General features: G+C 42.3%; 2 protein-coding genes and 3 long non-coding RNA genes across 6 annotated transcripts; 2 read left to right on the forward strand and 3 right to left on the reverse strand.

The window, feature by feature from the left end:
• Positions 1–31,874: 31,874 nt before the first annotated feature.
• Positions 31,875–49,886, reverse strand: LOC306799662. 2 transcript variants are annotated; one of them, XR_013773658.1, is made up of 3 exons: positions 49,806–49,886; positions 43,850–44,002; positions 31,875–31,960 (listed from the first exon to the last, which is right to left on the reverse strand). It is a non-coding gene; the product is annotated as an uncharacterized lncRNA (long non-coding RNA). The 2 variants fall into 2 exon arrangements; XR_013773659.1 differs by lacking the exon at positions 31,875–31,960 and having other exon boundaries at positions 43,698–44,002.
• Positions 49,887–58,408: 8,522 nt separating this feature from the next.
• Positions 58,409–88,070, reverse strand: LOC306799659. Its single transcript, XR_013773655.1, has 2 exons — positions 87,315–88,070; positions 58,409–58,773 (listed from the first exon to the last, which is right to left on the reverse strand). It is a non-coding gene; the product is annotated as an uncharacterized lncRNA (long non-coding RNA).
• A 548-nt stretch (positions 88,071–88,618) lies between these two features.
• Positions 88,619–94,475, reverse strand: LOC306800695. The gene is made up of 4 exons (XR_013773905.1): positions 93,703–94,475; positions 92,172–92,249; positions 90,838–90,996; positions 88,619–89,862 (listed from the first exon to the last, which is right to left on the reverse strand). It is a non-coding gene; the product is annotated as an uncharacterized lncRNA (long non-coding RNA).
• A 3,826-nt stretch (positions 94,476–98,301) lies between these two features.
• On the forward strand, positions 98,302–100,740 carry FOXQ1 (forkhead box Q1). Its single transcript, XM_079302970.1, is given in 4 exon segments — positions 98,302–98,612; positions 98,614–99,128; positions 99,130–99,232; positions 99,234–100,740. Coding segments are annotated over 4 exon segments (1,221 nt in total). The 5' UTR covers positions 98,302–98,435; the 3' UTR covers positions 99,660–100,740.
• Positions 100,741–133,537: 32,797 nt separating this feature from the next.
• FOXF2 (forkhead box F2) lies at positions 133,538–139,217 on the forward strand. The gene is made up of 2 exons (XM_079300062.1): positions 133,538–134,758; positions 138,692–139,217. Exons 1-2 carry the CDS (start codon positions 133,747–133,749, stop codon positions 138,856–138,858), a joined length of 1,179 nt encoding a protein of 392 aa, XP_079156188.1. The 5' UTR covers positions 133,538–133,746; the 3' UTR covers positions 138,859–139,217.
• Positions 139,218–144,179: the final 4,962 nt, after the last annotated feature.

A 144,179-nucleotide genomic window follows, 5' to 3' on the forward strand; every position in this document is an offset into this window, starting at 1 on the left:
CTCATTTCAGCCTTATAATAACCCACTTACATGTGAACAACTCGTAGTTGTCACTGGGTGATGTTTCATATCTCCAGGCTTCCCATACCAAAAAACCTTGAAGTTATTCTCTGTTTATGTTTCTCTGATGTGGGGCAGTGGTGCTTTCCTGTACACTGCTTAAAATTTTCCTTGTTAATAAATTGAATTTGGCAGGTCCTTGTAGCTGTCTGCACATATCACAGGAAAGGTGAGGGCCTTTAGGGAGTGACTCAGTGCATTGAGAGAGGTGCTGGCTGGATCAAAGCCCTCTGCACACACAAGTCCTGCCACCCCAGGAGCCCCCTGTGTGCAGCACCACAGGGATGCTGGGGTACCAAGAGGAAACACTTCAAGAACAAGCACACCCTCAGCTCTCCTCAACACAAGTAGGGACAAGGAGCTCTCATCAGGGATGGAGAGGCTCCAGGGCCTCTCACATGGTCTCCCATCCATGTCCTCTTTTGATAACCGGGATCCACCTAAAATTCCCTAGTGGAGGTCTGCCATCAACCCTGGTTTTTGTAAGGAGCTGGGAGAGTTAATCTTACCCACTAATCATTATTTGGTGTGATATTAAACTAGAATGTATCTGTCATTGCAAAGAATTTGCCCTGCTCTTTGATATATGCTGTTTATCCAGTGTTACACCTCTGGTTTCAAATTGCCTGAATAAGAGCTGGGGATTTACTGGATGGTACAAGACACTATGATGAGCAATTTTTGCTCACCATAGCCTTGGAAGCAACAGAAACTGCTCAGCTTTTAAGTGGGAATGTGGATAACAAAATTCATTTTTTTGCTTCTCAAGCTGAATATGATTTTCCTCTTTTTTTTTCAGCTTTGGCCTGCCCAAGGCTTAAGAGATTTTATTCACAGATGCATAGCCCTTATGTCTTAAAAACCTTCCAGATTACTACTTTCATTCTGCAGTATCTCATAAATCATTATATTTCTACTATTATTACATGAAAAGTTTACTTTTAACTAACTCTTGTTTTCTAGAAGATCTGATCAAGATTTCAAGGAATCAGGAACTGACCAGTGTATCCCCAGTTTATTCTGGGGTTCATTCCATCAATTCAAACTGAAATGTTCTCGTTTGTATCTTAAAAGTACCTGGATACAACCCTCAGACACTGGCAGCTGCTAGGCTATTGATACTTCCAGACCAATAAGCAATTCAATAAGCAATTTCTTGTTCATTTGAAGGCATTTATCCACTGTATTTTATTACCTTCTACTCACTTAGTAAGATATTACTGGAAGTTCTTCTGATTCTTCTCTCATTTACACAGAAAGTGAAGAATAACTTGAAATCAATCTCATTAAATTTGTCATGAAAGCAGGGGTTTTGACTGGTGAAAGTTTAGAAGGAATGCTATGTGCTACTCAGACTGATTTATTCAGGTTAATCTTCTTCTTCACCACCACAGATGTTATGTTGAAAGAAAAAAAATTGTGTTTTAAAGTAAACTGCTGTGGAGAAGTCTCATATTCCAGCTATTGCTTAACAAGAGCCGCCTTGCCCACACCGCCAAATAACCTGACAAATGAGAGAGGTTTTGCCATATTCTTGCCCCAAAAAAGGTACTCTCTGTCCTGTTCATTCAAGGGATAAAATAGATCTCACTAGAAACATTCTGCAGTGAAAATGGGCAGAGGAAAGACAACTCTCCTGGCTTTTAGCAGCATGCACTCCAGTAAGGATATCAGATCAAACTGTAGGAGTGAGAAACACCAACAAGAGAGCTCAGAGGTGGTAGGGTATTCTCTCCTCATCATTTTGTGGCTACAGGTGACCCCCAGAACCCAAATGCAGAGAAGCTCTTGGGTTTGCAGGTGCTCTGTGTACAGAGCATGCTGCCTTTTGGAGAGGCAATAGGGAGTATCCCAGCTTCCCCCAGTAACAAATGAAGTTCAGGGGGGTGGTAGGATAGAAAAGCCATCTTTGCAATTTGGATTTTCTGTTGGATTTTTACTTCTTACAGGGCTTTAATTGCCAAGACAAATCTCCTACCTCCAGCAGTTCCAAATCCCTCTGGCAATAAAAAAAAAAAAAAAAAACAAAAAACAAAAAACCAAGGACTACCTATCTACTCCTTCCTAAAAGGAAAGGCTATGCAGGTGCAACCACAGGAATGAAAATCTCTTGTCTCTTCTATCTTGAGCTGTTGAATTAGAAAATATGATTGCTACAAGTCCCTGGACACAGTACAGCTTCTAGCACTGCTTCCCTGCCTCACATCCTCATTCCCATCTTGCTTTGAACCTGCAGCAATTAAATAAAATATATTTGCAAAAGAGTCCTGTGCTAATGGGAAGTTGCTCACCTGATCATCTCCCTCACACCTCTCTGATAACTCCTAATCAGCTGATATTCCTCAGGAACAGCAAATGAGCTACACTGATCTCAGTCAGAATAGTCCAGCTTTACAGTGTTTGATGAAATTCTTCAGGTGTAACTGCTCATTGAAGCCCTTCTTACTAAGAAAAATGCCCACACACGTCTACAAGCTCATTTCATGTCCTCTTCAGCATCACAAAGAGCAGTAATTTACCACACCTGCTTTCCCATCTTTCTATCTGAGTAACATCAGATAAACTACAGATGTCACAGAGATTTAAGCAACTCACCTTCTCCTCCTTCAGGATTTCTAAATCTCCTGATGCACTGAGTGGAGGGTGCATAGAGTGTGGGATTTCTTCCCATGCTCAGCTCCCCCAGAAAAATCCTTTGGCTCTCTCAGGCAGCTAGTTTGGCATTAAACAAACCCTCATGTTTGCCATGGCACCCACAGATGAGTGACAGGATCTCTGTGCTTGGGCAGAGACAGGCAGCAGCTCTTGCTGTAATCACGAGACCTTGATGTGCTCGTGGTCCATGTGCCACCATTCTCTCACTGGCATGGTGACATGTGCTGCCAGTGACTCTGGGAAACAAAATGTTTCCAAGTAGCCCAATGTACACAGAACTGAGATCCTGAGCAGGTGCAAGGAAGGGTATATTCCAGATGCTTACACCCCTTTGCTAATAAAACAAGCCAAAAAACAATTCTCTTGCTCATAGACCTATCCCCAGGTGCTCACCCCCAATTCATGTTCTACCAGGGAAATTTTCTACCCATTACTTCACCTTCAATTCTGCCCCACTGCTGTCCTCCACCCTGGCAAAACTGAGCAAGCAACCCAAGGGCAAACAATAAACTGTGACCTCTTTTACTCCATCCACTTAATACATAACAGACTTAGCATTCCTGTAAGGCTGTCTGGGAAGTCATTTGGTTTGGTTTGCATCTACCAGGGGTTGCCTATAGTTTAGCTCAAAAAGCCACATATATATATATGCAAACACATATATGTATGTACATATACAATTATACACATATTTTTACCTCCTCCTCTATATAAAAAATAAGTTACATTATGCATATATTCATGTATATGTAGGCAAATCTCACACAGGAAATTTCTAGCCTGGGGTGAGATGGGGAAATCTAACAAAGACATGACCCTTTTGACCTCTGGCATACCTGCCCTTTGTAGCAGGGGGCTGTTTAGTTAAGGAGATATTTTACATCCAGTTGTATCTTTGGGAGCTACAACTACACATACACACACACACACAGAGAAACTACTGGTTTTGAGCAGGCTAAATTTCAGAAGAGAATGAAACCTGTTCTAACAGAAAGCCAGCATTACCAGCTTCACAGGTATACTTTCAAAGCTTTTCTAAGGAGCCAATGAGGGAAAAGGAAAAAAACTACTTTGTATGCAACTTCTGTGTAAACTACCCTTTAGAGCCCTGGAGTTTACAGATGTTGGAGGACACAGGAAAACACCTGCCCACCAACACTGTCACCTGATTAGAGACCCTGCTAGAGATCAGATCTATCCATTTGACCCAACCTGATAAATTATACAAGCATCCAAATGTTAACAAAGCAGACTTCATCACCCTAAGCAAAGCTGCTATGTGACTTCAGATTCCTATCTGATTTGTCCCTCAGTAGAACATTTATCACCTTTCAAAGAACCATTTGTAAGAGAAAGATCACCATCATTCCTACCTGCCAGAGTTAGACAAACATATTGGCAATCTTTTCATTGAAGAGCAGCAATTAAGGAAAATATTTCCCAGGCAATCCCTCACGGATTAGAAACAAGTCTTTTTCTGGCCTGTTTTCTTTTTATTTCACTTCCTGTTTATACACAGTCTTTAAAATCTTATTGAGTGATTTTTGCAGATTTTAGGTTTTGGATTTTTAGCTGGATCAGTGCTCTTGGTGTGTTTAGTGTGCTCACAGCAACCTCAAATCACTTTGTAGAAGCTAACAAATAACATTAGCCCCTTCAGCAGACAAGAAAACTGGGGTACAGAAAACCTAGAGATGCAACTGAGAATGCAAGAGGGTTCAACACCCCCTAGTGTGAACCTCTAATGTATTCAATGTATTTTACAGTATTTCAAATTTTTTGAATGATAAATATCACTAAGAACCATTGCATAAAAAACTGCAAAGTCAATTGCTACTCTTTTGAAGACATGTCCTTTGAAAAGTGCTTCTTTTTTCAGCTTCATTCAGAGATCAGGAATTTTTTCATAATGGGAACATTCAACATGCCAAAAAAAACTGCTGCAACAGTTTATGGAAAACATAAAAAAGAAAAAGGAAGAAAAGAACACAAGCACTCTTGTCTTGCCTTAGGGCTCTTTGTTTACCCAACCTGAATTTAACCATCCCGTGGAACAATCAGCCCAGCCTATCTCTCTAAAGACAATACTTCAGCATTAATGCCAGCCAACCTGATTGCAATCACTAACCTGGATTCAGCCCCAGTTTATGGAAATGGCAAACTAAATTTTACCAGCAGCAGAATGAGCTAACACAAACACTGTTGTGAAGCCCTGCCCTTTGTCAACACTTCACTCCTGTCTCCAGTCCTGTGTAATGGATTTGTTATACGTGTTTCCACATACCTTCTAACTGTGCTAGAGAAATTATCACTTCATTGCATCATACCAGCAGTAAAAAGGCAGAAGGAAAAAAAAAAAAGAACTGCAGCTTGATTGTGAGAATGGAAAAAGAAAGCATTAACTCCAGGTATTATACAGAATTTGTACAGGAATCAAGACTGGAAGACTGGATGGTGTGCAAATTACAGATTGTGTCCAACTAACAGAACAGAAGGGGTTTGAATGAAAACAGCCAGGCAACTTGAGGGAAATTTGTGTAATGAATAATAAAGGATGGACACTGTGTGCAGTTAACACTATAGCCTTTATAATCATTGATGAAGTTGTTCACTTGAAACATTTGTCTATTTGCTTTCTTTCCATTCTTGTACTAGCCACTGTCCCAGGAAAATCAGATTAAAGAGTAGTTCTACCATGAACACAAAAACACTGGCAACATCTGTTAATGCAATGCTGCTGAAAGAATAGCTGACTCACAGATAGAACCGCAATGGATAAAGAAAAAAGGAAACATTGGCTATATGATGATATTTGGCATTCCAGCCAAAGATTGCTAAAGACTTTCTGTCAAACCCTACCAAGAAGAGAATTTTTTCCCCTTTAAAGGCTTTTCCATATTTAAAATGCTAAAGAAACTGTAACTAGAAGAGGAGACTTGAAAGAGGGGAATTACTGCAGAAAAAGATTACCTCTTTTTTTCACCTTCCTCTGCTGAAAAATGGTGTTGGAAAGATATAGATGAATATAAGAAAAGTAGAAAGTTGTATTTTTGTACCCTTAAATTCTTTTGCCACAGTTATTAAAAAAATCCAAAACCAAAAAACCCCAACAAAAGGCAAAAGAACAAATCCCATGAAATATGTCTTAGAAAAGAAGAAAAAGTAATACATTTCCAAATCATTCCTTCAACAGAATGAAAGAGCCTTTCTTCATTTAGATTTTCTTCCCCATCAAAAATAAAATTTGACACTGTCACTTTGCTTTTTTTTTTTTATGAAAAAATGTTCCCTCATGCCTAACCATGCTTCTAACAATTTTCTTTGGTGCCTCAGTTTGCACACATTCCCTCCTCCTCACTCTTGGGAGAGCAGAGAGAGTTCACTGCATCCTTGACATCTCACTGTGGTGTACATGGGGAGGAGGAGGAGGAGAGAAGATGAGGCCATTCACAGTATCAGCTTGGAAACCCTGCTAAAATCTCTCTTCCCATCAACTCCTGCTTGTTGGGCTCCAGCCTGCACAACTGATGCCCCTGCTTATCAGACAGGGCAAACACCAGCCTGATTCTACAGCTGGGTCTCATCTCCAGCTGACTGCAAACTCACCCACGTAGATGACGTGTCTTACAGGATTTGGGGCCACTGGTGCTGCTCTTCCTGGCTTTTGCTGGACATATCTTTCTGTGTACTATCTTTCTATGAAACTAAGTACTATCTTCCTCTGAAGGCAGGAGTATTTGATGAGGAGTGTGGTGCTGGTCACCAGGAGGGAGAGAGTTGGAAACCAGGCTGGAGTTATATGGCAATTGGTGCCTCTGTGGAAGAGCAGAGCTTCCATTTGATGTGCAGGGCAGTGCTACATACTTTCCACTTGCTTTTATTTCCTCTGATTTGTCTAGAGTCCTGGCTCAAAGGCATTAGAAACCTGACCTAATTCTGCCCACATCCACCCTCACAGTATTCACAGTCACACCTGTTTCTCACATTTGATAAGCCCAGAGTGACCAGCTATGAAGAGCAGAAAAAAGTGTCTCTACAACAGCTATGAATTTTCCTAAGATTTCACAGAAAATTCAACCTGCATCCTGCTGAAGAGCTGCAAGGAAATAAATGGTGCCTTTTAAACTGGCATGCCTCCAAAGGGCAATAATTGAGCTTTACTCTTTCAGTTATTCCCATTAAAAAAAAATTATCAGAAATGTTTATTCAACAGTGAATAAAATGCTCAAATCAGATAGGCTTTATCTGATAGTAAGGTAATGACTGACTACCAAATCACATGGCAGCAAAACATTTTTCGTGGATGTGGTAATGTGCCCTCACCTGAAAACCTTCGATTAAACAACAGTGGGGTGGGGGGATGCAGATAAGAACAGCAAAGTCACGTAACACAGAGCAAGTCTCTGGTGAAAAAGAAACCCCAGCTCCTGGGCAGCCATCTACAAACAGAGTTGAGCCTCAGCTATGCCAAGGGGTCCTATGGCCTTTCAACTGATTGTGCCCCAGCTGCATTAATCTGAACAGCTGAGTATGAGTAGGCATTTCTGTATTTAATTTCTTTGACTCCTATTGCAGGCAATGACAGCTTCTGCAACACTTCTACTATTTACATAAAATTAATTAAAAAAACAGGGTTTTGTTGCCTTATATAACTACTATTGTGCAATTTGTCAAGAAGTTTTAGTTTAGCTCACAGAAAGAGGAAAAAATCAACTCTACATTCTCAGGAGACATTCTTTAAAAGTTGTTAGACAATTACACAGCAGTAAAGTTTACAAGAAGCACTTTTCTTTCTCTAAATTCAATATACACTAAGCTGCTGGCAATTTTCAATCCTATTGTATCACAGCTGCTTTAACGTTCTGTGGAAGTAACAATTTCTTGCTTAATTAATCTTCAAACATTTTCAAAAACTCATAAGAGTAAGTCTGGAAAGCCACAGTATCACAGAGCACAGGGATGAAACAGACCCCAAAAGTTCATCTAAACAGGATCAGCAATGCCTAAACCACTTCTGGCAGATATGTGTTTAACCTCTTCGTGGGAAACTGAGATAGTGAAGGGACAAACATACAGCAAATCGCTATCAGAGACCATAAACTTCCAACTGAGAAATATTCCAAAACATAGGTTCCTCACATAGACAAACTTCCCTGCTAATCTCACTAAAAGGGTAATCAAGCTCTGGAACAGGCTGCCCAGGTTAGTGGTGGAATCACAGTCTCTTGAGGTATTTAAAAGATGTGTGGATGTGGCACTTAGAGACATGCTTTAGTGTTGGACTTGGCAGTGCAGGGTAAACAGTTGGGCTCAATGATCTTAAAGGTATTTTCCAACTTAAATGATTCTATGATGAAGCTAATTCCTGACAGTCTTTTTCAAGATAAACCAAATACATCTGCAGTGTTGCTTGCCTAAAGCAATGGTATATCAAGATAAAATATCTGTATTCAGCACCACACATTGGCAACAGCTTGATCACACAGAATCCACATGGAGGAAGGAGGCTGCTCCCTAACAATGGTTTCAAGGGGGATATTTTATTTCTGGGTGAGCAAATGCCAATTCAACAGCTAGACAAAGCTTTCCTTATCCAGAGCATTTGTACGGCTGCTTCAGCCCCACCACACCTGTGCTGGGCTCTCTCCACACCCTGGAAGGTGTGAAGGGGAAGGAATCCCATTCTGCCCTAACTGCTGGGCACTTTGTATGCTCCCTGAGGAAAGGCAGGGAAGGACTGGGTATGTATTCAGGACAGAGACAGCAAGAGTCCTACAGCCTGCAAGGCAGGTCCCCAAAATGACCTTCTGTTTCAGGACATCTCTTGAGAAGGTCATCATAACAACACAGAGTCCTGTCAGGTGGATCCAATTTTCCAATTGTCAGATTTTTTCCACTCAATTAATAATAAAACTCAATGTTATTGCCTCCATCTTCCCCATCAGCCTTGTAATTCAGCTCAGGTTCACCAAGGTGAAGCCAATGAAGGGAGATTCTATTTTATTGTTCAAATAACCAATCCCAAGAGAAGCTGGATATCATTACAGTTACACAAATATTGCACAAATATCTGTTCCACTGCAACAAGCAATTCATATTACATAAATGCATTAGCAATATTGCATTTACAAAACAGCAAAGAAAATTAAAAATGACCTTAGCAAGGAAAATATTAATCAGCTTGCTCTATCAAGCAAGTAACTTTAAAACAAATTGTAGCAGCCTACAGATGCCTTTTAGTCAACCAAGAATTGCTCATCCAAACACAAATAACTGACATTTGAGTCAGAAATTTCACTGATATGAACATTTTAATGAACATTTTGATACTGAGATTTAAAGAGGCTGTAATTTTAATAAGGAAAAAAAAAAGGAACACTTGGGATTTGAGAAAGAAATTCCTAGTAATTAACTTATCCTTTGCTCAAGAAAAAGATTTTTTTTTTTTTTTGGAAGTACATTGTGTTCTCATCCCCAACTGGTTCCACACACTGCTCCAAATGCTAAATATCTATAGAACAGCTCCAGCTTCGAACTATGCTAATGACCAGACATCAAGAAATTTTTCTGGGCATGAAAACAATTTCACTCTTGGACTGAGTTTTCTGAAGGAGACGTTGCTGTGTTTGCTATCTGGAACAGTTCAACGCAGAAGTAAAGGACTTCAAATTAAAATCACTTTGGCAAAACCTGCACAGCTTTTGGAGGGCTTAACTTCAAGCACACTTTCATGTTCAAGCTGGACTTAGATCCCAAACATTTGCAGCAGACTGAAGAATGCCTGTTTTCTGATGCACTGAGAATCAATCTGCTACTTTGTATGCCCATCTGACGAAGTATATAATAAAAAGAAAACACTTTTACAAAGTGACTCAAAAAAAAAAAAAATCTGAGTAAAAATTGAATTAAATCAAGGATTACAGCACACAAAGCCCACTTGCCTGTTACATGTAGTAACACTAATACAGACAGCATGATGTCTTTTAAAGATATGCTAAATATAGTCTTGCCAGCACAGAAGAAAATGCAATGTCCTCAATGGCTAAAAGTGTAATTATTCTAATTAGTGGACACTACATATCTAAAGAAAAGAAGTGGCACTTTCTGGATTCTCCATGCTAACACCATTAGGGGTTTCAATACCTCAAAGACTTGGTTTCATGAGTAGTTTCTCATGCAATGGTGTTTCCTTACTGCATGTGGATTATTGTAACACTTCTAGCACAAACTCAGAGGGGGGAAAAATGCTTTCCACAAGGCTTGGTTCTATTCCAAAGCAGAGAGAAAGAAAAACCACCCACTGGCCTACTTGAATACTGAAATAGGTCCTTAGCAATTGGAGCCAGCATGACCTGGACTTTGTCAGTGCTGATCACTGCAGGCAAGTTCCAGTGGGCTTACTGCTCCCCTTGCACCCAGGGGTAGCTTTTGGCCTGCTCACTTAAACCCTCACCACACAGCTTGGCAATGGATTCCAGGCACTGGAACTTCAATGGCATTTAGACACAGGGGTTTAATTTGGTTTGGCTTGGTCTGGGTTTTAGACGCTTGCATGCCATGAGGTTTGACAGCAGGGCCCTGCTCAGCACTGAGCTGTACCTCCTGCCCCTATAGCTCCTGAGAACACAGCTGAGAATCAAGACTGATGAGTATACTGCCTGTGAGAAAAGCTTTTTTTCAATACAGCAGGTAAGGCAAAATATTCACGTGTCTGATCCACAAGGAAAGGAGACACAATTTCTCAAGTTCTAGCACAAACTGCATACCCACAACATTAAACATGCTGACAAGGTATGGGTTGAAATTAACACTATTCTTTTTTCACAGCCAGGATACAGGAGTGACATGCCAAATGAGAGGATGGAATTAGCAATTAGTGTCACTTGGCTTCCCTGTTCAATATGCATACATGAAGAGGCATGACAGCAGATCCAGACGGATAACACGAGGAAACAGTCAGCACATGGTGGGATCAGTACGTTGTGCAATTTAAACAAACAGTGTCTAATATCAAGCAGGATGAGTCACAAGCATGTGGATGATCCCCAAGGTTTCTCAGCAAGCAGACAAGGTTCTCTGTGCTTCATTTACGAGTGCGCAAAAAATATTTTTAAATGCCAAACTCCTCCATTTTTTGTCACATTGAATAAATCAAATAGTGGTATAGTCTTTCTTGGACATGGTATTAGGCAGCTTATTATGACATTTGACTTTACACAGGGCTGTCAGAAACAGAGCAGATCTTGCATTGTGGCATTGTGCCAGAAGGTACAGCCACTTAGTGTTGCAGGGCAGCAGGATTTCCACTGCTAGTTCAATGTGTGAAATTACTGGGTAGGCAGAAACACATGCTAGATCGAAAACTAACTCAAATGACAACTAATAACTGGTCCTTCTTACTGATTTAATCCCTACAAAGTACAGTTCTGTGGATGGTGATACACCATTCTCCTTAACACAAACCAGAGGGAAAACTAAACACAGAGTAAGGCAGAATAAGAGTCTGAATTGCCAGACTTCAAGCCCTTGAACAAACAGTTCAAAATCAATTGCTCAGTCCTGGGGAAAAAAACAAAGAGACAGCAATACCTCCAATTTCAAAGTCTAATTAGAGACCTCTCTAATGTATCCAATACTTATTTCAAGGTATGCACTTCTGAAGGTTTTCAGAGAAACTGGCCCATCATTACTTCACTAAGCCTGTGTTCTAGTTTGGCTTTCTGTAAAAGAGAAAGGATAACACACCAACATGTGAGTGTGTACAAGGATTTGTCCTGTCTCCTATCTGAGTACCGTGCAAGAGATCAGAGAGAAAATCACATAAGTGATAAGGAATAGACATGTTAATATCCAAATTTAGTGCCCTGCTTAACCATCTATGATGTGCTTAAGAGACACATTGCCTCAGTGATTCACAGAATACCTTCCAAGATGACATGGAGGAACTACTTCTTTTCGGCTGAACTGTTTACATGCACAATATTTCACCATCCACAGAAAGACAAATATTAACATTGGCTGCCCTAGTAGAAAACCCATCTTCTGATTTTCAGCAGCAGAGATTTTAAAAGCTTATTAAAAACTGAAAATTTTTCTGCAAACTGATAAATTATGCCGAGATTCATCTAGGGCTGATGTGTTTCTAACGGCTTGAAAGAGCTAGAGAAATACTATAGGTTTATTCAAAGCATTAACTCTTTTGCATTTCCATAGCTTTCCAAGCTCTACAACACAATCTCCTGACTTACAGAGACTGACACTATTTCATTTGGTCAGCTGTGATATACACAAAAGAATTAACTTCAATCTGTGGTAAATGAGTATTAATCATCCTTGGATTACTCCACAGATGTACTCTCCACCAAAAACAGCTCATACAATCATGGAATGATTCTATCCTCCTTGGACTACTTCACAGATGCATTCAACTAAACACAGCTCATACAAGTGTCTATCCTAGCTATGGTACACCAGGACTCCTTCTGACCCTACAAAAATACTGGTGGAAAACTGGGGCAATGGCATTAGGCTACAAGTCCAAAACTATAAATTCTGATCAAGACTCAATCCAAAAATTTGATCTGCAATCTAGACACCACAGCAAAGGCATAGTGAGATTGAGAGGGAGAGAGGAAATAGACAAATAAGCATATATGCATAAATTACACAGGCATATATTATATATAAAAATGCATCTAATTTCTAATAATTGCCTAAAAGAGCCTACTCTCCTGGAACTTACATATGATGCTGCAATTCTTTCTGAGAACATGAATTCCCAAGTGGTGGAAAGCTCAGTATCTATCTCTGTTACTGCTCCTGCTCCCCTAGACAGCACATCAAACACAGCACAACCTGCAAGGACAAAACTTCACCATAATTTTACCTTCCTAACTGTGGAGTTGCAAAAACTCGGGTTTTCTCAAGGGTTGCTCTGCCACAATTAACAGAATCCTTGGGTTGTGTTCTGTCTGATGCCCAAAAAGTTTCACTATCTCCCCTGGATAGGGAAATAGAAAGCAATTCAGGTTTTATGGCTTTTATCACTTATTGACCAGATTCTTTGTGTCTTTTAATACTAAAAAAAACAGTAAAAAATGTCCAAGAACACTGAAACCTGGCCATTTCCTCTCGTATGAATGAATAATCAAGTGATAAAAGAAAGAAAATTTAGATCAGGTTTTGCCTCTTACCCTGGTCTGCCCACAAGCAGGCTGTGGTTTACACATGGGTATTCCCTGCCCTGTTCAGACAGAGCAATATGAACAATTTGCTGTAACTAGCTGGTATTTGTAATTTAAGCTGTATATACAGGTCATCTGGAATGTTATGCTTCTCTTCCCTGATGAATTAACTCCTAGAGGTTGGCTTCTGGTGGGAATACTCATGGTTCTGTATTCGTCATCTGTGCTAAACACTCGCAGCTTTCCTAAACATTCCTGCCAGTAAACACTCACTGGAGAGCTGGAACACAAAGAAAGAATTTGTTGAAAATTTCTAATGAGACTTTGAACCAAGGAAAGTCATTTGCTTTATGTTTATGATTAGCATACTGAGTTCCTGACCTGGTCAGACCTTAAGGTGGTACCACAGAGTAGATGTTAATTTGCAACAAATAATAAATCAAACTGGTCGAGTTTGACTCACCCAAACACCACGAAAAGAGGGCTGGTATGAGGCTCTTCCCTGGGCAGTAAGCCAAGAAATCCAGTGCTGTGTCACTTTTATCCACATTCCCCTCTGCATCATCTGTCTGGCTACAGCCAGCTACAGTCTTAGTGAAGGCTCTTCCCAAGAAACCTACACGAAATCTCAGTACAGAAACATCAGCTGATCAGAACATATCCCCTCACTCAAGCCACTGCATTCCCTCATCCCTGCTTTTCAACTAAATGGATTCCCTCTGGCATACAGGGAGAGATGCAGGTGAGGTTAACAGTGGGACTCAACTCATCACACCTGGCTTTAGCCACTTAAAGATGTCTGGGTTAAACCAGCTGCCCAGGCTCCTTCTCCAGTCAGTGCAAAGAGCTACATTTAGGAGCAGATTTGATCCTTGTAGTTTAGAAAGCCAGAAGACTGCTTTCACCTCTTTTCTGATCAAGTTTCCCAATAAAACTAGGTCTTGGATATGGAGACAGCACTCTGTGCAATGACAAAAGTGCCTGATCCATCCAAGAGAAGAAGATTGTGAATCTCACAAGCTACAAATTCTCAAAAAACAATCAACTCCTCAACAAGTACAACAGTTATTAAAAAAAAAAAAATTAAATACAGAACATCTTTCATGGAGGATTTAAAAAAAAGAAAAAAAAAAGACAAAAGACTCCAAACACAACACAAAATCCAGGACAGAAGGAATGGGGCAGTAATAAACAATTTTTTATGAGACACTTCCAAGAGAAAAATCATTCATGGTATTATTGCAAGCATAAGCGTGCCTTTTATCCATCATTGCCATAGAGTGATAACACTTTCAGGCTGCTTCCCCTTAGAGTCCCAAGAGGAAAACAGGGTTTTTGCCAAGTAGCCTGTTGCTACTTTTTTATCCTGAGTGTTGCCTTTCATCATTACAGAATGGGAATTCTGCCACTGATTTCAAAGACTCTCATGATCATAATTGTAACTTCAGTTTTATATTAATGTACATGTGTTTAATTTAATTGCTTTGTTTAAAGATAAAAGAAGAAATGGATTTCAAATCTCTCAACTGATTTTACTGCACATGTTCATAGTTCTGTAGTTAAAAAACTTTTTCCTCCCCCCACGGGGAAACAGCAATATAAGAGCCACACCCATCTGTGTAATGAAAATAGCTATAAAATGTTTACATTTTCTCCATTGTAATGGAAATTTCACACTGTTCTACTGTTAAACTGATTTTTCAAGTCCTTCTCATCTAATGTTTTAAAAGTAATTTCATGCAAATCTATCTAGAGAGGAGGTAGAAGCTTAACCATCTTTAAAAAACAAGGGAAAAATGCTTTAAGGCCATAGCATTGTAGGTAGTAATCAGCACAGTTCTGTTAGTGGAGTTACATTAATTTACATTTGCATAATTTGTTTCAGAGGCTTAGTCATCCTGAGGCAACATGTGACAATCTGAAATCAATTTTGTAGAATAAGATAACACTTCCAACTTCACATTTGCATAGATTGAAAGTAGGTGAGCAGACCGTGCCTATGCGTGCAAAGGAGCTCACGTAGAGACTTCTCCCAACAGCAATCCTCTCCAGACTGGGAGAGGCTACACACAAACATTTATTGTAACTTAACACAGCTCTGAGCTTGGGGTGCTGTGCAGGAGTAAGTATGCTCCCCACCCTGGCTGGTGGCCAAGGGAGCAAGGATCAATCTGGAGAAATCCACACCCAGCTTGCCTATGAGGAAAAAAAGGTGATTTCCTGCAATCAGCAGATATTTGAAGTACAGACAGGGGAAAGGAAAGATTGTCTCTTGGTCTTTTTGCTTGGATTTTTTTTTTTTAATTCTAATTCAATATTAAGGATTTGAGAACTCAATCTAAAAAATCTGTGGTGATCTCAGTAAGTTAACAAAGTCTTATAACTTTTTCTAACACCAAAGACTAAGGTCTAAAGGATGGGTAACAAATGTTCTTCTTTTAATCACAGCAATACCTCCATGAGGTATCTTTTTGTTAGGATTTGAAGGGGTGGGTGCTTGATTTTAATGTGAATTAATGTGAATTTAGCTTTTGCTTTACCCCATTTTTAAACCAGGCCTTCATTTCTGTATTCCTTTCAAGTCAGAAATAAATTAATGGTGTTACCATCACTCTTATTTAATGGATTGATCTACTGGACAGAAAAGAACTGCTTTGTACTTTAATGACAGCAGCCATGAACATTAACCTCAGCCCAGGCAGAGCACATGAAGGAAGCTTGACAAAGTTAACAACATCTGCCTGACTATTAAAGGGCATCAGCATACCTGCTTATGAAAACACCAAGTAGATCTTGTGAGTTTGTTTCTTTCCACTCACATAAGCTATGACACAGTAGAATGCATTGTTTGGTATACACTGTAATACACTGCTAATGGTACTAGTGGGGCTGAAAAAACTGGATAATCTAATTATTATAGTCACATTACTGCCTGAGCATTTTAAAAATTGCTAGTTTTATTTTATTTTGTATTTATTATTTTAAAAGGTTTCTTATTGCCATAGAGAGCTGGAGTACAAATAGGATGAGAACAGCACAAAATATAATTTAACCAGAAAAAGACGAAGTAGTTTCAAGAGAAAAACTGCACATTTTCCATATACTCTGTTCTCAATAGTTCAAAGGTTATTGCAAATCATCAGGATGACCACCAGACCTGTATTGTCACATTACTTTAAGCACATATCAAGGTAGAGCAGGTTAAAGCAACTGGAAGTCAGTGTACTATAAGCTCACATCAAAACTACCTCAAATCAATGCTGCTGTAAATGGGTACTTTGTTGTTCAAGAACCAAATGTAGCCTGAGTTTATTCAGGCCATATCACCTCTTATGGCTTTTTTGGTTACTGAAAATCAAACATTTTATCAACCTGTGGATTGCTTAGACTCAGGTGAACCTGTATCTTTTCTCTCAGACTCTGCTGATCTTCTAAGAAAATGTTAAAATCTGCAAGTAATGGAAATAAGATTCTAGTGTCTGAACCAGCAATTATCAGTTGTTCTAAAAGTTAAGTTTCAAAATATTACTAGAAAACAACTGTTCTTCTGCTAGTACAAGGCATAGGTGGCCAGCATATCAACTGACAAGACAAGACCTTATTTGTATGGATACAAAACACCTCAAAGTGACAGAGGTACCCCCACTGGCACTGACCTGTCTGCAATGACCACGAGCTGGCAACTGAAAGTATTTTTGAAATATGTTATCTTTTGCCTCCTCTTTGAACTAAGCTCTATTTATCTGTTCTTTGGTATTTAAAAGAAGACTTACAGCCAAAAGCCTCCTTTCTCTTTTTAATTCAGAGGAAATCTTGGAGCAAATTTCTGTTGGACAGGTACTTTGTTTGAAAAATGGGGAGAACACCATAATTTCTGGCCAGTCCACCGTCTTATATACAGCCTGCCTTTCACAGTCACAAAGCCAGAAGTAACACTAATGGTCTCCAAGTTTCCACAGCTGACTTTACCCAGATCTTGCACCTTTTCTGGATGCCACTGATTCCAGCTGAGGAGAATCCCATGCTGGACTCCCTCCCGACAGCATGTCCCAAGCAGGAGGAGAACATACAGTGCTATTCTGTTGAATGGGCAGAGGACCCTTTCCCAAGGATCATCCCTACTGTTTTCTGACCTGACAACACCAGTACAATCAAAAGCAAAGAAAACACAGAATATTGGGCTGTTCCTACATGCTGTGTGAGTGCTCTGGAGGGGCTGAAGGAAGTGCAGACAAACCAGGTACATCTCATTTTTAAGGCTGACTTGGCATCTCTCTTTACAGGGAGAATGATGGAAGAAAGTTATTAGTACAACATATTCTGAAGACATCACAACCTTCTGCACTGGAGAGTCCTTTTCCTGTAAAATGGAAAAGGATTTTAAGACTGGTGTAATCAGAACAGAACAGAAACCACTGGGAGTCTATTTTCATTTCATAACAGATGTTTTTAAGCATAAAAACACATAGAGTGCTTTATGTTGGGGACACTCTAAGTGATATCTCCTGTACTGATCACAGACCTCCACTCCTAATAAAGTCACAGTACCTTCCCTAAACCTACTCAGTCTCAAAGCAAAAAGGGCATTAGCACAGTATGACTGAAAAGCAGAGAAGTCAAAACTCATTAATCTAAGTGGTTGTACCTAAACCTTGGTTTCTAGATTCTCTTCCTGCTTCTTCAGCAAGAGAGTTTTGTAGGGAGAGTTAGTTTCTGCATTCCAGTTCATAATATCTACTTATATATAAAGAAATTACTGTACTTACAGAGCCTGACTCACATCTCTCTATGAAAGTATTAATTTTTCTTAATGTTTTCTGAGAGCCATACCTCATTACCCAAGTAGTCTTCATCATTTTGGAGACAAAATTACTAGAAGAGTTAAAATTATCAATGTGAAGAAGACTAGAAATTATACACCTGGATAGATAGGATAATTCTTTGAGCCAGCCCTTCTACCAGACTTATTAAATAATTTCAGGGTGATCTCTTTCAATGCAGTCATACAACAAGCAACACCTACAGATGCAAGGTCAGACACCACTCAATGTTTGAATTCTTTTTGCTCATCAGGCTATGGGTAACGTTCAAACTCAGTGATGCAGTTCACTTTTCAGTACTTCTCAGGTAGCTGGGCATGCTATAAGACAACCCCCCCTTCCTGCTAAACACCAGCAAATTCTTAGACAATTCGTCATCCTGAAAAGCAGCTGAAACAAATAAACAGTCTGACTGAGAAGCAGAAAATAGTAAACTGATTATGGGTCAAATAGCAATAGGTGTTTCCGTCTCTCTGCAGACTGAAAGTTCTCCACTTACTTGGGGCTTGCCAGCTGCTCTGGAGGAGAAGCTGAGCTCCACCATTCATATGTTCGTGCTCTCATGTTGGCCATTTCAGTTCCCTGTGCCTATGTTTCCACACCTGTAGGATGTGGTGGCAGATCCTCACAATTTTTCCTCATTAATTGTTTATGTATGTAACTTATTGTAGTGACCTATTACCATTTATACACCCCAGGGAGGGCTTTAGCCCAAACAGGTTTCTCCATTAAAATGCAGAAACGGGACCTCCCATTGCATGGTGGCACTTCCAAGCTGCAGGACCAGCCTGGTCCCTTAGGAATGCCCTTCCTCCCATGGATCACCACTCCAAGGAACACTGGCTTCTTTCCCTCCTCTGTGTGGGCAGCTAAATGGCACCTGCCAGCCTTGCTGAATGATCTTGCCTTAGAGAGAAGCATTTTGCTGCTTGGGAGGAGAAGGGGGCTAACTGCTAAGACCAAAATTATCCACACCTGCTACTGCTCTATTCTTTTTTCCCATGATATACACAGGAGCTGGGATGAATTTGAGGATTTCCTCAGTGTGCTGTTCTGAAAAAAAAACACGTTATGTTACTTAACGTGCTTCTGTGGTCAGGTGTGTTTAGATTAGTTGTGCACAGATGGAAAAAAAAAAAAAAAGCTGTATGACATTCAGCTGCTATCTTCTATCTGATAGCACAGGATATCAGAGTAATGCATCTCATAGCCAGTGGCAGTTATTTGTGAAAGAATGTAAGAACAAGGCAAACATACAGCAACATACACCCTACTTGTTATCCTTCGGGATTTTGGAAATCTGCGGTTTAGAGACTTTGCAAACCCAGGGGCTGCTTGCAGTCTTTTGGGTTAAGTAGCTGCTCATGATCTGAGATATCCCAGCCTTTTTAAAGTGAGTGAATGACAGAAATACACAAGCACAAAAATGTTGCTAAAACAAATATACCCTCTTCACACTAGCATGGCTTTGGTGTGTTTTTTTCTGTGGAAGACAGTGTGAAATAATGCCTATCTGCTCTGTCTTTAATTAAGATGAAAGCAGGAAGGCATGAAGAAGGGGAATGGATGAGTGATCTTTCTGTTTTCAGATGAGTTAATCTAAGACAAACCAACCATCTTCCGAATGCAATGGTAAAGAAACAGAAAACAGGTAAACAAAATAAAATTTTTCAAACTACACTGAAGTTCGTAAGTGAATCAAATACCAGACTCAATTCAGCAGTTCACAAAAATGGTTCATTGTACATTGTCTCTGGTTTTAGTTTTCCAAGGCTAAATCATCATTTCTGAGCTCTTCTAAAAAGCAAACCAGTGCAAGCACTGCTCCATGTGTCCAATTTAACTTTCTGATGGTGTTATTTTTTTTATTCAGATTCCCCTGCTGGAAGTTTTGTGCTTCACAGTCCAGTCACACCATGGCACAGAATGGCTCACAGTTTTTAGTCTGTACACCTGCAGCCCCCCAAGCCTAACCTTAATAACTATATTTTGGCTAGTCCTCCATCCTCTGTGTGACCCAGCCCAGTTTGCTCCTATCTCAGTCTGCACTTCACATCTGTCAGAACAGTTGCTTCGGTCAGTTTCCATGCCATGCTCACCTAACACTCCTCATCTGGCACACACAACCTGCCCACCTTGACCCTTAATTTGGAAAGTCCATGCCAAATTAGGTTTGTGCTGTCTATTCCATGAAAACTTTTTTGTATACTTTGCCTGCCACCCCTTTGTCACTTTCCTCCTAGCACTGGCATGCACAATGGCTCTGTGCAGCTCATTCTAAAATCCCTAAATCTACCATTTCCTCTTCCTCCAGAGCCAACTTCACAGTGAATGGGAAGGGCAGATGCTAAGTTAATAAGGATCTGTTAATAATCTGCTGTCATTTCTGTAAGTGTCTGCACATACATGATGTTCACATCACTAGCTCAGGAGAATATATTCTCATGTCACCATTGATGGATTAATTCCAAACACATCAAAGACCTTCTGTATCAGAACAACAACAACTGAGCTGCTCTGGGACAACCAGGAATGAAAAACCAAATGTAAAATATGCAAGAGCTGTATACAAACTCTCTTGAGAAGAGTGTGAGCAACAGGGACAGTCTCCTAGAGATTATTAGAGTTTCTTAAGGTTGATTATTTTTAGGTATGCTCATAAAGCCACTGTTTTGAGAGACATCTGAGAGTTCCCTTTTTGGTCAAAATGGTTAACAGAAATGCTAAAATTAACTGAAACCAAGCTCAGTATAGGCAATGACACCAATACCAGTTTTCACAGAGGGGACATACAGTCTCCATGATCAGCAGAATAAAAAAAGAAAAGAAAATCTTAATAACAAAAGAGCATGAACTTCACATTACAAACTTTTAGTTTTACTGTCTCTTCAAATGGCTCAAAAATAATAAATTTCACATAGTCCTGTAGGATTAGAGCAGTAAGCCATAAACAATACAGAAAACATCTTTAAGATTTGTCCTGTGGAAATTTTGGGCTAGGGTGGTTCAGATGCTAGAACTGCTCCTATAAGTAAATAAATGGCAAGGACAAGAATTTATGGAATTAGAAAATTTAAAAAAATATTAAAAACAAACAAAAAACAAACAAACGAAACTAAACAAACAAACAAACAAAATGACCCCCCCCCAAAAAAACAAACCACAAAATAAACCCACAAACATAAAAAAAACCCTTTTAAAAAAAAAACCTAAAAAACCTTAACACTGACAACAAAATCATTCCTGTTATTTGCAGATTAATCCATGCAAAGTTTCCCTAAATTCTAGGTAATGAAGCAAATCTAAATATATATGATCTAGAAATAAATGAGATCACTGGTTATAAAGCCTTAAAGTGGCATTAAAAGAACAAATCTATGTGATAGCTAAATGTGACAATAAGTTAGCATAAGAGACTAAATGTAAGGCTGCCCTGAGAGAGGAGATAGATTTTTCATGAAAATTACCTTCCAATCATACTTCTTGTCCTGCATACAATAAAACTGAGGCAAGGAGAGAGATACAGATAAACAGGAACTAGACATATCTAAGACATCTAAGAGTAGCTGAAAGTGGAAATAATTCTTGATGTAGGGTTTGGTATTCTTAATTTTGTCAACAAAATCTGCCTCAGGCATCAGGCAAGTTTGATCTTGTTGGGTGTAGGGGCAACATCTCTTCTCTGTGTCCATAAATAAGGTCACCTGCACACAGCTGAGATGGGCTCGTTTCACAAGCAGAGAAACTGCCCACAGCTTCCCAGGTAATTTCACGTGGAGTAGCTTAGCAGCAAAGGAGCTGACTTTCATTTTCCTCCTTTTTCACACTGTAAATGCCTGACTCCTGCTTTTGGACAGGATGAAATGTAAAGCTGCTAAAAGAAATAAATAAATAACTAAATAAAGCTGTCCCCATCTCCCACCACCCATTCCTGAGAGATGACTGGCTGTTTCATAATCAGGAAATGTGTGAGCTCTTGGGGGGTGGGGAAAAAACATCTCATGAGTTTGCAAGCCTTTTCCAAAGACTTAAATACACTTCAGATAAGAATCTAAAGAGACAGGAGAGTTCCAGACATCTTGAGCTTCACCCTTCACTAGTTTCTGACTCAACTGATTTAGGTGCTCTCTTCAGAAAGAGGAAGAGAATGCACCCATGTGGACAACTTCTGTTCCATTATGTGCCATGTTTCAGCTTGAAAACTATTTATTTTTTTTCTGCAGAACATCTCAGTTGGCATTTCCCTGGTTCACAAACCTAATTAAAACAGCCCTATAGCAAACTACATTTAAGCCAACACAACTATGTGGGTTTAGGGGTTTTTTATTATTATTATTATTATTATTATTATTTTTCCTCTGAACAGGCATTTACTTCTTTCATTATTCTGTGCTCTCAGTATCTTCTTCTACCTGTTTTTACTGAGTCAGACCCTTCTGCCCTTACTCCAGCAAAACTTTCCTCCATTCCACAGAGCCCTGGGAAAACACTGTAAGAAACTTCTTTCAGAGCCATTCATTTATATGCCTTTTTGAACAAGCTGGACCTATACTATTTTTTTGCTCATACCCCTTGAATGTGCTGGAGAGTTATTAGCACAATCCCCATACCAAAGGTACTAACACGTATGGATGCTCAATTCTCCCATCTGTCTCCCAACTTAAAGCACAAATAGCTCAAAAATTAGCATTCTGCTTCCATCATCAAGGAGCAGAAATACTAAGGGGCTATAGCAGCTGAAAAAAACCTGAGCAAACACAAGAACACGGAGCAAGAGACTTTCCACAAAAGAACTTGCCCAGTAACCAAGAGCTGGAAAGGGAGCAAACCAACTGGGGCCACATGAGATGCATTACCCACCCTTTCTGCCTGCCATTGCATGCTCCTAGAGCCTGAGTGAGGTGCTCATTGATCCCAGGATGCTGAGCCTGGCAGCTGGAGCTGGTGGGTGCATTGTCACAAAGTTTCCCATCAGTGCGATTCGCAGGGATCGCTGTGAGCTTGACACGCGCTGCATTGTTCAGGCTGGTTTTGTTCTTTTATTTTGCTTGGGCTGGCTGCCTCCTGGAACCTCTGCTCTGCCTACTTCCTGAGGATTAAAGCATGTCTTCTGGGCAAGGAGACGCAGGGACCACCTGCAGATTCTGTTTATATATCCAGCCCTGTAGCCTGATTGATCTCACAATAGGACTGCATAATGTAAACACTTCATTATTCCACTGAAGGATATGTGCTCTACCACCTATGGTCCCTCCAACCAAGAGTCAGTTTTAGATGGTTAAAATTTGTTAAGCCACACCAAAAGAAGCTAAACAAAGGAAAATCCATCCTAGCAACATGTTTAAGTTTTTAAGTTAGACTAATTAAATGCAATTAAGTTGGAAATTTAGCCTACCACTTCACTCCAGGATTTTGCCACCAAGCCCCAGCAGTGCTCAGGCCTGATGCACTATTTAAGTGGGTCTAAAAAAACCAAAACTCAGGTTATCAACAGGGTTTATACCCACACCAGGCACACGTCACCACAAGTACCTGATCCAGCATGGAGCAGTCCTTGCTACTTCCTACACTGAAACTTACACCACTTTCCCCCCTTTGCTCAGGAGCAAACACCTCCTCTTAGAGCCAAAGGACAACTCAAGGGCAGGGCCATGGCCATAACACTGCATCTCCTGAGACTCAGGGTTCAGCTCTTATGAGCATTTCAACACCGTTCTTGTGGTTTACTTCCCTTTGGGAATTGTTTGTTGGTTGTTTTGTTTATTTAACAGCGTTAATTAAAAACTAAAGGCACACCCAGCTAAAGCAAGGCTCAGTAATCTGAGGAACTGCCCAAGTTCCTCAAGAGGGAGGAGAAGGTTTACCCTGAATTTATCTAGGCAGATACAAGAAAAGAGAAATACTGAGTACGTCAATGTCTGTTATGCACTCTGCACATATCTCAGACTGCTCTTGAAAGCATAAACCAAACTGATACAATTTAATTCAGCTTCAAATAAAACATTTTGATTAGTAAGCAAGGCATGAACACACACAGATTGTCAGGGTATCTGCTGAATGGGGCATTCACAGCTTCAGCACACAAAACAACCTGAAGGTCTTGACTGGATAACAGACACAAGCAAGGTGTGTAAGCACTTACTGAGATCTTTTAAAACATTTACTTGCTTTACAGAACTAGAGCTTAATTGTTCAGCAAGTTACAATAGTCTGGTGTTTACACTTTACCAACTGAAATACTTTTTTTTATTATTACTTTTCTGCTTTGGATCACATTGCAGACCTTCAACAAGACCCTCTGTGAAACCTCAGAGACTTTGAGTCTGGCAGAAAAATTGGTGTCATTACCTTGTTGGCTAGTGCTGACCCCCTATTTTATGATGGACACCTAAATTCACATAGCAAGTGATTAGCAAGTAGGAACAGTTTGAACTCTGACAGTTCTCTGAATCCCTGAAATAATCCTAAGAGCATTCCAGACCTAAAAGTACGTTCTGGTCATTCCAATCTAGATTCCTAAGAAGAAAAATTAAAAGAAACTGAAGAATTTGAGTTGAGACAAGCACAGAGCCTTTTTAAAAGAACCTATATATAAGAAAAATAAATTATTTACATTTGACAGGGAACATATACAGCTGAGATTTTAAAACTAGCATTGGTCCAGGAAGGATTACTGCTTACAGGCTTTGATAGATAAAGCAGCTTTAAAAAATGCTCTGGGCTAGATTTTTCTCTGAATTTCTCTTAGCAGACTTCATCCTTGGAGGTTTCTTTTCATATTCAAAACTATACAGTTTATCCTATCTAAACCAGCAACTTACTGGAGGAGCAGCTTCTTACTGTGGAAATCGTTCCATGATTTTATTTGAGAAATTCCTTGTGCAATGAAAAAGAAAGGAAATTGGAGCTGACTCATAATCCTTACATACATTGTGCTCCCTCTCCAGCCTTTAAATCAATGGAGGATAAAAACTACTTCAATCAAGAGTAGGATCAGTCCTCTATTTTTTAAAAACTCCCCAGAAAGGGAAAGCCCAACTTCTTCTTAGCTGACAAGCCTTCACACCTGGCCAGGCCAGCTCCTGCCATTGCATGCAGCTACTCATGCTCCCAGCTGCTACTCATCTCTCTTGGTGCAGGAGCAAGCCATTTCCCCTGGACCTGCCAGCACTGTTCCAGCACAGAGCCAGGGCAGCAGCTCTCCTTATAAACCTTGCTATCACCATCCTCACACAGCAGAACACACCTGATGTTTGAGAAGGTGTCCATGCTGACCCCAAGGAGGAGAGTTGCTGTAAGGGGCCTCAGAGCATTCTGCAGGAGAAGCAGGCTCTCCCCTCCCACCCCAGCAGGACTCAGCAGACGAGCATCATAAAGTCATTTGAGCTCCCCAGGCCCTGAGCTCTTCATCTGCCAGCAGATGGGTAAAGGCCTCAGCACTTCAGAGGAGACTGACAATACCATGCTTTACAGTCCTCCTAAAATCTCCTGCAAAACAGAAATTCCTCTTAGGGAATAGGTCTGTAGAGCTTAATAAAGATTTATTTTTTTAAGAGTTGCATAGCTATAATTCACTTCATTCTGACTAATGTGTCTAAACTTGTTCCTCGTGGTCTTTTCTTATGCCCAATAGCTTTTCTTTTAACCTGCTTTCCCTTTAAAAACTTTCCCACTGTTTGAGGACCTGTCTTGCACTCCCTAAGTAGATAAATTTTGACTTATATTCTCTCCTAATTTTGCAGCAGCAGAGATTTAAAAAAAAAAAAAAAAAAAAAAAAAAAAAAAAAAAAAGTATTTTCTCTGTCAGGCAAAGAAATCCTCACTTATCTCTTTCCCCCAACAGGCAATGCTGGCAGAGCTGGTCAGCAGAGCTGCTGTTCTCAGCCCATGTGCAACACACAGCAGAAAGAGCAGTGCTGCCAGGCTGGCAGCCTCTGCTGGAACAGCATCTGTCTTACAACAGGCATCTGGAGAAATGGCTGGAAACCTGTGGAACATCAGCTTTATTAGTGATGAAGCTAAGCTACAGATTTGGAATCCGAATCTGAGTTTGTTTCCAAACTGAAGAATCGGGGACTTGCTTCAATGCTTTATAGAAACAAAGAGCCATGAGGTTTTGATCTGAGCCAGAAAAGTCAGGCCTATTCAGAGCCTGGCTCTTGCTTTGGGACCTGTGCCTAATCACAGCTGGTTACAGAGTGATTACTCAGCACTGCTTGTCCAGTTCATTCACATCTGTGCTGTTATGTACACTTGGAATTCTTTAAAAATTGTGTCTGTGATCAGGTAAATCAATTTTTTTTTTTTGCTTTTGCACAAAGGAAGAAAAATATTGAACAGGGAATTGGGGGGATCAACTGAAGCATTTCAGTTTCTCATTTCTGACATCTACAGAGAGCCACAAGATGTAGGTCTTTTGTGCAAAAGCAGAGGTCTTAAGGTACTTGAAGTAAGCAGGTACTGGTATGTACCATGCAGAGTTTTCCTTTGTTGGTGCTACCGCTTTATAGTGTTCAAAAATAACCCAAACAGGTTAGGTAGTAACCAAGATATTATCTGAGTAAATTTTACCTCAGGGGATTCATTCAGAGTCAAAAATGTTTTAGTCTGTCTGCACGAATGTGGCTCCAAGGAAGATTTTACAAGCAAACAAGTTGAACGGCACAAAAAAAGCGGGCAAATGTAGAAAGGGGGGAGACTAACAGAAAGAATTGCGACACAATTTAGTAGCTCTGTTTTTTAATACCTTAGCACTGATATTTGTCTGTCTTTGCAAAAAGTAAAAATACATCTGGGCTTTTGTAAAAATGACAGCTTGCTTGTTTTGGTTTTGTAAGAGGCACAGGCAGGTCCAAACAAAAATCCCAGAACCAAACACCACTTGTGGTAGGAAGAATCAAACTCCCAGAATATAAGCACTCCTTTAATTTGAGTACTTTACAATCCAAATCCTCTTGTGTCTCCGGATTACACTGCTGGGCATTGTCTGACCAAAAGCCAATTTAATTTTCTAGGGCACGGATGATATTTCAGTGCTTTTGAGTTGATCTAGAGAATTTTACATCACTTACTTCTTCCACTGCCAGTTTAATAAGGAAAATAACTTAAGCCAGAGGTGTCTATGTCCCTTGGTAACCTTGATCTGCATATACAGCCTCTTGTGCTCACAGCAGCCTGGCTTGAGTTAGAAGAGAGACAGGTAGCTCACTTTATTCCTGCATTCTGACCCACACATTTTCCATATCTGCAGATTCCACCTTCTTTCCCATGCTGTATGTAAGACTAAAATCTCAGGACACACACAGTATATCAATAGTCATGTACTTTAGTGCTTGAAATCCAAAGAGACATTATGGAGAATTACCCAGATATGTCTCTTTAAAGTAGCAGAATTGAGCAAGAAACTCACCCATGAACCCAGATCCAGTATCACACCAGCAGATTGGGATAATATACAGGCTAACGTGTGCATTGCAGCTGCTATTTTCCAAAGAGAACAAAATAAAAATTAATTAATATGGGACACATTTTGGCAAGACACCCCTCGTATTTTCTCTTCACATGCATGCTGATATTAATATTCTTTTCTTTACCTGTAAATTTGCACAGGTGCTCATATACAGGCATGCTAGGCAGACAAATAAGTAAGTGTATGTGTCTTTCTTTATATGTAATTTATAATTATTATCTTGGATTGCATATATATTTTAAATGCCTTCAACATACACGCAACATAATTTCATGTATTTTTCCACAAAATAATGTATGTTTTACTATGCTTAGGCACATCTAAATGTGTCATGCTAAAAATATTTTGCCTACTGTCTCCTGTAAGTTACAGTATGTATCAAATCAAAGGGAAATATGACAGAAAAAGAAAGTTCTAGCATAAATCCTCCAAACATTTTCTAGCCAACCAGGGCAGATGATCAAAGCCATGGGATTTAAATCACCAGCTATACAGCTCTGGCTGCATTGCTTTCACTGCAAGCTGATGTTAGGCCAAAAAACTTTCAGTCTCTCCACTATGTTTAATATTGTGTATAGGGTACACTAGCTCTTAGAAGAAACTTCTGGACTGAATATGTCACCAACACTAGAGAGACAGAAAGAAAAATCTGGAATATAGTACTATCAGAATTATTTATGGCTAGCCATTCACAGATAAAAAATACTTTAAAATATGCGTCCTGGTAAGTATTGGCCAGCATGATAAGGCAACCTGTTAAAAATTTTAACTGCATTTCTTCAGATCAGTGATTTCAGCAGGCCTGCACCAAAGCTGGACTGTGTTAACATACTTGTGAATCAAGCCCAGGGTGAATTCAGTGAGAGAGTGGTGAGAAGAGGCAGTGAAGTCAGGGCTGCAGTAGGAGGCTATGACCCGAGAGGGTCACAGATGGGTGGTGTGAGTCCAAATGAAGTTCAGGAGGAGCTGAAGAGGGCAACAGCATGAGAGCTCAGCAGCACAGAGCTCCCTCCCTGACCCTGTTTGGCCAGCAGCAGCCCCAGCCCTTGAGCAGGACCCGAATCCCTGCACAACTGGGACATTGGCACTATTCTAGGACACCAGCCCAGGCTGCTTGGGGAAGTGCTGTAAACATCCCCATTGTATGGATGAGGAAATAAAGTCTTCAAGAACAAAATGCTTTACCATGAGGACAGGGAATGCAAAGACTAAAAGAAAAAAGCAACCTCTTTACCTTAGGCCAAAATTTTCAAGTACTGAGAAGATCACTGAGGGACTGCTATCAGCAGGAAAGGAATGGACTGTTTTGGCAAGTGCATTTGCAAATTCTGCGTTCACTTCAATTCCTAGCTTTCTTTCAAAAGGGGTATCTTCCCCCAGGGGGTGGTTTTGCATCACTTCAGAATATGAAAGATAATGAACTTATGAGCAGAGGCAAGGAGGACCAAAAAGAGGAAAACAACCAAGCTCTATTAAACTACACAAATTAATTTCTTAATTGCCTAAAATGTGTTTGCCCTATTAATCTTAAACTTCACCCATCAGTCATTCCTGTTCCTGAGGAATAATTAGGCTGGAAAATTCTGTATATCAAGGAGACCATGCTTTTGTTGCTTTTAATTTTTCATGATACCTAAAAGGATGGTGAATTAATGGTTGTTTATCTAAACAGAAATAGAATAGCAAAAATACCTGTGTAGGTATTCATCATCCTACCCTTTTTCAGAGGAAAGCATCCTGAGAAAAACCCTGAATTTACCCAAATATGAGTTGTAGACTCATTCCAGCAGAAGTGAAGCTATGATACATCTTCACCCAGAGAAACAATATACACTTACAGAAAACAGGGCTCTATTTTCTATCCCTATCCATCATGCTACCTGCAAGAGAAACAATGCAAAAAAGAACCATGCAAGGGAGTTCCTTGGTGTGAACTGGAGCTATGCACTCCCAGGGGAAGCAGCCTCTCTTGGAGATTAGAGCAGGGCACTGAAATCTGCTGCAAAGCAAAATACCATTGCTCTGTCAGAGTGGGAAATTCCAGTCGTGGCTGTACCCTGTTTAGAGAGAAAATGTCAGACATTGTCACTGTCCTAGGCCTTCTCCTTAGAGCTGAAGGACCCAGAAAGAACATCTGCATTCCTACTTTGTTCTCAATACTTCTATAACAAAGAAACAGTACCTAAAAGTGATACTAGACCTGGAAAGGCTTCAGGTCCCCTAAGCAGCCACTGGAAGATGCTCAAATAGAGCTGCAGCAAGGTTGGCTCCTTTCTTCTTACAAAGTCTATAAAAAACCTCTTACTTCTGCCTCTCAATCCAAACAAAGCTTTCAGGGACACTGGTAGAGGAGGTCCAGTGGCACAGATCCTTCCAGCACCTGCACTGGCTCCCAGACAGAGTGCAGAGCCAGTGATGCTCTCAAAATCTCCCTCCCAAAGGAGGCTCAAAAACAACCTTCACAGAGGCAGAACTTCCACAACTGATTTCAAAAAACACCAGTTTGCTGTCAAGGACAACTGTCAGGCAGGAGAGCCTGTAGGTGAATTAGACCTTCTATACTTGCAAAGCCTCTTGTGTGAACAGATTCATTTTCCTGGGATAAAGTCAAATAGGTGCTGGCTTCTGTTTATAAATATGTCCAAGGTGGTTTACCTGCACAGTATTCATGTCAACAGAGTTTTATCACCTTTAAATTGGTTTTGTTTCATTTGTCTGCTCATGAGCCATTCCAGGGAATGCTCGTGGTTTATTTAAAGCCCAGTAGTACTGGGACAAGTTTTATAGCATTGCTCTTTTGCATTTCCTTGATCAGCTTTGTCTACTGAACAGAACCAGGCAGGTCTGCCTAGCTTTGAGCAATGGAAACAGAAAACACTTTTCTCCAGTGTCTGTCTGAGATAGCTACAAGGCCAGTAAACACCTTATTGTGCAGTTATTTGAAAACACTTTTGGGTTACTTTTTGCAAAAGATGGGTCCTGAAGATGTTAGCCTAAATAAATTTACTAGCTCCATCTATAAAGCCGATATATTTTGAGCCAAATATATTTATTGCAAATGGCATTTTGTAGAAAAGATCAATGAGTTTTTCTCTGTTGTTACTGGGCTAAGCTTAAATGGTGTGATAACTACAAAATATTTCTGGGAGCAACAGATCTCCTGATCTTCATTTGGCCATCTCGGGAAATGAAGAGTTCAGTGCTGTTCTGAAAAGTTTTCTTACCAGATGACCTCAGCTACAGAGAAATATGAAAAAATTTTTCCCAAGCATCTCCCCATCCCAACACGTCAATATCTTGGTCTTCTCTGCCCCATCCTTTTTTTCAACTTTCTTTGGACATGAATTGCAGCAGAAGACATCCCATTCCATGTGGTCTGCACCAGTAAAGCACTCTTCACCCATGTAAAAAACCAAAAAAAAATAAAATTTAAAAAAAAAAAATTACTTATGCCTCTGTTTACTGCTCCTACCTGTTTTTATATTCAAAGGTTGCTTTAATTCTTTTGGCCATAACACCACCCTAGGAAGGCCTGTGAACTCGGCTGCCTGCTGATCTGAAATCCTTGTCCTGCAGACTTTCTCCCACCCCAAGCCCCCTTTCACAGTCCTGGTGCAGCACTTCTCTTTCCCAGGTGCATCCTTTTCCACTTGCTCGTACTCAAGTGCAAGGCTGTTTCATAAGGGGTCTTGCTGACTCTACACACCTTCTCCTCCTTAAAATAAAGCCAAAATTTCCTGTGGTACATGACACACTTGCAGATCATATAACAGCTGCCTCATCTTTTTGGAAAGGATTAGTTTATTTTGAATTTAGACTAAAGTTTCTAAGCCAGAATAGGTCACTGGAGCAACAGCTATGATGTCCCAAAGAAATCAGGCTGTAGCCAACAATTGGTCTGACTCAGCAGTAAACACTGGAGCCTGTGTGCAGGGAAATGTGTTTGCTACAAATACAGCCTCTTTTGTACATCAGGCATATTTAATAACACATCACTGTGGGACTTGATAGTCTCACACAGCCATTCCCAGGAAACACTGCTCTTCTCTCACTGCCTTATCGGCACAGTCATCTTTTTTTGTTTCAAAGTTTTCTTTGTAATAGAGAAGGAAGTTTTGGAACACATAGTGTCACATTGAAAATAAAATTACTCGCTCCTGAACCAAAATTCTGAAATTTTCCAGAACAGTTTGAATAAACATGCTTTCATTTCTGACTAATTTTTCCCCCTCTTGGAAAATTCATTGAAAGTTATCCCAATTTGGAGGTTACCAGAAGGAAAAAAAATTCAATGAGCTTTCTAGTATCCTCTCATTGAAGTATAGGCCAGGCACACTCCAGTTATGGTTAGTGTTTCTCTGTGCCAATTGTTCCACACAACAGATCTTAGGCAATCCCTTCTGTCCTTACAGAGCATCTACTTACATCCTTAGGCAGAAAAAGATCCGATTAAAAGGGATTAGAAAAAGGTTACATGAAGACAACTTTTAAGGATCTCACAAGATTTCTTTTTTTTTTTTTTCATAATAATCTAACTCCATTAAGGAAAAAAAATCCATTTGTAAGTGGTTTTGTCAATGGTGGGAGTTGGCAAGGAAGACAAGGAGCTCAGCTTTAGCCAGGTTACACAATAACTTGCTACTATTTGTGGCTGGCTCCCAAAGGGCCAAAGAAATTAACTCGTGGTTAGTTAAATAATAGTTTTATTAAAACAATGATCAGATCAAATAACTGGCATGTATGTGCAGGAAGTCTTTCAAAATACTCAGGTTCTGAAAAAGAGTCAGATCAAGAAAATATCTTTTAAATATCTGATCCCTGAAGTAACTGAGACCTGTAAAAACTGGAAGAAAAAGGTTTTTTTAAACCTTAATCCCAACCTTCTCTCCAAAGAATAACACAGTTCTCTACTTTCAGTGTTTTCTCTTCATGCAGATGTTTTCATTCCCTCGTTACAGCAGAGAAATTTTTTGTCCTGTGACCACAGCTCTCTTTTAACATTTTATTTTTAAAAAGAGAAATAAATGAAAGCTGTGTTGTTTCACATCCCCCAGTTGACTTGTCCACTGAAAGGAGCAAGTAACTGCAAAGAGGCACACTGAATAAAGAACAAGCTCTCCAAATACCCCACAAGCTGCAGAGAGCTGCAGGTGAGCACCACAGCCCCTGAGGGTAGCCAGTCCCTTTTTTGTGGGGGCTCAGGACCCACCTTTGCACATTCACATCTTTTCGGGTGAGAAGAGCAAGTTCAGTTCCAAGGAGTTGTTCTGCCTCTGGATGATGAGGCAGGACAGAGAGCAGCGTGGCTCCCTCATCCACGCCTGCTGCAAGAGGCCCTGCCCTGGGCTCAGTGGCTGCAGAGTCAAGTCCAGGGTGAAATTGCTGAGAGCAAAGTTACAGCTCTGGTATGAGAGGATCGCAGCACATGGAGCAGACTGCTCCCAGAAAGGGCCAAATTACCTCACGGGGTTCAAATGGAGTGTGCAAAGGCAGGGTGCCTGCAGGCAGCTTTTGGCCCTATTCTCTGGGCTTCTGATCCATGAGATTACTTGCCCTATTGGAGGCTTTGTGAGTTTTTGGGGTGTAAGAGAGCACCTTGGGGTACTGAGAGTGGTTTATACAACACACAGCACAAATAGATGCTGTCAGCAGTATAATGTGTGCTCAAAGAGAATAGCAATGTAAAGAGTGTCTGACTTCTCCTGAGCTTACTTCAGCGTAAACAATGCACACTCTTGTGGCAGATACCCATCTAAAGGTGAATTGCTGCCCCTGATCAGGGATGCATCCATCAGTTTGCATTACACTCAGGTAGCAGTGAGCACTGCCTGTTGGGTGGGTATGGAGCACTTGGTGAGCTTTTTGGATCAAGGGCAGGTAAAAACTTGCTACGTCTTGTATCCAAGATTCGAGTATTTACCTGTTGGAGCCCTGCATATTAAGGCCCACGCGTTTACACTGCAACTCAACATGGAATTTTAATGAATTCACGGACTCTGGAGGCCCCCACCCACCTCTTCTCAAACAACTGAAATCCTCTGCATTCCTCTCAGCTGTACCTGCTCAGCATGCAATGGCAGCTGACCAGACTGGGAACACACAGGCCTGCTACTGAACACCAAGGAAGTGATGGCATTTCCAGGTGCCAGCTCAGCCATCTCTCAAAGCAGAAAATGTGCCTCCTCTCCCAAAGCACAGGGAGATCAGAAATTAACTCAGAATTCACTCCTTCCCTCATAGGTCTTTTATGGCAGTAAGTTATACGGCACCACAAGCCAGGTTTGATCCCTTTCATCTTCCTGTTGAAGAAACCACTCTTGCTCAAACACAGAGTGTTTGTGGTGAACATAATCAATCACTCACCTAAACAAGAAATGAAAACCAGCAGTGAGGTAGATCTTTGCCAAGCCGTGACCAGATTTACCATGCCATTTACCATTTACCATCATCCACATCCAAGGGAAGAGTGGTGCAAAGAGAAGCTAATTCCCAGCATATGGCAGAATCTGATTTTGCAACTGATCTCATAAATCTTCAAGTATAAAGCAGTGGTTTAGCCTATGTTGCCAGCAGTTGGAGAGAGATAGAAAAAAAAGTTTCTATTCTAGTATCTCAAAATGTTATGAGACATCAAAAAGAAACTCTAGACATTATCAGTCTCTCATATTCTCTTGACAGATACTACTGGAAAGGAAAAAAAAAGATGTCCTATGAAGGAGAGAGGACAACAGAGAAGAGGAATGTCTACTAATACTAAAAGGTGACTTATCTTTATCTTCCTCTAGCTGGAGCCCAAGGAACTCCTCTCCATGGGCAGCAATGGTACATCTTCTCATGGCAAGACATCCTGAGTGAATTGGTCTGACAAATCCCATAATAGGTTCAATTAGGATAAGATCTGACATTTCAAAGCAGACTTCTTAAAAATACAGCCTGCCAATGACAGTCTATACCAAATTTTGGATTGAGAAACATTGGATAGGTCTGTGCTCTTCTAAATCCCAGGATCAGCAACAAATGAGAAGAACAAGATGAGTAATGCATGCAAATGGCTGCATTCATATTTGAACACAAATCACAAATGCCTGTCATTAAATAAATCCCTCAGCTTTTATCCCCCCCTAGGTTTCAGACTGGATAACATAGTATAACACAGCATAGCAACATTTATACCTGCCCAAATTGAAAATAACCTGCTTGCCATACTCCAGGACCTGGATGGCTTTTGCACTGACACACACAGAGCACTGGAAACACTCAGTTGTAGCACTGTTTTCTTCCTCTTCAGCTACTCCAGACTGGTGAACCCCACAGTTGCAGACAAAATTCTTTTAGCAAGGGCCTTGCTTATGCTTTTACTTATTGCAACTAATCTCAAATGTATTTCTCTCTGTGTCTTTCATTTTATGCCTTTTGCTCTCCAGTTATTTAGTCCTTCTACCATTACCTCCCAACTCTGTTGCAGCTAGTTTCACTAGCACACTTCCATTTTATAGGCAAAAGTCTCTAGAAAACTAGCACAGAAGACTTGCTAAAATCAAGTCCCAAAATCAATCATTAGGAAGAACTTTCAATAACAACTTCCCTCTAGTCAGAAAGGTTTCTTTTCACTGAAATCTGCCCTTTAGGTCACCTATTAGTCACAATTTTACTGGGATTAGTCAGCATGTCTCTCAGTTTCACACACTACACCCCACTAGGAACTAAGCAAGGAGAACTGCATTTCCATGACTAGAAACACCAGTGCTTTTATCAGTGACTGGGTATACCTAGATCATGCTTGAGCTGACCTCCTGCATTTTCTTTCCTTTTCCTGCAACCTTATGTCCTATTCATACTTTTAAAAGAGCAGAATAGTTGCTATGAATTGCCTGCCCTCCAACTGGGCTGTCCTTGCCTGTTTGTCAAAGACAGGCTCACATTCTGCAGCTGAACAGGAACTTTTTTCCTCTGTTAAATCTTATTGAAAATAATGTTATTGAGCCTGCAAATACATGGGTCACTTCCTTCCAGATACCAAGATGACAATGATCCAGCCATTCTCCAATATTGACTGGAGCTGTTTCTCCCACTTTGGCAGAAACCATTTCAATTTCCAGGTTTTTGTAGCCATGAAAAACCTGCAATGCCTGAATATTCAGAATCAACATCATGACTGAAACAAAAACAAAGTATCTGATAAATTGTTGGGCCATAACAAACTACCTTTTTTCCCCCCTTTGTTTATGCTGCTGAAGGACCTTTGGCTATTTGTTTTACTTTCTTTTGCAGAGTCAAACTCAGCTTGTCTCATGCCAATTCTCATTTTACCCATATATTTCCTGACCTCTTACACATGGCTTTCTTTGCTGACCTGTTCTTTTTTTCTACTCCTTATTCAGTCATATCTGATAACTTTTCTTCCATGTTTTTCACTTCACAAGATATGGCATCCATCTGGAGCTGAAAAGTTAAGCTATTGATCTGCACTTGTTTACTCTTAATTGAAATTGAAATCCCTCAAAGCAAGGTTATTTTCTACTTCATTCTACAACTTAGTGCCAGATCTAAAAAAGTATTGCTTCTTGCTGCTTCAGTGACTGGTAAGGAGCTGTGCTGGTCATTGCATTCAGAAATGTCTGAATTTAGCTATTTGTTCCCTGGTATAATCCAGGAAGTCAAAGCCTCCCATAATGACAAACTTCTAACAAGCAAGATCGGTATCTCCCAAATCCAGTTCTTGAGGTCATTGGCAGATATACCACACTTCCTCAGTAATCAGACTTCCCCAGAATATCTTTGGCTCTATTAGGTTGGTTATTTAACTCATTATCTCTTCTTATTTACCTCATTAAAGGCTTACAGTAACATCAAACTGTTTACTCCAGTCTTTCACAAGTTTGGTGCACTCCAGTACCTGCACTAGAGCTGTTCCTTCCTTTTCCTCACCTTCTCCTTCAGTAACATAGCCCCCTGCCCAGCCTCCTTTGTCATGTCCTTACCCACTTGAACTCCTCCCACCATTTCCAGGTGTAACTGCAGTCCAGTGATTTACAGCACATATACCCAATGATAGTTGTTGGCTGAGGAGGTGTTTCACATAAAATTTTGTCTATCTCCACAACTGTTTTGCCTTCTCTGCTGCACCTCAGCAGTTATCCTCATCTATTGCTCCTTAACAGAGTTTTTACTAAAAATACTTTTAAAAAGGAATCCCTCTCCCCCCCTCCCAGGTATCCAGACCTTAATTCTGGACATATAAAATCTCTTTCTGCCCCTGCTCTTGGCTATTCAAGCTCATTTCTTTCCTAGTAAACCCTTAGCCCCTTATTTGTGATGTTGTCCACTGATTGATTCTGCCACAGCAAGCTGCAATGAATTTTGGAAAGACTATTTCTATTTAATCTACTTATTTAAAAAAAATAAACAGGTATTAGCTATTCATATTTTGATCTCTGCCTCAGTGCTTTGTCTTCCTTAAAACTCCCAGATATAAGCAAAATACAAATTGCTCAGAAAGAAAACTCTTTTGTGCTACAACCTAATAGATATAGTCCAGGTTGACTGGGATATCTTCCCAGAGTGAATTTTTTTACATAATACCCTTAAGATACAATCTCCCTTATTCCTACTTTAAATCAAATATACAAGTATTCAAACTCTATCAACTTTCTTCCTTTAACACAAATAAAAATAACTGCATTTGGCATACAGGTTGTCTACTCTCATTCTCTCTGCTGGAATTTCACCTTACGGGAGCTCATGCAAGCTATTTTTTATTGGCTTTAGTTAACGTAAATTCAAATAAACTCAACACTCAAAGCCAAACTTTCAAAAGGTGTCATATATTTTGTCTGCTTTGAACTCAAGGATTTTGCAGGCTTTCCCTGTAGGTCTGCCAAGGTTAGCAGAGTTCAGAGAACCTAGCCCAAATTGCAAGGCTGCAATAAAACCTGACATGGAGATTCATCTAGTTTGAATGTTTATGACAATTGCTTTATGCAATTACCTCCTTGGTCCTTCTGACACCCTGAAGAAAAGCAACAGAAACGGATTTTCTAATAATGTCATCTGCAGAAAATTTTGTTGAGACTTTTAAGGAGCTGCATGTTACAGGCCTGTTGCTGCCATAGCCACCCCTATTTATTTTTTTACAAGGAGCTACTGCTGTTCAAAATGAGCCACAAGTCAGATTCTGAATTTCAGCTCTTTGAATCCCCTGTATGAATCAGTTTCATACCTGCTCTAACAATTGTTTCCAACACAGGTCTGACCACTCCCTCTGCTCCTAAAGCCATATTGGAACATGGGATCTTGCTCATGGGGCTGGCCTCATGGCATGCTGACATCATCCAATAGATCTGCCATCTCATAAAATCAAACGATGATCCAATCTTTTCCCAAACAAGTCTAAGTTAATTACACTATTCCTGGACTGCCTGCAGGTTGGAGATCAAGAAGTGACACATGCTATACACATCTATACACAAAAAAAATATTCCCTCAAAGCTCTCCGCTGAAAAGAGAATGGAGATGGAAACTCTTTTGATGGAGTTCATTTATAAGTTATGTCCCACAGCCAGCTGAAGACAAAGAGAAGTACAAACTATAACCAAAAGGGTTGCTAAAGATGCACACACACATACAATTGGAATTTCTTTCTTGTCCTCACCTTCCTGTGTTCTGTACTGACATCCTTGCCTACATATTGACCTGGTCTACAGGTATACCTGCATTGGCCATATTATGTACTTCTATTAAGAACAAATTATAAAAGGGCTAAATGAAGAATAAAATTAATTTATCACTTACTACAAAAACTATTACTCCTGGAAATATATTTAAAAAAAAAAAAAAAAAATAAGCTGAAAGGGCCATAACATGTGACTGTTAGATGATTCTACAATATACACATAGGCACTTCAGATGTGCTCAGTTTCAGGCATTTAGTCAGAATTACAGTGATTACCTCTTCACCTTGTTTCTGTTTCCACAAAGCAGACAGTAAAGGTTGATTCTATAAAGAAACTTCCTAGCCCCTCAGTGTGCCCATTGTATCCTCAGTAAAACCGAGGCTGGAGAACCTCAAAAATCCCTGTGTAACTGCTGAGATCTATTTCCAGGTGGCATCCCTGCCACACAGCAGTTAGCTTTGTCTTCTGCACCATTTAACAGGAACAAAACAATGTAAAGTGGACAGAAAACCACCAAGATGCTTGGTTTATCAAAGGAGAGGCCACTGCCACCAATACATTTACTGATTTCTTTAAAATTGAGATGGGTGAGCAACAAAAGAAAATGAGAAATACAGTGTCCTGTTGGAATGCTGGAACACAGTTTCAGCCCATTAGCAGCTGTGTGTTGAGAGGAGTTGAGACCCTTAGCTGGGCTCTTAGGCATAGATATATGTGAATTGAGAAGGTGTGCAGAAATCCCCTGTTAGAGGTGCACTGACTTTGCCAATGCCCTGACCTCTGGAGCCTTTCCGTAAGGCGCACTGGCTCACTCTCGCTTCTCCCTGCAAGATTAACTGTGTCTGCTCCCAGGCGCCTACTCTCTCTTTCCCTAATGTGATTAAACAGGCTCCCTGTCTCTCCAGGCTTGTGCAACCGCCTCTCCCTTAGTCACCTAAGCGCTCTACAACACCCCAAAGGAGTGGAGTCAGCTGAAACAGCAGCGTTCCCAGCTCTGACATGTAAAGTACTTGCACTCACTGCTAAATAAACTTGGAAAAATGTTCACAATGCAGCTGTGAGCATAAGATGCTGCAACCTCAGGGCAAGAATAATTATACACAAACAAGATACTTAGGATTTATGTTCCCCTCAAATAAAAATGTGCGCTGCTCATGCCAATCTCAGCGCTTCATGGTATGCCTGCAATCTGAGGCAGAGGAACAGATTCTCTGTTAGGGTTAAGAGATTAGATACCATCACTGCTTTATTTTCCAATAAACTTTGGAGGCATTCTAAGCATTGTGGGTACACATTGATATGCTTTTCACCATACAAGGATGAGGATTCATGGGAGGTCTTTTAAATGCCCTGCTGTGTTAATGGTATTTATTCAGGCAATTTTCTATTGGCATTTGTTGATGATTCCTTTTCAGAAGTTACAGGGTTAAAGCTGAAGACCACAGTAATACCAGACCAAAACAAAACTGAGGAAGTTTCAGAAAAAGAAACAAGTACTCCTAGACCATTCCAAGCAAAGGTTTATCTAACTTGCTCCTAAATTCTCTCATGAGGGAGAGCGCCAACTGCTTGTGCAAGCAGCCTGTTGCAATGCTTATGCATCTCTCAGTAGATGACTACTTCTCCTAATAGCCAATGCCAATTAAATCTGTTGCTAACAAAGCCAATCACTCCTCTTCTCAGTGAACACAGCTAAAGATTGATTACCGTCTTCTTCATAATGACTTTTTAATCATGGTCATATTTATCTTCTCTTCCTGAGGGAAAAAAACCCTAAAGCCAATTCTTTGATCTTTCTTCTTTTTTTAAAAAAAAAAAACCTCTCAACACACTCTTGTCTTTGGATCTGTGTTTGAATGTGCCGCATCCATGGGCAATGCCAATAAAATCAAAGAAACCTCTGCAAAGAAGACTTGTCTGCAATGGGCCTGAGATCTCTCAGGAGTCATTCTCTTGAACCAAACTCAGCAGTGATATTTCATTATACTCTCATAATCTAACAAACCCTACTCTAAAAATCAAGGGAGACTCCCTTGAAGTTGCTTTCATACTTAGCTCTGCAGTGGAACCTGAAATGGTATGACTTGCAGAGCTTAAAGGAGACTTTGCAAGCTTTGCTAAAGTTGCTGCAGACAAGGAAAACTCAACAAACAACTTCAGGAGTTCTTTAGTAAGCAATTGCTCGCTGGTTGGAATGCAAGTTACACCATGTTAGACCCACTTCATATTTTGCCCCAAGGAACCAGCAAGCTGGGTGGGAGACCGACGGGCATTCCCACCAGCCTGTCAGGCTGGACAGGCTGCAAGTACAAGCAGTCAGTCTGATATTTTTGCCTTCCCTTTCTTGACCTCAACTACAGAGAAGAAAAAGTTAAGGCAGGTTTCAACCTTTGTATTTAGGTCAAGTTCTGTTAAAACTGCAAGGGAAAAGGTTCAGGAGTTCACAATTTTCTTAGCCAAAAAAATGAGTACAGAATTTACATTCCTCTGCTTAGAAGACTTACACAAGGCTATGCAAGTGGTATGTTAGCAGTAACTGGCTCTTTACAGGAGTCTTCTGGAATCAAAGGAGAGAAGCATGTCACTAACAAGTCTATCTTATTTTTAATATTCTGTCTGCAGGTGGCCACTATTTCCATGATCCAGCCTGTTCCTTGTCATACTCTGCTACATGAAAAAAAAAAGGATGAAATGAGAATATTAAGAAAATATAAGTAAGAAGAATAAGTAAGAAGATAGATAAAAGAAGTTTATTAAAGTGTATTAACCAGGCATGGAAAAAAGATGCAAGCCCCAAAACCCATGGTATGGAGGAAAATGTTATTTTTTTACTGCTGGCAATTTTCTTTGTGTTGGCAGAACATGTCATTTTGACTGTGAAGAGGAGCACATGTACTGAGCTCTGTGAGCTCATCATGATATCCTTGCTAGTGCCAACTAGCAGCAATTCAGAGCTCAACTACTTACTGAAAATGAATCCATTACAGTTGTCAGGTATCAGTCAATTTAAACCCTAGTGAGAACTGGTCAGAAATTGAGTGACTTTAGAAATGAATACATTTTTGCTTGTTTCTAAGGCTCAAATGGATACATGGAAAAGATACTGTCTCCCAGTAGCCCATTTTGTAATTGATTAGAAATTAATCTTTTGTGCTTGAATCAGGGTGGGGAAAATATTTCGAGACTGCAGTTTGATCTGAGTGTTGCTTTTACTTGTGGTTTGGCAAAAGACTCTGAAATGCTGTTAAATCAAAAAGGCAAAGAAAACCTGCAATTGCCGTGTCTCTGCTTATAAAAAAACATTTTAAAATAACCACATGCATCACTCACTACACAGATGCCACATTCTTCCCTACCCTTATTTAATAGCTAGCTGTCAATCTACATTGAAGAGCAGTTACCTGACATTACCATAATAATGCTTCAAAGCTTCATATTAAAGATGGGTATCTTCCTAGGCAAGCCCATAGGGGTAAAGAAAAAAAAAAAAGCCTTTTCTCTCTAGAGTTGCAAAAATGCAGTTCTCTAGGAGATGACAGAGTGCAGCCAGGCAGGAACAACAATCACAGATACTCCTGACTTCTCTTTACTGTAATTAAGCAGAGAGAGATCAACAAATCTATATCTGCATAAGACAGGTTTCTCATCTGTATTTCTATTAACTGTGGTAGAGAGGAAACTAAATGTGAACTGAGACCTCTGGCCATTAGCATAACATAAACACTTCTTCCATCTTCCAGGATAAGCGTTACACTTCTCAGGACAGCTCATGTACAAACCACTTTGATGTCTAGTCATGCTCAAAACGTGCTCCTTTCACATGCTCCTGCTGTGAGCAAACACTGCAATGAAAACTTGCCTGTGTCACAGGTTGGGGAGATGGTGCCATGTGTATGAGCCAAAAAACATCAAAATCTTTTAAGCTAATTTGATATTGAGTAGGGGGAACCGGAGCTGACATTTAAAATCACTACTTTCTGAGCAGGATTAGAGGGAGGTGGCAGGAGCCAAAGACTGGCTGAACATCTGAGACACACAGCTGACTCCTTTAAGTGTGAGGAATGGTGAGAAATCAAAGCATGGAAATCCTGTGAAAAAGAGTCTAGGGGCTTAGGTGAAAGAAAAGTACAATTGAGCTACCAATATATGTATAGAACCTTTCTTCCCTCTGCAACAGAGTAGGGAAGCTCAGGACCTGACAGTAGTTAGAAAGCAGAAGGCAACAGCTGCTTTACAGGAGAATTTCCATCACCAAACATACAGCAAGCACTGGGCACATCCTCTCTTCTTTCAGCATGTATTGAGATTCATCCAGTGGATGAGTCCCAGAGCACAAACTTTCCTTAGAAGCTACTGTCAAGTAATCTATTGACACCAGCCTCCATGCTCTACTGAAACCTCTGCAGCCTTCTGTTGACTAGGTCCTCTACATCTCAGCTTTCCACTTACCAGAAGCTAAATGTTGCAGGAATGCAGCTGTGCCAGTCTTCCATGTTGTGAGAGAAGATTGCACAGATGTCTGACACATCAGATTACACAAAGGGAAGCCATTAGGAAATGCTACAAAACCCCAAATGTCCGTAAGAGAAAAAGGAAGGCTAAAGACCAATGTCCGTCATGAAGGAAACTTGTTCATCATGAGACAAACATGCTCCTGTGAACCACCTTCCAGTGGTTCCTAGCTCCATGCTAGGATTTGTCTCTCTAGTGAATACCCTTCAACTTTTTTTCTCTGAAGAGACATAATATCACCCAAGGATGGACAGAAGTGATATTTCTCAGCACCTCCCTCCTGTACCTTACACAGGAGGATAAAAATCACCTACATGAGAGCAGTGGCACCTTCTCACTACTCTGAGGCACAGTATCCATTCAAGGCAGGGAAGTTCCTTATTCAAGCACAGAACTGCTGTGGGCAAGGCAGAGTATTTATAAATTTGTATGCAGCGATGTTTACTCTGATACCACTGGATTGCTTCATACCAGCGTTTTGACTGAAACAAGATGAGATAATGGGAACCCTGGCTGTTGGAAGCCAGCTTGGTTTCAGTTTGAATGTATGTATTTATTTAAGCCTTCACAAGGTTTCCTATTGTCTCTGCACATAAAAGGAGATAAGTCAATGAAGAAAGAGAGCCTCAAGAGCTCAGAATGGTATTTGTGAGCTCATGCCATGACAGGAGAAAAAACAAACACCACAACCGTTTTGGATACCATGGGCTTTTTCACAGCAGTTCACTTTACATCTCTGGTTCCCTCTTACTCTGAAAGAGGGTTTCCCTGAAGTGGAAGAATGGGCAAGAGGGGGCAAAACAGTTTAATAGTGCAAAGAAATTCTTTCTCAATTCTTCACACTGAGTTTTCAATTAGCATACAAAAAAAGCTTCTACATTTGGAAAATCTGAGTACACAGCTCTTGCTGTTAATCAACACAAGACCCATCACACAAAAGCAATGTGTGTTCACATGCATGCATGAACATGTACACAAACACACATGCTTGTTCATGTATGCACACGCCCAGAGGCAGTGACTACCACTCTTCCTAGGGGAGTTCCATCTGTGCTTTGGAGAACAGCACTTTTCGGCAAGAACATCCACTTTTGAATCAGTTTTCAAGTACTGGATCTGAAATAATAATAAGCCTCAGCAGCAAATCTCAGTTCTGGTTCAGTCCTCTCCTGAGCCTGACCACAAAAGGAACTGTGTCAGGGCTTTTCTTGGATCTGTCATAGATCAAATTGTGTCAACATTAACTCACAGAGCTTGTGGACCAAAACAGTAACACAGCTATGAAGAACTAAGTTCTTCAGTGGCAAAAAATTATAAGAGAGTATTTGATGTATTACAACAGTGCTCTTCATTAAATGCTTGCACAAAGTACAGCAACCATGACAAAATAATTTGTGGTTTATGCAGGTATACAGCCACATTAGACTGCACAGGCCATTTAAATAGTGCATTATGCTGGCAATGATTGTTACTAACCCTTTGTTAAGAGCTGTGGGCAGACACTTCATTAGTGGCACACACAGGTCGCCAGGATATTGTGCTGTCTACATGCTGCAAAAGTGTAGAACACAGTAGCAAGATTGAGTGGGATGATGAAGTCATCTGGCAAATCTCCACAGGGTGATGCACCTAGGAGCAAATGACACAGCATCTTCACACCACCCACTGGATACACCACTGGACTGGAATTCAGGCGCAGACAGACATTTCAGTGATCCCCATTGCCCGAGCATGGACAAGCCACAAATCAAACCTAATGTGCTGGATCTGTGGAGAAGGACACACTATTGCTGCCTTTCTTAACTTTAAATTCTAGCAGAAAAAAAGTACTGGTAAACCTGCTGAAAGACAGAGTCACCCAACATTGCCCATTCTTGGTTGACTTTATATTGCCCAAACCTAAGGTACCAGGTATGGCATTTCTATATCAGGATCTGCTTCCAAATTTTTTTCCTTTTGAAATTAAAACCAAATCACCTCCTAATCTTGGGAAATAGTGATACTCACTTTATGGAAAAAATCTGCATAAACTAATGAAACATTGGCTGCTTTGGCTCTTAGCTCCCAATCTACAGATACAAAAATGATAGATTCACTAACAATTGAAGAACTCACATTATACCAAGAGTACATGAAGGCAAATACAAGAACTCTTTCTTTTAGGGTCACATAATCTAAACATTTTTCAACAGCTAATACTGGTAAAGGCTAACAACAAAACACGTCATAGAAACAATCCTAAAAGTTATTAAAGAACACTGAGCTGGACACTTGAGCTTTAACATAAAAGAACCAGTTTCAAGCAGGAAGAAAGAAAAGGTTAATAACACTGTAACCCGCAATGCCCACTCAGAAAGCACTTTTGCTAAGAGGCAAGTATCAACAAAAGTGAGCAGGAGTTTTGCAGAAAGAGGTGTTTCCTGTCTCCTTTCTAATGCATTTATCAGATTGTGGAGGACAATACTCCCCATCTTTTTAACCAGAAGGTTAATTTGTATAGCTATATTCTGTGGACAAAATAAAGCCTTATAATGTATAGAGGACAAAAGAAGATATTCAGTAACAAGCTAGAACAGAAAAGGAACAAGCAAACAATGTATTTATTTTACCAGCTACTTTATTTTTCCAAATACTTTTTTTGTTTGTTTGTTTCCCTAAGAGAACACCAGTTTCATGCTTTTTCTGGAATTACTTATAAGATCAATTCTTTCCTGGCTGTTTTTCCTCTGTCTCCTTCCCCAGATCTATCCCCAATGCCACAAGGAGAGGCAAAGTCCTGCCACGTTTAAGTGGAATGTTGACGCCCACGTGGGTGGGTGCAGAATTAGCCAAAACAAGTCCCTGCATTCCTTTGGATGTCAGCACCTTCTGATGGCTCTTTCCTAATATCTTATTAATAGGTAAAATCTCTTCTCCAAATCAACCTTCCCCATTCTTTTATGGTATAAATAAAACAGAAATGAAAAACTTCCTTAAAAACAGAAAACCTTTCTTAAGCAGGTGTCCAGGCTTATTTATAGCAAAGAATTACACTAGTTAGACAATTACAGTTTTTCAGTTGCCCAATTTAAATTCCTATAGGTACCTAATAAACCATCAAATGAAGAAGAATTACCAGTAAATAGCAATTACCTTGAAAGAACAGCACTTTAAATATTAAAGTGACACTTCATTAGTTATGCTGGCAAACAGGTCAGTTTGAATCAAATGGCTATTTTAAATTAGTGGTCCTATTGCAGACATGGGGTGTAATTTTTATTACCAAATACCCAGCCAAGCTAGTGACCTTAAAAACATTACTCAAGAAATGGCTGAGAGTTAATTAGAATACTGTGCCAGGGAAAAAAAAAAAAATAGGCTTGAACATCTCTGAATTCTTTCCAGGAAGGTGTTTTTAATAACGGCAGTAGTTTACTCCATTTAAAGGTCCATATCCTCAAGTCAAAATGTAGGCTTTTATGAAAGCAACAAAATATAAGACTAGAAAAATATTTCCATCCCCTTTTTTCCCAACAGCAGCAATTTTTTTCTCAAGAAACAACATGAAGAGCTTTCAAAGCATTTGACTGCAGAACTGTATCCCTGCCACAACAGTGACTAAGTTTCTGCTGATATTACCTTTTGCTTCACATGCTGAAATGAAAGTACCAAGAAAACCAACAGATTAATTTATTTTGGCATTGCTTTTTATTTTTAGCAGTCTGTGGTGTTAGAACTCATAACAAAATCACACAGCTAGTGTACATTTTCTTTGCTGCCATCTCTGTTTTCTAAAATGTACACCAGAGCAAAGAGTTATTACAGTGATAACTCAAACTGCTACCTGTAACACCTCTTCAAGAGTCTCATCATACAGAGAAATTCCTGTATTTTCATCATTCCTGAAAATTATATCTCTAACCTTTCACAGCAGACATGAAAAATAAGCTGTCACAATGTAAAAGAATTAGAAGTCTCAGCATGGCTTGTTTCTTTTAGGTTCCTGTACAGATATCTTCATTCACATTCATCTTTTCATCCCTTCTTTTCACTTACTTTCATCCCAGTTTGTATCCAAGAATGCTATCAGGTCCTCCCCGCAGTCCTATCCAGTGTATTTCTGTGATTGTAGAAATTTAAGTAACAAGCAGCTGTGGATCCTAAATTCTGCCCACCTTAAGTAGAGCATTTAATGTTTTTTAAGCCATAACTGGGCAGAATTTGCCAACTACTTACCAGACACAAAAGAAAGAACATAATGCTATGAGTCATGATGGAGGATCCATGAGAACTACCATAACTACACTGAAGTTCAACATATCAATTAATGCCCACGGAGGCGAACGACTTCACAAAAAATTCAAAGGAAGATTCAAAATTAAGTTCTAATTTTGTAGAAAAATTTAGGCAGTCGTTCTGTCCAAAGATAGAATCCATTAATTTCTAGGAGGTACACCTGCCAGAGGTACAGGGAAGATCCAGAGCTTTGTGAAAAATCTTTGAACTCCAAAACTGTTAGAGCTCTGATAACGTATTTGGGTATCAAAGGTGGGACTTGGAATTAATATCCTTTCGTGAGAAGGTGAGCCCTGAGACGTGGCCTTTGCTCCTGAGCTTATATTACACAGTAAAGTACATGAACAGTCCTAGAAATATGGATCAAAATTCTATATTCCATCTTGTGTGAATTCCTTAACCAGGAGACTACACAAACTTCACCACACACCCTCAGTGTCTCCCATGAATTGTTGCCTGGCTAGTGGAATAGTTTATGCAGGAGCAGTGCAGAATGTTCCCACACTTTTCTTGAAGATGGGAGACAAGAGTAAGAACACCTCAAGCAAAGTAAGAAACTAGACTTAGATCTGACAGATCTTAGATGATGTCTAGCCACTAGAATGTTATATAAAACATGAGAAAAATTTGACCAGAAGAGCTCTGTAAGAAAGAGGATGAGTCTTGTTCTGCAATTTCAGACCAAAACTGTGAATTCCATCAGCAGGAAAGACTTCAGGCCTCCAGACCTATTTCTTCAGCAATCAGGTGGGTGTATGGAGATATGTTTGATCAGAGCATGGTGTCATGCACTAGCCCAAGAGGATGGTAACATTTCAGACATATCTTGTTGTCACTATTTGTTTTAGCTGGTACCTGACACATCCAGAGCCTGCTGTTTTGGATCTCATCCTGAAGAGTGTTACTGTCCTTAATTACCATACAGGGCTCTAAAGCACCACAAAGCAAAGGTCTGGATTGCACTCATGGTGATTCTGTGCCTGATCCTGCACTCCACTGAGAGCTTTGCCACAGGTCTGAATGGGCCTGGAACAAAATTCACTCGAGGCTCAATGAAGTTCTTGGTACACTCCACTGAGGTGAGCACAACAACCAGGTGAGGACCAGTGTCTGACTGTGTATGATTATTTTTCCTTGTATTCATGCCCACTGAAAGCTGTCCAGTAGTAGCTGAGATGGGTGAAAAGATACACCATAGCCAAAGCAGCAAATCCTGGAATGCTTCTGAGCATTCAGGTCTCAGCTTTATCCTCACCCCATCTAGGAACTACAGGAACATCTAACAGCATCATGATTACTTCAAAGAAGAAAAAATTTATTTCACAAGCTGGATGGTCAAAAGAACAGGCTAACAGAGCATGTCATGCTGTGCACTACCAGAAAGAGTAATGTATCAGGCAACACCCCATTCCAAGAGGCTCTCACCATACTCTGCACAGACCCAGTGACACAGACCCTTAGCACAGCTCTCAGGAAAAGCAGGCAGCAGAGTCAACAAGCAATACTGCTCAGTTCTCCCACTGCACAGATCACTTGGGGAAAAATAAAAAGCCAATTATTTAAGATTAACTGTGGACTTTGCTTAATTTAAGCATTTATGCTGGAAAATGAACTGCAAAGTACACCTGTAGGAAACAAGGCCCTTATAATCAAAGAAATTAATTTGTTCATTTCAGCTGCGTATTCATTGAAATGCCTATCTCGTACAAATATTTGTCTGATATATTGATATACAAATATAATTTCAGTATACTAGCTGAAACTCTAATTAGAGTAATAGCTATATTTGCTTTGTAAAGGTCTTCCTTGCTGAAATCAATTAAGAGTGCACAATGAAATTTCATTAAGCTCTACAATATGTTTTTCTACCAAGTGCAAAATTACTATCTTCCCACTATCTTATTACAATCGTGCATGAGAGGAGTTCTAAATGGGTTCAGAAAACATTGTGCCAACAATGTCCTGTGCTTCTTTATCAGTAAACATGGATTTTTTTCCCCCCACCTCCTGAAGGAACATATTTGCTATGCATGTAAACAGCGCTGAACTGATGAATGCAGAATTAAATTTACTGGGGGATACACCTGTAGTCACATCAGCCTCATGCTCCCCAGGAGAGTTTCCTCATACATGGAGGCACAACTTTCATTCAGTGTGGCCTGGGTTACAAGTTCTCCCTCCAACAAGCTCACCATGATGGGTGATAACCACCATTCCCTTTACACCCCCTTGTACCCCCATTTTACACTCTAAACTATGAGGCAGGGAAACAGGACCCTTACAAATGTATAGGTATTTACACATTGCTCAAGAAGTGCTATGGCAGGGCAAACAAACATCAGAAGAGATGGACAGAGGTGTGATCTAACCTGAGAGGCTCAGAAGTCAAAGAGTATGTATCTCTGCTTCCCCAAAACATGCACTAAATTTATGTCTGGGCAGAAGAAAGTCATGAAAGAATGAAAATAAGCACACAAAAAGCAAAGAAATGGAGAAGCCACTCCTAGAGCCAAGGATGGTGCCAGCAGCTGCACCCAGACAGACAATGATCTGTCTATTCTTCCCAGCACGTTCTCACTTCTGCCAGCCTCAGTCTAAACAACCCAACAGGTTTGTCACAACCACATGATTGGGGAAACTACGTCAGTTCTTCACTCCTGAGCTTCCTCCATGTCTCTCTCTTTATCCAGATTGCTAACGAATGGATGTTGAAGTGGTGAGTACAGAAGAAACACCTCTCATAGCCTAGACAGCCCTGCTGAACAGTAACAGGTTTGATTTCTAGGCTTGTACGCCTGGGGGAATGAGGTCCTGATCCCACTTTCCTAAGAGTTTTTCCTGGTATTACATTGGCTGTCTCCAATGCCTGAGACCCAGAAGGATAACAATCAGGTAGGAAAAGAAGGCACAAAAGGAGTGCCAGAGGAGATGTGGCCCAGAGATACAGAAGGAAGGTAGACCTGTGTTACAGATGTGTGCTCCTCCTGGGAAGAGGGAGCTGGAAAGCACCTGGTAAAAGTAGGATCCTCACACACATTAAGGGGCCAAAATGAGGTAAGACAGCTGAATACCTCTGGAGTCAAGAGTGATGTCACAACACTGAAAACTGAGAAGCATCTCTGCATGACACAAATTAAACAGGTACCTTAGTACTTACTCTGGAGAATTGACTCATGTTGTAAGTTTGCAGTTCTTAGCTCGTAAGCAGAACAGAAACACTTTCTTCACTGAGAGACCCGAGAAAGGAGCAAAGAATTGTCTGTTTTTCTAAGGTCATAAAAAAGTGTTTTACATGACCCTTAGGTCAGCTCTGTTGGTTGAAGCATGATGCCAAGGATATGGATTCAATCCCTGTAAGGGCCACTCACTTAAGAGTTGGACTCAATCATCCTTCTGGGTCCCTTCCAACTCTGAATATTCTGATTATATTTTCTAATATAAATAAGGACTGGCACTTTTATGAAGTCAGACAAATACAAATTAGGTTTCTCAGATATTATATTTAGGACCAGTGAGAAAAACTTCGCCACTTGGGAGGAGTTTTATTCCACCAGCAGCACCACCACCCACCTAAGTCTGTCCATGTGTTTGTGTGGAAGAGTGTCGTGTCTTCCTGCAGCACTCATGTCAGAATTGAAATGCCTTGCATTGTAGACGCATTAGGAGTGCTTTATCATGCTCAACTCTTGCACACAGTGGCTCATTATGATTGGGTAACTCAGCTATTAAGCTCTACAATAAGCCCACGCTGAATCCTAAAAAGGGAGCCATATATAGGCTATGGAGGTGTTGAGTAAGAGAAGATTTACTGTGCTCTACATAATTAATTTTGCCTTCTATCTTTCCTGCATTTTTAGCAAAGCTGGTAGCTGAACACAGTGAATAAATATATTATTGGTGCTGTTTCACCAAGCATCTTCCAACCTAATGGAGCCCTACTATGTTCAGACTGTTCATGACCCTGTCACAAAGGACAACTGAAAATCTTTCATCATAAAACACAGATGATTCCTTTTCTTTTTCCTCTTTCTTTGTAGCTGAAAGAGGATTACTTTGTAACATGGATAGGCGTTGCATCCAACCCAGCATCTTCCATTATCCCTGTTGGCAATTGCTCATTGCCAGGCAGCTTTTGGAAGAAGCAGCTTTTGGACAAGAACAAGGGGAGGGCAGGAAGCACCCAAATAGAACAAACTATAGGGGAGGGGAAAAAACAGCGAAAGTGTGAGAGAAGGGGAAATTGAGAGCACCTGGGCAAAGAGAATGGAGTAGGAATGCAGTAAAGAAAAAGGCCTGACCAGAATCAGGTTAGCTGATAGCAGGAATATGCTACACCAAACACAAGGGAAGAGGAAAGACCACAGCCACCTGATCAGAGCCCAGGATGGGGAGCAGGCAGTGGTGGACAAAAGGTAGAGATGTAGAACACTCATCTAGCACTACCAAGAAATAAGATGTGTGTGACAGCAAAGGCCAGGATATGGAGTTACCCTGGATAAACTGCATGGGAGTATCATTCTAATGTCACATTGTAGCATTTTTGTTTCTCTTTTCTACCTCCAAATACAAGCCAACTTTTTATTGTTATTCTTGATGTTAAAAACAAAAAAGTATTTTCAGCTGCCAAAGCCAAGACTTAGGGTCTTAAAAAAACACAGCTGTGCCATGTTAATGTGTACCTCTTGTACACCAACATTTTAATGCAGCCTGCATTAAGATGACTATTTCCCTCTACTTATTCTTCTTGTGCATTTTCTTTCATGACTGAAGTATGAATCGTTCCAGCACGTGCCTTTAATTCATGAATATTAGGTAGGCTGTTTCTTCCCCCACTGAGTGTGACTGCAATTAAATGTATTTTTTTCAAATGAAGCTGTTAATATTCATTATCTTTCAGAGCTCTAGACTGCAGCTCAGACTCATATGTTCACCTGCTAACTACTGTTTAGTTGAGAACCTTTTTTAGAGGAATTTTCCCTCTTGATTGTCCAAATATCACAAGAAGCAAATCCACTTAAACCTCATCATATTGAATGATCTATTTAATGATCCAGCTGGACACTGGATCATTAAATGTCAAGAAAGAGTACATTCTCTTTCCAGATTAGTAGTGTTATTCTTGTGCTTTTTAGTTTGCAATGGGTACTTACAGCTCTGTTGTTTCCTAAAACTAAAAGCAAAACTAAAGATAGGCCTGTATAAACAGAGTTTCGTAGTTTTAAGCCTAAATAACCAAAAAGCAAACAAATTCATAGCTTCACTGGGAAGAAAGAGATGAGAATGCTAGGAAGTGAAGCATGAAGCCCAGTATAAACTGTGTGACTGCATGCATTTTATAAGCAAAAATAACACTCTATAAGTGAGAAAGTATAGTTTATGTAGAGGATAGGGGACTCTGTCTGACCAAACCAGATGCACACATTAACAAGAGGGCTATGCAGAGAAGTAGGTACCATGATCAAATCAAACACTGAAATGTAGTAATCTATACTATTTTCATTGCCAAAACCTAGCAGAGAAAAAAAAACCAAACCCAAACAAAGAAACAAGAAATCAAAGAAACAAAACAGTCTCTTGGGGCCAGTGACGTTCCACTAATTTTAACAAGGGGGTAAAAAATAATGACGACCACCAGAAATCAAATGGATACTGACCAAAGGAGTTACCTCAGAAGGTTTAAGCTGAATTTATCACCAAAATATATCTTCTACAGGGATTAAGCAAGTAAATAAACAAATGAGGTCTTGAAAAAATAAACACCTCATCATTTATCATCTCTATTTGTCAACAGATTGCGTTGTGATTCTCTCACATGCTTTCACATAAGTCATAACTGAAACATATTAAGAGGGTTGAATGTGTTCTGGACCCATGGCCCATTTCTTTCTTTTCTAGGCACTAATTCCCCCAAGTACACCTCAAATAGAATAGTTCCCTGGCAGCTTCTGAATAGATTTTGTTTTGGCATCTGACTACAAAAGGGCAAAGATAAAACTTCACTAGGAAACAGGAAGATTAAATTCCCTTTACTAGATTATTTGGAATGGAGGCATGTGTTTAAAAAAAATGGGGAGAGAATACAGTGGAAAAGAAATAACCTCAGGGCATGGTTTCCCATAGCTCAGAGTAGGTGCAAAGGAAAAAAAAAAAAAAAAAAAAGGAAAAAGAAAGTGATAAATCAGTGACAGCTTTCAAACTATGGATAAAGTCTATTAAAATAAACAAAAAAAAAAAAAAACCTGTAGTGCTCCACTTCTTGGAAAGATGAAGAGCCTTCATCCTCATTTATGTTGCTGATCAGTCCTGATCTAAGCAGTTTATAACTAGCAACTGTTTATAGTTCCTCTGTGACCTCAACAACAAACAAGCAAAACATCTAGGGAGCTTCTAAGATGAGTTCCACACCAAGGAGAGAAGGGGATGATTCCTCCCACCACACACACACTTCTATTCAAAGAGCTCTTTGCAATAAGGACAAAAGCAAGGGGACACTGCAGTCCTACAGCAACCTGGTTCAACTTGGGGAAAAGGAGGATTAGTAAAAGGGATCCTGGGAGACATACCTTGGGGAAGAACTGATTGGGTCCATTCAGCCTAATGGGCCACATCAAAACTGATCACAGCAACAGCACTCAGTGATGATTGTCATCACAAGTTATCAGCAACCATTGCATTTCAGGAATTTTCTTTACAATTATTTTCAGACACCCTCTAAATTGATTTTTTCCTGGCACATTCTCAAATGTTCTATTTAAAAGCATACCAGCTGTTCAAAAGAAATACAAGTATTTTATGTGGGCCAAGCAAAAGCACACCCATACTGGTAACTGGTCTGGGATGATGGTCAGCAGGTAGAAGATGAAGACAAAGCCCCAGCAATACAGCTGAAGGACTGTCACTGCTGATCTGATCCACCTAATGTGATTGAGCAGGCAGGGCTCTGTCTCATTGGGTGAAATGCCTGAAGCACAACAGGCAAGATGTGTTTCATCCTCAAATTCCAGGAAAGCATTGTGCAAATGCTCTGCGTGGGAAGGCTGTCTTTGCATGCCTCATGTGACTGAGTACAGTTAAAATGTCCCAAATCTCTTCCTGGTGTAACTGTATCATTGCACCAGAAGCAACCTGCCTTACAAACCTAATGATCTCTCATGAAGAAATGGGGCAGTGGCAAGAAAGAAAATGGGAGAGAAGAGTTCACTCCTGAAACTCAAGTGATGCTTTTTGTTGCCAGATTTTTGCAAACCTAAAGCAACATTGAGGAGCCAAATAGCATAAAGGGCATAGCTGCTACTGTCTTGCAAGATGACATTTCAAGGTAGCAAAGAGCTTTTATACTCTCAACCTTTTAATTAACCTGATGGATTATTTATCTTTAGATGATGTTCAATACCTGTGAGTAACCATGCCACTGATGAAAAAACACCTTAATGGAGATGGGAAAAAAATCCCTATAAAGCCTCTGTGTTTCATATAATACCCCCCATGACAAATATTCAGAGATGGGCAGTTAGGTCAGGTGTCCTGTCTTCCTCCTCAAGTCAGTTGCAAACTACTAATATTATAATTTCTCACAAACCATCATATAAATCTTCTCAGCTGATTTTCTCAATTAAAAAAGGTGTTGAAAGCACAGTTAAACACTGCTAATAGTTTCAAGACTTCCTTGGCTTTTGCTCATCTTGGAGCTTTTGCCATTGAATAGTCAGGATTTGTTTATTAGTCTCTTTTTGGATCTGGATGAGATGTTGGCACTGCACAAACAAAATGAGAATGGCACAAATAAAATGAGAATGACACAAGCAATTAAACAAAATAGAAGTATCTCTTCCAAAAAGCTTCTTAAATATAATCCACCTCAAAATTGCTGAGTGGAAAGTCAACAATGTAGTTCATTCATATACTCCTCCAAAGACAAACATGGAGAATAGAACTGAGGGGGTTTTGGGGGATTTGTTCTGGCTGTTGGTTTTTGTATAATTCAGCACTTGACTGCATATTTCTCCTCTGTCTGTCAAATGTTGAAATAACAATGACAAATGAAGAAAATAAGCAATCCTCTAACTTCTGCAAGTCCTGCTGCAGAAAGAGACAAAAATAATGCTCCAGTGAACTGCAGGCTCTAGGGTTCTTATGGCTATTAGGTAACAACAAAAAAATCAAAGGAATCCAAGTTTACCCAGTTCTTCAACTGTGACAGCTGTCTGGCAGTGCTGCATCACCTGACACAGGATTTTGTCCCAAATATATCAGTAAAAGGTGAAGTTTCATGGTACCCAAGAGAACAGTTAGACCTAAAGGGCACATAAAAGCTACAAGTCTGTAAGTAAACTGAAGCAAAAATTATGCTTCTCTCTTTTTGGTATGCTACCCCAGACACACAGTAAACAAACCCCAGCACATCTTGAAATCTCTCACCCCATGCCAAATGCAGTCACAAAGGCCTGTAAGACATGGGTTTATGAACTGGCCAAGTGGAAGATGAAGTCTAACTATAATTTCACAGCAGGCTAACATCTGCACATCTATTGGGCATGTTGATGGTAAACACAAGCTTCTTAGCATAGATACCGATGATATCCTTCATTCCCACTAAATTAACAAAGATCCCTGACATGGTTGAATAGCAGACTCACCAGACAAGTATAATAGATATGCTGCAGGGGTAAGATGAAGGACCCTAATTATCCTAATTTGGTCGAGTTTATTTGAATATCTTGCCTTTGGAGATTAAAGAACCCTAAGGAAGTTTGGTCTCAAATTCCACATCCAAATTCTTTATACTTATTTAAAAATCTAGTTCATGAACCTTGGAGTAATTGTCCAGAACATCTTTTAAGGCACGTGTCTGAGTGTCTGAGGGCTTAGTACCTGGCCATTTTGTGGATGTTCAGCATACCTGAGCAAAAATGGCTGCCCAAATAAGGGAAATGTGGTGGACACAGTCAACAGTGATTCACTAGGTTGATATTCTCCCTATTGTTCCCTCAGCCCTCACAGAAGCGGGTGGAGAATTAGGGAACTAATAGGCATAAGGTCAATGAGCTGTTCTATGAGCAACACAACCAATGTAGCTGAGTCTCCTGCAGATGTATGCCCCACACCCCCCTCTTAAAACAGCTTTTCTTGGCAATCCCAGAGTCCTTCTGTTCCCATCCCAGAGTTCATCTGTCAGCCTGCACAAGCAGCAGTGCATGTTCCGTTCAGTCTGGAGCTGCACAGCTGACTGGTCAGTGGGCTGTGGTCTCAGGCTGGCTAAGAGATTTATCATTAGTGCTAACATCCTTCACTTTTATGGGAGGAAACAGAGCATCCTAGTAGGAGTAAGGCATCAATAAGAGTCCCTCTTTTCCAACTATCTACTGAAATTGATTACAACTACAGACACCTACAATCCCTTTGCCTACTGCCCCAAGACTTTATTCCCTATCTAATTCAACCAAGGAATTTAAAAATTGTATAGACGGAATAGAGATATGCCAAGTCTCGATTTTTCCTAGGAACCAGGCATTATGTATGCTGAAGAAGAATTACTGTGGAATGGACAAATGAATCTCCTCATAAAAACAAAGTCTAGGGGCCATTCAGAGAAGCCCACTTTTCCTGTTCTTAAAGCTAATTGGTTTAGTTGCCCTAGAGGTAGGGTTAGTTACTTGCCGTCAATAAAAATTATCATAAATACTTTTCATTTTTAAGTCTCTGAGTGAATTCAGTGCCATCTGAGCCACCCCCACAGAGAACGCAGATTCTGGCAACGAAAGTTTCTTGCTGCCAGCTCCCTGCCAAGTGTTAGAGAAAAAAGTGCTTTTTCTTCTGACTGAGCATCATGCACAGCACTTTCCAGATGGCAAGGGAAAAAATGGAGAAGACCTAGTCAGCAAGGATTTAACTGACGAAGGTGTTTTGCACCCACAAATTTGACAGGATCCAACAGGAACTGCACCACCCATCAGACACTCCACAGATCAAGTTTCTTTAAAAGAAAACTGTGAATGTCTTGCTAGAATGTCTCCTATAGAAAGTATAAAAATGGAAGATGACAAACCAGAATTCTAGAAGTCTATCAATCAGCAGCTGAAAGATACTTTAAAGGTTTCAATTTATTACCTTCTTGTGTTGGGGTTTTGGGGTTTTTTGGTTTGGTGGTTTTTTTTTTTACTTTCTATACAGTGTCCAGCACAATGAGATCCAGAATACTATTCAGTGTTTCTGGGTACTACTGTATTACACACAGCATATGCATCATCAGAAAAGGGCACAGAATGGCTGCAAGCTAAGATCACCAAAGTTTACAGCCATCTCCATCAGAATAAGAGGTTCTTCAGCTTGTCAGGTGAAGGGCAGTTGTGTCCCACTCTTTATTCTTTGTGGCAATAAATGTTTCCTGGCAATGCTGTTAAAATGGCAAATCTTAACTTAATCCTGTCCTTGACACCCATAAACCAAGGTAGAATCTCTGAAGGCTAAAATATGGCTTGGTTTTCAAGCGCCCATTCCATCACAGTTTGGATGCTTTATCTACCCATATTACCTGCTGCTTGTCCTAATAAGCAGTAATGCAGTGTTGACTAAATGATTTCCACAAATCCAAAGAGGTTTCATGAAATTTCAGCAATGAAATGCAGACACAACCTTAAGAAACATCAACACAAGGATAGTTTTGATTCATAGATACATAGTATAGGTAAGAGGATAGAAAGGCCTTTGTATTTTTATTACAGGCATTCAATTTTGTGGCTTGATTCACAGCACAGGATAAAGTCACTTGAAAGCTGGTAAAGTTACTGCTACTCCAGATTCTGAGCAGCACTGGGATGTAAGGCTGTGACTATCTTCTCTGTATCTCCTAAAATGCTCCAGGGAAGTGGAATATACAGCTACATCCATCTATGCAGGAATAACTTTTCATTAGTCAATATTATACTGCCTTTCACATTGCTACAAGGTGACAAAATTGGAGGACAGAGCAGTGCCTAATACTGTTCATAGTAAAAGCATCAAGATGCAAAATTCCAAACAGCCTGTTGTATTATGCAACTTAATGATGAGATGAATTCAGTGACATGGCTGGGAAACACAAGACAGTAAAATGCAACAGCTTATTTATCCAGAGTTTGTCATGGTGCTCACTACATCATGTAGGCAAAGATAAATTTTACTGATGGATTTAGGAAAGAAAGGAATCATTCTATGCATGGGATCTGCAGGGAGAATGTAGGCTAATTATTCAAAGGTATAAAGCATTCCACTCCCAAAAAGCTTGGAAAGGGCTGCTCCTCCTGTCCATGGTCATGAACAATTAAGTTGCACATCCTTCCCCTTGCACCCAGTAACACTTGAGTCAGCATTCCCTGCACATTCTGTGATCAGGCAGGAGCGGAGAACACAGTTCATAGCATCGGCAAAGTTAACTACAGCAGAGGTAGAGATGTGGAAAACTGAACCCGGTGGGACTTCAGCTGTCTCTGAACCACAGCACCTTAAATTTATCTACAGGCAGGATATCAGAGGGGAAATCTTAACGATCTGCACTGATGTGGCAGAATTCCCATTGCTAGGGAAAGCAAACAGCAGGGCAGGGACTCTTGAGATATAATGGGAACTCTCAATAACAGCAAATTCACTCTCACCCAAAGGAATATTTCCATCTTATTTGGAGCTCTCACCTTCCCCAGCAGCAGCTGGCCATTCAGCTGGGGACCTTAGGAGACAAGCACATTGCATGTTGTGTAACTGTTGGAATTTCATTATACCATTAGAGCTGATGACAGAATTCACAATTTATTATAGGGCTAGGACACCAATGCAAACTTTCTGTTATGAGCAAAGCTAAAATCAGACTGGAACTTTTCCCAGAGTTCAGGATGAACAAGAGGAGCCTGAAGCCGAGTTGTCACCACCTTCAAATACAGATGACTTAATTAAAACAAAAATGAACGTATCTGATTTGACTTTTTTTTCCCCCTTACCCCAAAGTCAGCACATTGGAAAGTGAACATAATTTATCTTACTGAAGAAGTACATGTCCAGGTGAATCCAAGGGAGGGGCTGGAGAGGCTTGGCAATGAATACTTCTTTGCAAGAATTGGGAGCCTTGTTCCTCTTTCCGCTCTGACTGCTCTCTGCTGTTTTAGGATTAAAGAGAAGCCTTCAGTGGGGTGTAAACAGCATTTATTCCCTCACTGTGGTTCCTCTGTGCTGCCACAGCAGTGCAAGTCTCTTTACTGTTGGTCAGTACCAGAAAACCAGCAGCAGAAGCACACCAATCCCAGCAAGGGCACAGCTACAGCAGTATCTACATGTATCTATTACACATGTAGAACTTAATTCCACTGCCTCAAACAGAAAAAGATATCCCTGGAGAAGCACTTTCATCTCTGGACAGATCTGTCCACCATGTGTATACAACCCACACCACAGAGGGTGACCTCAAAGCCCTGCTCAAAACCAGCTTCATGACCATACAAGCAGCACAACAGCAGCAGCAGAGGTGCTGACACAGCTGAAGGCGCTGAGCTGAGCGTGCCTGGGCACACGGGGGAGGCTAGCTGAGCTCCAAACGTGTCTGACAGGCTGCCCACAAACCTCTCCTGTGGACACAGGACCAGCAGGAGACACGTGCTGCCACGGTTAAGGGGGTGTGCAGGCAGACAAAACTCCAAAAATCAATTAGGATTAGGCAATACATACATCAGGGATCAGCCCCATATATTATAAGTGATTTGCAAACAACCTTGAACACCTCCTCACAGGAAGCACCATTACCCAACATAGAGAGCCTATTTATTTAGAGTACCCAAAAATCACCAAAGTCTCTCTTTGAGCTGTCAGTCATGCCGAAAAGGCTCCCACTGGCTGCAAGCAGAGCAAGAGAGTCACACTCCATTATGAAAGATCCTTTTAATTTTCTCCTTAACATTCTACACCTGGGTCTAGCACAAGCCAGTTTTGTAATAAACAAGTTAATGTGCCTGTGCAAAGTACACTGACTTTTCACATGAAAAACTCCAAACCAAACATATTTCTATTTATATAGTATAGAGTTGTCATAAGAGCTGACAGTTAAGACAAAACCACCGAGCAAGTTAATGATTTTTTATCCCTTCTGTGAAGCATCTACAAGATGAAATCCCATCTGAACCTTGGTTTCACCAGCCTTGCCTTATTTAAACAATTCATCTCCTTTTGTCTCTCATTTGTACTGCACTCTGTGCGTCATTCTGGGCTGTTTCACTGCATGTTGCACAATTACAAGTATTCAAGCATACAGGAGGCAAGAATAGCTTAGCTTGTTTCGGTTGCCTTACAATCAATACCTTTGCCTCAGGCACCAAAGAACGTATGAGAAAATGAGTTTTCTGTTTTTATAAACTTTGTCTATCTTCAAGCACACTTTGATCCATTCTTCTACAGAAATGAGTAGGGTGGGGCCATTACAGAACAAGTAGAGGCAACAACAACGTTCTCTTAGACTGAATCTTAACAGAGGTGACCACACCAAAGGCCACCCCTCTTAATGATCATGCTTTTATTCTCCAATTCATTTGGAATCTTTATTCTCCCTTCCTGAATTGAACAAATGCAAGCTTTGTGATATCTGTTTCTTTTTATTTCATGGCAGCAATGGGGCTTTTCAGCTTTGATCTGATCTAGTAAGCAATGTTGTGAAGGTACTGTCTGCCAAAATAGGAAAAACTATGCAGTTTATGATTGCTGGAAGTGAAAGTTATTTGTGGGGGTGTTTTTTGATAGCATGGTAATTCAGACCATATCCTTACCCAAAACAACTGAGAGAGAAACAGTGTATTACAAAGCTGAAAAACTCTGTTAGAGAACAGTTTCACCACAAAAGACTGTGGTTTACATAAATGAGGATTTACAAGCCTGAGGAAGAATTGCAGACATTTTAAAAGTAACACAACATTTTTGGAGCAGTTTTGCTCCCTTTCAATCCACCCCAAGAGGTAGTTACATCTTCACTGTGCCAGCCCTTTTGAAAATCCAGCATTTTTATCAACTCTGGAGATTTGAAAAAAACTCCCTTTACAAAAAAAAAAAAAAAAAAAAAAAAAAAAAATCAAAGCTTATTTTGATCATCTTTTGGCTGAGATAAGAGTTTGCCAGAATGGGTACAAAGAGGAGAACATCAAGGAAAACCATTAAGAAATGGTACAGAATTCTTTGACACCACAAGATATTTCAAATACTTAGTCTTCAGCCTAGGTCTAAACATCAACACAGAGGGCTCCCATCTCATCATCCTCCAGCAAAAGGAAGTTTAAATTCCAAAAGAGGGTAATATCATTGTTCCAGTTACTGTTGGCTCAGAGAAAGGCATCTTTTAGTTCAATCTGTGCATGCATGGCTGAGAGCACTGCTGCCCTTGTTCCCTCACTGAGACCTTTCCTACAGTTCATTTTGAGCTTGATCTTTCGCCCACTGATGTTGTGAAAAATCTCACTCTGATGTCAGAAGGGGTTGGCATGTAGAGAAATATAATGAATTGTAGGTGATTGCTCTATCTTTTGTTCTTTGCTAGCTGTTTAGTAGGCATTTTGTTCTTTCTTTCCAGTTTTCAATTTCAATGGGGTATTCTATAGTTTTTAATGGAAAACAAAATTCTTCATTTGGTTGTATTTTGTGAAATGCCCAAAGGCTTTCCCACACAAGAATCCTATATAAATGCATTTGTGTTTTATTTTTTTTTAATAATGATGTACTTGATCAAGAGTACTCTACATATGTCCCTGGCTAACATGAACTACCCAGTTTGGATGAGTTTTGCCTGTTTGCTTATGATGTCAGGAGGTGGTAATCTCTCCACTGCTAAATTTGTACCTGAATATTTGTGACTATGTAATCTGGACAAGGAGTATCAGTGTAATTGTCTCTATATTATCAGTATGGAGATCTTGATAATACTTAATTCTATTCCAACATCTTAATTCAAGAGAAAGCTACCATTCCAAGGATGTAAGGTGAAATCATAAACTTGTTACTGCCCAACATGCATTCATACTTAGCTCCCTATAAGCTCACAAACAAAATTATATTAAAGAAGAACCAATCATGGAAACAATTCTTGGGTTAAAAGGAGCTATCAGAACTAGTAGGACATTTGTTGATGAAGTTATCCTATATTTCAAATGTATTTGTTAATTATAATTATCAAAGACTCATACAAACACGAATATGTGCCTGAAAGCTGTTCACTCACTCAGAAATATAAGGATCACTAGAAGAGTTTGAGCCTTTACCACAATGCAAAGTAGTGTATGTCTAATAATATTGATGTGAAATAAAAAAATTTCAAAGTCCAGAATGCTGGCTTCAGCTGAACAATGATTTGTGAGATAAAATTACCCCCTTTTTTCTTCTCTTCATAAGAGTATGTGGACAACTGCCAAGTATTTTTTAGAAGGTTTCATGAATTTTAGCATGAATGACAGTTTCTCAGAAAGTTTCCATCAGAACAGCCTCATTTTCTGTTTGCTGCTACTCTTTAAATAGAAGGGAGGAAAAAAGTGGTGTGACCCAGCAGGGAATGTAAAGAGCAACAGTTTGAACAGAATCTTCCTTAGTGGCTTGGCAAATTGATGAAGTGGGCAGGATTGTGGTGGTTTTAGGAGTGTTTCGCCAAGAGAAGATGACTTTGTAGTTACTATCTCATCTGTAACTGCAGTTATCTGTAATTTTGGTCAGTGAGCACTTCCAGCTAGGAAACACAGTCCCTCCCTGACTGAGCTATTGGAGCCATAACAGCACCTACACCACAGGACAGGTACTTCTCCTTGGCTATGGGATAACAGTGAGTATGGATGGGCTAGGAGCCATCTCAGACAACTTTGGGCAGCTGCACTTCTAGAGTGAGACCTGTTTAAAAGTTTGCTTAACATTAAATGAAAGTCATTGTAGAAATGAGTCTTTCTGCGCAGTGACTATAAGAGATGCCAGAGTGACATACTGTTGTGGTTTAGGAGTGATATTCTGCAATTTAATGCTCCCAGTGAGACTCTCCATACCAAGTGTCACTCACATGCTCCCCCTTCCCTCTCTACCTGCTGCTAGGGTGGGATGGAGAGGAGAACTGGAGACACAAAAGGTAAATATAATGGGTTAAGATAAGAACAATTCACTGGAGACAAGGAAAATGAGATAGGGAAATGAACAGTAAGAGCAACAATATTAATGACAGAGGGTACAAGAAATTAACAATTCACAATGAAACTCCCCAAAAATTAGACATTACCCAACCGCTCCCTCCATCAGCTATGCCAGCTCAGGGAGGACACCTTCCCCTATCCCTGGAAAATGATGTGAGGTGGTACAGTACAACCTCTGGGTCCTAACCATGACCCTCCTGGCTACTGCAAAAATGAACCTGTCCTGGCTGGGACTAGGTGAAGTTGTCTATGTCAAAAGATCAGAAATTAAGTCGAACCAGAAATTTAAATTAAATTTAAATTCTACACAGATGAATGTGCTACAACTTCTTTTTGTCATTTCAGAACCTGAGAAATTGTAATTTCCTTACCAGCAACATAACATTTTGAACTGTCATTTCCTGGATCTTTTTTGCTCCTTGAGAATTGAGTACTTTTTGTTTTGCCCCAGCTCAGACTAAATGTAAATTTTTGTAAGGATGAACCATTCTTATTTTTGCTTAGCCCTACTTGTAAAGGATTGTTAGACCAGCTATGCTTTAAAGGCCATTTAAAGGCTTCATCTTATCAAATCTGTACAAATTTCTAGCTGCTGCAACTGAATAATTTATTTATTCCAGGTAGCAGTGATATTTGGAACATGATCTAAATTTCTCCACTTCCCAAAATCCCATTGTACTAGGAAGTAAAATACCTGCTCACAGGTTCTCATAATGACATAGAGACCCAAAGGTGTGGATTTAGCTACTTGGTTCTAAGTAGAACACTATTCAGTATTAAATAAAGTGCCCAGCCCATTCTCTTCAGAGATGCCATTTCCTTCACTTGGGTTGCACTTGGATACCTGATTGAAAGAAGTGGTAATGCCCTAAAACAGCCAGGTGATGAGCACAGAATGCTAAATTCATAGCATCAGCTGGCACAACTTTCAGTGGACTTTGAGCTGAAAGTTGCTGAACCAACTGAACTACAGACAAACATAATCATCCTGCTAAGACTGCCCAAAGCCATGTCCAGCTAGAAACACTTGTTGTGCTCACATTTACTGCTGTCAGCACTGGCTGTTCCAGAGTGTGTGTAGAAATGCATCAGGAGCCAATGTTAGCTTACACTGTTTTTGTGCCCCAAATATTTTGGTACAAATTCACTCATGACACAATGGTTTTGTTTACACAGTAGTAAAGGTAACTAAAATCATCAAAGGACAAGAGCATATATCCAAAAAGGACCAAAATGCCTAAGTTCCATCACATTCAAGTGGATCCATACCCCCAATTCAGCTGTTACCTGTATTGTACAGGTGCCTCCAATAGGAACCTTCAGTTTCCAGGTTACCTAAAGCTCTGCTTTTCCCCGTGTGACAAAGCACTGCACTCCAGCCTCAACAGCCCTGAGGATCTCCCATCTACTCAAGCAAAATCCAGAAATGGGTCATTCTTCTGTTCCTCTTTCCTCACTGCTTTGATCCATCAAGAGTCTGCAGGGTGCCCCTGTACACCAGGCACCACATAACACACAGCATCAGCTACTGTTTTCTTCTAGATACAGCCACCATATCATTCCTAGTTCAATTGTCAGATCACCCTGCCACCACCACGCCCTAGAGAGTTCAAATGCACATTAAGCACCTTTGAAAGCCCCCCCAGCCTGTGAAATATATCCTATTATTTTTTTCTCACTGAAGTTGTTTCACTTGGAAGGGAAAGTCCTTGCTTTTCTCTTAGCAGGGAGAAGAAAACTTTGAACTTGTGTTCCTAATTCATGCACAGCAAAGTAATTTTGATTGAAAGGGCCCTTGGAGTGAGAAGTCATTGTGCTCCTTGGAAGCACTGTCTTATTTTTGGTTTCTAGCCTAGTTCACTTTGAGCTCTCTTTCATCCCACAGCAGGGTCAGTATCTATGCTGCAGAGAGCAGATAGACACACTATTTAGGAAACTCTCTGGGAGGTGAGTTTGAGTTCCCTCAGGCAAAAGCAATAACTGAGAGAGATTTCCCACAACCTGGGGGAGTGCTTTAATCACTAGGCTGCTGTTCAAAAGGCCACCCCCACCTACTCTTCTGCCATGTTTTAGAAGAAGAGAGAGACAAGCTCTGTTTTTGGAATAAAGGGTGTAACAGGTAGCTACGTGCTGGTGAAGCTCCCACAGTATCCTCAGCATTTCCTAATAGAAAGCTGAGCACTTGATCCTGATGCACCTCGCTCTTCCCACATACCTGTATGGGGCCAAGGCACTTAAGAGAGGTGTCTGCTTACCTTGGGCCAGCCACATAAAAGCTCAGCAATATAACACTCAGTGTTGCAGCATCAAAGTCCCACTTTGGATCGAGCCTGAGGCTGCTACCAGAGGTAATTTATAATGTCAGGATTTAAAACCATATGTGATGCTCATTACTGTAACAACTGACTCTAGCCTAACAAAAGCAGCAATGCCACAATAGTTATTGTTAGGCAATTTAATTGATCCAGACATTTATGCAGAGCCATTTACCTGTCAGGGCTCTAGGCAGAGGCTAGGCTACCCTTCTTTTCATTCCCACATTAGATGACATATAATTTCTTAACTCAACCTGAAGGGATGTCCTCAGGTTTCAGGGCCTTCAGCAACTGTTCTGGTTGCTCACCTCCAAAACTGACTCTGCATGTATATTGGTATATTGTGCTAGTCACCACAGATGACACCCTTTATTTTTGGCTGCAAACACTTTACCTTAATTGTGTATGCAAGTCATTGGTCTGTGAGGTTCACCTTACTTCACCTCCAAAGATTTAGTGAGGTAATACTGCACAGTGAACTGCAAAGATTTTTTTTTTTTTTTAAGGTACTGAGAAATAGCACAGTCTTCTGCTTTCTTGTTTCTTGTAGATCCCACAAATCTGTGAGCAAAACCAGTGAATTCACAAGACTGACAGGGACCACTAACAATAATCACCACTAAAGTTGTTAAACTTACACTATGGGCCAGGTAGAAAAACCTCTTGACCTTCTCAAATAAACCCAAATAAAATTTAGTTTTTACAAAACAATTCAAATCCCTAAATTTCCTTCCTAATGTAGTCCCCCAAACTACCTACCAGTAACCTCCATGAGAGTCAATATGGAGAGTGGGCATGCAGCACTTGCTGCATTTGCAGCTAGAAATCTGAGATAGAGGTCTTAGTCTGCCTAACATTGATTCTGCAAACACTCAACCCTGCAGTACATAAAAGAGAATAGCCACTGAATGTATTACTCCTGTGAGCTAGCTAGATGAATTAATGAATTTTAAAAATGTAGGTACAAATTATAAGCAAGTGACTTCAGAAGAGACTCAAGGGGTGCAACAAAAGTCTTGACTGCTTGACCTATGCATGGAGCAAATGCTAGCAGAACTATCTGCCCAAGGAAGCAACAGGCACTGCTGCACATCCTGACAGTTGAAAAAGCTCACATATTTATTTGATTCTACTTATTTTCCCCTTCTGGGCATCATGGGATTCTACACATGTACTTTGCTTGCACATGGAAATAATAAAAAGAGAATATCTAATGTGGTAATATTTATCAAATAATCTCTCTGAAGCTGAGAAGTGTGTATGAAGTGTTCTAACATCAGTTGAAGTTTCTGTTGTGCAAGTACCTACCACCTTACTAGGAATAAATAAATATCTTTAGATCATTCTTCATATATGGGCTATTGATGTCTCATGAAGCAACTTGCACTTCTTCTAAAATAGAACAGGACTTCTAGGTAGTTTTGTGGCTAAGGGAAAACTAATCTCTTTTGATGACCTAGTTAAATTGTATTAGTATCTTCCTACATTTCTGTGTTCTTTCTTGCTTTTAATAGCTGCTGACACAGACATACTAATCAAAAACTACATATAGCTGAAAATCTGAAGTCATTTCCTCCCCTTGTCTGTTGATGTAGTGGCAGAAGAACAGATGGTTGAAATTAAAGAGCTGCTTAGAGATGTAGCAGAGCATATTAGAGAAGGAAAGCAGACAGCACTTCTTTTTGAAAAAAAATTTCCTCTGAGCAAACCAATGAACAAACCTAGGTTACCAAGGAATTTCTTCCTCTAAGAAATTAAATCCAAGTTAGTACCCACTAAAACCAAACCAGGCATTTGACTCGTGGGTAGAGGATCGTGCTTTCCCTCCCACCTGTCAGGATCAGGTCGTTGCTATTTTTAGAAAAATAAGTCTAAAATAAACAACTAATTTCCTTCCAGTAGCTATACTGAATCAAGAACACCCATGCTGTAAATCACTTAATATCAACCAAATTTATAGTTGGGGTAAATCAGATCCAGCATGTCCATTCCCCATGTTCCAACAAAAAAAGCCATATGCCAAGATGTGTTGGTGGAAAGGATGGTGAGCAAAAAAAACCCTTCCAGCCCTGCTGACTGATACAACATTCATCCTGTTGTTAGCAATGACATATCTGAAGTGAAAAACAAAGACACATCACATGTGTTGTTAGGGAAAGCACGAGATCCTGCATGGACAAATTCATAATTCCCCTGCCTCTTCTCTCTTGCATCACCACATGAGGTGCCTCCTTTCATCCTTCTATTTAGCTCTGGTCCCAGGTCTTGAACTTTCTTCTCAACTATGACTACTCCAGTTGACTCTAATTCAAAAGAATATCCTGGTTATACCTCTCGTGAAAATGTGACAAATTTATCCTGTTGGATACATTTTTTAAAATTGTTGCTAAAGATTGTACATATAGGATTCAGTGTACCAATTTAAAAGCACAGGAAATTCAACAAAGAAATTATACTTTCTCACTTCACATTCCCTTACAATTAACTAAATTACATTTTTAAATTTTATAAAAATCAGGCCTAATTTTGATTAAATCTCCTTTCCTCCTTTACCCTTCTCTGTTTCAGCTTCAAACAGAAGCATAGACCTATTTGCTTCAGCTCTCCTCCTACAGGCACTTTAACAGGTATTTTTTGCAGTGCTCCTGAAGTTAGGGTGTATGTCAAGCTGATGAAAGAACGTGCTAAAGGAACAAATGAACACTTCTACAACAGAACCCAGGTCAGTGACAGCAAGCACTGAGGAAGGTGGAAGGGAAGTCTGGTCATCTTCTACATAAAATTTTTGGGACTGCTTATGAAACAATTATTCCATGTGCTCAGTTTCACCATTTGAGCCCCCAAGCCCAACACACTGGATTGAGAGTCATGACTTTTGGCAGCTCTGGTAGTTCTGATAACTCCACAGGCAAATGGGTGGTACAAGCCACTTGCAGCACCTCCAATGGTTTTTTTTTGCTCAAGACAGTGTATGGGACACAGAAGTTAATAAAATACGAAATATTGACTGCAGGGCTGACTGCTAAAGCTAATGCTCATCAAAATTATTTAGAATACTTACAACTATCTCAGAGATGGAGCAGGTGATTTGTCAAAAAAATAAATTCATAATCACTTGAGACAAGGACCAAAGAGACTTTTCTGTCTGCAGGATAATCACATTAAAACCATGCAGAGGAGTTGAAACTGTACTCAAAAGGCAAAAGAGATACTGCAAAGGTATTCACTCAGAACATATGAACCGTTCACAGTTCCAGGTTTTGCAAGCTTCTGAGTAATGTTTGTGTCTGCAAAACTTGTTTGACTACAATGGACCTTATTTTTGTAACTTAATCCTGTATTTTTTGCAAAGGTGGTTCAATTAAAAGGGGAAGAATCAACATTTTTCTACATGAATGAAAGACATCAAAGAAAATAAAATGAAATGTTCTACCTCTGTACTTCCAGAAGCTAATCTTCCACAGAAAATGGTACTCTTTGAAGATCTGACACACTCCTTTTTCTCATAGCACTTTCCCCATTATCTGTGTTTGTTCCTTTTTCATATATTTTCTTTTTTTTTTTTCCCTGGTTGTTGCCTTTTTGCAAACACGTCATTCCTCTTGGAACACAAATCAGTGGTGCATTGCCTCAAAATCAGTAGCTATTCCTAAGCTATTCCATAGCACAAGCCATGAGTAGACTGAGAAATCTTCACAGAGATTTCTCATCACCCTCATGCAGAAGGACTCTGCCTGCCATTAGCCCAGGAGACCAGACTCACCATTGTACTCAGTAAGTTTTCAAACTGGTAATTTAGGGATTTTTCACAGTGTTGTATTTTTCCAAGAGGATCTCTTGTGTTTGCAATGGCTACCTCATGATCTTTCTCCACAGCTGCCCTCTGCTCTTCACTTGCTGATCTGTGTCCACCTGTTGTCCTTTGTCTCCTGTTTCTATTGTAAAATCTTTGAGAGAACGACTGACTTGCACTATTTTTCTACTGTGCATAGCACAAACCATCGGAGCAAGCTGCAGTAATAAAGGCAAGGAGTAAAGAGACACCCTTTGGGTGGCTTTCCTAAGCTCTCTGTGAGGTTTTATTCTGATCTCGCAGATGGGAATCCACCAGTGGGTGCATTACAACCAAATAGGCATCTAATGCGTGACACAATGTAACACAAAACCACTGCATGAGACAGCTGGGAGCAGTAGAGGCACCCCAAAAGCCCACTCCCTACCTCCCCATCACATGCAATTGAAACTGGAATTTACTCAGAGCTGGATCCCTTGCAGGCTGAAAAGCCACATTTGAGGCTGTATCAATATTATTCTATTAATCCTAACCATGAAGGAAACTTCTTTAGTTTTATTCAGTTGTAGAGCACCATGTTGAAAACTTCTCATAACCTCCCTACCATGAACAATAAAATGCATTAAAGATAAAATAGCAAAAATTAATAGGATTGAGAGAATCAGACTTAATGATTCCTCATGTGAATTCCTGTCAGCCTTCCTTGCATGTCTGTATTCTGCAGTGACATGATAACTCATTTTCCCAAGAACCTCTGCCTCATTCAGCACCCAGAATTGCCAGCACAACCTCTTAGAACAATACTAAACCAGCAGTCACAAATGGACACACAGGTTTTTCTGTCATATTTGTCATTAGAGCATCTAAAAGGAGAAAAAAAAAAGCAGCAATGAAATGTCCATGGATTTATAATCACAAAGTTCCTTTCCTTTGAGAAAGGAAGAGTTGTCCTACATCCATCATGTAAATCAGAGCTGAAATAGAGGTGCATCTGAAAATTGCCCCCTAATGTTTAATTATTTGCTCATAAACACTTTTTTTCCATGTTTTTGCGAGGTTTCCTACATTTACATCTTATCTGCTACTGACTTGTGGACTATTCCAGGGCAGGATTCAATTCCATAGACCTCTACACACCTTGTCTCATGTGATGGACACCCACTAGAAGAGAACAGCCTGCAGTCATGGGCTTAGAAATGACTTCAGAACACACATATTCCATGGCACTGCTGTAGCACTGCACTGATAACCCCTACTCAAACATGCCCTAACTCCTCAACTCTTAACTATGCAACCCCCTATCCTTTCAACATGACTTTTATTCTTTTAGTACATTCCTCTCTTTGTGCAGGCTGTGCTTCTGGAGGCATAATATGAACTTCAATACTCTTACCTCACAAATGTGTTCTGTTTCCCCAGCCTGCAGCTCCAATCTTTACAATTTTACCAGGGAATTATGGATAACTGGTAGCTGGTTATTCTATTTGGTATGAGCTGATCACAGCATCTCTCTGCAGGCATGTTATACAGCTACTGAAGGACAACAGAGGACTATGACAAGTTTGGCTAAGTCAAATTTTTAAGAAGTTTTCTTGTTCTTCTGGTTCTTCACGCTCTCTAACCTTCCTGTCCAACTGCAGGTTGTCTTCATCCCTGTTCTTCTATCTGGTCTTTTTACAAGGTCCATTAAGCATGTATGTCTCAGACCAGGCCAACTTTCCAAGTTAAGATTCAAGTCTTAGCCCAAAAGCAATGAATTTTCTTCCTTACTTCATTCTCAGAAATAGTTGAATCACTTTTTTTACTAAATGTTAGAAAAATTGCAACAAAAATCTATCTTAGCCAAAGAGCTGGCACAGAAAATCTAAGTCTCAGTGGTTTAAACTTTGGCAATCTTATCAGCAATTGCAACAAAAATCATATAATGAATAAAGTTAGTCAGTCTAGATTATCTATGTCATTACCAGGTCTGCCTGTAATAACATGGTAGCTCAGTCTCCTTGCCTCTTCTAGATGACACCTGACATACAATTCTGTGGGAATTTTTAATGTGTTACTATATGTTTATGTCTATCTGTCATCATTTCATTATGAGATTAAAATTATATCCCCATTTATACTTCCATCATAATGGCCTGAGAATATCCCTTGTTGTTGCTGCAAATTGTAAATCATGAAAAAAAAAAAATAAAGACCAATTATCAAACTGAAATTGCTCTAAAAGAAGGATCCCATTTTGTCACATAGGTGAGTACAGTCTTCAAATATTTCCACTGTTTATATATCTATGTGTAATGTAACAATTTCATGGGGACAAGTGAGATTTGTTACTCATCAGGTAATGAGGACTGTGAGGAAACAAAGCTCTTATCCCATCTACACATTGAGCACAGAAGCAAAAGAAAATTGAATTCCCTGACAAAGCTCACAGGTGAAGCCTGTGGCAGAGCAGAGAATCTGAAGTCCTATATCAGCTCCTTAAGTATCCACCAGCCTTTTATTCCACCTCTGTGTGCAAGCTTCAGATTTTATTTAAAAGTTACTTATTTTATAATTGATTTTCAAAAAGTCTAGACAAAAGCTAAAAAAATATATGCTTTAACTTCACAGAAAGGTTAGGAGGGAAAATAAGAGAAAAGCACATTTGAAGTGCTCTGATTTTTTACCAAAATCTGCCTTTGGGGAAAATATGGCTCTTTCTGCTGATTTTTTTGCAAAACATGATAAACTGGTTAATCTCAGCCCCAGAGTGAAGTTGTTTTAGAGAGGCTAAAACAGTAATAAAACAGTAAATCCTTACACTTAGCACCAAACCACTTAATTATAGAGGATAACACTATGACATTGCTGATGTTTAATGCTAGGTTCAACTCCATTCTGCCATAGGAGTGGAAACATACACACATCATCTTTCCTGGAATGCTTTTGCATCCCTTTGAATAATTGTATTTCATCATGTTCAGAGCAATTTGAAAAGCTAGCGTGCTGCTACAGAAACTGAGGTTAAAACTAAGCTCCCTTCTCCTTTTGCATGCAAAGAATTGCAAGACAAACTATTTCATTATTTTAAAACCTAAACAAAACAACAAATCTCTTAATTTTAAAAAGTTATTTTAATCTCTGAAGAAACCAAGAGTGTTTTAGTATCTGGCATTTCCCAACCGTTTATTTAAAGGACAAGTTCTGCAGCAAGTTTTCTTTTGTCTCTGTCATTTCATCACATTTGGAGCTTCCTGCAAATGCATTTTGTATATACAACTCATAGTGAATAGATCTTTAGCACACATTCAAGGCCTCTCCACCCACACCTTATAAAAAAAAAAAAAAAAAGAAAAAAAAATAAAAGGTGTAAGTATGATAAGAAAACAACTGAAGCATTGATGCAAACACTGCAAAGACTTATGTGGCCATAGGACCAGTATTATTTTTAGGATCTATTCTGGCTGGGATGGAGTTAATTTCCTTCCCAGCTGCTCCTGTGGTGCCATGCTCTTGCACCTGCACCAGTGTGCCTGCTGTGCTTACAACATCAAAGCTTTCTCTCTTCCCCACAAAGCAGGTGGGCAGAAGGTTGGGAGGGGATGTAGACAGGACACCAGATGAACAGAGGGATATTCCCTACATCTAACGCTGTGGTCAGCATGTAAAAGTTTAGGGAAAAGGAGGAGGAAGGGGGTCTTTGGCTATCACAGCCTTCACCTTCTCAAGCAACTCTCTTGCCGAGACCCTGCTTCCCAGGAAGAAAGTAGATGGGAATTAATGAGTTAATTCCTGTCTCCTTTGATTGCACACTCAGTTTTGCTTTTATCATTAGCTCAGTCTGCAAGTCTCTTCACCTTTCTTCTTCCTACCATACAGGAGAGAGGAATGAGCAAGAGGCAGGGTGAGCCCTTCACAGGTTCCTATGTCATGGGTGTGACATTCTGGCATTTTCTGTTAGGCCGGGCAAATGCATCCCTTCAGCACAGCTAAGCAGAGGCCTGAAGGTGATATGTAGCTATTTCCACATCAGCAGTGCATGATATGGAGTGATTTAGAAATTTGAAGAGACTAACAGCTCACTCTCACCGCTGTATGTTTTTCAAGATAAACAGAACAGTTGCCAGCTGCTGTGTAGCACTGTGCCCATTTTGCTGTCTCCCAAAGAACAGTTGGTCAGACACACAGGAGAAGCCTTTTGCCCTACAAACCGGTCACATTATCTTCACTTTTTTCTTATCCATTAGAGCTGACCAGAGCATTGTTTTCCTTACAGAAAATCTTTCCAAAAACCTCCCAGCTTATACCTAAATACTAAAGACTTTGATTTATTGACTTGGTGCTTTATGGTTATACTTCCTGGTACCTGTATGCATCCTCCTTTATCAATGAGCCTGGCTGGCCAGGCTCCCTCTCTGGCAACACCTCATGGTCTCACTCTCTGTTGGCAGATAGCAGCTCATCATAAGGCAGAAACATTTGTCCAGAAACTTGAACTCCAATTTACAATAGAGCACACTGAAGTACCTGCCCCTGCAGTTCCTGATGGCTATGATATAACATTTTCCATGTTCAGTTGATTTGTTGTTGTTATCCACAAATGAAAACTATTTCTATGAGAACTTCTTTTACGTTTATAAAATTTTCAATACTGCTTTAATCAAAACCTAGCTTTTACCACATTTTTCTTCCTCTCCTTACCCCTAATATCACAATAAAAAAGACATGAAGGTAAGTTTCTAATACTGCTTAGTTTCAGGTTCTATGTTTCCTATATTTGCTGACACTAAGCATTAATTTGATGGTTCTATGCACTTCACACAAGTTCCTAGTAGCACTTGCAAGTAGCATTTTATGCACAACATATGGCCAGTATCTAGTCAATCTCTTCTCAACCAGTTTCAATCAAATCCTTATCTGTTTTCTTACAAGGAAAAAGAAAATCCCTTAAATTACAGCACATGGAGATGATCTAGACAAAACTGGCTGAGCTACAATATACTGAGACTAACCCAAACCACATCTTCTGTGCTGTGCCAGGCACCACCCTGTGATACTCCTCCTTTACCAGCCCCTACAGACAGCTGGGTGTATCAGAGAGAGGTCTGTGTGGACTGCCATCCTGTAGCATGATGATGAAGCTGTCTATAAACAGGGCACTGTGTTTGAAATGCACCTTAAAATTTGCACAAATCATCAGAGGCCTTTAGTAGTCTTGTTATCTTCTCTGCTGTTTTGCTTGCCCATAAAATAATAGCAAAAACAGCACTAAAACCAATCTAATAAACTTCTTCATTTTGGTGCTTCAAGGCAAAAGCATTTGCTCTTACATCCTTCTTCAAAGATATTTACCCACTATTTCCTTCCACTTACAGAAACTCTGCTACTACTCCAGGCAATCACTATCCTTATTGCTACAAAATATTCCTAAATATCTACTCTACCACTTAACAAAAGGCAATTAGAGCCTGATATGAACAATAACAGTGTAGGATTATACCAGATAAAACATACTCCAATTAGTCCCTACTTTGCCAGAGCCTTTTATATTAAACTCTCTTATTAAACTCTCTCTACTTTTAAAATCCTCCCTTCTTTGGGTTGAAACCCCCAATTCATTCAATCTCTTCTTGCCATTAGGTTTCACAGATTTTTGATTTTCCCCTTGTTCACTTTGGATTTGCTCCAATGAGCTCACATCCTATTAGGAAGGCACAGCCCAAAATCAGTTCCAGTGCTCCAGCTGATGCCTTATCAGCATTGAGTGAAGCAGTATTACTTCACGTGTCTTGTCAGCTGTATTCCTGTTTCTATGTCCCAGGTTGGCGATTATTTTTATTTTTTCCTTTTAAACAACATTCCCAACTCATGCTCACACATGTGATCCCCTACAAGCTGCAAGGCTTTATTCTGAAGAAGTGTTTCCCAGACACTTACTTACATCAGCTGATGACTTGGCAGTGTTCTTCACCAACAAACAGTGCTAAAGTGACACAACTAAAAGACAAATTACCATGGTCAAAACCTTGATGCAGAGATCCATCATGTTACTTCTGTGTGTCCTGGGAGGTTTCTTTGTTTGCTTTTGTTATTGTGCTTTTATTTTTATTGGGGAACTTTTGCTCATTTTGTACAAAGCTGGTGAGCAGGGAGAAGATATATAGAGAAGAAGGATCATGCCATCACAGACCTGCTATGAGCTCAGTCAAAAACTCTTTCATGAGGCCATGAAGACTCTGTCCCTCAGCTCATCTTTGGTGGCTGTTCCCTCTGCTCTGACAGAGCCATTTTCTGCTGGCTATTTGCACACAAATTGCTCCTCCTTTGTACAACCAGGGGGTGAACGTATGATCCAAGAGTTATCACATGTGATTTTAAAGTGACAATCCTGTGGTGACCTGCTTCCTAGATCTGAAGAGAAAGTCCTTTTTTTCTAGACTGACCAACATAGTTTAGACTGACCAACATGATCTTAGGTGATAGTCCTCTTCACTTATACCAACTGACCAATATAGCTACTGTACATTTGTACTAACAAGCTCATTGTTTAAGAACTCCACAGGTTGACCTAGTGATTTAAGATAAAGTTTGGGTTCCATGAACATTCTTGAATTTCAATGCACAGGGTCACTGAACAGGAAAGACAGAAGCTTAGAGAGAGAGGCCTTATGCTCATAAGCAGAAAGAAGTATTCTTCAAACCCAATTGTCACTTGTAATCAAAGCTACTGGACTGGCTGAAGTTAACACAAGTTACATTTCACTAAGTTCTGTAGGTTTCAGGCTGAGCTTGTGCTTACTAATTGCACCTCCAGGGCTTCAGTTCTTCCCATGGCTTTGATTCCTCTGTAAGCCTTTCACCTGTTACTGGACACTTTAAACACCTGGGTCTTAAGTGAAGTCTTCACATCATTTTTCAGTCAGAGAAGTTTAAGGTCTCTAGGTTTTATGAGGCTGATATTTGTATGTGGATACCTCTGGGTATTACTGAAGAGACTTGAGAGACAGCAAATGGCATCAAGAAATTTTCAATGGCCCTGCTCCATAGGTGAGTTACAGAAGATGAAATTATTGTTTATAATCATGCAGGTGAGGGAAAAAAAGAACTTTTTTCATAACAGGAAAATCTTCTTGGTGTTAGGTGCCCTTCCTGTGTCAGAATGAATACCAAGAAGTTTTCTCCTTTTAAGAGAACTGTGCCATGAAACCAAAAGAATTCTCCCTGTTTATCAAGCAGCAAAAAATAACCAATGACTTCAAATACTTCTTTAATCTCTACCATCCCTACAGAAGACTTTTCTTTTTCCACATTTCAGATGGTTTATTGCATAAATATTATGTTAGCAGTCATTCTTCAGTGTGTAGGTGGGATCGCCAGTAGGCAGAGACAGTGATAAATGAGTCTCCAGGTGTTGCTGCTCTTTTTAGAAAATCCTTTAACAAGCATTTGTGAAGATTGAGGTCATTTTGCAAACTTGTAAGAGTTACAGTAAGTTGTTTCACAGACACTTCTTTTTTTAAGAAGTGCTGTCAAAGTTGGTGAACCCAAAGTGGGTTGTATCTTTCTACTTAACTCTGTTTACAAAACCCAGGTAATTATTTATATGCATTTAGTTTTGAGGATGCATTAAAGATGTGAGGGATGGGGTTTGTTAGAGCAATGTTTTCATTAATTTCTTTTCTGGCTGCAAGAAAGCAAATCTTGCAGTCCTGAACTCTCCAACAAACATTTTGTGCACTTGATGACAGCACAGAGATGATGGTCTGTTTCATTAAGATAATTATTGCAAACACCAAGAAGCCACGAGAGAAGCTGCACATCTCAAAAGATAAGAGTCAAAAGTCTTTCACCTTCAGCCTGCAGATCCTACCAACAACCAGGCTGAACAGGTTCATTCCAGTATCCAGCCTGCACTGGAGTGTCCTCCCACCCTCAGCAGCCACCAACCCAGCAGCAGCTCGCTGACTGACGGGGCTCCATGGGGAAGGGAAGGACACACAGGGCGGAGTGCTGGGATCATCCATCCCAGCACAGACACTGGGAACCAGACTGGAACTCTTCTTGCTGCCATGGTTCTTCAAGATTGCTGCTAGCTTCTCTGAGGATCAAATGGATGCAAACTATTCTCTGGAGCACACCAAAGGAAGGTGAGGAAATACAACATTTCAAAGCTTGTTCAAAGCACCATGCCACTGTCCTTATTAACACCATCCTCTGGCATGGGAAAGGTGCTCAGAGTGTGTAATTCCAGGCACACACCACCCAAAATACCATTCTGAGTGCCCCTGTGCCAGCATTTGATATCGGTAGTAAAGATTAGGACTGAAGGCCTCAGCTCTGAGGATGCAATAAACACCACATGGAGGGAGCAGAGCCATGGAAAACCATTTGGCATTTCATAACCAAGTCCCCCACCTTCACACTTAAGTAATATTTTATCGTCTAGCATCGTGTCTTGGCACAGAATTCCACAGGCTGAGACTCTTTTGTAATTCTGTACTCTACAATGTTGCTCCCCCCCACCACAAAGAGACCTCTGTCCAAAGCAGGAACACAAACAAGCTCCATTCTGAGTCATAAAAACATAACACATGCGTAAGTGCATGCAATAATCTTTGTATAATTTGCCCCTTAGTCATTGTCTAGTCCTATTATGTAAATCTGAAACATGCATTTTTGAAAATAAAGGGCTTCAGTAAAATAATTACTGTTGTAATCCTGGAACCACACCCAATAAACAGTTTAGCAATCAACTGGCTCCATATATTTGAAAGCTATAAACAGATTAGTATGAAATTAAACCAGTAAGGGCCAAAATCTCAGCTGCTGGTATAAATTGGTATTGTTTGACTAAATCAAATTAGCAGTTTGATTGACTTCAATTAAGGTACACTAATTTACAGAAAGCCATCATCTCTCCTTTCTTTATGCATATTCATCTCAGAGTATGTGTATGTGTCTAAGATTTCTTTGTGTTCTATGGAGACAGTGATCTTTAGCACAATAATCTCATTTCTCTCTCTGTATATGTAGATTCATGAAACTTAAGTATGGCTTCAGGCACTGTGGAGAAAGTAATTGAAGGACTACCAGAAAAGACCTGATGACTCCAATCTAATAATTTCAATAAATTCCTATTCATTTTCTTAATAAGAAATTTGCTTGACTGCAGAAGGCAGCCTGAGACTGCCCTTAGCAAGCTTCATTCCAAAGAAACCTAGAAATTATTATCCATTAACAGTTTTTGCACAATTTGGAATAATAGCCAATTTTTTTAACACCCAATATTGTTAACTTCACAGTGTGCCATCTGACTTTTCATGTATCTCTCCCTACAATTCATGATGTCACTTTGATCTCATAGTAAAAAATAAACCAAATTTCAATGTTTTTTTGTGTCACAAAATTGGCCATTGAAGGATCAGATGATTGGGACCTCCTCCTCATTTGGAAAGGGAGCCATTTATTTTGCACCTTCAATCCAAGCCCTGTGAAACATGTGAATCCTTACCACTATGCTCAGGTTGCACATTGTAAAACTGGGGCACAGAGTCAAGCTATCTATGTGCTCAGCTCACAGAGTGGGAGAAACAAGAAGTTAAGTTTGAGAAACAGATTCTTGTGCCTTAGCCATGTTCTGAAGCCATGCTTTTCCCTTAGATCATCTGTGCCCCATCACACTGCCAAACTAAAAATGGTCTTGCCACTGCAATTCTGATGCTCTGAACTAGCCTTTTTATCACAGGGGCAGGAACACAAGGGGAAAGGGGAACTGTGGAAAAAGCTTCAGGTGTCTGAAACACACATTGTATCTGGGTATCAGGAGTGAGATTGTCCTTCTAAATACCCTTCAAGGAAAAAGCAGCGACATTGCTAATGGAGAAAACACATAAGGAGGAGGAACAAATCCCACACAGCAAAGAAAAAGGCAGAATGGAGGACTGAGGGAATGAAACTTGATTTAATTTATTCCCAAGCCAATCAGACAAAAATACTTTAACAGATATAAGCTACAAGGAAAGAATGTAAAGGTATCTGGAGAAATTTGGGAATCAAGTAGACCCAAAAGGATCAACAGGCATCTCCGTCAGGGCTGAGGAAAAGGAGAACAGGTATAGAAATGGCAATACAGTCAATAAAACTGCCAGCATAGTGGCAGACCACAACTGCCACTTTTCTATCAGACACAAAATAAAATATCTTCCATCTTGAATTTTCACTGCATAGTCTCCTCTGGAAGGCCAACCAAGAAATAGGAACATCCTAGTCATTAGTAAAAAGAAACAGGGAAAGCAGCTGCTCTGGAGAGCAAGCAGCCATCCTGAGGAGATCCAGGCCCTCCTCTGCTCCCATGCTGGAGGTTGCTGCCAGTGGCCATACAGATCCTGGATCCAATTCACATTTCTTTTTTGATAGGTGTAGCTAACCAGAATCCATGTCTAAATTGGAGAGAGATGGATTCAACAGGTAGACTGTTAGGTGGATAAGGAATTGGTTGCCCAATTACATCCAGAGGGTTTTGGTCAATGACCCAGAGTCCCAAAGGACATCAGTGACAAGTGGTGTCCCTTAGGGGTCCACACTGGGACCACTCCTGTTTAATATCTTCATTAATGACATAATCAGTGGGATCAAATGCACCCTCAGCAAGTTTGCAGATGATCCCAAGCTTGGTGCCACTGGCACACCTGAAGCATGGAATGCCAACCCAGAGGGACTTGGACAAGCTCAAGAAGAGAGCCCATGGGAGCCTCATGGTTTAACAGGACCAGGTGCAAGGTGCTGCACATGGGTCAGGGCAACCCTGGTAGTGACACAGACTGGGGAAGGAACAGACCAGAGCAGCCCTGCTGAAAAGGACTTGGGGGTACTAGTGGGTGAGAGACTGGACATGATCCAGCCATGTGCACTCACAGCCCAGAAATCAAAGGTGCCCTGGGCTGCATCCAAAGCAGTGTGGGCAGCAGGGCCACGGAGGGGATCCTGATCCTCTACTCTGGTGAGACCCACCTGGAGCACTGCATCCAACTCTGTGTCCCCAGCACTGGAAGGACAGCGAGTCCAAAATAGAGCCACAAAGATGACCACAGGGATGAAATACTTCTACTATAAGTAAAGCCTAAGAGAACTGGAGTTGGGGTGACACAGTTGCAGCCTCTGGTACCTGAAGGGAGCTACAAGACAGATGGAGAGCGACTTTTCACAAGAACATGTAGTGACAGGACAAGGGGAAATTACTTCAAACTGAAAGAGAGCAGGTTCAAAGATTAGATACTAGGGGAAAACTCTTTACTGAGAAGGTGGCAAAGCACTGCAACAGATTGTCCAGGGAGCCTGTGGATGCCCCATCCCTGGAAATGTTCAAGGCCAGGCTGGATGGAGCTTTTAGCTACCTGGTTTAGTGGAAGGTGCCCCTGCCCATGGCAGAGGGGTTGAAACTAGATGATCTTTAAGGCCCCTTCCAACCCAAGCCACTCTGTGATTCTATCATATTCTACTACTCTAAGATCCACAAGGTCAGAAAGAAACCACCCCTCACGTTCTGAGGGTTGCCTGAAAACAGGAGCTGAGCACAGCAGCTGCCATGATGCTGCATTAGTGTGGATCCCACGACACGTGCAGCAGGTGGGGTTTGGTTCAGCAGCCTCCATCTCCAGCTCACTTCACCTCTTTGAGCTGCTGCAAACACACTGGTTTGACTGCAATGGCCCAATAATATCTGACACCTTGAGGCACGTGGAGGAGCAAAACTCTCTCTCATCACTTTTTCTTTACAGAAATAAGCCTGAGGAGGGGTCTCCCTTACAGCATCTGTCATTTCCCAATTGCTGCTAAGTAGCAAGTTAACAAACATGAAAAGCTTTTTTTGGGAGTACAGAATAGGGCTTGCACCCAGAGAAAGGATTGTTCTGTATGTTCTTGTTACTGTAATATTTCCCATGTACTGAGATATTCCTGGCTGGGAAAGCAGGCAAAAGAGGCATGTATTTAGCAGCATATGGCAGGACAGTGAAGGAAATGCTGTCTGTGCTGCTTTTCCACTCTAAGCTCATCCTTCAAAGCTTGGGCTATACTATACTATTGACTACTAGGATCAAGTAAATGTTAACATCAAAATGAATTCTATCATATATTTTGATAAAAGCACATTTTCAATAGGGTTTTACTAGTTTTATGCTGCCACAAATTGTAGTAAGTTTGGTAAGTTGTTTACAGAAAAGTAATTCTTATGTAAAGTATTGTAAATGCTCAAGGAATGAGAAGTCTGAATTAACACACATGACAATACAATCCTGAATTTGTGAAGGGTTATTTCCATCTTTCAAGGAACACAACTGAACCATAAGACTGCATGTAACTGGTCAATCTTTGAATAGCTATGTCACATTTAGGTGACACTATAGAGCTCCTAGGCACATCATAAAGGATTCCTATGATCTTTCAGCTCTACACTTGATATTTTTACCCTTCCTTTTTTCCTCTTCAGAGAACTTTGAAAAGCAATATTAAAAAAACATTGCTGAGGTTTTGGGGTTTTTTTCCTGACTTTTCAGGAAAAGGTCAATAGACATATTACCTAAGTTTTAACTCCAACATAACACTGAAGTGTAGGGATAGGTCTTTTAAAGTCATCTGGATGACTGAATAGATGGAGGAGAACTATATGTTGGGACTATCAAAGTACCTGGCTGCTACTTCAAAAAAAACAAGAGGTGATACTTGCTTAGGAACACAGGAAAAGTCTCATCATTTTAAAATTAGTATTTTCAAGCTCTTAAATTACTTTCCTAGAAAACAGCCCTCATGGACTCTCACCTCTAGGACTCACTCACTGGGTGCTGAATAAGCCTCATCATTTTTGGTGCTTGTTTGACCCCTACAAGCACAGTAAGGGTTCTGACTGCCAGAGCAGATGTGCATTTCAGCACAACCCATCTCAAAGTGTACCATACTAGCTGGGTAATATTTGGAAGCTGGCTTCTGCAGGGTAATTAGGCAGCAAGGGAACTCTTTGAAGTTGATAGAATGATTTCCATTGGCTGCAGTGGACACCAAATCAGGTCTAACAAGTAGATAGACTTGTTGGACCTTGAAGTGATATGTGCCTTTGAAATACCTATATATAAATATGGACAGGGACATAACCAGCCCATCTGTGTCTGAATTTCCTCATCTCAGAAATATGGATAACAACAGCTATTTACTCATCTTTATAGAAGGCTGATAGTATTTAAAGCAATTGGTGTGATGACTAATTCGCTAATATTTGAAATTTTAAAGTACTACATAACTGCTAAGTACTACTACTAAATTAAGCCAACTGTCAGTAAAGAGAGACAGCCTGATCTTTGCTGCTTGTTGACACAAGACCAATTATAAATAATGAGTTCCATAAAGTGCAAAATATGTCATAGATGGAGAAATTAATGAAAATTGGGATTAATAAAATGGTACCTCATCATTCAATATTAAGATTTATTGGACTTCAGACTTTTAATCAGCAATATCTACAGTAATTTCCCGTTCTATGTGCACTATACAGCTAAATAAAGCACACATTTCTTTTTGATTGAAAATAAGGCCTGTGTCAGCCTTGTGCCATTATACTAACATTGACACTGTTAACTTCTGAATCAAGAGCCCTGTTCATCATTTCATGAAGGTGCAGCTAGGTTTGCTGCTCTTCCTACTCCAGCTGCAATATTATAACAGAATCTCACTTTTAGTCACCTCCTAATTGCAAACCTAATCCATTAATGACCACTCTGCTTCCATTTAGCTCTTCCCAGACTGCACCAGAAGCTCAAAGTTATTCTGCAGTCAATTAGCATATGCAAATCTTTCTCTGCCACTTACTTTGGCACCTTGTGCTGCATTTTCTTCTAGGGAACAGCCATTTCTACTAAAGGCAGAAGTCTTCAGCTATTAAACATTTAGTCTGTTTTTATTGTTCCTGCCCATACACTCCCTGTATGGGAAGAACTGGACATTATCTCTACCTTGACAATGTCTCCTTGTCTTGTGTCAGCAGAGAATTTCATAAGTCAGCTCCAACCTTCTACACCCAAAGCATTAAGGAAAATGTTAACAAATATCAGTCCCAAGCTGGTCTGTTAGGATTTCCACCAACAAGCCTCCACCAAACTGGCAGAACCTGTGCCATCTCCCTGGTCCCTGCCCACCTTCTTACCAGCTTCCTCAGCTGAAGAGGGAAGGTGTAGTCTACCTTTGCTATCCTAGCATTTCACTCCTGTCAGAGCAGCATAGCAGATGAAATCTCAAAATTTAATCTATTTTATGCAGGCATTCCTTGTCATGATCAGAGAAATAGTCCAGTTTTTCAGATTCCAGAATCATAAAAAATAAGTGCAGTACTCTATGCCCAGCTTCAGAAATGTAAATGTAAGGATAGGTTCTTCATAAACATTCAACCAAAACATTATCTACTGTGTTTCAAAAAAATGTGAGGAATTATTCCTTTTCAACTGACTAAACAATTACTGGTATTTATTATCTCTATTTTGACAGAACTGGTTTAACACATTCTTAAAAAAATACACAACTTATTCTTTTTGATCATCACAAGTGTCATCAGCCTACCACAAACATTGTATTAAATAACTCTGCACCACAAAGAAACACGATCCTCTAAACGTTGAATCAACGTATTTGCTGAGGAGGTGTGTATCAAGTCAAGCCATCTCAACACATAACTGATCCCCCAGTGGGAAGCAGATAAACAAACAAGCAAACAGAATCTCTCACCTTTGAAATGCCAGTTAACACAGCTCCACAGGCCCAGTGCTCCTCTAGCATTTACCCCTGAGAGGCAGCTGCTCAGAGCTGCTCTTGCAGATGGCCTGGCTCTCTACAGCTCTCAGCAAGGGGGTTTGCTGCTCATGCAGTCACCAGGGACCCTGCAACACTCCCCACCAAGACAGGAACAACCAGGCACTTCCTCCTCACCTTTTCCTTCTTGTTCTCAAGGCCACACACAACCCCTTTCTCTTCCTCTCCCTGTGGGAAGCTGGATTTTTTTATGATGGCAACTGGTCAATCCATCCCTGATCCTCCCTGACATGGACAGCACACACACTCCTGTGTCTCAGAGAAATGTGGGTAAAACTGCTTTGCTGGGGAAAATTCCCCTCCTGTAAGAAAAAGAATTTTGATCTTTTTATTTTTTATTTTGCCTGAAGGCATCCTGGTTTTTTAAGTCTTATTCTTTCCTTCCCAGAAGAAACATGAAATCACCAAATAGCTCTTGCTGCCCTTCCGCTATAAAGAAAGAGAGTAACACCAGAGGGTAAAATACAGAAGGATGGCTGGTGAAAAAAGAAGTGGTAGCACTGACCTCTTGACTCAAGGGCAGTGTGGGGAGGAAGGCAGCTCAGAGTGGGAGGGAAGTGGCAGAGGGAAAATGGTATGCATATGTGCGGACACACAGGCAGATACTGATTTACCAAAGCCCAGTGAGGAGGCGTCAGCCTCCCTATTGGCACCAGTTTGTGTAGCCTGCCTTCCTGCATCTTGTGGAACAGCCACACAGCAGCATGGCTCAGCAGCCTCCCACCAATTTGGGAAAGGGCAAATGTCCTCAGCAAATGCATCAGCCTCTACAACTTCACAGGGAAGGGGCCGGTACTATTGGAGAACATTGCTATTGGAGAACATGTGCTATTTGCATGTGCTAGATGCATTGGAGAACATGTGCTATTTCCAGTGAACATGCAACACTCCTTGTGAGCTTACATAAGGAACACAACCTGGTCTTGCATTTGCTCCACATCTGTAGCTCCTGCAGAGGTGTATGCAGACTGACTCTAGAGCTACAAGCTTGTTTCCCCTGCAAAAGGGAAAAACAATTAGAAAACCTTTGCATTCTTTGCACTTAAAAGGGCAGGTCCCTTTACACCAGATACTGCTCTTTCAGCAGATCCTTGTGGGTGGAGATTTCATATCAGCATGTCTGCCAGTTCCTGCCAGAGTTTCATCCAAGCCACAATATACAGAGTCAACATTAATTAGCATTAATTATTATTTATAAGAAGCAATATTATCTGCATTGCTATCATTCACGCTTATTTTTATGCCTTATGTAGGGTTCAATACATGGTACCTCACTGCTCAAATAGAATAAGGTGTTGTGGAATCTGCAGACTAATGAACACTATTGCCATCCTTAAACCATTTTGAAGATATCATTGCAAAAACTAGGAGATTCCCTTTTCTGTGCTCCCATCAATTTGCCTTTTACTTTCTGTTTACAGCTAGGTCAAGATTTTTCTTCTCTTTTTCTTCCCCCCTCACAAACAGGAAAGAATAATTAAAAAAAAAAAAAAAACCCAAACAAATAACTGTCTAAAGATCATAAAATCATTTTCCTTCCAACCAGAAAAATAGAAAAAAATTAACACAAGAAAAGCATTCCCCCATTGTGAACCATCTAAATACGGTGTTTCCAGTACAAAACTCTCAAGTGAGCCTTCTGCACTTCACCAGAATGAACTGGTTTCATATTAACAGAGAAAACATGCTCAATGAACTTATTTTGAATTTATTCCTCTATCTATTTTGTTGGCACAAGCAGGAACTTTCTTAACTATCACTTTATGCTGCTTCAAATTGTGTCTCCAAAACCAGAATTGTCCCATATGAAATGGACTTTTGTGTTAAGCAATGGGGCTGATTTTATTTAGTTCCCATAAAAGTGAGAAAACTGGCAAATATTACAAAATTCAATTTAAAACAGTTAATTACCCCAGATAGCTATTATTAGTACTATTGAAGTTATTAGTATTGTTGATAATAACTACTCATAAATAATGATTTGCATACATTAAATTTAGTTGGAAGACCTTATGAGCATTAGCAAATCCTATAATGAGCATGGTCCATATTCTCCTTCTAATGAATTCTGCCTCACTTCCAGGTTAAATAATAAATTTTACCACTTTGTTTCTTGCTTATTTTGTTGCTTGATGCAATACACAACAGCAAAGGCACCAAGATTAGTTCAGTGAATCCAATTTAGGAAACCACTTTTATATAGACCAAGTTTAATGAAAACACCTCAGTATGTTGAAGTGAATTCCCTTAGCCAATCCAGGCTGGTTGGAGAAACTACTAATAATCATCTGGAACTGCTGAGTCAAAATTACGAATGAGATGGAAACACTGAACACATTTTATATTCTCCCATTGCTTGTACTCCATTTGAGATTGTTGCAATCACCAATTATGCACTGCTCTGAAACACTACATACTTTGACCAATGTGAATTGCAACATTTTGCTGAGGAGTCACAACATGTTGTGTCACACTGCATACACCTTTCAGCCAGAAGTATGAACTGAAAAGAACAGGAAAACTACATTGCCATTTGCTGTTGAAAGCCAACTTCCATCTGAAAACATTTGTGTGCAGTTTGATTTCTATTGAAATGTACATTTTATTTGCTTTACTAAGAAATCGGACTAGACTTATTTAAATTTAAGAATAATAACAAAAACAACTTTAAAACCAGATATGGTTGGGCATATTTCTAATTTCCCCTATAATTCACATATGCATTAGATTAATTTGGTCCACAAGTTATCTAATCAGAGGAAAGAAACCACACTATTTTGCTTATACAAATAACAAGTATGCACATTACAGACATTATAAAGGAGCTCTTTGGTAGTTGTTGATTTTTAGCTAAAATAAGTCATTAATAATTTGTATAGAAGGGCACCTGAGAATACTGTTCACAGCATATGGGTAATTAATACACAGAAAAATATTTGCAGAAATTAATCATTGTGACTTGTTCCACTCTGTTTCCTAACTCTGAAATGTCGTTCTCTTGGTTATTTATACAAAAATCCAGGAAGAATGTTTCCAGAATAACAAGAGCATTCTGGATTAAAAAAAAAAAAAAAAAGTTTGATCTTCATGATCTATAACCAGTAATTACCATGCCATTATACTTATACCAACAGTCAAGCACTTCACTGGCATAAACAGACACACCTCTTTCAGCAGCAATCACACATGCTGGTAGTTATCTTCATCCAAAATGCACTGATAGTTAAACGTGAAGAATGTATAAATTATTGTCCAGATCTTTAGCTGGTTCATCACACAGCACTTCACTGAAGTTAATAATGCTGTACCATCTGATAACACATCCCATTATTCACAGCTTAATTAAATTGTGCATGGAAAGTTAACAGAAAGAGGCAACCAACCAGTGCAACACAAACAACACAAAACTCGGTGCGGCAAGCTTAAGCTGGCTCTGTTAAGCAACACATCAGTAATGGGGGAAAGAACACTTTTGGAAAGTGCTCAGTGTCAATAAACACATCCTTTTTAGTATTGATGAAGCAAGGCAGATATCAGGACTCATATAAAAACAGGTCTTAACTCACCTTTTCCTGGAGCAAGCGCCGATGCTGGAGCACTTCGCAGAAAGATGTTACAAAATAGCCTAATGGGGAACATTCTTCTGCACAAGTCTTATCAGAAACGACTACGAGCCAGTGGCAGCCAAGCAAATGAAGAAAATATCTACAATGCTCAAGGTGGAACACAGTGAGCAGCTTTTAAGCAGCAAATAAATTTGGAGGGGAAATCCCTCTCACCTTACACAATATTTTTTGTCTACCTCAAGATGTTAAATCCTACCCTAACTCCAGGATGAAGCTTGACTAAATGATGAAAGTAGCTTCTCTTTTCACAATCAACTACCTTACATAAATAATCTCTTCATAAATAATCTAAATGAAGGAGCAGAGTATCTTAAGCATTAAAAACTGGAGAACTTCCATTTTAGCTGCTTCCCAAGAGAAGACAGACTGGAATGCACCTTAAATGCTTTTCTGAGCTCTGTAATACATCCCAGGTGGTCACCTGGGAAGTCTTAGGACTCCTTTTAGCTAACAGAAATAGGTACTACAGGGTGAAAATCACTTCGTGTACGACAGTCACCTGTTTTGGGATGAGTTTATAACAATTCTCTGGTGTGACAACATGTGCAGGCATTTAAAACTTCAAGCAGCACTGAGAACCCACTAGCTGCAAAGCAGAATCTACACATTTAGAAATCTTCAACAGTCCAAATTTTCAGTTCAAACTGATTATTATGTCTTTAGTTCTTTGTCTTTATTTTCTTGTTGCCTGTGAAATTATCAGTGTTCTCCACTGTTTAAAATAAAATCACTCTTCCTAGTGCTGTAGCTTTTGAACACTTTTATACCTTAGCCTATAGTTTCTTTGTAATGAAATGGTGTTTATAAAAAAAAAAAATGTAGGCTGCATCAAATCTTACCTTTGAAAAGGAAGACTCACAAGACACAGAAAAAGACTGTTTCCTTGCAATGTTCTTGTGCAGTACTCCTCAGCATCACTGGGACAGAAACCCAGCCAATACACTCCCAAAAATACTGAAGGGAATGACAGTGCTGCTCTTTCCTGTCAAGAGCAGATGGGAGCAATAATACATTAACAAAGCTTGAAGGTGTAAAATGAACACAGATACTCATTTAAGTTACATTTTGCATTTGCCAGCTCGGTGTGATTGTCCACACCAACTAGCAACAAGATTCCTGGCAAGGTCTGTCCCTCTAACCCTGTACTTTCTCCTGCTCACAGAGACTTCTATTCAGGAGATAACACAGACAAAGGACAGTTCCCTCCAGACAGCACAGATGAAGCCACTTCTTTGCAAGGAAGAGAACTTAGCCATGCTAAAGCCCTCAGGGGAAGGACTGGGTGCTGGCTTGTTTTCACTAGAGCTAAGGTAGCGCTAAAGACCGGATGGGACGTTGTGGGCACCTCTAAGTGTAAGATCAAGATTGTATCTAGAAGACTCACCATGCTGAGGTGTTTCAAATACTAATGAATACATTCATGCACAAGAGCAATTTTCCCAAATTAATTAGGATTACTCCTATGAATAAAAGTATGCCAGCGTAGGTGTGCACAGAAAAGGTTCTGGAATGTCAGTCATCATATACCCATCAGTTAAAGCACACTCATAAATGTTTTTGTTTGAAAGATTGCACTAACCTTAATAAAAAATACATGTTTTCTGGGTCTGATGACTCAAGAAGAACTTGCAAGTCTATACTTTAACTTCTTCATCTTATATAAATAAACTTTCCCCTTGTGAAAGGGAGTCCTATGGCATTAATAAACAGGGATCTTTCTCAACCAGAGTCAGATTCTGTAAGTATCACTTAGAAACATTTAGACTAATTATTTGTTGCGAATTATTCACTTGACTCTGTCTTTTCAATCAAGAAGCATGGCTCTATTTCTTTCAGCAGCACAAGCCAGTATAATAGAATACTCTCATAACCAACACCATTTAATTAAACTGGAAATAGTCATGAGTCTGGCCAAAGTTTTGAAGGTTTGAATGCAGGCCCACTGGAGTGAAAGCCCCACCTATTCAGTTTGCCTCTGCACCTGGCTACACATCTATTTTCCTCAAGGGGCCAAACCTAAATGATAGTACATTTAAAGGCCAAAGTGGGGGTAAGAGGGTACTGAGTGTCACATCCTGCCTTCAAAATAAACTCCATCTAACTCACCAGGATTTACTCACAGAGATGACTATTTTTTTAAGTAGTGCTGGAGGATGCCATTTTTCTCACACTTTGATAACTCTTAAAAAAGTCTTTAATCTGTGTCAGGCCTTGTTGAGTTTCTTGGCACTGACTGCATGTCAGATGGAGAAAATAAAACACACTGTCTTCCAAACCCTTATGGCATAAATACATCAAGCTATGAACAAGGACTGTCCTAAGTGATGAGTAAATATCTCCATTGCCTGATCCATCAGTGCCAGGTACCAGAGCTTACACTTCCCAGACATGAATACTGAAGTCTGCAAATCTTTGAATCCTTTTGTGTATCAGTCGTTCTCTGTTTCTTTCATAATCTCCTATTCTTCATAGTTGCTAGACATTTTCACTAGGAAAAAAAAATAAAATGAGGAAATATTTTGTGCAGAAATTGCAAGTAGAAAGAACTCTCAAACCGATGCACTCCAGCCCCTTTAGGAATTATACACTTACGTTCAACCTTCACTTTTGCATTTTTTTCTTATAATTTTTATTTGGTGTAAAACAAAACAAAACTAACCACAAGAAAAAAAAATAACCCTCCACTCCTCAACCATCCCTAGCCATGAAAGACTGGAAAAGTATACTCCAAGAGAGAAAATGCAGATGAAAGACAATCGCTTCCAAAAGCACCATGGGAAAAGAAACACCAGAGAACTCCCTAGCCTGAGGAAAGCTCTGGAGGTGAGCAGTCCAAAAAATTGCACCAGCAGAAGCAGTCAAATTGGAGATTGTTGGGCATCCTGAAGATTTTCTACAGTCTAAGTGGAACTGCTCTGCAATGTGTTGTCAGTTGGAGCTCACTACTCCAACTTCCTCCTCATCTTCACCTCTTCATCTCAGCTTTGCTCCCTTTTATTTTTCCTCTGCTACCTTTAACCTGCCTGATTCCCTCCCCCATACATTTCCATTTATTTTTTTTTTACAGTAAAAATACAAATGTTCTGAAATGCCATTTCCATCACGAAAAAAATTCAAAAGCTCCCAGTATTTTTAAAAGGGAAAATGATCCATGTAAAAAGAAACCCGAAGACGCAACTGAGTGCCAAAGCAGCAATTACAGTCCCAGAGAAGTTAAGATCCCGTTTGTGCTAGACTCCCTCTGTGCACACATACTCACTCCCTCCTCGTGGTCCTGACTGACTTACAGGGAAGGAGCCACTGCATTAAAGCAGATTTGGAGATGCTTAGTAAGACCTGGCCATAAGCAAACAAATCAGGACTACTGACAGGTTTACAGGACAGAAGATACTGGGTGTGACACACCAGAAAATCACTTGCAGACATTAAACTGGCTCAAGTCTGTGGACTGTGTTTTACTTACCAGTCTTGGGCTAACACCCAGGACTTTTCTCTCCTTGCAAAGGTATGATGTCAGGCACATGGCAGTTCTTGAGATTCTGTGTAAGCCAGCATTGCCAGAGGCTCTGTGCAGGTGTGGTTAACAGTTATTTAATGATTCTTCACAATTGCATGTATCTGTCTGAACATAAATACAGTCTGATCGTAATCTTTCTTTTCACACCATGAATTTGCCCTTGTGTTTCCACCCTTGCAGGTTCCCAAATGCCCAATGTCTGTTACTATAGACCTGAGATTCACTTCATCATTTCAAACCATTCACGAGCACTTTGCTCTCCTGTTGGTTTGGTAGGGTGAAGAGGATGAAGGCAGTATATTTAATATAAATTCTCCAGTTTTTCACTTAAATTCTGTATGTTTGGCTCCCTGATGACTCACGGGACTCTCCTCCCTTCCCCGTGTTTACACAGTGATGACAAGTACTGTCAACTTTCTAAAAGCAAAATTATCAAAAACCCCAGAACACTGGGAATTCCTGGGAAAAGCCCTCTGTCTTTCTCCTTTCCCAGCAGTTGCACGAGCCTTCATTCTAAATATTACTACAGTTCAATTAGTTAAAATAATTTTGAGTGATAGTTCAACTGTTTCTTTTCCAAAAGGTAATAGTTTTCCTAATTAGTCACTTGCTTTGATAAGGCACTGACTTTTACTCTAATCTAAATTAACAAGACTTTATCTACCTGAATCATTTAAACACACCCTACTTGCAAATCTGGTATGACTAAAAACCATGACAAGTGTTTGGTTTCATTTTACATTTGCTTCAAAGTGCCCCACTTGGAGGTTAATTATTAATCTACTAAAGTATATGTAAAGGTTCAGGGAAACAACAGGGTTAGTAGGTAGAGCAGTAGTGGAGGAATTAGGAAACCTATGTCCTATTCCCATCTTAGATCATGTAAGTTTGGCCAAGACATTCAAAACCTATGAACCTTTACTTACAGAACCAAAATAGCAACACTCTGCACAAAGCACTTTGACATCTGTAGGGAAGAAATTTCATGGGTGTGAGGCAACAGGATGTTTATTCACACCTTAAAGAGACTGAAACTCAGCTAATCCCTTAAGAACTCACCTAGGAAATGGAAATCAAATACACAGTGCATGCAAATCAAGAAAGTAATGATTTTACTACATCTACAACAACAGAAGGACCAGCTCCTCAAGGTTTTACTGCATTTCTTTGCCATCTGGAAGGTGGTTGAAAACATGCTTGATTTCTGGAACCAGTTTGCAGGTTTATATGCAAATATAAATCCCCATCTTCCACCACCTGAGGTAGTGCAGTGGATGTACCCTTGGTGTAATTCTGCTCTCTGTTCCAGGAGCAAGCCAATAGCAGCATGGACCAGATTTTCAAATATGGCTCTGGAGCTGTCCAGGGGTTTGCAGAGAAAGAAAAGAGAACACAGCAAGTGGAGGACAGAAAATGCACAAGATTAGAGGCAGCACTGCCAAATTCTGCCTCCCACAGGAAAGTCTGACTTTCAGCAGCCTGTTCCATTTGCAAATAGCTCCATTAAAATGCATTTCACTTGGTTTTGGAACAAATAAAAATCAAGAAGGTTTGCACACCATTATTTATTTATAGATTTGGCTAATGCTTATATAAATCATGGGATTCCACCCAGAAATACCTTTTTGAAAACAAAGAAACAACAAAAGAAATCCAACCCAGAAGTAAGAACGTTAAATACTTATTGCTCTTCAACTGGAATATTATTGGCAAGGTGATTAATTTGTTGATCCACAGTGCTATAAATAGTACTTTAACTTCGTTGAATTGAAACATATCCTTCATATCTCTAGTCAGTGTTTACCCATGTAAAATATATGTGGGTTTGAGTTGGCTTAGGTGTACTCCAGCAAGGGTAGCAAAGTTCAGTGAGTCGCCATCACATATTCAAAGTCCTGCATCCCTCGGTTAATTTTGCTGTAATTCTCTTACAAAGTTGTCCACTTTCCTCCATAAATGCATGGACTTGAAGGCAGTGGGAGGCTATTGTAACAGCTCAGCTGGTGTTTCCTCATATCACGGGCCAGTGATAGCAAGCCTCTGGCATCAATACCAAGTTTGATGCCAACAGATATTTGGTCTGGCACCAGCAAAAACAAGCTATGATGGTTTCTTTTTAAGTTTGTTTGGCACTAGTAGCAAAAACCATTCACTATGCTTGGCAGAGAGCCACAGAATTTCACCAAATGGCTTCTGCATTGTAACTTCACAACAAGCATAACACAGCGTAGCTTCTAATTGCAGAGGAGCCTGCCCCTTAGCAAGCAATTCTGTCCTGACAATCACACCCAGGATTATCAATACATGCACTGCTTTTCAATACCAGTTTCTTCCTTACTGCAAGACAAATTTCCTTGAAGAGATCCACAATCCCCTAAGTCCACCACCATTTGGATTCTCTCTCGTGGTGCAGGTACACAAAACCCGGTAATCAGCCATGAGAAAACCTATGGGGACTGTTACTGAATTAAGTCATCACAAAATATGTTGTAAATACTGTGTTGATTTAACCTCACCCTGCACTCTTTTATGTCACGTATTTCTCAGACTGCAAACCTGCAATATATTCCAGAGAGGTTCACCTTATGCCAGTGTGGAACCTCATTCAAGCCCTGGAGGCTTAACACAGCACTAGTAAAAAGAGAGAATTAGCTATAAATTATCTGAGTCTCGGGACACAGCGAACTCCATTTTGACAGCTCCTTGCTGAATGGTACAGCACTCTCCAGCCAGGCCTTGTGGTGGATACCTCAGTGCAGGACAAGGGCTCCAGAGAGCTCAGCTCTACAGACAGGGTGGCAACTGACTTACCAAATTATTTTCAGCAGGACTTGCCTTCACTCCTTGTTGCCTATAAAATGGGAGAGCTCTGAGATATTTCAGTGAAAAGGATGGTGTAAGAATCTGCAAGTTTCTTCTCCAGCATTAATAACAAGAGCAATAATGTCACTTCCTCCATAGGAGAAAATCTGTGCCTGCTCATTCTGTCACAATCCAAGGCTCCGGTGAAAAAAAAAATTTGCTTAGATGCAGACATTTTTTTATGGAACATGAAGTGGGCACGGGAGGAAGTGATACTCAGCTCTCAGCATGGGAAAATTTCATTCTGAGCAACGTCTCCGAAGAAAATAAAGACTGCATGAAACCAAGTTGAAATGGAACTCCCCATTGTAAATTCAGCCCTTAGTACCTGCCAAAGACTTGAGAAAATCTCTACCCACAGGGAATGGCTCTCCTTGTGAAAAAGTGCCAATCTTTCCCAATGAGGGAATTCACGCAGATATGCATTCTGCTTCAGTGATCAAACTCTTCCTCTCGAGGTCTAAAGGAATTTCCACTAACCTCCTCTCTTACAGCCCGGTCTCTAGCTGGATTTCCTTTAACTACAAAAATATACATAGTGCAATTAGCCAGCCTTCACAGACTGCAGTTCATTTATGCATGCTAGGCACATCTCCTGCTGTGAGCAGCCCATCCAGACAGAACTCTTTGAACTGGTCTATTGTTTCCCACATAGGGTATTGCATTGTCCAGTTTGATCACTCCTGGCAAGGCAGAGCACTCCTGCAGCTTGCCACAGGAAGAGATGATGGAGCTGGTGCACTGGACATCTCAGATGCACAAATAAGCTTGCCTACCAACAACTATAGGACTTTTCCAGTCACTACAGAAACCTTTATTGACCAACTGCTCTTGAATGACCTTACCTGGAATCCCTCTATAATTTATAGTTAGTGATCTGGAGAGACAGAAGGCAGAAAAGAGAAGTAAGAAAGTACTGGTGGGAAAAAAAAAAAAAAAAAAAAAAAAAAAAAAAAAAAAACACTAGAAGAAAAAACTTTTTTTTTTTTTTTAATTTAAACCAAGAACATATCGTGACACACCTTTGCACGATGTTTGCTGACCTAAAAAACCCATGTCTCCATGGTTTAAAATACCATGGAGACAACGTAACTGGATCAACCAAAAATACACTCACAACCACCAGACAGTGTAACATTTCTCTACATTTAGTAAGGAATATTTTTGCAATTGGTAGCTTGGGCAAACTGCAAAGGACTAAACAACCTTATCTCCAAATACCCACTGGTAGACTATTTCTGAATTAAATGAGTGAAATACTACAGAAAATGGGAAGCAAAGCTGATTGCGTGATTTTCAAGCAACCATTCATATTTCTCCATTTGTCTTTGACTGGATACTGTTTTGGGTAGGAAAAGAGGGGATTGTACATCAAAAAAAGTCCTGCTCTGCTGATCTAAAGAGGAAGAGACATTTCATTTTAGAACAAAGAATTAGATTTTTTTTTCACATTGCTTCACTGGAGGTTTTTGGAGGTTTTTCTTGGGGTGATGGGGGTGGGGTGTTTGGCTTTGCTATAATACAGCACATCAAAGTGCTTTTGATGTGAAGTTTACTTAACAGAATCAGTTTTTCCGATGATTGTGTTAATCTTTATAAACCTGAAGGCGATACTGTGCCTTTTAAAAAACTATAGCAGGAAAAGACTTGAGGTTACATATACTCTCAGTGGTGAGAGACGGGAGTAGTTGGATTATTTCACCACTTCTTACAACTTTGCTTGTGTTTTATGGGCAGTGTTAGCAATGGGCTTGATATTGCTCTCATTCAGGCCAGGAAGGTTCTATTTAAACCCTGCTCAGCCCTTTCATAAGCACCTTCATGTATTTCCTCAGCCACCAGAGACTTCAAGGGACAGTTTACAACAGGCATTGGCTCAGAGATAGCCAAGGGGCTTGAGCCACAACAAGAAGCAGTGCTGATCTTAGAAAGGTTCCCTGCTCCCACCCATTAATAGCTATCTTTGCATTATTTTGAGTACAAGCTTCTGTCCCCTCTTAAATCTTGCAAAACCAGCTTTGCCATCCACTCCTAGTCTTGAAGTGTGGCTGTGAAAAAGCTTCTGTTATGTCTGACGTGTTTACCTACAGCATTTGAATGACTTTTTAAGTTCTTTGAATAAAGATAAGAGACAATGTGTACATTTTCCACACAAATAGTGGAACGGTAATAAAATAAACATCAAAGGCAAGCTAGCAAATCATCACTACTTCACTGCTATTTACAACAAAAGCAGGAAGAGGAAAAAAACCTACCCATGCCATTGGCATCATCGTAGAAAATATGAGTTTTGGAAGGAATGATACCTTTTTCCCATACCCTTAAACACAAATATTGGCACCTACAGCTAAGACAACACTTTACTGAAGGATTTCAGTTTACATTACATGGAGACAACAACAACAAGGAACCAAGAGAGGTCTCCCTCCTCTTATTTTTGTCTTTCTGAATTGCCTGCTTTTCTCGACTGGTACAGCTTTTTGTGAGAACAGCAAGAGAGCCTGTGTATTATTATTTCTATTAAAGTTGTTAATAATGCAATGAGAGGGACAGAAGAATCTCTCACTCTTCAGTATTTACTATGTAAACTCATGCAGACTGAAGAAATGGTAAAGTTTTGAAACAAAATGCAGGTGTGTGTGGGGGAACATATATTCTATCCAAGAGAGATCAAGATAGAAAGTAGGGCTGTTTGTTTCTCCTCTTAGTCTTTTAAACTTGTCTTTTTTCATCCTCCTCACTAATACTCCTTGAGAGCCAGACCACAGTAGAATAATCCCAACCAGAATGACTCTGCATTATGTATTTATTCTAAAATAAGGTCTGATTTAGAAAGACTGCTTTTGGAAAATATGGAGCAATCCAACTCTTACTCCAGGACACAAAATTCGAAGCATACATATGAGAAATAAAACATAAGCACCACACTGGATTTCTGCTGATGTTTTTGTTATTGTTTTGCAGACGCCAGCGTTAACTGCTATATGAAGTGAAATGGCATTTTGCAATTGACTCTGAACAGTGAGCAGAACAGGGAGTTTTCAGAGAAGTTACTGCCAGTTAGCTCTCTTCATTGAGTTATTCTATTTAGCATAATGTTGAAGAAGAAAAGAAACTCTCAAGGAGGACAAGACCCTGACAACTTATACCTAAAAACAAACCCAAAAAGGATGAGTAATTTTTTTTAGGAAAAAAAGTGTCTAGATAAAACTGCAGAATACGTTGTCCCAAGTTTTATGGGAAATTTACAGATTTGCAGTGATTTTAAAAAATGTTAAAGTTACCATATTAAAAAAAATAATAATAAAAAAAAAAACAACAGAGAGAGAGAACCCAAAACCTACACAATAAAATATTTTACTAGAGAGTAGCAGTTGTAAGAGAGGGATTACAAATACACCATCCAGAAGAGGTCAAGCAATGCTACCACAGAAACAGTGGCACACGTAAAACTAAGGTTAAGGCTCGGACTAACTCTCTCATAGCAGAACTCCAAAGCATTGCCTACCTGTTCCCATTCTACCTCTGTACCGAGTGTGCTTATGACAGAAGGAAAGAGACCAGGACTGAAACTATTTTGTCAGGCTACATAAATCATTAGGAATTCACAACTGCAAAGCCATGTATTATTTTCCAACAGGTTGTTGAGCTGTCATATTACAACTTGTTGCTTTATACGGCGCTATTAAAATAAATCACTGCACGTAACAGGTTCAGCTCTGCCACCTATAAGTCATTCTGCATTTTACACCTGGGAGGCGGGCCGGCTCTGCTTAGTCGCGCCGAACTGCGGCTTCGTTCGAAATACCCGGGAAGGGGAGGGACCTGGCAGGAGAAAATACAAACAAGTTTCGTAAAATAACTTTCCAACAAGACCTCGCTGTCATCTTGGCTAATTACGGCTCTGATACGGCTTATTAGGGCATACCCACCTTTGCTACCTTGCTTCTCCACCCACCACCCTTTCAGATCTTTGTCCTGGCTCCGCCTCTCGCCGGCGTTATAATGGGCTGGTCTGAAAGTGGTGGAGAGACACACAACCACAGGGGAAGGGAGAGATAATGACAATAACACTAATAACCCTAATAACCCGTCTGCTGCCCGCCTCGCAGCGAGGAGCTGGCCCGGCGTCCCGGCACTGACAGGGCTCGAAGCCGGAGAGCGGAGTAACCCCGACGGCCCCCGAGAGCTTCCCGCCGCGCCCGGGGAGCGCCGAACCCACCGGGAGCAGCGGCAGCGCCCCCGAGCAGCACCGAGCCCGGCGGACACGGACAAGTGCCGGCTCCGGCAGCCGCCCCACGGCCTCTCCTCGCACCGGCTGCCCCGGGCCGCCTCGCCTCTCCTTCGGCCCCATGGAGCGGCGAGAGTGAAGAGCGAGAAGGACAAAAAAGGGGGCGAACGGAGAGCGAGCACCCCGGTGGGGGAGAAGGAGGTGGAAGCCCGGAGGAATCGCCGGGTCCCGAGGGCGGCAGGGCACCGGACCCACCGGCCACCAAGGGGTCGCGACTGCCGAAGGGCTGAGGCAGGAGCCCCCTGCCCTGTCCGGCCCGTCTCGCTGCCGCCGCGGAGCTGTCCAGGCCGGCCAGGGCACAGAGAGTCCCCGGGTCGCCCCGCTGCCTCCCGCCTCCCCTGAGGCCGCGCCGAGGGGCGGGGGTCGCGGGGGGGCCGGCGGCGCCGCCGCCATGAAGCTGGAGGTGTTCTCGCAGCACTATGAGGACAAGCTGAGCGCCGGCAGCGACCAGGAAGGCAGCGGCTCGCTGTCCCCGGCTCCGGCGGAGAGCGAGCTGGGCTCGGACGGCGACTGCGCGGCCAACAGCCCGGGCGGCGGGGCCGGGCGGCCGGGGCATCCCCCGCCGCCGCCCCCCCACGCCGCAGCCCCAGCCGCCGCCGCCGGCCGAGAGCGCCAAGGGGAAGCCCTACACGCGGCGGCCGAAGCCGCCCTACTCCTACATCGCGCTGATCGCTATGGCCATCCGCGACTCGGCCGGCGGCCGCCTGACCCTGGCCGAGATCAACGACTACCTGATGAGCCGCTTCCCCTTCTTCCGCGGCGCCTACACCGGCTGGCGCAACTCGGTGCGCCACAACCTCTCCCTCAACGACTGCTTCGTCAAGGTGCTGCGCGACCCGGCGCGGCCCTGGGGCAAGGACAACTACTGGATGCTGAACCCCAGCAGCGAGTACACCTTCGCCGACGGCGTCTTCCGCCGCCGCCGCAAGCGCCTGAGCCGCGCCGCCCCGCCGCCGCAGCCCGCCCGCCCCGCCGCCGGCGCCCCGCCGCAAGTGCCGCAGGAGGCGGCGGGAGCGGGCGCCGCGTCCCCCGGCGCTTCCCCGCGCTGCTGCTGCGCCTCCTCGCCCTGTCACTGCGCGCCGGGGCGCCAAGGAGCCAGCGCCGGGGGGCGCCGGGCCGAGGCCGGCGGGCGGCGGCGGCAGCGCCAAGTTCTCCAGCTCCTTCGCCATCGAGAGCCTCCTGCAGCGGGCCGGCGGGACCCCGCGCCGCCCCGCAGCCGCCGCCGGCCCCGCACGCCCGCCTGGTGTGGCCGGCGCCGCCCGCGCCCCCGCACCTGCTGCCCGGCCCCTACCCGCTGCTGCCCTACCCACCTGCCGCGCAGCCCCCGCTCTACGGCGGGGGCCTCCTGCAGCTCTGCGCCTACGGGCTGGGAGAGCCCTCGCCGCCGCCGCTGCTGCTGGGGGGCGGGCGGCCCGCGCTGGCCCCGGGGGAACCGGCGCCGCTGGCGGAGCGGCCGCGGGCGCCGCTGTTCCACGCCGGGCTCCCCAAGGGCGGGCGGGGGCCGCCGCCCGGCTCCGCGCTCTACGGGCCGCTCCGGCTCGCCGGGCCGCTGCCGCCGGCGGCGGGGGGCTCGGCCTCCTTCCAGCCGTACGCCGTGGAGACCCCCCTGGCTTGATGGAGCCCCCCTCCTTCCCCTGCGAGGGACCTGCCCGGGGAGGCGTGGAGGGGGAAAGGAGGAGGCTCTGGATCCCGCACTTTAACTCCAGAGGCGACCGCAGCCTCCAAGCAAAAGCCTCGGTGACTGTGCCTTAGTGAAATGACAGTGGGTTTAACTTAAGCCAAAAAAAAAAAAAAAAAAAAAAAAAAAAAAAAAAAAAAAAAAAAAAAAAAAAGAGAAAAAAAATCAAACAACTGTCAGTTTGGACATAGCCATGAACCTCAAGTGCTTCTTACTGTTCGTTGAGACTACTTGACTTAAGCCAGTCCCTCGCCACGTCTTTGCAATGCCCCTCTCTTGTCCCACATCTGCTGCCACCGCAGCCCGGGGCAGCAGAGCTGGGTGCCCCGCGGAGGGGCGCGGTGGTGGCCGCTGGGGGATGCGCCGTGCGCTTGGGAGGGCGGGGAGGAGGGAGGGGGCCGGGAGCAGCAGGGACACAGGAGGGGAGGGGGCCGGGGTCTGCTGTGGAGCCGTAGGTCTGTACTGCAAAGCAATGCATCACTGTGCCAAAAGAAACCTTTTCTCCTGTCCGGCAACTAGAACTTCGTGGGAAGGGAGGATAGATATTAAATTATTTATAAAAGTAGTGTTTTTAACACAAAGAGAGTGCAGCTTTTTTAATTAATTATTGGAGGGGGCTTGGAGAGGGGAAAGGGCTCAAGGAAATGTCAGGCGTTGTCTCCTGTACTGGCTGGCGTTCTGCATTTATGGCCAAGACCACTTCTACTGGAAAGAGAAGACTAATTTTTCCCCTATTTTATTTTTGTGTTTGTATGTAATGTATGTGCGTGTGCATTTTATTGACGCTCGGCCATCATGTTTTTCCGTTTAGTTTTTTTTTTTTCCCTTTCTCCTTTCCCCCGAATAAAAGCTGCCCCCTAAATAAAGGCGGTAATAAGGAGAAGAGCGTGATGTCTGTTCTGGCGTGAGGGAGGGAAGCCTGTCATGGGACAGCCTTGACCGAGAAGTTTGGCTAGGGCCCTTTCATCCCCATCCCTGCGGTGGTAGAGGTGCCACCTCTGGACCCGCCTCGCTGTAGTCACGGGTGACGAGAGGTTCTCCTCTTGAGCTATCGCCAGGTATGAAAGTCCTCAGCAATTCCTCGAGTCAAATCAGAATTTCCCGCCGGCGCTTAGCCCTGCAGAAATGCTGGCGATTCGATTCGCAGGCGGAGAGATTTGCAGGCAAATGGCCTGACGTAGGGGCAGACTGTGAAAATCCTGTACATCTGCCTTTTTTTTCTTTTTTTTTTTTCTTTCTCTTTTGTTATTTTTCCCACGAAGGACAGCAGGCGACGTGTAATCCTGTTGCCATCTCTCGGTCCAAGGAACACGCGCTCCAGGAAGGTCGTTGGCACTTTGGCACTACCGGGCTGCGTCTGCTTCTGGTGGTGACATCCCGGCAGGCACCTACAGCGGCCAATCCTCAGCGGGGTGGAGGCTGGGGAGTATTTGCTGCTAATAAAAAGTTTGCATGCGTTGCCTTCTCCCGACGGGCGTTATCTTAAGGCTGATTTGTATTGTCAGAAGTGACCAGCAAAGCCTCAGAAAGGCTAAGTCGGAAAAAGGAAAGGCTGGGGGGTTAACTGCCTGTGCTGCCCAGTTACAAATCAGTGTCGTCCCCGAACACGAAGAGTTTATACGAATGCTGAAATGATCATTCGGGGATCGTTTGTTCTGTTGTTTGGTTTAATTAGTACTGTAACAACTATGAAAATCGGAGGGCTTTTCTCCCCTTCAAGTCCTCTGTAAGAACAGGTTACCTAAAAAAACGATGACAAGGAGAATTTCGGGCACTGGATGGTCATCTGTCTAATTACATGTATTTCGAACCTTGGAGTTTCTCTTCCATCTCCTTTTTCCCTCAGCGCCGAGATTCGGCCGCTGACTAGCTTCTACCCTTCTCACAGAAATTATTCCGAGTAGCCAAGGTGTGTTGTGAAAGGAAAGCTTCAAACAGAACAATCTGCGGCCGAAAGCACCGACTTGTTTCAATGCAGCTCAAACAGATTTCACGGTGTGTTTAGCTCAGACCATAACATCCATCAGAACATTGCGAGAGATTAGTGACTAATGTATGAAGTAATCCAACCCTTGAAGGAATTGGTTTTTGTGTACACACGCTCATGCACACATACACTATTTCGACATCATTCTGCCTTCAAGGCTCTGTGCAAATATTAATCTACCCTTCTATAATCTGCTTTTTCCTCTGGCTTGTATTTTACCATCTCTTTTTTATAGGAGTCCACATGACCTGTCAGCATGTAACTCCTCGTATCTTTTCCTTTTGTCCCTCTGTAAAGGTCATATTTCAGGGTATGTTAACAATACCTTGATGGAGAGTGGAAATTGCTGTTACAGCTACAAGTGCGTATTTTAATCGGTGTATTTAATAGGGATGGATTGTGTGTAAACGTATGCTTAACAGGATGTCATTGAGCTTTTTACTTTTAGAAAATAAGTACACTAAAGAAGAAAAAAAAAGGGGGGGGGAAGAAAATCCGCAGAGTTCGATGCATCCCTTGTTAATAAGTATTTCTTCTTTATTTATCTTCAATGAAACTCCATTTTTTTATATGACAAGAAAAGTATGTCAGCAGTACAGTAACAGGATATCTGTGTCCTCGGGGTCCCTTCTCAGCCCTTGTCCGGATTCCCTCAGAGGGTCGAGATGAGGGTTTGAAGTGGTCCCGATGCGATGGGAGCAGGTATCGCCTGCTGTTCGGAGCCCTCCCGGCGGCGGGGCTGTGGGGCTGTCGCTTGCTGAAATTCCTCCTGCCCGAGCATCATCCTCCTAAGAGGAGGCAAGAGACGAATTTCCCCGTGTTGACCTCTGGGTGGAAATCTCCCCGTTCGCGCTGCCTCTCAGAGCACAGCGGCTGATTTTCTTCCGAGGAAGGAGAAAGGCGCGGTGTCGGTGTCGTCCCGCAGCAGCCCCGCCGGGCTGGCAGGAGGGACCGGGACCTGCCCTGGCCCCAGCCCGGCACTCGGGACGGCCGTAAATCCGAGCTGTCAGCTGTGACAGACGGCTGCTGAAACACAGCACCTGTCCAAACACTTTCCAGCAGCAGGTAACCAGAGAACCGACACTTTACATTTTTGTGAGGAACAAGCGCATTAACCATTTCACAGACCTTCCCAAAATAGCGATGTTTGTGTGTCTGGGTACTTTGTCTTTTCCAACCTCTAATAAATCAAGATGACAGAAGAGAGACAAAGCCTTTTGACTTGTGATATTTGACACATCAGCAGCAAGCCAACACTCTGGCGCCACGGCCTTTTGCCTTACCAGTGTTTGCATCACCCACAGCGTGTTTATTGGATAAATGCAGTTTGTGATGATACTTGAGGGATTTTTTACACACTGCACACCCAAAAATTAGGTCAATAGCACAGAAAGTCTGACAAGAACAGGGAGCAAAACAAGTCTCCATCAGTGTGTGAGAGGACCTGGAAACATCCCATGCCGGCTGCTCCAACCCTGCTGCAATCTCTTCATATGCCTGGTGGAAACACCAGCCTAAAGAGAATTGCACTTAAATTCAGATTCACACTGGACTCTGGTTTTAAGTGCTTTTTTGAGGAGAGATTTAGCTTTCAAAAAAAAAAAAAAAAATTGTTCCTGAGACTTTTCCCCCTATAACCGATTTATCTCTTTCAGGCTTTGAATGTTTTAACTTTCTTTAAAGTAAAAAACAAACAAACAAACAAAAAAAAACATACCTGATAATCAAAATATTTTCCTCACTTTGGGCAACTTCTCCATATCCCACCCTAGCTATGGCAGATAGTGACTAAAATGGTAACTTAATAATATTAGTCCTAGCCACTTTCCTAAATCTCTTCAAATTTTAACCTGCAGATTAGCAGAATCCCATAAATTTCTCCTTAATGAAATAAGGCCAAATTAATGCAAAGGAGATGTTTAAGCAGAATTTTGTGCACTTGAGGAATTAATGGATGCCAAACATGAACTCACAGAAGAAATAAGCTTGCAAAAGTGATCTGTAGATAACAGCTTGCATGTATTACATAAAGTCCATGCAGCAAGATAATACAATAATACTGTGCCTGTTCTTCTTTACAGTGGAGGCAAAGTGTTTAACTCTTGTATCTCAGTGGAGGCATACCAGAAGGACAGCATTTTGATTGTTATTTTTGCATCAGATTAATTAACCCAATTTTTCACCAAGCAGATCTGATGAAGCCTGAAATATGCTTTTCAGCTTACCTTCCAAGTCACACATAAGATGGCATAAATATCCCATCAGTATCCAAAACACCAGTCAGGAAGGAATCCACTGCAATCAGTCATTTTATTCAACAGCCATCTCAGCACAGCAGTGTTAGCTACAAAACTCAGTTCAATATAGATCTTTAGTGAAAGCTTCTGAGCAAACAAGTGAGGCCCTTTGTATCATACTAGATGCTGGGAAGACCAAAAAAGTTTGGGTGGAATTTTGTCTTGGGAATTTGCAGGGTTTTCTACCCCAACCATTTTTCAAAAGGGCAATTCTTAAGGACTCGGTGTTTCAGGAGCAGAAGACCCTTAGAAAAAGAAATTCCAACCCAGAAAAGCCACCTACAAAGGACACGGATTAATAGGCCCTTCAATTTTCACACCATGCCTTAAGAAGCCCAAGGTTAATCTTCCTACACAAGAGCAAGGAGAACAACCACAGCCTTACATAGAGGGATAGTGCTTCTAACCCAAGTCCACATTTTGCACAAGTCTTCACTGGGCTGGGGGGAGGATGTTTAATAACAGACAAGAGAGTCAGTCCTTTTGTTGTGCCAGGCTTTTTGTCTGTTAAGTCTGAAGTAGAGGAAAACAAAGTTGAAATCCACCTCTGGCCAAAATCAAGGCACTAAGCTGTGATTTTGGCAAGAGTGTTCGTTGCAACTTTGCTGAGCACAACAGTAACTCTTTAATGATGGGGTGAATGTAGTTCCATCTTTCATTTACATCCTGAAGAGGAAGCATTTTCCTCTTGACTAAATTCTCCTGTCTTCGCTGACTCTCAGAAGTCTCAAAACCAGCTGCAGACAAGACATCTACAGAGTGAAAATGCCTTATCATAAAATCAGACAAATGGCTACAGAACACTTAGTCCTTTCTAAACACCCAAACATATTAATGCATAATTTTTCAGGTTATCTATTGACAGCTTCAGAAAGTTACTGCTTCACATAGTATCCAGCCCTGCACAGGAGCTAAACACTTCAGGAGCTTATACCCCCAATACATCTGGATGGACAGGCCTTTGTCCTCTTTTCCAGGGCCAGAGGGAGACAGTATGAGGAAGGATTGAGAGAACACAGTCATTACACATTTGTGCTCTTGCACCATGCTATTGTTTTCTTTGTTATGACCTGTTTCAAAATGTCAGAGCTCTTTCAAGCATCATGGCACACTAATAGCCTCCTCTGCTATGGGGAAAAGCAATGTTTTTGTGGGTTTTTTCCCCTCCTTAATAGCAGAGAATATTCAAGATGGAGCAATACAACTCTAGTCCTTAGCACAAAGTCTTGAGCAGAGTCTGTGGGACCCAGGACCACATGGTAGAACATGTAAGAGGGGAAAAAAACAGGAAAAATAGGCTGACACCCAGTTTTCCAAATTCTGCTGCAATTGCTTCCTGATCATAACTATTCATGGAACACATGTTTATATGCACTATGTGTTTATAAATGTTTTAATAAGTATAATTTAGATGGTTTAGGGTCCAATGGGTTTATTTTAGCTGCATTTGAATTGCTGTTGTTATTTTAAGTAATAATTTGGTACTGGAGTATAATTCAAATAACTTCTGACAGTCAGCTAGCAATCTTTCACATAAATAGTACACTTCTTGTTTATCCTTAATATTGCTAAAGTATTTTTAGTCCACTGTACAGGAATAATGTTAATGAATAACATACCTGAGCCAAACTGGGCTTAACTACAGGCACTCTGTGTGTCCATGAGGTATCCCAGCATACGTCACTGGGAGGACTCTTCAACAAGACTGCTTCTCTGAAATTAATGTTTTATTTGGTAGGTCTTAAAGTTACCTGCCTTGAAGATCTCTATGTTTCAGCAGAAACCTGGGACTCCATCTTCCTCTTCTATTACTTTATGCAGAAGCTGTTACAAACAGGCAGATGAGCTTTGACATTCCAAGTAGAAGTTACCAACCTTACTTGAATTTTTGAAAATACCATTTCCAGTAAAACCTCAAAGATTACCTATGGTCTTTCAAACCAGGCATATGACACCAAGCTGTCCATTTCAATTTCTTCCACAGCATTTACTGTTTAAAATCACAGCATCTTACTACAGAAATAGCTTCACTAGATTTCTAGTAAGTATGTGTAAAAAATCTGGACATGAAAGTCTTCTGGAATCGCCCAGTTACCTTCTCTCCACTGCAGTTTATCTCAGTTTATTTTTAATAACTTACGAAGCAAGGCAGTATTTAGTAGCTATGTTTAAAGCATCCTAAGCAATGAAGAAGAAACTCTGCAAAGACATGGTTTTCTTTGTGAGACAAGTTGTACACCAGGTGATCGCAGATTTTTAGTGTGATTCCTAAAAGAAACATATAATACAATTCTCTTTCACCATCAAGCAGCTTCTGTTGCTCTGGGTGCTTCACACATCCATCTTCAATATAGTGGTAAGTGCTCAGTACTCACCCTCATACAACATCAGAGTAATTCCCCTTGCTTTGGCATACACAAGCCTCAATTAGTTGCATGTTATCATCACATTCCCCATTAATCATTTAGCAGAACTGTACAGATGTACAGCAGTAACTTTCCCAATTTTTTTCCTCATAAGTCAGTCCAGGAAGCCCCCAAGTCATTTCTGTGTTTCTCTGAACTTCTCTGGATCATGTCTTTCTGACTAATTGTAAGAACATGGTGAGGGCATAGCTTTCTGTGTCACAATACCTGGAGTCGTGTCAGGTTCTTCCCATGCCCCCCAGCTCCAGAAGAAGCAGGTTAAAAAAGGACGAAGAAGTTATAAATTATATTCAAAACAGCCAGGCTCACACATGACAGCTGAGTACAGACTGCAGTTACTCAACCTTCTCAGCAATAACCATCAAAAAAAACCACTTCAGTGTTATATTTCAACAACCTTGTTCAGTCAGAGAATCAGCCTGCCCCTCTCACTTCCCTCTGCTCCTTTATGTTGCTTGCCCTTATCCAAATCTATCCTTAAGGAAACAGAAACAATTTTGCCCTCAAATCTAGTCTACAGAACACTGAGCATAAAAAGACAGAACTTGCCATAGACTTTTCTTGATGCCTTAGCATTCTCTGCTAAGAGAACTTTGCCCCAAGTCTCTTACAGACAGCATCTGTCCTTCCAGACCCTAAATTGGGAAGATAAAGCATACAAACTTTATTTTGTCTGGTCAGAACTCCTAAACCAAAGCCCACTCATTCTGTAGCAAAGTCACTGACAAAGCAAAATTAAAGTGTAGTACTGCTCATGCCATTTCCCAAGGAAATTGGAAAATTCTCGGGTCTTCCACAACCAACAGGATAAAACACTTGTCAGAACTCCCAGGGAGAATTCAGGTTAGAACTTTCCTGTTCCACAGGAACTAGATACTGCTCTCAATTTCTTTATTCCACACAAAGAAGATTTGGTTTATTCTTTGCTTGGAATAAGCTTCCCCCATCCCATACTGTTACTAGTGACTGCAAGGGAGAATTTCCTCTCTGCATTGTTATTTCTAGATCTGCAGATGAGAGGTTCAGATCTGAGCAGGTGACTTGAAACACTCAGCATATGCTATCATCTTGTTATTATAACATCTTCCTCTCTGCTACAAACAACCAGAGCAAGGACTAAGATCACCCAAACTTTATTTAATGTTTGCATCAGGAAAATTTATGTTAGGCACCTTTTTGCTCCTTGTCCAGCTCAAATCCCAAAACCAAGAGAGCCTCTGTGTGAAAAGAAGTGAAAGGTGTACATTATCATAGTTTGATTTAAATGTTGGGGAGTTATGCTGGGGTTTCCTACAGGGTGGAGATGGTTCCTTAAACTAGGAAGCAACCGAAGCAGCTAGAAGTCAGTCAGGTCACCCACAGGTTTGTGAACTCTACAGTGGTGCCAAAGACCTGTCAGTTGGAGGAGTAAATCTGTATAACAAAGACCATGGGATATAATTCTAGGGCTAGTACTTGTGCTAATTAGCCAAAGCCATAGTTTATTATCTTACTCTAAGATGCCGTAAAAGCCTATTTATTCAGGTCACAGTGTGGTATCAGCAATTAGTAATTATTTTCACATATATGTGTATTACATTAAAAAAAGCCCCTACAATAAAACATCTTGAAGCAAATAAATTAAACCAGACAGTGTACACCATTATTTTAGCACCTTTTAATTCAGTGCATGTAGCACTGTAATGAACTATTTAATTTAAAGGACCACACTCCTCATCCTTCCAGGATTGCTGCTCCATCCAACATAACTAAGCTGTTGTGGAAAAGAAATTGTCTTGTGCAATTAAAAGGAAAATTGTTCTCAGGGCTCTGAGTCGGTGGAAGTCAGGAGGTTTATTCAAAGTGAGAATAAAAACCTCTGAAAAAGCATGAATGTTTTAAATATTTAACTCATAGCATTATAGATGTGCATGCACATGGGACAACTAAACACTTTCATTTCTTTCCAGCCATTGTGGTGTCAGGATATATAGAAACATGTTGTAAACTAAGATAATTTTTTTTTTTACATTTGGGGTGGTTAGCTTTATCAGGAACACAGGCATTGTTACTTTACCAGAATCTATTCTAGTACAAGACACACTGCAATGGAAAAGCAGGGCTCCTTGAGGACTTGCACACCCTGTCATAGTATCCTTTAAGAAATGAGGTTTTGCAATTTCTGAGGCATCACATGCACCCAGACTTGAGTCTAACTCAGATAATGATCTGAGCCGTGGGACCCTTCCCTTTGGCACAGTTCTGCTCTTCCTTACCAGAACAAGAAGTCTGGCTTAGCAGGCTGGTGCCTACAGGTCTCTCAGATGTGATGAGGGCTGACAAAACCACATCACCGTATTCTTTTTTTAATGTCTTGCAAAACAGGATTGAACACTGCTTGAGTTCAATTTATTTTGCTTGGTTGCTTTTGTAAGCATCATCCATCCACATCCTCTGACACAAGGTCAGCAGATAACATCCTCTGATCAGGGATTGTGCCAGTCCCTGGATCTATCAGCCATCACTACACAAAGTGCAGCACAGGAGTATCACAGGGATCTCCATCACAAAAGGAAGTTTGGTGTTGTACACTTATTACTAGAGTAGGTTCCTCAAAGTGGCACATGCAGCCCTCAGACCATACTTACACAATTTCTGCTGGTACCTGTCACATCCAAGCTCATATACAACTAGCCACAAAAGCTTGCAGACTAAAAAGAAAACCTCACAAGCCAATCACTGTATTTCATCACTTCATAACAACTGTAAAAACCTTGAATTATATGGATATTTCCCCTCAAAAGGGCTAGGTCAGGGATGGATGCACATAATGAACTCCTTTCTATTTATTTCATAATTTTCCCATTCAATGTCAAGAACAGAGTGAGAAAAACTGAAAATATATTTCCACAGATTGACTGAGAGGTATGTTCTGTTTGACTTCAGCCTCAATTTCATTTCACAATGGTGAAAAAAATAAAAAAGGTCCATTTGTTTTCAAGATATGCACGTATCTACCTACATGACAGATGGCTCCAGCTGATTTCAGCAGGAGTTCTCATGGACATTAAATATCCCAGTCATTCAGCTCTTGTTGGGAGTGGCTCAAAACCCAGCTGAGCCAGGAACTAAATGTGAGCAGCTATACATTAATCTTAATTGCTATTCTATAAATAGTCTGGGAAAGAAGGTAATGGGAAACCCCAGCCAAATTGAGCAACCAGTGGCATGAAGGGGTATTTTGTGTACCCTGAATTATTAAAGGGCCAAATAGGTGTTCAAATTAGAAGGCTCAAACACTGACATCAAACTCTGTTTTGAGCAAGTGGCTTATTTGTCATAAAGCCAAAAGATCGTGAAACTAATTTTCTTCTCATAGTTTGTTATATTTTTTCATATTTCTGTTGCATTTCTTGAAATTTGCCTTATAAGAGCCAGATTTGAGGTGTTAAGATGCTGAGCAGGGTGATTACATGCATAGTAACTGTTTTTCTGGATCTTCAACTTACTTCAAAGAACTTTGTCACAACTGCAGTAAGGTGGGAGGAACCAGAGGGATTTCAGGTTGCTGGGCTTACCAGGGGCCAGGCTGCATCCAGTTCTTCTTAGGTTCTCAGCATGCAACAGAGAATTCCACCTCACAAATGCCACCCAAAGTGCATGCTATGCCATCCTTACCACAGACAGAAGAAGTGATTTTTCTCCAGTGGGAGGTGAAATCAATGAGAAATACCTGGAATGTCTGACAGACCAGGTCTTGCAAGGGCACGTCCCCTTAATGGGCAGAACAAAATGCTTTAAGTCTTCAAAATACACCTTCATTCTTCAGGGAGGGTCATGATGGGCAGGAGTTACTCATGGACAAGGACACATCATTCTTTAACAAAGTAGGGGAAAGTTGCTACCACATCCATGAGAACTAGGACCTTAGACACAATCCTGAGGTCCAGAGGATCATGGATTCATGTTCTCCCAACTAGAATTACACCACAGGATGTCTGCAAAGGCAGCAGCTTTGTCCAAGCCCTGCCAACGCCTGCTGCCTCTCAGGACAATCACCTGCCAAGCACAGCAGCAGCTGGGAGGAGCCTGGGAAAGGAGGAGGAACCAGCTTAGTCTCCTGAAGTCTCCTGCAGCTCTGCCTGACACCATATCAGTCACAAGTGTAGAGGTTTATAAGCTTCCAACCTAAACACTCTTATCACCATGTATAGCCCTGGGGGTTCCCTTCTGCCCATCAATGCATAGATACGTTATCATCGTTTTCTATCATGTAAACTCAACTACTGTTGGAGTTGCACTGATGCATGATAACCATACAGTGCTGATCATCCATATCAGGCTGAAAACATACCTGAACTCTGAGGTGTTTATGTGTACAGACTGGTAGAGAAGCTTGACTGGTGGCCCTGCTTGCATAAGGCTCTCTCCTTGCTCTATTAGTTCTACAGACTGAACACAAAGGAAAAATTAAAGATTTAACTAGAATTCATATTTTTTTCATTAAAATAAAGTAATAGCAAGAACAAAACCAAAAGCTGATTTCCAGTCAGGAATAAAAATCTTATTTGAAATTATTCCCATTTCAACTTTGGTTTCTTTTTCAGAGACCTGATCAACACTGTCAAACATAGTATTTCTTTTCATTTGCTTGATTTACTCCAGTACCTGCTTTACTTAATAACTTCACACAAAATAAGGAGGAAAAAAACCCCAAAATTATTTTTTAATTATCATCCAATAAAAGTAATAGCAAAGACAGTAAAAGTAATAGCCCATCAGTACACAATCTGAATAATATATCAATAAAACCCTCAATTATTTGGCAAATCACCATTTACACTAATATGAAAAAAAGCATAACGTTTTTGTGGTTGCAGAGATAAATATATATTAGTGTTCACTAAAATAAGTTTGTCTTGATGAAAAGCTCTATATGAGAGTAGAAATATGGATTAAATGTGGCCATATTTGCACTATGAACACAGAGCTCAAGGCTAGATGAAATAGGTCTTGAAATCCAAGTTTCACTGATATAAATGGGAGAACAAAAAAATAAAGGTTTTGTATGAAAAAAGACTTGCAGAGCCAGTTTGTTATTCTGCAATCAGAGGAAGACCCACACATTACAGAGAGGAAGGAATCCATGCTGTTAATGTGGGCAGGCAAGGGAATGTCTGTTTCTGGACAGTAGCATGCACCTGCACCACTGGAGGCTCGGGTGACTATGCTGTTCATCACCCCAGGGACCCAGATGCTTCCCTTGAACCTGTGAGTCCTGGTCACATCTCCCAGCCTGCTCCTGTCTGGGGTGCTGAAAGACCCAAACAGGGCAGACAGGCTTAATGGACTGCCACCAGCATGGCCTGCCAGGTGAATTACCTTTTCCCTGGCTACTCTGTCCAGGAGAGCTCTGTTATGCATCTTTTCATAGGAAGCCATGTAATTGCAAAATCCCTTCAGATATGTCCAAAAATCTGCCTGTCCTACATGCAAGAGAAACTTTGCTTAGCCCAAGGTCCTGTCTCCAGTACACTTATTCTCTATAGCTTATGGAATGGTCAACAGCCCCACGTATTTCCTACTTCTACAGGAAGATTAGGATATTCCTAAATCAAAACAGAATTTTTGTGCTTAGTAGCCCTGAGAAATGTTTTCTTTAGCAAATATGTCCTGTCACTTTTTGAGCCCATGCCAATTTTTCCAGTTCAATTTCACAGTCAGATTGGTGTTGTGAACAAGCTCCTCTTGCTATTTTGTTATGAAAGTGCCTCCTGATCACAGGCCACAGGACCAACTGTAGGTACCACTGGGAAAAATTTGCAACCATTGCCCTAAGTTCTCACAGCTTCAGACCTGCATTAAACCCCCTTATGAGAAATCTCTTGAAGAGTTTTGATAAATTCACCCCTCATCCTGATCATACATGTGAACCTTATTCTACCTTTACCTTGCTTTAAGTAGAGGTGGTTGGCAAAGATTCAGGGGTGGGAGGACTCCAACCACAGACAGGATTTGGGAGCTGAGTATACCAAGGACCCATATTGAGCAAACAAAAGTGAACTGGTAATCACGAACAAAATATCTTTACTGGTTGCTACCATTGTCTCCAATTGCAACGCAATCCATACATTAGTTTTTCATTAATAAAATCAAATCAGTGCTCCTTTGTGCTAAGTGTTGTTTCAGAGCCTACCTGAAGCACTTTTTTTCACCATTAAAATTGCCCTTTCAAAAAGCCAAATGTACTTCAGCTTTGGCAGGGAGTCTTGGACCATGTGTGTCTCAGTATTAGGCTGACTAGCTCCGTCCCTTAGTCTTGGAGCAAGCAGCATGTAGATCATGCAGCACACGCTGTCCTCAGGTCCCTGTGAAGGCCAAAAAAGTTGGTGGGGAAGGGTGAGGTTAACAATAAGTCACGCTTGAAACACTTCCAGGTGATCCCCCACCATTCCATCCATACCATGATCTTCCATAGTTGCACATTCCATTCCTGAATCCTTGCCTATCCATAAGTAAGCAGAAGCACTGGCCTGCCAAAGACCAAAATCCAATTCTACACAAAAAAAAAATCTGGTTTTGATCTGTTTTTCTGACTCTGAAAACAAATATTTTGAATAAGCAACTAGAAAGTTCTTGGGTTTTGACTAGAGTTGTCAAAGAAAGCTCTTGTTCCTGTTGCTTAACCATGAGGTCTATCTATCCACCTTTTTCTCAGCAAAGGTTGAACAAATTCTCTATGTCCTTTCTATGAGCCTGGATACTTTCTGTAGTCAGAAGACTTGCTCTGCTTTAAGTCTTTGTCTAGAGCTTTAGTCTTAGTAGGCACAACCACCATCGTTAAGAGTAATCTATATTTTATTTAAAAGCATGCTTTATGTCAAAATTTCGTGCCCACCCTTCCCAATCTGCTAAGAAATAGCAGTGCTGGGTATTCCTGATTAGCTAGAGAAGCACTCAAGGAAAATTTTGGAAGAGTTTTCTATTTCATATTTCTACCTGTGAATGAGCCAAAAGGTATTAAAACAAGGAAAAGCATTTTCAGAAGAACAAATCATCCATCACACCTTGCCCCCATTCCCCCAACAACTACTTTTGCTTAACATTAGCTTCAGTAACAGCAACAACAAAAAACCCATTACAAATTATCCAAGCTACAAGATAGCTTAAATATTAACAAGCATGTAAAGCCACTGGGGGTAAGAGCCTGGAGCTGTACAATAATAAAGCAAGACTCAGCGAGATTCCATAATTATTTGTTACACAACCCAAGAAACTAGCTAGAGTGTTTCTAAGATTACACACCTCTCTTATGATGCCTCACCATGCCAGAAATTACATAAGGCTTTTTATAACACAGTAATTTATCATTGAAAAGGCAAAACAAAGGGTCATTATGGCCAGAGGTGACAATCCAAGAATTAGTTTACTTAGGACCTGATCCAAAGCCCATGATAGTGATTTGCATATATTTCAACATGCTTTGGATCAGACACTGAGTATTTTCCATGTTGTTTCCTTTTGTGCTTCTGTGGAACTAAAGGACTGGAATTGTAGAGGAAATTGAAGTGGACATATGCTCCTGTCAGAGCTGAGAAATCAGAGCTGGCACTGATTTTGGTGGCAGTAGCATCTGTTTTACATCCTTCCAGGGGAAGGGAAAAAAAAAAAAAAAAAAGAAAAAAAACAGCAGGCCATCAATTCAGATTCCCAAATATAGGTTGCTTTCTAGGTATTTTACTTCTGGAAATGTTGACCCATGCAGACAGCCCTAGCAAAAGTTGCAGGAAGTATCTGAAGCAGTTGGGATACAAGTGGATGTATCTATTCCTGGACACTTTTATATCCAGAAAAATGCAAAACACACAACCTGCTCTACTGTTATAAGAGGAAAATTACATCTGCAGCATGGAAATGGAGTCCTCAGCTGTAAGTCTAGCTCTGTTCATCAGGAAGTCCTTTTGGATAGGAGTGGACAGCCTAGTGAGACAGTTTATCTCTAAAGCTGCAGGTGAAGACTCTACTTGTTTCCTTCCTCCAATCCTGTGAGGAGTACACTACTCAGTGGGGAAATACTATGAGAAAAAAGAAAAAAAAATCCCACATATAGTCATATATATTGACCTAGAAAACATAAGACTTCTGCAGAAAGAAAAGAGACTTAATTGACTTGGTGCATAACAATCTGCAGGATGAGGTTCAAAAATATCTTGCTGTGGAAGTGCTGCTCTGAATAAGTTAAATATAATTAACCCAGAGTCAACAAATGGGTGAGGGGATAAAAATCACCTCAGAATATAACAGAAATCTACAGAGTCTTGAATACTGAGGGAAATATGAACAAGGTCCAGTTGCTAATTGCTAAATTTTCGTAAAAACTTGACCACAACTAAATGATACTTGCAGGATCTAGATTTGTTTTGTTATAGGAAAAAAAGAAAAAAAAGTTTAATAGCTCCCAGAGAAGCCTCCTTGCAATTGAGCAGGACAGCCCCTGTGGGCAGACTAACCTGGGACCTTGCTTGGTTTCTGTGCCTCTAACTCATTTGCAACATCCACATTTGCAGACCCCCATCTGACAGTAACACCCCTCAAGGCTGGCAGAGCACCCTTGGTCTCTCCAGGTTCATAACTTCTCCTTTAGCCCACAGCTCTCTCAGTGTAGTTTACAGCCAAGAGCTGCACAGTGCTTCTCCAGCATACACTTCTTTCCACAGACACACCATCTCATAAATTAATCAGCTCAACACAACACCTCTCAGTGGGGCATAATTTCTTGTTGCTAACTGCTTTCTAGATAGAATGATTCATGGTGCTGAATAGCCAAGGGTCCTACCAAAGCATCCAAGCCCCATTTCTAAATCCTTTTGATTCCCACTCAGCAGAGACCTGTAGCACAAGGAGGTGCTGGTCACCATGCCTTGATTTGTGACTGCAGTAGGTCTGGCGACTGAATCTAATAAGGAATTTCCCAGGAGCTCACATCCACAGAGGCACTGGAGGTGCCTCATCTTCTGTTTCTGTGATGTCTAAATCTGATCCAGCAAGTGTGACACCTGTGCAAGCACTAGGCAAAGTCACTATGCAATCAAGGATCAGAACAAAAACCTTCACACCCACACAAACCCCAAAGAAGAGGAGATGCTTCTAACTTCCCACTATCTAAATGATAATTATGTCAATTTGCTTTTCACAAGATATTAACTCTTCCTTGTTCTTTAGCAACAATCCCTGGACACACTAAACTTTTTCTACACAGACTGAAAAATCTCAGATTCATAACTTTTCCTACCATCCACCCTTACAAAAGAAGGGACTATGCCTACAGAACATATTCGGCCCTCATTCTATTATTGAGACATGTTTTCAAATGAAAGGATAAGACAGAATTTGATATTACTTCTTGGACACAAGTCTTAATATGAGGGAATTTGTAGGTACTTGTAGGAAAAGGCATTTTCTGAGCCAACATGGGTTTAGCTTTCAGCATGAACATCAGCAGCCCTTACAGACCTTGTGTCTCAGATCCACTTGGTAGGCACAGACAAATTACTATTAGAACTGACAAAACACCCACATTGTTCTTTCTCCCCCCATTAGCCTGAGCAACACTGATCAAAGTGTCTAACTAGTATTGTCTTCATTTGGAGCCAGTTTGCTGGCTTTCTCTAGACTCCAGTTTCTACAAGTGGTGGTTGGCACACCATTAAGAGCAAAAACGAAGCAGAGCCTTTGTGGAGGTGTGCAGATAATCAAGGCAACACTGCAGCCTGCAGGTGTCTTTTAAGATAACACCAGGACACACCTGGATACACCTCTGTTCCCAGAGGACAGCACACTGACAGTGACAGACTAGAGAATATTCTGAAGTCACTTCAGGCTTTTATTAAGTAGACCAAAATCAATTATTCAGGCTCTGTTCATAACTAGAAGAAAATCTTATTTACCTTTCCTTCCCTCTCCCCCATCCTTCTCAATAATTGAATGACTTGGTGAAGCTAATTTGTAGAATTCTTTACTTATCCATAGATGTTTATGTGCATGGGAAACTCTAAATGCCTCAAGATGATGAATAAATATAGTTTTACTGGGAGCATAAGAGAGAAACAGAGACTTGGGACTGAAAAGGAACACACAAGTGGGGACCAAATCAGCTAACACTCATTACCTTATTTGATCTAGCAGCCAGATACCTCTTTAAAGAGTCCCACTAAGCAGCCTGAGGACAGCTTTTTAAAATCTATTGTTCCCCTCCATTGATTTAACATATTCCTCTCCTGGGAGCTCAGGTGTGTTACCATTTTCAAGCTACTTCAGGTGATCTTCCTCACTTAAATTACCTAGTAACTTCAGATGCTTCCTCAGCTTCTTCAAATAAGAACCAGAAATAACATCTTTTACTGCTTTCTCTATATTCCTGCATTTAAATATTCTCAGCACACCCCAAAAATTTGATTAGTTTTGCCCTGTTATATTTTTTTGTTAAAGCTCCTCCATGACCTGCCTTTTAAATCCTTCTAATGGTTACTCAAAACCGGATTCTGCTCTAACTCCTCAATTTTGTGACCTCAGAAGGCTTGTGGATCATTAGTTTTATTTCCCAGAAGAATCCAGCAAACTAGGCACTCATCTCTTCTTCTCTGGAGAAAATCTAAAATTCTTGGCATGTACTTCAATCTCTCTCCTTTGTTTCCCTGTCTCACTTCCACAGAAATTTATTCTAATATAGCAGCCACAGAATCCATCTGCCAGGTTTCTACAGTGCCTCTTATAACTTATCTATGGCTGTGGCTTAAGGCTTTGGATGCTTTTTTTTTTAAATTACCCTATCCTTAGCCTTAGTGTAGAGAGATCCCAAGAGCTCAGGTCACAGCCACATTATTCTCAGTCCTGTTTCTGTGATGGCTTTTATAAGGCACCCCATTCTACCCCCAACAGGTGTAAGGATACTCATTTAGCTGTGGACTTTTACCAAAGTATTTTCAAGCCTAGTTCTGTCTTTGGCCAAGAAATGCTTTCTCCCTGCTTAACTAACTGATGGCGGAGATCATATTTTATTTCTTATTTCTCAAACCACACAGAGTTCACAACCAACAGACCCAGAAAGACTATCTGGTCCCTTTTGTCAGCCACCATTCCCCTCTGGCACTTACCTGCTCCTGCCTGACCCTCTGCTCACAAGAGCAGGAGCTGTGACTCCCCCATGCCCCAAACTTATTTTCCATTTGGGTAGGGTCACACCTGGCTGTGGTTCTTCTGCATTGACACAAGAAAAAGCAGCCAGAGAAACATTATCACCATTCATCCTTTCATTATCTCTCCAACTTGAGCACTCCCTACTGCACAGAACAGGGGAAGCAATCTAAGGACCACTTCTGTGCCTTTCTGCAGCCTGCCCCTGATCATCAACAACCTGTCTGACCATCAATGACCTCTCATCTCTCAGTATTTTAGACACTGCAGTCATGGCACCTTCTCTGCCTTTTCTTCTAGAAGAAGTCATTCTCACATACAAAATCACAACTTATCTTATCTACACCCTCTGCCTCAATTACTTTTAATTAACAGCATATTGATAAAGAATCACACAACTTTAGATACAAAGAATCATTAACTAACCCATGTGATACAAAAGCCAAACAACAAGATTCAAGTATATATTGGGTCACTTTCTGCTAAACACAACAACTCCTTTTCTTCTGTCTCTCACAGGCTATCCAAAGGGGATTGGAAGACTCACACTACAGCTACTCATCAAATATTTAGTTGTTCTAAAAGCTGTGGCAAGTGCTGCAGCAACCCCCCTGTCCACAGAACACACCAAACAGCAGCCAATAGCCCAGCCTATGGGCCACCCTCGTTTTTATGGTTGCCTTAATCAGCAGAATATTGAAAAGAACTGTGATGCTCAGGCTCAGAGCATTTGCATGCTCTCAGCCTAGTCTTACATTCCCTCAGAGCAGCAGGCAGGTGGTGGTTATCATCCTTCAAGTGGTCTCTCCTGTCTATACAACCATGGATTTGGGGTGAATGTTTGGTTCCCTGTCCCCATTGTATTTCCTAGTGCCATGGTATCTCTCCTGCAGCTGTCTGACATGGACACAATTGGGAGCAATGTGATGGGCATTAGTTATTGGAATGGCTACTGCTTTGTCATTTTGTCTACTTTTTCTACATGTAGATGGATCTCTCACACTCTCACAGCCATGACAAAAAGGCAGAATTATGTCAGCCTCATAAGTTCAGTTCATTATACATGTTTTAATATTCCAGTAAGAATTCCTTAGCTTTCTGCACCCTTGAGGGTAGACATAGATGTTTTGAAAATCCATGTGATTTTTCAGCCTCTCCAAAATTGTCCTCCTCTGGCCCAAAATTTCACCATGCACATAAGTCCTTTCTAAGACAAAATGTTTGAGTTTCAATCTGTAAGTGAAGTAATGTGTGATCTCCAACGTTATCCACATGACACAAATGGGCAAGAAAACATAGTAGGAGTATTAAGTGTTCATGCTATGCTGTATTATCAGTGAACAGCTGCCAAAATTAAGATTGAGTTTGAATATTGTGTTTAAGAGCAAAAAGCCATAGATATGTCAGTCTCTTTAACCAGAAACAAGATTTTTTTTTTTTTTTTTTTTGTGATTATTACTAATTTAGAAGTAAAAAATTATTGTTGGGGACTCTTCCTTGCATCTCATACTCAGTCCAAAGCTGTTGACATTACTGGAAAATTTCCAGTTTGGAATATGAATTGGGTTGCTCTTTCATGGGTATATTTTTATTGAGAAAAAAATAGAAGGTAAAATACCTGTGAAGACAGTGAAACTATCTCAGTGGAAGTACATTGGGATAAATAGGAGTAACGTAGTTCTTAATGAAGCCCCAAAAGGGCCCTCTATAATTCAAGTAAGCTTTTGTAAAGGGGCTTTTTTACAGGTCTAGGAAGAAGAGCAGAATGTAACACACACTTCTTCATTTCATAATAAAACTCTCTTGAACCCCAAAATAGCAGAAGAGAACAGAGATATTGTCTATCTTTTGTCAGTGTAATGCTGGCACCATAAACAGCCATGCACATGGATACTGTTAGCTAGCTGGAGATAGGTTCTGTGCTGAAGGACTCACAGTCCAAATAGGTAAGATAAAATGCAATAAAATAAAAGCAATCTTCTTATCCCCGTTTTATGGGTAGGAAACAGAGCTCTGAAGAAATTAAGTGCCTTGCTGCTCAAAGCCATACAGGAAATCAGTGTCAGAGGAAACAAATTCAAACCTTAGTGTCATGGTAGTTCCTTCCTCTTGGTACCACTTTGACCATCAGGGCTGCTTTCAATTAAGCCTTTTATTGAGGACATCTCTTTCCAGCTATGCAATTCTTTTTATTGCATATCCCACATGGTGGACCTGTAGAATTACAAGTGTCTCCAGCCAGGTTCTTTACTGTGTTTTATGAACCTTAATGAGCCCCCCCACAGAAAGCCAAAATACCTACAGGGAGGGGGTGGGGAGCAGGGAAGGCAGAAATAGCAGCATTGTATGCAGCCTTCAGTGTGAGGCTCACAGAGTGGTGTGTAAACAATCCCACTTGCCACGTTTAAGGACAGGCACAATTTTAGGAAATCCAAACACCCTGTTAGCCTACTGACCTCTAGATAACCTACTTCAGCAACAATGAAACGTACAGTGTGCTGGGGAGGTGGAGGGGCAACGCTGGGAAGATGCTTTGCGGCCATAGGAAATGGGCCAAGGAAAACTCTGTCATCATTTTGATGTTCATTTGATGGGTCTGTAAAAGGAGAGGAGTATCAGCTTGCTAGAAAAACTGTTTCCTGACAGAGATTTGCAGTGAGTTTTCCTGCCCTATCAGCACTAGCTAAGTGGTGCTGCCTGCACTTGCTTTGATCCTCTTACCTGAGAACCCTGCTTTTCCATAGAACAAAGTGATATAGAATCCAAAGAAAAAGTAGCTCCACATTGTTGACAGCTTTCCAAACTGAAGGCACAGAGGAGTGTGCAAATCAAGCTCTTCTGCCTTAGATATATCGTCTCAGTGTGAATTTTGGTAATTCATACCAGGGGATACCAGAAACGTAAGTGCAGACACAGAATTGAAAGTGAAGGGGAAATTAGGGTCAAAAACAGGAATGGGGGCTGTGTGCATGGCCATTTGACAGCAGCACAGATTCTGTAAGCATCTGACTGTATAAATACCTTCAGTTCACCTTGCCTAGGCTTCTTTTTCCTGTGCAGGTGTTGGTGACACTGTCACTAAATCGTTTTTGTCCAGGAAGGGCTGGGAAGGGAAGTTAGACAGTGAGGATAAGTCACCATTTGTGTTTTTCACCTAGGAATGCTGTCTGCTTGCATCTTTTGAAGTACTTTCTTGGCTAGCTCAACTGTCCCCACCCTTTAGCAAGTCTACTGCTCAGAAATCTACATTGAAGTGGCCTGACCAGTGACAATGCAGAGGACAGAAGGGGTGTTTCTTCATTTTCTCTAACCACCATCATTTTTAGCTGCTGGGAATGGCTCTAGTGATTAAAATGAGATTGCATGCATCAGTATTTTATCTAGTTCAATTAATTTGTGCTTTTAAAGCCTGGACTTACTGTGGGAAAACTGAGGAGAAAGAAAGACTTTTACAACTGCATCAGCTTTGTGGTGGAATATGAAGGAACCTAGAACAGCGCTGTTAGGTGGGCTCGCCACACCTCTGGGTGAAAAGAAACACAGTCAGACTACATGGAATATTTTCATTAATCATTGTCTCTACTGAGTCTTTTGAAAAAAACATTGGACTCTTTCTCCTCCCCATCCTTGCTTGTGACATACTGGGGCTTTGTTACACCCAGCACTTGGATAACTAAAATCACCGCACATGGTTCAAGTAGGAATAGCAACAGCCTTGAGTACAGTATTGTAAGAGCAAGAGATTTTGTTCTTTATCACCTTGTTACATTGGTCCTGCAAGCCTAGCTGTAAAAAACACCTTGTAACCATACCTAATATCCAATATGTCTGCAGCAAAACACATTTTTCGTGTATCGAATCCACGCACAGCACAGAGAGAATGACTTGGAACGGGAAGAAAGACGGAACATTGAGCTCTAGGAAAACTCAAAGGAACATTTTATTGTAACATTTATAATAGAAGTTGGGGGGTTTAGCTTTGCCTCAAGGTGTAACTTGCTCATAAAAGCTCTGGAAAACCTGCTGTGTATAAGAACCCTGGCCTATGATGTCAGAATTCATTATGCACACAGGGGCTATTTACAGCCTTGTAAAGTTGTAGACAAGGAAATTGTTGCTGAAATATTGTTCCAAAAGTTTAAAGGTAATCATTCTACTGATGTATACACCTCAGCTATTGAACAGATCTTTTAAACAGTTGCTGTAAACTGAAAAAATCATATGGCTTGAGTTGTAAACATCCACTCATGTTTCTTCATATGTGCTAGGTATAGAATTATGTATATGTACAGAGTTAACTGTGAGATATCTATTTTTATGCAAAAGTTATCTGCTAACTTACAAATTAAGTATATGCATAAAGTGCTCAGAAATAAGACAAACAAAGCAATTTTCACTGCCCTCTGCACTTCCATTCAAACACTTCAAAAAAAATAGAGGAAGCAAATCAAGGAAAGAGGGACAGCATAGAATTAAATTGTGAAATGAACAAACATATGTTCGGCTATCAAAATCTAAAGGTATGTTATCAAAGATACTGAAGCATTAATTGAAATATGTATTTCTTAACAGAACAACTATGGATGCATGAAGCCCCATCTTGGATCAAGCAGAATTTGATGCAAAGGTGCTGCTTAGTTTAATGTGTCAGGGGAGTCTGCAGGAACTACTTGAGAAACAGTGAGTCTGTGCCTGTTACAACCAGGACTGGCACTGCTGTGTTTAAAACTGAGGGAAAAAACCCATTGACTGTGGAGTATGCTCTGTTTCATTTGATTGCTGCATGCTGTTTTATTCTTTGGCTCTAAGCATTTTAATTGCTGCTATAGTGATTTTTCCATCACCCTGAACAGGCTTTGTGACCAGATGTTATTTGTCAATTGTCCCACAGTAGCTGGCAATAATATAATTACAGAAATATAGAAAAATATGCGTAGCAGTGGGGATTAATAGCCAATCCAAGAATTTTCCTACTGAATAATCTTTTTGCAAATATTCCTTCTCACAGCAGTCCAAATTATTTTCTAGCTCTGCATGAGGTAACTTCCCAAGCATTCCAGTTATATTTATTTTTTCACTTGTCAGCTACTTCAAACTCCACCCCAAATCCTGACAGCAAGGCCAATTGAACACCCTCTCATGGTGGTTTCATAGGGAACCAGCTCACAGCCTCAGAAATGGACTGCACCCAATGGCAGGAGCCCAAAAATAACCCCACCACTTCCACTTTTTTCAATGCTCCTGCATTGTTCCAATTGCACTGAGATATAACTACTGATTAATTCTGCTGTATAAAAACATGCAAAATGGAGGAAAGCTGTAAGCTTTCTTTTTTTATTTTTTTCCTGCTTTTACTCATGTTCACAGTAAAATTTCCATCAGCTTCAGTAAGCTCTGTATACCAGACAAGCACTAACACAGTTTCATTAACTTATCTGCATTACTCCTTGTTTATTTCAGTGGAAGTCAGTGGAAAATCAAGGCCAATGGGATAAGAGACAACCCTATTATCCTGTCCATCAAAATTGCTCTGGGTTTAGAAGTAAAGTTTAGTTTTATCATTGGGTTTTTGGTAACATAAGCTTTAACACCTTTCCTTGCTCTCCACGGCCTTTTTGGTAAAGTCACTCTTGTCTCAGTCTTTCAACTCTCCTCCCTCCTTCTGCTGCTGAGCTTTGTTCCTCGCCAGATCTACCCAGGGGCAGCAGACAATGTGTCAGCAATTCAAGGTACTTAGTGATCCACTCAGATGGCCACAGGAAATGAATGTCTAGATAACAGTAGTCCTCCAGATCTGAGAATTTCTCTATGCCATCAAAACATGCAAGTGCCAAAAGGCAACAGTATGCACTGAGAAGATGATCAAGGCACAACCAAGCAAATTTCTATCACATCCCTCCAACCCTGTAGATCAAGGGCATTACTCATTCAATTACATGGAAAATACTTATGTTGCCACATCTTATTCACCTATATCAGAGATCACCAATGCATCCAGTCTGCCAAGACAAATGCAGTGATATCAGATCTACCTCAGGCACCAATATCACTTGCAAAATGGGGTGGGTAAGATTTCACCTTGGTGTTGGTTACCATGACATTACTCAGTAGTTCTGTTGGAACTGGAGTGAGCCACAGCTGAGGGAAACATAATGGAAAGAAAGATAATCATACATGGTACTTGTTCCTTTAACACACATCCTGTCTGGACTGCACTTGCTGGTGAGTTTATGCAAATGCTTTAGGTACCTGCTATATGTATGCCTATACAAAGATACAAAGGTAAAAGCTGTGCATGCAAACATGTGTTCATACCAATACATAAAAAATCCTTTATGGTTTTCCATTAGAGCTAAGTAATTGGTGACAATCCTGTTGCTTCTAATGTTCAGCTGGGAATGTGCCACTTCGAAGGGCTAGGTCCAGTTTCTGAGAAAAAAAACTTTAAAATAAAACCAGAGATGATTTGAAAAGACAGACAATCATTGAGACACGATCCGGGTGTGCACAAATATCACTGTTAATTTTTTTCTACACACAGATATCTTGTTGAGATAAATGTGCCAGAGTGCTATAAGTGCTCAAGTTTTTAAAGCAAATGACATATCTTCACCCTCAGGACCAGACTCATATTTCTATGTGAAGCTCAGAGACTTGAACCTGCTGCCTCCTGTGAGCCAATTTCCCCTTGGATCCACACTGCAGATTTCAAGAGCTGGAATAAGTTATGCTTTGGAGAATAAATTAGTTACTGGCAGGACAACTTTGGCAACAGATTCATCTCCTAATCAGTTGCTTCACTAGCATTCTCCTAGTTGGGAGAAAAGGCCATGTCCTCTTCCTCTTGGGTCTCAGAGTGTTTCTCAGAGTGAGTTTGTAATAAGATTCAATTTGGAGAGCAAAAGATGTGATGTTTTCTGTTAAACAGATATGGTCCTGCTCTATTAAGGCTCATGGGATTTTTTTCTTTCTGTCTCTTTCATGAGAACAAAAAGAGTAGAAGAGTTAGTAGTAGAAGAGTGGGGAAAAGCCTAATTAAAATTAAGGAGGATTTGAATAGCTGGATTTGAATATATACAGGACTTTCCTCTGTACCATGACAAGCAGCAGAGCTGCCTTCCCTGGGGGAAATCTCTACCTCTCATCCTCTTCACAGCTGTTGTTTCACTTATTTCTTGGCTCTCTCTTAGATGTCTTCAGAGCCTCCAAGCCACTATGTCTGATCTGTTGAAATAATCAGATGCATGGTAAGCCATAAGGCACTTTAGCTAATGTCTTTCCAGAATGTAGGGAACTAAGCCTCTGTCCCATGAAGATGCACACTGTTGTTCCAATGCAGAGCCTCTGGAAAAGGGGGGACAGGACATAGATCAGTTTTCATGTGCAGTCTGAATCTGACACTCCACACAATTTCCTTTACTGTGTATTTGTTGTGCTACAAGAGCATCTGACAATTCCCACTGCACTCTGTAGCTGCATTGCCCTGGGGCTGGACATACAACTAGGAGAGGACACCTGAGCACAGTGAGTATGGACTGTATTTCCTTGGGCATAGCTGTGATGAGATCCAGAAAGCTGTAAGCTCCCAGAGCATTAATTTGCTCTCCTAGCATCTATCGTGCATGATACTGTGTTTCTGGGGTGACAGCTGGAGATGGATCCAGTTTCTGAGCACAAGAGCTATCCCTCCATCCTAAGTTCTGCTGGCCAGACCTCCTTCCCACACCACTGACCACCTCCTTGTGCCACTGAGCCTGACATACTCCCTCTGTCAGCATGCTTAAGGGTGCCCACCTTGCTGTCTTTGCCTGACTCCACAGCAGCTCCCTTCTGATGCAGACCCCACCTTGCTTCTGGGGTGGTCTGTCTTCCTCATCTGCAGACCCCCTCATCAGCAGCCCTCAACCAGGGTGGGAAGATGAAAGTATTTTCTTTTCATTTCTTTTCTTTTCATGAAGAAGAATGAGGACAAGGGAAAGGAAATAAAGAAAGGCTGAAGAAAATTTTTCCCTCAAATCCATTTTATCCTATTTTTATTTGCCTTTTTGTTTTTCTGAAGACTGTAGACAAGGAAGAGAAGAGAATTTAACTATATCTAGTGCTGGAAGAGATCCATTGCTTTGCATGTCACATGCAGCTTTAAAGGCTGTCTGGGTTTGCAGAAGAGGAGTAGTAATATGCCTTCATGACTGCTTTAACTTGGACATTTTTCTACCTCTTCTCTGGTGCCATTCAAATGGCTTTTTGCACCCAAGCAGCCACAAGCATTTTTTCCTTCAGGGCAGAGTTAGTACCAAGCTGCCCTTGAGAGACCCCAGAAAAGAAGCAGCCTGCACCCAGGCCATGCACTGCCCAGGGTGTTTGGCATCCAGGTTCCCCCTCTGGTGATGGCAGAGGGAGCCCCAGGCTCCCTGCTCACCACCCAGACCCAGAGCAAGAGGTTTATTTAGGTCCACATAACCAACACCATCCCTCCAACAAATCTCCATCTTCCTCTCCCTTCGGTCCAAACAATAAAAACTTGTCTCAAAGTTTTAATAAAGACGAACATATAATGTATGTGTGATGTCAGCCCCGTGTTTAAAAGGCATAGCAGGTCTTTATAAGCAGAGGATATTACTCTGCCCTGGGACAAATCCGAGGCGAGAGTTTTTGCTTCTGGAGTGATGTGGGATGTTTAAACCCAGGGCTGCCCCTCTCTGCCTGTCAGCTTGGGAATTTATTTTCGTGGCAAGAAGCAGGCATGGCTGGCGTTATCGGTAGAGATGACATGAGAGCCAAACAAGGGGGCCTTTGAAATCGGAGGGGTCACCTCTCTTCCACTCCACACAGCGGCATAATTCATCTGAAACAGGGGTGAAACATATCGATACAGACGCATCTTTAAAGCTGGGCGGCTCGGGAGCTGCTGTGGGAAGGTGCCCAGGGGGGCAAGGCTGGGAGCAGTGGGCTGGGGGTGCCGGGGGTCCCCGGGGGTCCCCGGGCCCATGTCCCGGCAGGTGAGGGATGCCCGAGCCCCCATTCCCAGGATCCCAGCGCCACCCAGCGGAGAGGCCGGGCGGCCGCCGCGGGGCCAGGGGTCCCCTCCCGGGGCAGATCGGGCGTCCCGGTGGTCCCCGGTCCCTCCTCCTCGCCCGGACACACTGCGGGGAGGAGGCGGACAGCTTGCAAGGACACGGTTTTGAAACCTCGCTTTGTATTTTCGGCTTTTTCCTCCTCTACTGCGGTGGAGGAGCTGGATCTGCCAAGCTGCTAAGCCTTAATGAATTTGGGAAAGCAAGCAATAATGGTGTAAATGGTGTGGCAGTGAAAGTTAAAAAAAAAAAAAAAAATTAAAAAAAGGAAAAATAAATCATGAGGAGAGCTTTTTGGCCCGGACTCCATGATTCCGAAAGGTCAGTGGTATCATTTTGACGTTGATTATGTAGCTGCTCTGGTCTCAAGTCGGCTCCCCTCCCCTCCCAGCGTGGTGTGCGAGGATTGTATTTGAAAGGGAGGAAGCAGATACCGAAAGTGATGGCTGATGAATTGTCTAAACCCTTCAGGGACATTTCGTGCGGGGGCTCGAAGGCAGTTCATCAATAAAAACCTCCCGGATGGAGGAGGGAAAGCGAGAAAGGGTGCTGGGAGTGGGGGGGACACGGACCACGCAGGCACAATTGCTTCCCCTTCTCCTTTGATCTGGTGGGGGGATCATAGCAGACACAGGGCTTTGGAGGTATCGATGTAAAAATGTGTGCATGGAGGGGGAGAAGGCGGGGAGATGCAGCCTCTAAACTCACACCTCCCCCCCCAAAAAAAATTAGAAAAAATTAAAATTGGTTTTATGGTTTCCTGCTCCCGCACCTCGGACCGGCCCCACTGAGGGTCGCCGAGGCGGGAGGTAGCGGGACCGCGGCCACAGCAGCCGTGCCCGACCCTGGCAGGCTCGCTCCTGAGGTGCGATCTTGGATTATTACTTTTTTCCAAACTATGTTCGTAAATCATGTAATAATCCGGCACTCAGTAACTCTGCCCTACCTTTGAGTGGGTCGTTATGTTTTATGGGCTTTACTTAAAAATTAATGCAAACCTCTCACGAAAGGAGAGGGGGGTACGGAGGGGGAGGCGGCGAGAAGGAAAGGAGAGAGCGGGGAAACCTGCTCCTGATTAGTGCCTTCCCCAGCAGCGGGGCCGGGGCTGCGGGCACCGCAGGGTCGCGCATCGCTGCGAGCCCTCCTTGCTCCGAAATTAAAACACCCTCACACACCCTCGACGGTCCCGACACGCCTGCCGTGCCAGCCGGCCCCCGAGGGCTCCCTCCTCGCTGCCCACCCCGGCGTCCCGCGGAGCTTTTCACGCGGATTCCTGCGGGAAGAGGATGCCGGCCCGCCGCGGGCGGCGGCGGTCGGAGGGCTCGGGGCTCGGGGGGAGTTCCTGGCGGGGCGGCGGGGAGAAGGAGAAAAGCGCAGCCCTCCGCCAGGGCCGGGGGCACGGCTGGCTCCCTCGCCCCACTGAAACTATTTGTCTGCTGCAAATGGTATGGAAAGTAATTAAGGTCGGCGCATGTATGAAAATTATTGACAATGTGTAAAGTTAGAAATCTCATTTGATCGGAATGTAAACTTGGGCGGGGGAGAAGCCAGTCAAAAAGGTGCCGTGTGTTCAGATCTCGGGCCAAAGCGTGTTTGCCCTTATTCGCGGCTGTCAACTGGGTATGCAGGGCAGGATCGGGAGACGGGGGGGCTTCTCCTACAGCCTTGCAGAGACACGATGAATCCCTACAAGAGCTGCCGCTTTTTTGCGCCAGCTCTGCTGGCACTTGCGCGACCTTTACCACTGAGAACCGAGCAGGATGTGAACGGGTGGAGGGTGTCGGGTCCCACACCCGTGTCTTTTGCAGCCTTCTCTCGGAGGTCTGCCCGAGCCCCGAGCCTGCCTCCTTCCCGGGGGCTCGGCAGAGCCTCCACCTGTCCGGAGCCGCCGGCTCTGCTGCCGCCGCCCGGCTGCCCGCGCCGCGCCGGGACCTCGCCTCTCCTGTGATCTCGAAACATCCCGCTTCTTATTTTACCCCGCGCCTGTCACGTTTTATTTACACCGACAGAGGATGCTCGGAGACAAAAGAGTATTTTTTTTTTTCTACGTCAAAGATGTTTTATATTTTTGGAAGGGTTGTGTTTCCTTTTAGAGAGGTGACCTATATCCTGACCGCTGTAGGGGGTTTATTTTGATGCTCCGGGAAGTTCAACTGGAGCTGTGCAGAGATGGGAGGGGATAAAATCTTTAACATTGTCATCTGGTATAGGAAACGCAAAGTCTTCGCACAAAAACACTCAGTGGAAGTACTGACACAAAACCAGCGCTGTTACTACCCGAGGTGCGAGTCTCTGTGCAGATTTACTCGCGATGTCCGCTCAGCTCCGGTCGGCTGTGGAAACACCCTTTGTTATTTGCAGGGCGGCCAGGTCCCCTCCATTGGTCGGAGCGCCTGCTTTATGCCGCATCTGGGGATCCCCTTTCTCTGTGTCCCACCGTGCCGGGGCCGCGGGGAAAGCACAGAAGGACATGAGGGACAGGTTGCCCCCTGGGGCCCGGCGGTACCGCAGGCACAGCCCCGCAGCTCGGTGGAATTCGACTTTGCTGAGCCCGGGTTTAGAGAGCTCAAGCAGAGCGCTCCTCAGATTCGCAGGGTGTGTGTCTGCCACGGCTCCCGGGCAGTGATGAGGCTGCGGTGGGATGCAAGGGATGCAGGCGGTCTTGAGGGGGAGGGCTGGGGGATTAAAAGTGCAACAAAATTTTAGGCGTAAGTGTCCCCCGGGAAGTCTAAACGGTGTGAAACTCTTTTTCAGCCCGCTAAAGGGACCGAATGCCTGTGAAAGCAGGACCTGTCCGGAGGAGGAGGATGGGATGGGCGGCGGGGGGCGGATATTTCTCGTCCCCGGTGTTCAATGCTCGCACTTCCCCTCGGCGGGGTCCTCCGGCCCTTGAGGCCCGCGGAGTCCCGGCTCCCTGCGGGACGCCCCCAGGAGCCCGGGTCCTGCGGGTCCAGCGTGGGAGAGTTGAGTAGAGACTCTTCTCCCACCTGCTGAGGCCGATTTTCCCCTAGAACATGCTTCCCTAAAGGCAAATAGATTCTGCTCTTCGGCTGGCTTCTCGCCCAAACTTTGTTTCTCGCCTGGTCCTTCTCGCCGTCCTCGGGCGCAGAACAAAGCTGCTCTGGCCCTGAGTGGTGTAGCAGGGGGGAAAGGGAAAGGTGAGGCCTGCGATTTTAGCATCACCACATTCGTGTAGGTGTCCTGTGCTTTGCTTTCTCCCATATTCAGACACTGGTGAAAAATTTCTTAAGGTATTTGCACGGAAAGCCAGCCAAACCCACGTGGCGACACCCCAGGTGATCCCGTGTAAAACGCTACGAGAGGTGCCTGCTCACTGTCTGGTGATGCTTTTGGAGGCAGGATGGGTTTTGGGGGTTTTTTTCCCCCTACACGGGAAAATGCAGTGCATTTGCGCTGAATGTCCTTGTCTGCCCTTGAGATGGGCGGGGTCTCGACCCCTCGGATTGTCGTGATCATCTCTCCTTTTCCCTGCTTCGAGAAAGGAGGGAGACACCGACTCTTCAGGAGCTGGGAAGAAGGATCCTGATGGCAGCCTTCACGGAGACTTCTATAAAAAGAGTCACGCCTGCTGCCCATTGCGTATGCGAAGAAAAAGAAGGAAGGGGGGGCGTTAAAAAAAAAAAAAAAAAAAAAAAAAAAAAAAAAAAGCGGAAAAACCTCTCTAAACAAACATCGGGATCGCACGGCTACTGCCAGAGGTCCTGAGATGTCAAGAGGTCCCGGGAGCAGCACAAAGGACGGGACAAGACCGCTGAGAGTCCCTTCCCATCCTGGCCTTTCTGCTCCCTCTGCAGCGGTGGGATTGCCCCCCTCCACACCCTCCAGGTGGTCGCCCCGGGCCGCCGGGGCCGGGAATTGGGTGCTCCACTGCGGCCGCAAGGCTCCTTCCAGCTTGTTAAAATGCCCGCATGCCCCTCATGCGGAAAGGGATCTCTGTCAGTCGCTGCAGATCGAGATCTAAATCCAGGCACCCTGAAACTGACAGTTGGAGGAAAATCCTCCAGGGCTTAAGGAAACGCACTTTTACAATACTGGAGGGATTTGTTTAAGTTTCAGTCTCGGCTTTAATTGAAAAAAACGCTTCTCATCTGCAGAACCTCAGAGGAGAGGAAAGAGCCTGAAGCACGCAGTTAAAAAAGGGAGGAAAAGAACAGAAAAAGAACAAAAAAAAAAAAAAAGGGGGGGGGAAGGACTCCAACATAACCGTAAACATTTATCTTTCATATTTGTCTTCCATTTTCTTAACTGGTTTAGTCTAACTTATTTCATTTAACTCACAAAGCAGAGGGGACTGTGTTATGAACATGAAACTGAAACCGCAATAATGAAGAGATTTCCTAGAATAAAAACTATGATTATACAACAACATCTGAGTAACCAAATCTGCCAAAAAGTTTAATTTCCGTATACTTTGGTAAAACAAACCAGTTGTGCTCCGAAACTAGGATCAGCTCAGAAATGGATACACCAACCAAAATAAACATCTCCACAAAATAGCAAATGCACTTCTGTTTAACCATAGGCAATTTAAATCATCTTTTTAAAGGATCCGGATGATGTCTTGGAGACTTTTTAACGCTGTGTTTCAAACAAGTGTTTGCTATGAAGGAGAGGACGACCCTAACAGGTAGAAGATTTAATGTGTTAGCCCCGATTCCCGTATCAGAACTGTGTCAAGCCAGGATTGAAGCAGCACGCGGCTCTGCCACCGGGCTGCCTTTCCTGGCTTTGCTTCGCTGACTGTCCTGTCTCGCACAGCCGAGAAACCAATGACACCCGGCGCATCGTCACATCATGTGTTGGGAGTAAACGATATTCCCCGCTCCGCTAAAAGTAATGATCAAAACGAACAGCCTGAATCGAGGGCAGGTTAGAGTGATTTACAGGCGACTATCCTCTCCCTTGTCTTTAATTCCTTTGGTCTCCTGAAGATCGCAAAGATTACTTGGACGTGTCATCCGAAGATGACATTTAGACAGACGTCCCACCGAGGAAGGTGAAAAAGCATCCTCGCTCGCCGATCTAGAGCAAGGAAGGATGTTTATATATAAAACCACGGATATAAAAAAAATTAAAAGGTAGAATAGGTCGTTACAACAAGATCAGGAATTGCACATCGGCCTCACTGCCTTTCCAGGGAACAACAGAAAAGATAAGAAAAAAAAAGATAAGAAGATAGATAGATAGATAGATAGATAGATAGATAGATAGATAGATTTCAAATTTTTTCCTTTTTTTTTTTTTTTTTATTGTGGGAACAATTTAAATCGATGCCTCAGGAAAGGTAAACATGGTCTATGGACCGAGCGATTATTTTTTCTATTAAAAATGTGTCGTAAACATTGCCGGGCTTGGTAGTGTTTTTCTTAGCTTATCCTCAGATACAATCAAGCCATTTTCGGACACATTCCCATGTATGTAGCAGTGGTGATCTGGAGGAAGCTGTCGACGCCTGTTCAGTTAATTTAGGTTTTCTTTGTCTAATTACTGTGGAGCTTAGGGAAAAGGAGCTGGGCTCAGGGCAGTAAACTGACACTTGGGCTCTGTGTGTGGTATCCAGGCAGAGTTTGATGGAAAAAGCCTGCTTCCACTCAACTGCAGGTCACTGTCTGGGACCAGCCCCACCCCCTCCCTGCCCGTACCCACCAGCGAGCTCTCAGCACGGAGCTCCACTGGAGACAGACGGACACATAGACACACACAGAGCACTGCAGGCACGCCGCTGACACGGCGTCCAGCTCTGCCCGCGTCCTTCCCACCCCCATTCCTTTGCTCCAGCATCCCTGTCTGCTCTTGTCCTGCTACTGTCCTCCTTGCATCTCCAGTTTGATTCTGGAGCCTCCTCCATCTTTCGTGAGCAGACCTGTGCCTCCGCCGGCCCCTCTCCCCCCTGCCCCTCCGGCTCCCCGTTTCCTCCGGCAAAGGGTGTTTGCCAGAACGATAACCCACCCATTGCAGCGGGGGAGCATCCCCGGGGCGTCAAGGGAGGGCGCATCATTGGTCCTCGGACTCTACCCCTACTGCTCGATAAAATGAATGACATTTAATGGGGCCGTGGGAGGCGGCGAGGTGTAGGGAGAAATCTTAAAAAATAGATATCTTGCAGGCTTGAGGAGCAGTAAACACTGCTGCCTCGGGCTCCGCAGGGTGGGGGACCCCCTCACACGCGTCTAAGCACGCACCCGACCGCAACAGCGCCCGTGTGTCCCGGGGCCGTGCCGGGAGCAGAGGGCAAAGCCGTGCCTGCGGGGCCGAGGGAAGGCGGTAAGCGGGACCGGCGCTAGTCCGGCAGCGGCAGCGAGCCGGGGATGGTGCCGCAGCAGCAGCGGCAGCTGCAGCAGCAGCAGAAGCAGCAGAAGCAGCAGCGCCTCTTGCCTAGATGACGGGTGGACAGAGGCCAGCTGGAAAAGGGGTGGTCTCTTTCTTCCCCCTCTCGCTCCCCCTCTCCCTGTCTCTATCTCTGCTGATTTCTCGCCCGGATTTAAGGGGGGTCACGGGGAAAGAGAAAAAATAATAGCAAGATTGAAGGAACTGATAGGCGATAGAATTGTGCCTTTTAGAGGGGGAAAAAAAAAAGTATATATGAAAGAATAACAGTGCGGAAGAGATTGGGGGGCGGGGGGCAGGCTCTTGCGCTTCCTCTCCTTGCCGGATTAGGCAGCGGGATGGTCCCCAGGTGGGGGGCAGAGGAGGAAGCGGAGCGGCGCTGAGCGGACCCTCCGCGGGCGGCGCGGCGCAGGGAGGGAGGGGGCCGGACCAGAGCCGGGGCCGGGGCCGGGGCTGGGCCGGTCCATCCCGCCCAGTGCCTGGCTCCGGCGGAAAGCAGAGGAGCCATTGCGCAAAGGACCGCGGGGAGGGATGCGCAGGGCGCTGCCGCCGCCCCACCGCCGCCCGCCGCGCTGAGGAGGTGCCCGGAGGACAGCGGCTCCCACCGCCCCCCCGCTCTCCCCCTTCAGGGCACCCCCCGCCCCGGTACCCACCCCGCCCGGCTCCCCCCCTTCCCTCCCAGCCTCACCCCACCCTGCCCCATTCCCCTCCCTCCGCCAGATGACCACCGAGAGCGGGCAGCAGCGGCTGGAGCCCCCCGTCCCTCTCCGCTCCTGCAGCCCGGCTCCCGGAGCTCTCCAGATGAGCCGGCCGCCCTCCTCCGCCCTGGAGACCTCCACCTCCTCTTCCTCCACCTCCACCTCCTCCTCCTCCTCCTCGGCGGCTGCGGCGTCCTCCAAGAGCAAGAAGGCCAGCTCGGGGCTGCGGCGGCCCGAGAAGCCCCCCTACTCCTACATCGCCCTCATCGTCATGGCCATCCAGAGCTCGCCCTCCAAGCGCCTAACCCTCAGCGAGATCTACCAGTTCCTGCAGGCCCGCTTCCCTTTCTTCCGCGGCTCCTATCAGGGCTGGAAGAACTCCGTGCGCCACAACCTCTCTCTCAACGAGTGCTTCATCAAGCTGCCCAAGGGCCTGGGCCGCCCGGGCAAGGGCCACTACTGGACCATCGACCCGGCCAGCGAGTTCATGTTCGAGGAGGGCTCCTTCCGACGGCGGCCCCGCGGCTTCAGGAGGAAATGCCAGGCGCTGAAGCCCATGTACCGCATGATGAACGGGCTGGGCTTCGGCGCCTCCATCCTCCCTCAGGGCTTCGACTTCCAGGCGCCCCCCGCCTCCCTCGCCTGCCACTCCAACGGCTACAACCTCGACATGATGCCCAACGCCATGGCCAGCGGCTACGAGGGACTCAGCGGCGGCCACCACGTCCCGCACATGTCTCCCAACCCCGGCTCGACCTACATGGCCAGCTGCCCGGTGACTGCCAACGGGGACTACGGCCCCGACAGCAGCAGCAGCCCCGTGCCCTCGTCGCCGGCCATGGCGAGCGCCATCGAGTGCCACTCGCCCTACACGAGCCCTTCGGCTCACTGGACAGCCTCGGGGCCCTCGCCCTACATAAAGCAGCAGGGCCTCCCCGCCGCCAACGCCGCCTCCTCCGGCATCCACTCCAGCGTGCCCTCCTATTCCCTGGAGCAGGGATACCTGCACCAGAGCCCCCGCGACGACCTCTCAGGTAGGGGCGGGGAGGGGCGGCGGGGGCGGCGGGGAAAGCGGCGCCGGAGGGGGTTTTCTCCGGTGACAAAAATTTCGCGCGGGGAGCCCCGGACCACCACGGTGTCGGAAAAAAAAAAAAAAAAAAAAAAAAAAAAAAAAAAAAAAAAAAAAAAAAGGTGCATTGTCTGCGAGAGAGAAAAAGATACTCGTGGGTTGGAGCTGTTCTGTTTCGGGACGGGGGGCTGTTTGAGTGGGGCGGCTGCGAGCATCCCTCCTGCTTGCCCGGTGCCAAGGAGGAGCGCTCCGAGGAAAACCCGGCTTCGTCCCGGCTCCGTCCCTGTTCGCGTGTCCCCCTCCCGGTGCCGGCGACATGTGTGCCGCTGGGACAGCGGGGTTGGCCCCTCCGCCCCGTGCTGCGGCTTCGGTTCGCGGGGAGCGCCGCCGGGCATCGCCGCCGCCTCGGTAAACCGCGCTCCGCTGAGACGCGCCGCGGGAGTAATCAAATAAAGGCGTTAAATATTATCCTCTAAACCCTAGCGGGGAAAAAAAAAAAAGGGGGGGGGAAATTAAAAAGAAAATAAAAACCCTCTAACATCAAACCACCCCCTTATCTTAAAAAATGCTAGAAAGATTAAAGCGGATCGAGTATATTTCTGTAACCGGAGGGAAAGAGTTTTCTGGTCGCTGTCTCCCACCCCCTCACCCCCAACCCGGCCGGTGATTACAGACAATGTCTGCTTAGAAAAATCCGAGCTCAAAAATGGGTAAAAGATGTTGGGCTCTTACGGGGAATTTTTCCAAATAGCCCTTTTAAACGTGGGTCTCAGAGGTTAAGCAAACAAAGACAGTCTGGGCTGGACCACACCGAAGAGGATTTTAGCCTGACTTAACCCCTATGAGAGCGGGGTCTTGTTCAATTTTATGGGAATTTCAACAAGTAACAAATACAGGCGACCCTCTGCTCTGGGTCCCCTCCCGCCCCCTCCCTGGGCGCCTGTCAATCATTCTCCTGTCCTGCGAGCGCCGCAGCCTGCCCTGGCCTCCCCACAGCCCGCTGTCGCCGTGGGCAGAGCAGCCACCATGCAAGTCGCTTTGCCATCATCCCCGAAGGGACGTGGGCTGCCAAGGGAGAACAAGCAGTTGCGAACTTTCCTCCCTTGAAAACAAAAGCCCCAAACCCCTGAATAGCCCTAACGCTCCTTTTGGGGACAGGCGGCTGCAAGGCGGGTCGCCGTCTTACCGGCTCAGGGTAGAGAACGGAGGACATGCATCCCCAGCTGGGCTCCTCTGTGCCCACAGGGCTCTGCTGCTGAGGTTTTAAGCAACTTTTCGGAGCTATAGGACGTCCTTCCACGTGCTTGTCAGAGCCGGGGCTAGAGGCCGGCGAGTTCACAAGGGCATCCCCCGCCGAACTACGTACCTTCTCCGTTAGGAATTTCTGCTTTGGTTTGTTGTTTTTGCATGGGTTTTTGTTTTCTTTTCTTTTTCTTTCTTCGGATCTTTTTTTCCCCTCTGTTTGTTTTACTATTTGCGGCCGCACAGTCCGCCACGCAGGGCCTATGGGGCCACGCGTGGTGCAGGAGTGGGAATGGCCCGGGCAGCGGGGCTGGGAGGCAGCCGCCCCCTCCTCCTGCCAGACACCTGAGGTAAGAAAGCTGATTCCTGGAAGAGAAATTTTCATCCAGAAACAGCCCAAGAATACCTCCACAAAACAAAAAGCAAGGGTTCTGGTCTTCCCGGAGTTCCACTGCGGTTTCCAAGGCCGGGGCGGTTAAAATCCGAATTGTTTCTGTTCAAGGACGGATACAGACGCTACGGACCGCTGGACTCTGTCTTAATGCCGACCTCGAGCGTTCGTTTCCAGCAGCTCAAATTTAATGACAACACTTAGCAAAACGGTGTTTCTCCGCTTATTTTCTACACTTTCAGTATCTGGGCCCAAGACTTTAGTGCAAGCCACAACCAGTCCTTGATTGACTGAACAAAAAATCAAACCAAATTCTTTATTTTATTCTTTTAATTGATCCAATCCTTATTTGTGCACGATATGTTAAATCTCTGTGGTACAAATATTTCAGAAGAGTAAAAGGAGGTGGTGATAAAGGATCCCAGCTTTTTTATTTGTACTTATAATCAGCAATAAACTTTCTCCTACTATCCCCGCAAAAGCAGTAGCAAGTGAAATTCGCCTTTCCCTTTCTCTTACTTAAATACACAGCAAATTCGGTGGCAGTCGCTGTTGATCGGTCAATAATTCTCTACCCATGACAGCGTCAGGGAGGATTTAAAACCGTGAATTTACATCAGACCCAAGAATAAGAGAGGTAAAAATTGGAAACAGGAGGCTTGGTTCTGCTAAAAGGATTTTGAAGCTGGGGGGCGGGGGGAGCCGGATTTTTTTCGCAGACTATTAAATCCTGCTAAATGATTGAATCAGGATTGTAATAAAGTGCCCCAGTTTATGGTAAGCATACCAGCAGGGTTATTAGAAAGCCAAGGAAATCCAGCGAAATAATCACTTTTATAAAGTGAGCTCTGCGGGGTGAAGGAGGGGACAATGCCGGAGAACGGGTTGTGCGCGCCGCCGGCCGACGCCGCCAAAGGGTTCGGCTCCGCCATCCTGAGGAAAACCGGGAACCTTTTCCTCCTGTTTTTTTTCTTTTTCTTTCCTTTTTTTTACTCTACACCCTCACTCTCCTGCTCTTTCTTTCACATTTTTTTTTTTTTTTTTTGGTTTTTTTTTTTTTTTTTTCTCCTCGCTTTTTTTTTTTTTTTCCCTTGACCCTCGGTCATATTTGACAGGATCCCGCTAGCCGAGTTTGACATCCACACGCCAAACAAAAACTCTCTCTGGCTCTACCCTGCGGGCCTTGCTCGGGCAATGCTCCCCTCCCCTCCGGATCCAGTAGGAACCCTGCCAGACCAAAGATCCCAGCACGGTCCTGCGGCTCGGTGTTGGGGGTGGGGTAACGTCTCCCATGCGGCCCCCGAAAGGCTGCCTTAGGCTGTGGGAAATTACAATGGGAATTTGCAAGGTCATTTGCATGTCGGTGCCACGGATGTACTTGGCTTGTTGTTGTTGATGAACCGTAGGGTGTATCTTATGTTTATGAAAACACACACGCGAAAAGGCGTGAGCGCTCTTACACACGCACACATAAATAAATACATACTGTATCAACACACAAATGGATCCCGACTGGAATTCAACCTGCAGTCACTCAAGTCAGAAGCAAAATCCTTCCAGGAACGGGGTAGGGAGAGGGAAGAGAAAGATGAGAATCGGGTTGGAATGGTGTGGTGCACGCAGGAAAACACGCAAGTGGCAAGGTCTCCACTTTCTCACACACACGCACAAAAAACACACTCCCCACGTAGAGGCTGAACTACCCCTCCACTCTGAACAGTACCCAGGCAGAGGGCAGGCAGACAGCAGTGCGTGAGTGCCCACGCAGGAGGGATGCTCCGAGATGTCTGCGAGCCCGGGATGCACAGGGGGCACCAGGGGTACCGGGAACATGTCCGTGGGCATCCACCCCCGCATGCCTTCCTCTCCTCAGCCTGCGTGCCACACGGCTGGGTAGTCTAGAACTTCCCCGCAGAGCAGGCTCGAGGGTCCTACGAGCTCGGGTGCAGCTCCGAGCCGATCTGCAGGCGACGAGGGGCTCCGGGGAAACCACTTCCCCTCCTCGCTGAGAGCGATGGAATGCCCAGTCTCTCTGCCCTGCAGCAGGTCAGGCTCTGCCCCTGCGGGAGCGTCCAAATCCTCTGCCAGGAAAGCCAAAGAGGAGTTACCAAACCTTGCAGGGGCAGCCGAGACGGGGGTGAGGGAGCGGTGTGCTAGCTCTGTGCAGGCAGGCTCTCTTCCCTGCGGGTGAGGGAGGAAGGACTGCTCCACCCGGGAAAAGCTCTCCGACTTCTGAGCAGCTCTTGTTATTTCCTTCTCTTGCAGTGGGACTGCCTCGCTACCAGCATCATCCCTCCCCGGTGTGTGACAGGAAAGATTTTGTCCTCAATTTTAATGGTATTTCTTCGTTTCACCCGTCCGCTAGTGGATCTTACTACCACCACCACCACCACCAAAGCGTCTGTCAAGACATCAAGCCCTGCGTGATGTGAAGGCCGCGCCCCGACAGAGACAATCAGGTGTCATGAACAGAGCCGAGGTGTAGACGGACCCACGCAGATTAAATATAATGTGCACTCTGATAGCATTGATAGTACACGAGTCACTTAGCGAATTTGCCTAAGGAAGCAGTGTTTTCGGTCCCACTCCACCCCCTGAAGGACACGTACAGCCGATATAATGCTCCAAAGGTCTTACTAAAAGAAAAACGCCTTGCGTGATGTTTTGGGCTAGGGGGGACGTAAGAGTCCTTATGCCAAGTCTGATCACCTTAATCATAAACCGGCTTTCTGCGATCTCCTAAAGAACCGAGCTTTGGGAAAGGGAACAATTCGACATATTTTTTATACGAGTGTCTTTGCATTAAGAAAAATAAATGTCTCCGCACCTGCGAGGACTCCCCATTCTGTTACTGCGTTAGCGGGAAATGTTTTGGTTTTTTTTTATCGTGTTTTCTCCCCGAGCCCCACCAAGGACACTTTGTATGGACTTCAGCACCGACCAATTGATATTATTAAAACAGTATTGTTTAGCCCTTTCGTGTATAGACTGTAAGAAAAGTTCCGATCTTTTTCCAGTATTGCAGCAATACAACGTTTTGTTTTTTATTTTTACAAAAGTTGTTTTCTACCACAATATTTTTTAAAAATTTATTTTAAATAAATTTCGTGTATACTCACACACTATTGCTTTAAAAGGAGAATATATTTGCACTTATGTATACTTTTTACAGTTTGCCAAAAATATTTTGATGTAAAAATTTTTTTCCCAATAAAATGTATATAAACGACATTCACTTGACAGGCAAGCCACTTATTGTCCCTTGGCTCTTTCTGAGAAAACTCTTCCACCCCAGCACCCGGGAGAGTTAAAGACGCGACCCCAAATCCTCCAGTCACTGCAGGCGGAGGAAGGGAGTGTAAGATTGACCCGAGGAGGCCAGTGCCATGCTCCCTGGGCGGCACCTCCCGCCGTCATGCACTTCCCACTCTGCTTTCCGTCTCTGCTGGATGGGCTTTGAAATAACTGAGGTAAAAGACACAAAAGCAGGAGGGTCGGGGATCTGCATGATCCGCTCTTGGAGGGCGCCTCCAGGTCTGAAACCTCCCCGCTCTTTAGGGATGCGTCTGGATGTCCCCGTGTCCCCTTTCCCCATAGCCGCCTGGGAATCCCTCAGTGCCCCGACGGGACTTTGCCAGGCGTGGGGGCAGGAGCCCCTGTTTAATGCGGGCTTGGACCCCAGAGGGATTGTCACGGGTGGGAGGCGACAAAACCGTGGGTTGATAAGATCTGGGGCAAGCACCGACAAAGGCGAGGGCAGCGAACCGAGCCGGAGGGGACGAAAAGATAAAAAAAATTACAAAAGAAAACAAAAAGGAGCCCCTGAAGCACCCCAAGCAATGACACCCCTTGTCCCCATGGTGCCGCAGTGCCCCGTGGATGGCGAGCGGCCAAGAGTCGGAGCCGGGCGCCAGGAGCTGCTCGTCTGCGCATCCTGCAGAGCCCAGGCAGGGGATGCGCCCGAACCCAGCCCGCAGGACCCGGCACGGCCCGGGGGCAGCTCGGCACGGCCACCACCTCCCGTGTCCAGAAAGGCATCCCCTCGTCCCGTCCGACCGGGACACACAATAGTCACCGCACCTCAACGCGAATACGCCCGGCTCTGCCCGGCCCAGCGCCCGAGTGCTGAAAAAGGGGGAGAGAGTTCAGCAAAATGCTCTGTAAATGTGTGTGCACAAATAAGTATATATATATATATATATATATATATATATATATATATATATATATGCACGCACCACCCACCCATACATATATATATATATATATATATATATATATAATATCTATGTAATTATACATAGACATAAAACTCTTCATCTTTAAAATACATATTTATGCTCAGACATGCCCTTTTCTTCCCTGAGCTTCTCAGGGCCTGTGATAAATTATAAAGTCAGTTTCAGAGTTTGCTCCGACCACAGTGCTGTGTTTACATTCTTTCCGAGGCAAGCCTGCATGGTCGTAATTTATATCCTAAACACTTGAACGTAACTTGTTTACACAGGAATGACAGGACCTCAAAGAGAAAAAAACTGCCTTTCCCTGCCGGCGGCCGGGCGCGGGGCTCCAGTGCCCTCCAGCGGCCCCGGCCCGCAGCTTCGCACAGTGTCGGCGCAGAGAATTACTTTTTTTTATTATTATTGCTTTTTTCCCCCTACCTTCTGAGAGCTGTTATATACCATAAGGTGTGAGTAATGATCCCGCTGTTTGGTGTCCTAAGAAAGGGGAAGGATTTGCTAGGTCATCCTTCAATTTTGGACTTCTGTATTCTGCCTCAGCGATTTAAAACTATTAAGGTTCACTTTTTCCCGTTAAAGCCTTTCAAACAAAGGACGTTTCAGAAGCAGTACTCTTTAGACATCAGTATGTTTCTGGGTGCTGCCAGTAAAACGAGCTCAAACTCTTTCTTCTGAATTTAAGGGTGACTTAAACGACAGGGAGGAAAAAAGCGGACAGATTTTTAAGTTAATTTGATCTGATTTTGTTTTGATATTTGATTTTATTGCAGTACCTTCTACCCTAGGAATTCAGCCCTTGTTTAGTCTAAAGAACTCCAGTGGCCGCAGAGCCAGTGAGAGTCATGACCAAGAGCTATGCCACTGTGAGGACAAGGTATTTACATTTTACTCGTACAGCTAAAACCTCCCTGAGTCCTTTAACATTTGTTAACAGCCAATGAACATACTCAAATACTTCACATTTCAGAAAAATTAATTCTCTGTTAAAAATCCAGCATACTGAGATTCCTAATCACAGCAGCAGTGATGCAGTACTCATCTCTGAGATTTGTGGTGATGTACAGTGTCAAAGAAAGTGCCAGAGAAAGCTGAAATTTCTAGCATTAGAACAACACCTGAAACCTAGATGTGTATATTTAGTCTCAGCATTGTGAAAGAAGGCAGGAAGGCAGACCCAAAACTGAGCATGCATTTGCTAGTTGGTCTGTAGGGAAGCCTGTAGCTGCTATGCTAAAGTGAGCACCCGTGAGTACAAAACAGCTCTGTTACTGCTCTTTTCTTTGACAATAGTCTATTCTCTTCCTCTTCTTCTCTTAATTCCTTGCCTGCTAACATCTCCCTGACTGCTTTATTCCCTATGTTTTGATTGTAAGAAGCCTGAGTGATACTTTTTTTTTCCCCTTTAGCAGCGCTATAACACAAGTAGCACCCAAACGAGAGTCTCACACCTCTGCTGGTCTGAAAATAAAGTCACTTCTGACTTTCAGCCTAGGACTTCACCCCTCGCAGTGTCTTTGTCCTTTCAGGTGGGCTCAAAGGAGGATGTGAGCAGAGAACTTCTAGGTACACTTCTGGTCTATCCTAGTGAACAGCTTGTGTATCCAGAAAGCTGCATGAGCTTTTCCAACCAGATCAGTCGGTCTAATGCATTAGCAATGCAAACCGTGCCTCCCTAATGACCCCGGCCCGCCACAGCTACAAGAAAGCTACAACTAAATTACAAATAGTTAGTCATCTAGACTGATGGCATAGCTCACATTTGGTGAGGTGCTGAGGTAAATGGATTGAACATGGACTAATCCAAACATTTCCATTATTAGAACACGCTAGGCAGAGTCTCCATGGGATGGGAATGAAATCACGCTGGGGCGTCTCAAACAGTTTGCGTGTGATCCACTATAATCTTACACATATATTTTCTCCATTCTCTGGTTTCATCACAGTCTTACTGCCTCAGTGGAGGGATTTTGCTTGCGAGGGTGTTTATATTACACAGAAAAAACCCCACTCAACCACTTGAAATCTGGGATCATTTGAGCAATCATTTTAACTTTAGTAAAATTAGCCAAATGCTGAGATATCTTATGTGGGATGTTGAATTTCTAGCTGGTAGTCGAACAAAGCATTCTTTAAAACAATTAGTTTATCAATCCCATTAAATCTTCTTGCCCATTATTGTATTAAGACCAGCAGCAGATGAACATCTTGCTGTGTTTTGGCTCCACTGGCAAAATACCTTTAGCCAACACAATATTTTCAATTTAGTGTCAGAGTTTTAACCTGCTTTGGAGGCAAAGAAAAGTAAAGATTTTTTTTTTAACTCAGTAACAATAAGCCTGATTTTATTGAACTAGAAAGATTTGCTCATAACATATACATGAGGTAATATTTAAATAAGACTGTTCAATAAAATGCTAGGTATGTCACTTGGGCCCCGAGAAAGCAAGGTGCTGTTTTCAATTATAATTTTAATATACCTGAGCACGTGAGTACTCCCATTAAAGTCAATGGGATTATGCAGATGCTTAGAGTTAAAAGTGCTTTGCTGAAGAAGGATGATGGGACTAGAATTAAACACTACAGGTTCCTCCTATGTGCTGCAGCTGAGGTCTGTATAAGAAAAGGAGTAGAATATACCTGATTCATATACAGGATGAAAATTAATTCAAAACATACTCCAGCTTTGAATAGAGATGTATTCTACAAAACCTGCTGGCATTAATCTGCATGAAATACTGCCTTAGCTAATAAGAACACCCGGGCTTTATTTATATATTGAGCCATTTGATAGATATAAATGAAGAAAGAGGTAAATAGAAGCCAACATATTTTTGAATAAAAGCCCAGAGGTTCTTTCAGAGTTCAATGATCTTTGTGTCTAGATTATAAAGAATTCAGAGCAGCTTCATGTGACTTGCCAACTACTGAATAGAGCTCCAAAACATCTGTAATATTAAACAACTTCAAGCCTCCTTTTTATGCTTGTTTTCATCCAGCAGTGATTTATAGAAATCTATTGGCTTCTCCACTGGTATTTTCTAAAAAGAAATATGCAGGGAGGAGGAGGAGGTTTTAAAATATGTTGGGACACCGCTACCAAACTGCAGCTGGAAATTAGAGATATTTTAACAGTGGATTTAGATTTATTTAGGAGATTATGGAGAAATGCTAACTGCATTACATCGATTATTTTAAGCATTGCAAAATTAATTTGTGGTGGTGTGCAAAGTGCCACTGAGTTCACAGGTAATTTGATGTTTTTAGGGTAATTCAAAGAGACTGTGCTGCTTTTGAGGAACAAGATTTCTTGGACTGGATCCCCACTGGTAACATTTTCCTTGCAATAGAGTTGCAGCCCATTAATTCTTACTGTCCAAATATAGGTAGCATTAGTTTAAATTAGAAGTTTTATAACTGATTTAGTTGAGCTACTGAAATCCCTTATGTACACAATCTTATCTCATTTTCAGAGATCCTCTTTGGATTGGTTTATACCTGTCCCGATTAACATA

Source organism: Erithacus rubecula (genome assembly GCF_903797595.1).
Source record: "Erithacus rubecula genome assembly, chromosome: 3".
Taxonomy (NCBI): Eukaryota; Metazoa; Chordata; class Aves; order Passeriformes; family Muscicapidae; genus Erithacus; species Erithacus rubecula.

Coding starts and splice junctions, on each gene's coding strand:
- FOXF2 (XM_079300062.1), top strand. CDS start 133,747: ATGACCACCGAGAGCGGGCAGCAGCGGCTGGAGCCCCCCGTCCCTCTC. Junction 134,759..138,691: donor CCCCCGCGACGACCTCTCAG/GTAGGGGCGGGG, acceptor CTTCTCTTGCAG/TGGGACTGCCTCGCTACCAG.